General features: G+C 40.2%; 5 protein-coding genes across 11 annotated transcripts in view; 2 read left to right on the top strand and 3 right to left on the bottom strand.

Moving 5' to 3' along the window:
- The window catches only part of LOC148875311 (uncharacterized), a 5,263-nt gene extending 4,472 nt beyond the window's left edge, over positions 1 to 791 (top strand). The window contains exon 2 of the mRNA XM_088964804.1: positions 244 to 791. Within this exon, the coding sequence (XP_088820930.1) occupies positions 244 to 626 (383 nt within the window). The 3' untranslated portion in view covers positions 627 to 791. The remainder of the gene's footprint in view (positions 1 to 243) is intronic.
- Positions 792 to 15,106: 14,315 nt separating this feature from the next.
- LOC148875310 (S-type anion channel SLAH1-like) lies at positions 15,107 to 17,252 on the bottom strand. Its single transcript, XM_088966495.1, has 2 exons — positions 16,220 to 17,252; positions 15,107 to 15,609 (listed from the first exon to the last, which is right to left on the bottom strand). Exons 1-2 carry the CDS (start codon positions 17,078 to 17,080, stop codon positions 15,319 to 15,321), a joined length of 1,152 nt encoding a protein of 383 aa, XP_088822621.1. The 5' UTR covers positions 17,081 to 17,252; the 3' UTR covers positions 15,107 to 15,318.
- Positions 17,253 to 67,186: 49,934 nt separating this feature from the next.
- On the bottom strand, positions 67,187 to 68,642 carry LOC148875309 (mitogen-activated protein kinase kinase kinase 18-like). The gene has a single exon (XM_088950557.1). The coding sequence runs from the start codon at positions 68,545 to 68,547 to the stop codon at positions 67,261 to 67,263; it is 1,287 nt and encodes a 428-aa protein (XP_088806683.1). The 5' UTR covers positions 68,548 to 68,642; the 3' UTR covers positions 67,187 to 67,260.
- Positions 68,643 to 83,216: 14,574 nt separating this feature from the next.
- Positions 83,217 to 135,092, top strand: PSF2. Of its 4 annotated transcripts, none has more exons than XM_088964446.1 (10): positions 83,217 to 83,476; positions 92,150 to 92,210; positions 92,355 to 92,466; positions 92,640 to 92,714; positions 92,813 to 92,927; positions 132,531 to 132,630; positions 132,711 to 132,741; positions 132,839 to 132,931; positions 133,705 to 133,857; positions 134,758 to 135,092. In XM_088964446.1, exons 3-10 carry the CDS (start codon positions 92,419 to 92,421, stop codon positions 134,776 to 134,778), a joined length of 636 nt encoding a protein of 211 aa, XP_088820572.1. In that variant the 5' UTR covers positions 83,217 to 83,476; positions 92,150 to 92,210; positions 92,355 to 92,418; the 3' UTR covers positions 134,779 to 135,092. The 4 variants fall into 4 exon arrangements, with proteins under 4 accessions (XP_088820572.1, XP_088820573.1, XP_088820574.1 ...); XM_088964447.1 differs by having other exon boundaries at positions 83,229 to 83,476; positions 92,150 to 92,219; XM_088964448.1 differs by having other exon boundaries at positions 83,259 to 83,476; positions 92,065 to 92,210.
- A 2,248-nt stretch (positions 135,093 to 137,340) lies between these two features.
- On the bottom strand, positions 137,341 to 143,884 carry LOC148875307 (aspartic proteinase A1-like). Of its 4 annotated transcripts, none has more exons than XM_088964443.1 (14): positions 143,612 to 143,884; positions 142,116 to 142,493; positions 141,947 to 142,007; positions 140,668 to 140,762; positions 140,479 to 140,591; positions 139,939 to 140,107; positions 139,772 to 139,811; positions 139,612 to 139,676; positions 139,065 to 139,178; positions 138,823 to 138,887; positions 138,556 to 138,712; positions 138,354 to 138,473; positions 137,817 to 137,905; positions 137,341 to 137,640 (listed from the first exon to the last, which is right to left on the bottom strand). In XM_088964443.1, exons 2-14 carry the CDS (start codon positions 142,485 to 142,487, stop codon positions 137,556 to 137,558), a joined length of 1,545 nt encoding a protein of 514 aa, XP_088820569.1. In that variant the 5' UTR covers positions 142,488 to 142,493; positions 143,612 to 143,884; the 3' UTR covers positions 137,341 to 137,555. The 4 variants fall into 4 exon arrangements, with proteins under 4 accessions (XP_088820569.1, XP_088820570.1, XP_088820571.1 ...); XM_088964444.1 differs by having other exon boundaries at positions 143,472 to 143,773; XM_088964445.1 differs by having other exon boundaries at positions 143,506 to 143,773.
- Between the last annotated feature and the right edge of the window lie 295 nt (positions 143,885 to 144,179).

The following is a 144,179-nucleotide window of genomic DNA, read 5'->3' as shown; positions in this document are numbered from 1 at the left end:
ACTCTTTGCCTTAGTGATGGAATGAGAACTTAATGAGCAGGATAAAGACTGAGCTGGGCTACCCGGTCCATGAACAGGTCTATTGACAATAAAATGTTTATTTGGTATTGGAATTTGGAGCTTAATATGAGAGGAATTTCTTTAAATTTCATGTCTATTTCAATATTTCAGTCCATTGTCCTGAAGACTGCTGCTTAGTCTGAATCTGAATTTGAATCCAAATTTGGGGTTAACTGCTTGCAGGATTTTCTCTTTTCCTTGCACTGATGATAGACAGACTACATCATTATATCAGGGAGCTGCGTTTGCTAAGGAAGAGCATGGAGGCTGTAAAGAAACAGAACCGAGGGTTTGAAGATGGGAAAAATGGGGGTCCAGAGGACGCCAAAGCTTTAGAGGAAGAAAGGGCTAGCTTGAGGGCAAAGGTTAAAGAGCTAGAATCCAAATTTGAGGCCAAGACAAAAGAGACAAAGGCAGCAGAAGCTAATGCAGCAGCACTGAAGAAGCAGTCAGAAGGGTTCCTTCTCGAGTATGATCGCCTGCTAGAAGACAATCAGAGCCTTCGGAACCAGTTGCAGTCAATTGACCGGAAGGTGTTACATTCTGACAGCAAGAAGTCTACATAGGAGGCCCAAAACCCGGTAGTAAGCAATACTCTATGGTTTCCAGTTGGCACCTATGGCATGGGGTAATGATGTATCCATGATGTCAAACAGTAAGGGGTTGAAGGGAAGCGGATGATTTATGTATTATCAGTTTATTACATGGAGCAGCATGATTTAGTTGTTGAATTTTGTTTTTGTGTATTTCGATGGATAAGTAGGTTATAGAAACAGAAAGGTATTGATTGCTGATATATTAAGAGAAAGATGAACTGCCCCTAGATGAACTTCCTTTTGTGACCAAAGAAGTTCTCCAAAACCATGAACCCAATTTCCAAATGCTCCCCTACAGAGCTTGTATCAGTTTTCAGGGTCATGGAAATGCTAAATATTAGGATTTGGGATGGACATGTTCAATGGTTAATGCACTCCCCATTGATGGACTGGTTCAAGGCTTGAAACCTGAAACAATTTTAATATATGAGCATCACCCCTTTGAATTGTGCAATATGCAATTTTTGTGTATCACACGTGTTTACTTTGAATCATGTCTTCCCCCAACCCCATCCACACGTAGGGGTGAGAAAATGGGTAGGTTCTATCTGGAACCAAATGGAATTAACCTTGAATCGGCCTTGAACTGACCGGTCTAACCCTATACAATTTGTTACAGGGTAGGGTCTGGTTTCAAAGTATAGGTTTTTAAAGAACATGTTTTTTTTTTTTTTTTTTTTTTTTTTTTTTTTTTTTTTTTTTTTTTTTTTGTGTGTGTGTGTGAAGGGAGAGAGTAAAGAAAGTACAGGTTCCATGAATAGACCCTGAAACGGACCTTGAAACCACCAAGGCCAAGACTGATCTTTACAGGGTAGGTTCCAATTCCAAAAACTTGGGATAATTTATGATGTAGATTGTCTCTACACTTTGGAAGGATGGTAGATAATGGCATCATGTCGCTGAAGTTGGCCTGGTAAGGAAAAAGCACGTAGCTAGACAATGCATTCAAACACAGTGGAAACGAAGTAGCTTATTTTATCTGGGATGAATTCAAAGTTCAAGCACAACAAAAGCATAGAACAAATATACCAACCAGCAAAAAGAGAGAGGGAATATTATGAAACATGCAAAAACCAACAAGAATGAGGGATGTGTAAATGAGAGCAGTTCATGACAGATTGACAGTATGCGCAAACAAAAACTTGTAAACACTGAGGTGATGAGGTCTGAAAGATGGGTTGAAAATAATAATATTATTTAATGTCAATACATATGAGAATTGCACTAAAAAACATTAAAAGGTATACATCATTAACTTAAGTTAATACAATCGAGCTTAAGTTTGCTTTGGTGTTCTGCATGGCTAATTCGAAGGCGAGTCTTATCGGATGCACGCAATAAGTAAAAACGTATCTAGTGATGATCTTTTTGGGCCGGGGAAGAAAACACAAGGCAAGAAACAAAACATAAATCGTATTTTATAGAGATTTTCAATATTCAAGGTCGAGGAGATAGAGATGTCAACGGTTGGGAAAAAATAATCTCTTTTGCTTTGATACTATTTAGATTAATAATTTATTAGATGATCATTGATCAAAGGGCATTGCATGTTGATTCAATGGATCAATTGGTTATTATAAACTACAAATATGATCCGAATATTATAAAATTAATTATAGACGGCCACCCTATACTTTGAGCTTGGCCTCAACAAAAACCTATTTTGAACTTAGATTCCAGCATTTTGTATTTAGTGTTAGTATTAACATTTTCATGTCACTGTCATGTTTTAATAATTGAAAAAATAGATCTGGGATCAAAAGGAATGGATCCATCAGATCTATCAGGTTTAATCCGACCTATTGACAGTCCTAGTTCAAGCGTGTTTAAACATTTTTAAAACCTTAAATTGCCCTTATATCAGGTTATGAGTCTATTTTATAAAAAAGAAATTGTTAAAATACAAACTCGTTAATGGGGTGAAGTTAAAATCCCAAATTACCCTTATATCATGCTCATTTATCAGTTATCACAAATGAAAATTTAGAGGCTAAGTGTCACTACCCCAAAAATATGAGTAGCAATCTGTAATTTACACTAAAAGGCTAAAATAACCGATATTCGTAAGGCAAAGTCTATGATGCATCGGTTGCAATGTGCAATAAAAGTCGTGAATCAGTGATAAATGTAATGTCATAGCCAACAAGTTTAGCATTGTCAAAGTCTAGATGGTAAGTAAACCTGTTCACAGGTCGGGTTCAGGTTGGGTTTCTCTCTATATTAATAGAATACATTCATGCCCGAGGCCGAGTCAATCTTGCCCATTGGGCCTAGGTGTTGAGCCCGAGCTTGACCAGAAATTTGGGGAAAAGATTTTTTTATTCATAAAAAAAGTGTTTATTAAGAGACCCTTAAACCCAACAAATAATGAAAGATCTCACTATGACTTGAAAAAAGAGAAGACATACAAAGAAAAAAACATCTTGTATATATATTTTTATTATATGAAATAAAAAAATCTTTTGAGAAAGCTCGACCCCAACTTGATATAAAGTCGGGCCTAGTGCTTTGGGCCCAAGTTCAAACCCGCTGGCCTAAATTCATGTCCAAGCCCAACTTAGAACAGGCATGGCCGGGCTGGCCACTGCTACATCAGGCTACCCTGCCCGATGAATAGGTCTAATGGTAATTACATCTTGTGAAACATGAAAGTACACTTAGATAAAACCGTGTTTGGTTGAAATCTAGATTTAAGAAAGCCTGAGCCCAACCTAATAAAAAGTTGGGCCTAGTGCTTTGGGCCCAAGCTCAAACCCATTGGCCTACATTCATGTTCAAGCCTAATTAAGAATGGGCCTGGCCGGGCTGGCCGTTGGAACATCGGGCTACCCTGCCCATGAATAGGTCTAATGGTAATTGCTTCATGTTTAAAACCATATATTTGGTTGAAATCTAGATTTAAAATGCAATAATAACTAGTGAGTGTATTGTAGTTGGACTCTAAATATAAATTAATTTTTGAATTTCATTATCATTTAAGTCAAATTGGAGCTGATTTTCCCCAATTAACTCCACTAATCCATTTACTTACATCAAAACGAGCCTGTGAACACTTCTCAAATTTTAAGGTTATGATTGGATAAGCTTTTTCAAAATACTTTCATGTTTCAACATCAAGAAAAAAAAATGCTTCAGCATTTGATTTTCCCCAATTATCATTTAAGTCAAGTTGGAGCTGATTTTCCCCAATTAACTCCACTAATCCATTTACTTACATCAAAACGAGCCTGTGAACACTTCTCAAATTTTAAGGTTATGTTTGGATAAGCTTTTTCAAAATACTTTCATGTTTCAACATCAAGAAAAAAATGCTTCAGCATTTGATAAGGTGTTATTTTTTTTTAAGAAAAAAACACTTGTACAACAAAAAGCATGAAATCATTTTTTTTCACTTTGTACTTGGAAAGCCAAATGTGCTTCTCACAAAAAAAAAAAAAAAGATGTAAATGTATATACGTCAAATGGTAAAATTTAGGGCTGTTCACAAAAATCACCAAACCGACCAAACCGATCCCATATATCCTGTTTTTACAGTTTTTGGGTCACTTTTGGTTCATCATCAATATGTATAAACCAATGGTTGGTTTGATTTTCGGTTTGTAAGTTTGTAAACCGAAAATAACCCGACCCAAACCAATTATATCTTATTATGATTAATTTTTAACATCTCTATGTATTCAGTCTTTTATATTACTTTCCTCTCTTACAAGCTAACTTGTGAAACACTTAAGTGTTATATAATAAATGTTATTTAGTAAATGATGCTATTTAACAAAAGTAAACTTCATCATAACTGTGGAGCATTGTAAGTTGAGCTTGGTGTAGATGTTCGATCCACTTCCTGTTAAAAGGGAAGATTTTGCATATCTTCTATATTAAGCCTGATCAATATCTTGTATATATATCTTCCTTTTATATTTTAGAATTGTAGCTAGTCATATCCCTTGATTCTTGTATAACTGTGTATATATAACTGTATAATATCAATACAAGGAAGGAAGCTTATTCTGCTCTCTGTTCTGTCGACACTTCTGCTATTCTTCTGCTTTTCACCCTTCTGTTTTTCACTTCCTTGGTTTGCCTCTATACTGCAAAAACTCGATCAGCTGCAAGGAGTCACTGTGGAGCTTTAGCTTTGAAATTCCCATTTGTTCAGCTGCTGTTAGACCAAGAGTTAGGGCCCTAACTTCATCATAACTGTCGATGGCCCAGCATGGTTCACCTCCAGCAATTGCTGTGCCTCCACCGGGGCATTCGATTAAGAAAGCTCGTCCTGCTAGACCTGATTGTGAGTCAAAAGGATCCATCAATGAAAACTGAGGTAGAAGGACACCTGATTGAATTTGTTGTATGTATGTGACTTTCTATTGATGTCCTTTGATCCTGATGTCGAAGACAACTGCTCACTCGATGTAATATATCACGAGGGGTGATGTTGGCATGTTTGAAAATGATGTCATTCCTAGCTCTCCATAGGATATACAGTATTATGCAACCTTTCCCGATAAGCTAGTTTGCCTCCTGTGAAGGTAGTTGTCTCTTCACTTTTTTCCCACCAGTTTTTAATGGAAATAAAAAAAAATCTTCCTCTTCTCTGATATCTTCTGCGTTCAGTCCAACTTGTGCTTCACACCAAACTGCCGTTGTGAAAGGGCATGTGAAGGAAATGTGTTGATCCGTTTCTGTACATGATGCACAAAAAGGACAATTCATTTCGGTTGGGGGAAGCCATCTTTTACATTTGTTCCGGGTAAGAAGTCTATTCCATAGCATCTTCCAAACTGCTATTATACATCTATATGGGACATTCAATTTCCATAATTTCATCCAGGGGAAATGTGTATGGGAGGTTGATGGGTATTGAGATTTATACGATTTGTATGCTGATTTTACTGTGTAAATCCCCAGGGAGTTACGTTTCCACAGTATATCATCTTGCAATGTATCTGTGTTGGGAGTAATTTGAGGAATGTGTTGACATGTTGGTTCATCGAAGAGCTGAAATAGGGTAGCTTGATTCAAACTCCGATCTGGGTTTAGTAATGATGATACATATTGGGAGCTTCTGGTTTCTATGATATTGTCTTTTGGCTTAGGGATGCCCCCCGTCATGGTTGGAATCCAAGGATCTGAAAAGACTGAGATATTATTCCCCGTGCATACTTGCCACATTACATTTAAAGCATCGGATGCCTATCACTTTTTCAAAAAGATCGATCACTAGAAAATGAATTGTCCTACCTACCTGGAATCCAAGAAAGGTAATTTCGAAACTTGTGTTATAGAAACCAATTTATTGGTAGCTTCTGCGTCCTAGTGTATTGACTCCAGGGCTTCAACTCATAAGTGTAACTCACTGCAGGGGTTCAAGGTAAGTAGAAGGCTGAGTGAAGGAGAAGTCACACTCTACTTGGGAACTACAGCAACTGTTGCAGCCGCGGCCAAAGGAACCGTGGAATTATTTTTTAGAAAATGAATAATTGTACTGAAAGATTGTCTTTATGTACAAAATTTAAGGAGAAATTTGATTTCTGTCTCAAAACTGTGTGCAGATGATTATTCTGTCTTCTTTAGTAATATGATTACTATTAAAAGAAATAACAGATTCATCGCATACGAGGAACTGGAGAATGGTCTCTATGTTCTACATCCTTCTCTAAAACTAACATAACCGAAACTACGTCGGCTGAAATCCCCAAGAAGAGAGCCCGTGATACAGTTAATCCCACGTGTTTGTGGCATTACTGACTTGGCCACATTGGTGTTGACCAAATCACAAGGTTGGTAAAGGATGGTCCTTTGGATTTTCTAATTGTAGAAGATCTTCCCACCTGTGAGCCTTGTCTACAAGGCAAGATGATGAAACGACCATTTAACGGTAAGTCTGAAAGATGTACAGGCACACTTGACCTAATACATACTGATGTATGTGGTCCCCTGAGTGTTAGGACACGAAATCAACACGTGTATTTCATCACCTTCACAGATGATTTTTCACGATATGTTACGTGTACCTAATGAGACATAAGTCTGAATCCTTTGATAAGTTCAAAGAATTTAGACAAGAGGTCAAGAAACAGTTAGGGAGAGAAATTAAAGCCCTTCGATCAGATCGAGCTGGCGAGTATCTCTCTGACGAATTCAATGACTACTTAAAGGACAATGGGATAGTATCACAATTAGCTCCTCCTGCTACACCACAACTTAACGGTGTTTCAGAGATGAGGAATAGGACCTTATTGGATATAGTCCAGTCGCTTCTCATACACTCAGAGTTACCCACATCCTTTTAGGGTTACGCATTAGAGACTACGGTTTACATGCTGAATCAGGTTCCAACCAAATCGGTTCCGAATACTCCATATGAACTTCGGACCGGAAATAAACCAAGTGTCAAACACTTGAAGATTTGGGGTTGTCCAGCACACGTTAAATGAAAGAGTACAGACAAGTTGGAATCCAAGACCAGTCGTTGCTTATCTGTAGGCTACCTAAAAGGCTCTGTAATTACCTATTCTATGACCTAAGTGAACAGAAAGTATTCTGCAGTCGAAATGCACAATTCTTGGAAACCAATTTCATCCTAGACACCCATCGTCAGGAAGTTGTTCTTGATGAGGAGAGCTCAGGAGCAGTGGGAGATGTCCCACAAGTTCCAGATAGTGACCAACTTAAAAGATCCACTCGGGTATCCAGGCCACCAGTCCGTTATGGTTATGACCAGGATAGTTACCTGGTGGAAACATTGACTATTGAGGAGGATCTCGTGACTTAGTAGATCCACCCTCCGGGGTAAAAGCAATCAGTTGCAAATGGATTTACAAGAGGAAAAATGACCCAAATGGTAGGGTTGAGACCTTCAAAGCTCGTCTGGTGGCGAAAGGGTACACTCAGAAAGAGGACATCGATTATGAGGAAACCTTTTCACCTGTGGCCATGCTTAAATCCATTAGGATCCTACTAGCTGTAGCAGCATACTATGATTATGAGATTTGGCAGATGGATGTCAAAACTGCATTCCTGAATGGAGATCTTGCTGAAGATATCTATATGCAACAGCCGCAAGGCTTCATTGCTGCAGGTTAGGAAAACATGGTATGTAAACTTAATAGATCCATTTATGGACTTAAGCAAACTTCTAGAAGTTGGAACATCCGTTTTGACTCTACTGTCAAATCATTTGACTTCGAGCAGAATCCGGATGAACCCTGTGTCTACAGGAAGTACAGTGGAGATAAGGTTACCTTCTTGGTTCTGTATGTAGATGACATTCTACTCATTGGGAATGATGTAGGAATGTTAACTATAGTGAAAGTATGGCTTTCACAACAGTTCTCCATGAAAGATCTTGGAGAAGCCTCCTATATACTAGGTCTTCGACTCTATAGAAATAGATCGAAGTGGATAATAGGATTATCCCAATCTGCCTACATTGACAAAATAGTCAAAAGATACAACATGGAAAACTCCAAGAAAGGAAACGTTCCTTTCAGGCACAGAGTCGCTCTCTCCAAGAATATGTCTCCCAAGAATTCTGAGGAGATTGAAGGCATGAAAAACATTCCCTATGCCTCTGCCGTAGGGAGCATCATGTATGTCATGCTGTGCACTCGTCCTGACATTGTTCAGGCAGTGAGTGTAGTAAGCAGATTTCAGGACAACCCAGGGGAGGAGCACTGGATTGCTGTGAAAAACATACTTAAGTACCTTTGAAGGACAAAAGAGATTTGTCTGGTTCGATGGTAACTCACTACAGATCCAAGGGTATACAGATACCGGTTTCCAGTCGGATCCAGATGATAGAAAGTCTACATCTGGATATATTTTCACAATAGGATCGTGTGCTGTTTGCTGGAAAAGCAGGAAACAGGGGTCCACTGCAGACTCCACGACCGAGGCCGAGTACATTGCCGCAAGTGAGGCTGCCAAAGAAGCCGTGTGGATGAAGAAGTTCATTCACCAGTTGGAAGTAATTCCGTCCAGCACATCACCCATCCCAATATTGTGTGACAACAATGGAGCTATTGCTCAGGCTAAGGAGCCACGAGCCCACTCGAAGTCGAAGCACATCGAGAGGAACTACCACGTACTGCGGGAGATTGTTGGTAGAGGGGATGTCCTGATTCAGAAGGTAGCGTCAGTGGAAAATGTAGCAGACCCAATGACGAAGCCACTATCACAGAAAGTGTTTGAGAAACACGTGGAAAGCATGGGACTCCAGCTTATACCTGATTGGACCTAAGTGCAAGTGGGAGCTGTTAGATAGTTTTGTATGCCATTAGCTTCAATTAGAATGATGTACTTTATGAGTTTATTGTAAATGAATAAAAGTGCATATTTGATTCATGTTCCCTTGGTATGTTTCTGTGTAATACCCTTAAACTGGACACTTAATGAGACTCATGTTAGTTTAGAATGTTCACAGCTAGTGGGTCGGTCTGGGGAGACATATCCTATCAATGCTGACACTGTGGTGCCACCAGGTCGGTTGGGGTGGCTTGTCTCAGCTACCGGGGTGAGACCCTAGGCATATACAGTGTAGGATTAATTGAATCTTTGAACTGGACCAGATTTCCAGTATTGCCCTAGACCTTAGAGATTGATGGGCAAAACTGGAAAGTTACACCCGACCCCTAGATTCGATTATGATACTGCACTAGGTGTCGAATTGGGCTGTCTTTGATGTACCATTCAGTGAGATCCTTAGCGGGGGTCAAAACCTGGGTATGTTGGGACAGTCTAAAAATTCATCTGAGTGGGTGATCATAGTGACAGGATCAGCCCCTTTGTCGGACAAAGGTAATAATCGGGGATGCACTCTCACTGATGGAAACCAAGACTTCCGACAACCGATTTCAATCGTTGAGATTTGTTTTTGCAAAATATATTTTATATGAGATATAAAAGTATATATGTTATGGTTTCGATATGATTTGCAAAAGGTTTTAATTCCCGGGATCCATGTAAGCAGAGAGTGCAACATTGTTCCTTGTAGCCGAGGGAGAGGTCATCTCTTGTCGGGCAGTGTATGATCATTATGGGCTAAGAGGTTAAGTGTAAGACCATTGAGGATAATACCTGATGGGCTAATCTTGCATCTGCCCATAGTCCCTGGGTGTTACAAGGTGGCTTGGCCCAGGGACCACTTAGGGTAAGTGTTGGGCCCGTAGAGACCATGAGATGGTTTTCAGGGGATGCATTGTCCATACCAGTGTATTCGGCCAAGCCTTGTAACAAAGGCTGGGCCGAACCCATGTGGCTGAAGTGTAGATCAATATTTGGGTCCCACGCCATACAAGGAAGCCCAACTGAGCAGCAATTTGGAAGGCTAAGTGAATACATAATCTTAAATGGGCCTTAAGCCCATTTCAAACTGGGCTGATTAGTCACTTAAAGGGGCGAATTCTGAGATAGATCAGCTGATAGGATTGGGCCCAGACCCTATCCACTTAGAGAGTCCAAGATCTAAATAAGATTTAGATCTGGAAGCCTCCTAATTAGATTAGGAGATGGCTGATCTGATCGGCAGATAAGATAAGGGTTATCCCTTATCACTTAAAGGGACTTCTTATCCAAATATAATTTGGATTAGCAACTCCTAATGGGATTAGGAGCTGATCTCTTTAAGATTATAAAGGAGGAGAGGGCGGCAGCCTTTAGACATACAATACACAACTCCTGTCTTCAGAGTTGAAATCACAAGAAGAGAGAATTCTGCACCCTGTGAATACTCTCTTGCCGCCTCCAGCAGTTCGATCTCCTCCTTTCTACAGGAGTAATCAAGATTCGATCTTGATACCAATCTTTTGGAGAAAAGATTGGTTGGAGCTATATTCGCAAGCCATCCAGTTGATTTTTGCGAAGCGCGTCGTCGTGAGGGTAGTGGACCCCTCGCGCATCGTCCTCCGTGAAGAAGATTGGTTCTTCTGTCTTCAGCCGCTTCAAAGGATTTTGTTCTTCCCTGGCAGCTTTCTAAACTAACGTCTAAGCTGCTGTTGAGGTACAACCCGCAACGATCGAGCCTCCCACTATCACGTGGAAGGTGCCCCGAACCGGCCTTTCTTCCAGAGGCTGCCTCTGCAACTGTTCAACCGGCCTGCTGCTGGACTCGAGAGCATCCTTATAGTGCTCCCCTTGTCGACCTACCTTATTATTATTATTGTTATTATTTTGTACAAAATTTCTTAAATATCCGCGACGGATGAGCTCCTCTATCTCGTCGCAGAGGTTCTTACAATTTTCGGTACTGTGACCATGATCTCTGTAAAAACAACAGTACAAGTTCTTATTTCCCTCATTGGGATTCCCCCTCAGGCGGGGTGGCCACTTCACGTACGGGGCGTCCTTGATTTCCATCAGGATTTTGGCCCGCTTCGCGTTCAGTGGGGTGTAATCAATTCGGTCCACTACAGGAGCTCGAAATGGCTGACCCGGCTTTGCCCCCGAGTTACATCCTTCTTCTTTTGGCTGTCTCCTTGGCTGGGAGGTTCTCCTTCTCTTTTTCTTTTCTCGGGCGCGCTCTCACCCTTCTAGTTGATCTCTTCTTCCGTGGCTATGAACCTCTCCGCAAGCTTGTGGAATTCAGTTATGGTCGTCGACTGGTTGACTACCATGTGCCACTTGAATTCTTTGTGCGTCACGCCCTTCTTGGCTGCTGCAAGGCGCACTGTGGGGTCCAGGCGCAGTATCTGCATGCATGCATCGTTGAACCACTTGATATAGTCCCGGATGGACTCTCCCTCTCTCTGGACTATGCTGAGAAGACTTTCCTCAGTTCGCGGGCACCGCTTGCTGGTGACGAAATGGGACGTGAAGGCTTGCGCGAACTATGCCCAACTTCTTATAGATCCGGGTGCAAGGTTTCGGTACCATGTGCGGGTCGCTCCTCAGAAAGTGGTGAAGAAAGCCACGCACATGCAAGACTCACTGGCCCTCGGCAGGTGCATCTACGACTGGAAAGCGTCTACATGATCATTTGGGTCGAATGACCCGTCATACTTGTTGAGAGGGGGGAGCTTGAAGTCCTTAGGCATTGGAACAACCAGAAGCTTGGGAGACAGGGGAAAGAACAGAAAGAAGGGGAGCTTTAATTTCACTCGAGCTTACCTCTTCCCTGCCTCTGAGCTCGGGCAGGTTGTGGGTGGTAGATCGGCGAGCTCGGCGGCAGTGTCTCTGCTTCTTGGTGGGCTCCGCATTGGTGCTGCTCACCTCCGTGGTGTCAGGAATGGTTTGTGTAGGAAGTAGCTCGGGCCGCTGGTGATGGCTGCAAACAGAGGGATCCTGCTAGGAGTCTGTAGCCAGGATCTCAAACCGGTTCTCCAGAAGTGGGGTTTCAGACTTTGATTGCCGAGGTGACGTAGACCTGGCAAGTTGGAGTCCTCCCGACCTGACTGCCCGCGGCGAGACCGGAGTGGCTGGTCTTTCTTTTCCGCCTCGAGAGGAGGCATGGCTCTTAGAAGCCTCTCCTTGGCGAGAAGAGCATTCATCCTGGCAATGATACCTAGCTTGCCGTGAGGCTGGGTGCCGGGGAGAGAGCTGAGGTTGAAGTTGAGGCTGAAGCTAAGGTGGCTGAGGGAATTGCTGCTGATAGTGATACTGAGAGACTTGATGCAACACTTGCTGCTGGTAGAGCTGGAACAGATGAAACTGTTGCATTTGAGCTTGCATGGCCCACATGGACTACACCAGATTGTCAAGTTGGCTATGGCTTGTCGTCGGAGGGACAACAGTCGGTTCGGTAAAGGTTGTCTCAACAGAGGGGGGAAGGGGAACACTCACAAGCATCGCTGCTCGTGGTAGGTTCAGGCTAGGGACTCCATCCACCGCAAGGGGAATGGTGAATTACCCAATACAGACCACAGGGACCTGGGGTTGTTCCCCGGTGATGTCCATCTCCATGCTACGTCCGACATTACTTGAAGAAGCCATGGGTGCTAAGTTCTCAGAAAAGAAGGAACTGTGAACGTTTAGAGGGAGGCTTTTAGAAGCGGTTCCCACAGACGACGCCAAATGATGAGGCACGATCCAGACACTCCTAACTGGCTGCTGATTGGCTCCTTGTTGGCGACGGACGACACCTGAGAAGACGAAAAGGAAGGATTTCTAAGCATTTTTACCCAGTGGGAATACTCCGATGCTTAAGTTAGAACGCAGGAGAAAGAGAAAAGAAGTATGCAGTAGCTAAGAGTGTAGGTCGCGATTTTTCACTATGCTTGAGAGATTAGAAGTCTCTAGAAGAAGTTTCTCTTCTGCCCTGAGGGCTTTTATAGGGGCGTTCTTGTCAGATCGGGCGTAACCGCCACTAGCCCCTGCTACAACCGTTACCTGCCAGTGCTGCGCTGGTGGCCATTGCGACGTACTCCTTGCCCGGGTGAGTGACACGTCTCCAAAGGGCAGGCATGCCTTCGCCTGTTGAGAGACGTGGTGCAAACTATCGAAAGGACAGAGACTACGTCGTCAGTTAAGGGACGTGGCGCAGTCTGATCGGTACGACCTGTCAGATGGAAGCTTCCTGAGGAATGCTTGTGTCGCTCATTCCAAACTACTTTGTAGCGAGCTCGGAATGCTTCAGGGTTGCCCTTAGTAGAATTGGTCCCTGGGATGACTTATCTGCTTGGGGGCTCGAGTGAGCTGGTTTCCCTAGCTCGCGAGCTACAGTTGCCTCGGAATATCCCTTTCGGGGTAGCTCGGGGTAGCTCGAGGAACCCGGAGCTCGTGCTATGGTGAGCTCCTTCTTTTGCGAGCTACGACGTAGAGAGCTGCTTTATGGGCTTGTTACTTAGCCGTATTAGGCCACAATGTTGAGTAGTTTTTTGTGCTAAGTCAGATCCACATGCCACCATTTCGTAGGTTGGGCCAAATCATCCTCCATCAATATCTTTATAATATATTGTAAAAATTAAAAAACCAAAAAACAGATGAACCGAACCGATCAACCAATTAACCGATAGGTTTCAGTTTGGTTCCAGTTATCGATTTTCCAAAAACCGATACTACCGATTTGGTTACAAAAAATGCCCCATGGTTTGGCTAACCGAACCATGAACTCTCCTAGATGGAGTCCATGGCTTGGAATATTTTCTTTTTCTCTTTGTTAAGCATTGGGAATTAACCATTAAAGATTGCCATTACAATGGAAATCAATGTTTTTGAACTATCGTTGACCCGGATGATCAGATTGTTCGGACCGAAAACCGTTCAAGCGATCGGTTCCGTTTTACCCCAAACCTGGTATTTGGTAAAAAACCATTGAATTAGTCAACAAACCATTGATTTGAACAGTTTGACCATTGAATCGTTCAACCTAGAGAACGCGTTGCGGCAAGTTTTTAAAAATTGAGAAATCTCATATCTGAAACTGAAAAATCTCATATCTTAGACTGAGAAATCTCAGATATGTCTCTCTCATGCAAGACGGTGAGAGAGATCTGAGATGTGTGAGATAGTGAGCGAGAGTGAGATCTAAGAATGAGAAACCTCAGATCTACTTTCATTGCCAGTTTGCCACCATCGCCAATGTTTGTTGCGGTTGTACATAGTTTGCCATCATCGTCGCAGTTGCAATCACTGTTGCCGCTATAAGTTGTCATCATTGTCGCCACTACAACCTGCAAGTCCTTCTCTTCTTCTTCTTCTTCTTCTTCTTCTTCTTCTTCTTCTTCTTTCAGATGACAATTTTCTCAAATCTTTCATTCAAACCTTATTTTCTCTTATGCAGTATGCATCTTACCCTAATATTCCAATCTAATGGGTAAGATGTTCAAACCATTTGAACGGTTTGACCTGAACAGTCGAACTGCTGACCCGAAAACCAATGGCCAGAACGATTCCATTTCCGGGTCAGTTTTTAAAACCTTGATGAAAATAATATCACTTCTTGTGGTTTAGAAACCGATTCAATCAATGCAAACCCCATTCGAACAGTCTTTATAGCCTTACATTACATTGGAAATATCTCCGCATAAAATAAATAAGTGAAGTACGGAGATTCTCCCAATGAAAGGCTGTAAACGCTGTTCGAACATTGTTGACCCGGGAACAGGATTTGCAGTTACCGAAGCCCATATCTGTGGTTTAAGGCATGATTTTGAAAATCGGATTAGATTGGATGATAGGACAGGTTTACTCGAAAACCATTCATGTAAGTGGTTCCATTTCGCCCTAAAATCAATTCTGGGCCAAAATCTGTTGATTTGCTCATTGACCCATTGACCCAAGCGGGGTCACTTCCTGATAATGGTTTTTGACATTTTTTAATTTTATTTTATTTTTTAAAATCAGAACGAACCATCCTTCAAATCGGACTCTCAGACCGTTTGACCCGGAAACCAGCGGCCAAACACTTCCATGTCCGGTCTGATTTTTAAAACCCTCGGTTTAAAGAAAATAGAAAAATCAAAATAAAATACAACTTGTGGTTGTGGTTAATTTACGTCATGAAGACTCATTCATGAAGAAAAGTGGAGTTTATACTCATTAATTTACGTCAATGAGAACTACATATTTACATCAATAGTTCCGACGATATCAGTAGTCATAATGCCGGGTCAAAGTAGAAAATATCAGTTGGTGGGGATTACAATCAACAACGAACAGCGATATACAAAATTCTTATTCTAACAGTCAATCAAAACACACTGTGATGAGGTGGGGTTGTAAATGGTTATTTTCCTTTGCTGGCTGCAGACTGTAAGTTGTTGGGAGCGCTCAGGAAGATGGGATCGTTGTCTGGCAAGAGCATACTAGTGTGGAGAGCAGTGAAAGCCGTAAGAGCCAGGGAAACCAGTACCGAGAGAGACGATAACACCAGCATCAGCCCGTGGGCTATCTCACCATTCACCTCCTCCGCGTACTCCGACGAAGCAAGTGCCAGCGATGTCAATGGGAAAGAATAAGCCCACCATGCGACATTGAATCTCTTCATCGATTTCTTGAACAAGTTTGGCCTGAATATCTGTTTTCAAATGGAGAACAGAATGATCGTAGAAAAACATTAGAATCTCTTCATTCACCGTTGTTTGTTGTTTTTTAACTTCAAAATCCAAATTATAAATTATAAGGCCTATTCTTTTTTTTTTTAGTTTTGCTTCTGGGTTCTAAAGCATCTTCTCTAAGTAATGCCGAGAATACCGACAGAACATTGATTCATGGATAGTGTACCTACTACCTCGCTCAGTCGTTCCCTTCATCATTTCTTGTTCAACTTCAACACTGATGACAGAGACAGAGAGAAAAAAAATAATAAAAAAACAGAAAAATCACCGACTGTCAATTGGTAGACCGCACGTGCTGTATCCATCAACATGGTACCACCAAAACCGACTTCGATGTCGACGGCCTGATCACCTTCACAAGAATTCATGCATCGTCTCCTTTCCAAGTCAGAGATTTGCGTAAATGTCAATGGGCTTGAGGGACCAACCCAATTCTTTTTTCATTTTTTTTTTCTTTCAAGGGTTTTGGGTCTCAATCCTTACTTAAATACTCCAAATATGGTCACTTTCAATCTTAATCACCTGTTTGTTAACATAATTTTAATGCGTTGAGTTAAATAAATTAATTACCAGAGATGTGAACAGGAAGAGCGACAAGAAGAAGAGCATCTTGGATGGGGTGTCGAAGTTTCCGGAAATGGAGTCCCAGGCCAAGCTAGCCATGCTCGGCGCTGCGAAGAACAAGAAGAAGACGGGCCTAAGCATCGCCGGAAGGCGATCGCTCCCCGAAAACCTCTGATAAAGCGTCACGAAGAGCACAAGATAATGTGCCATTCCCAATGAGAACATACACATTGCGCTCTCCTTCCATCCCATCTCAGCCGCGGCTCTGGCCCCCACCAAGTTCCCGATGACCGACAACTGACTAGTCGGGTTCGCCACCGTCGATAAGAACCGCTTCCCTTTTGTAAACCATTGGCCATAGATCTTCACGTCGAGCGCCACCACGGGGATTATGAAAACCCACCAAAGCACTATATAGGGAAAGGTTTTTGGAGCTAAGAAAGGAGCAGATTGCAGCAAGAGGAGCCATGAGATCCACGGAGCGAAGAGATAGTTGACGCCTACATGGTGCAAGAACTCAGCCTTCACCATACGAAAGTAAAAGAAACATCGAAGTATGTAGAGAAGAGAGAGTGTGACAAGTATGAAAAGGGCGATAGACCAGAGAAGGGCGAAGGCCTTCGAGGGGAGCATGCTTAGTAGTCTCCTTGGGGCAAACGAGGCGCCGGTGGGCTCGGCTATCGTCTTCCACAGCAAGGCCTGTCCACAGAAAGAGAGGCTGATCCTGAAATAGCCAGCATGAAATCTAGCTAGGACCGGCGATGACGATCTCTTGGTGCCAATTTCTCGATGTCGATGTGCTGGGATGTTAATAAAGGATTCATCGATCACTACGTCGATCTGGGTTTGAGATTGCATGTCATCCATAGCAGTTAACTTGGTCTTGATTGGTATAGCATAAGTGGTAAGAAGGAAGGGTTGTATGGGTTTTTTGTCGGTGATCGATTGGGGCGCCGTTGCTTGCGCAGTCCGCTCCGCAGAGAAGCACCCTGCTGGTGCTGCTTTATATAGACAAAGCTGGGCGAGAGAGGCCGTGCCGCCCGTGCGCGCGCAATTGTACGAAGAATAGATGGGGAGACAGGCGGCTGACTTTGCTAACCTTTTCAGACTTTTGTGCTAACGTTTTGGTTGTGGATGTGGAACTGGAACCAATTCATGGGCCCCACTTTGAAAGGTGCGGGTCCCACCACGGCTCAGCTCAACTGTCAATGGTCTTGGTCGGCTTATTCAATGAGAATATGAGATGAGCCACAGTACTGGATGTTTTGCTTCAGCCTACGCTTCAGCGTAGTGAGAGGTGTAAATCGGGCCGGACCGCGCACGGCCCGGCACCGCAAAACAGCTAATGGGCCGTGTCAGGCCCGGCATAGTGGTCCATGCCGTGCTGGGCTGGGGGTTCGAGGCCCATGGGCGGGTACGGCACAGAGCATGGCCCACCACAGGTTGGCAAAGCAAGCCCCGCCAGGCCCGTAATGGGCCACGCTTAACCCGTCTTGGAATATAACCGTTGGGCCCCCTCCCAAAGGAGTCCAACGACTAGTTTTAGCTTTTGGGTGGGGGGGGGAGGGTGGGGGGTTACAGAAATACCCCCCAGCACCTATAAAAAGTCATATTAAGGGGGTATTTCTGTATTTTACTTATAGAGGCTTGAGAAAATGATATAAACGCCCCCCAACTGCTATATAACAACTAGTTTAGGGGGGCATTTTGGTTAAAGCAATAAGTAACTTTACAATGACCAAAATACCCCTCCGAACAACTAAATAACAAATAGTTTTTTGGGTATTTTGGGCAATTGAATTATGTCCGATTCCTATAAATAACCCTATCCACCACCATTCTTATCACACCAATTCAACAATTCTCTCTCTCTCTCTCTCTCTCTCTCTCTCTCTCTCTCTCTCTCTCTCTCTCTCTCATACTCATATTCTCAATTATGTGCAATCTGAGAAATTCTGATTAGTTGATTGTCTGATTCTACATTCTCCAATTCTCAAGTCTCAACTTTATTGAAGTTTCGACTTTCAACAAGAAGAAGGCTTGCTCAACCAGCTCAAGTATCTCAATTCAGGAGGCTTAGACGTTGAAAGGCTTCAACCGTTGAAATCAAATTGGGATTTTGAACCAGCAATCTGGGTAAGTCGAATTAGATTAATTTTTATCTTTTCAAAATAAAAATAAAAAAAAATGGTCGCCTCTTCTCAAAACCAATTGCCCAACATGTTCACCATGGATGATGATGAAAGGTGGTTTGGCCGGACCTAGTAATAAGGGGACACGTGGACACGACCTGACTAAGAGATAACAGCTCAGCCCGACATGCCAAGTCTGCAACAGATCGAGCTCGGATATTCAACCACCTCAGCACAGGTCACCTCGGTACAAGGTCGCAATAGGATCACCTCCTTCCCAAGGCACTTTGACATTCACTCCAGTTCAGAACTAAAGAGCATCGGCTCGGGGATATTGACCTGGACCACTACATGATGATCCCGGAAATCTCTCCATTAGATTTCGGGCCTCACGGGATCACACCTCGTAATGGCAAGCCTTATCTTCCCCCCACCCAGTTCGGGCGGAATTGATAAGCCTTATTAGTTGGTGACATTATCCTCTAACTAAAGTGGAAACGGATCCCAACATGACGAAGATCCTGGAACCAATCCAGAAAACCCGCGAGGACTCAGCTATATAAAGGCTCCAACTCCGATGGCACAAAGTACGCATGAGTTCTACTCTCTAGCTCTCTACATTCTCAAAGCTATTTCAATTCGCAAATAGCTTACTAACTTAAGCATTAGAGCGACCTCGCTCGGCTAGCCACCTCGGGTTCTTTGGTCTTATTTTGCAGATTCATCTAGCTCACCGTCCGACTAGAAGCCAGATCATTCTCCAGCATGGAACAATCAGATCGCGCTACATCAATTGGTGTCGTCTGTGGGAATCACTACAAAAAGCCTTCTCCACAATCAACAACTCATCTGAAATCAATGGCATCTTCCAGTCATACCGGAAAGAGCACTGAAATGAACGTATCTAGGGGGCAACCTCAGTTTCCATTAGTCTGCATTGGACAGTTCACCATACCGCTTACTGCGGATGGGGTCCCAACACTGACCATGCAGCAAGCTACTATGCAGGTAAACGCACCACTCCCTCCTGTAGTTGACGCGACCTTCACTAAACCGTCTATGGTTCCCCTGGGAGTCGGGCAATCCCAGTTCGACGACCTAGTACACTGCGTGTGGGCCATTCAGGTCCAAATGCAACAAGTCCAACAATTCCAGTAATACCAGCAACAGATGTTCTACCAGTTCTACCAACAACAATTCCCTCCACCACCACAAAGCCAGCAGCCGGTTCTACCCCGGCACCCAGCAACTCAGCAGAACCGACCTCGCGTGAAAGACATCACTCGACCTCCCCACCGAGGCAAGGAGACTTCTCAGGTCCCAATCCCTCTCAAGAGCCAGGTCTCACCTCGTGGGAGGAGAGACAAACACATCACTCCGTCTGCTTCACAAGACAACCTTGGAAATAGGTCCAAAGGCACTTAGCCTGCTAGAGCCATTCTTCCTCAGTGTTCACATCAAGAAGGTGGTTCGCTCGCAAGTAACCGGTTCGGGGTTCTGACCACGAACTCAAGGCAAGGCCCTTCCATCCATGGCAGTCAGTCTTAACATCTAGGGAACCAAGAGCTGCCTCATGGTAGAACAGTACCAGACCACACAGAGGTTAGCAACACCAATGTAGAGCCAACGAAGAAGCAGCAACGAAGACGTCGCAAGGCACACTGAACTTTAACTCAGAACAGCCAACTCGCGAGGCCAAACCAGCAAGAACAGATTAAAGGTAAAGAAGAGGCAAGCTCAATAGCGACAAAGACCGCTCCTCTCCTCTCCGGATCGTCCCCTCTGTCCTCTGCACTGTTGGTGACCCCGATGCCCAAAGACTTCAAAATGCCTCCCCTCGACAAGTATGACGGATCTTTTGATCCTAACGATCATGTAGACTCCTTTCAGTCCCAGATGCACCTACTTGGGGTTGACGAGTCCTACATGTGTGTGGTTTTCTCTACCACATTCAAAGGAGTAGCTCGCGCATGGTACCGGAACCTCGCGCTAGGAACAATCAAGAGTTGGGTGCAGTTCGTGGAGTTGTTCACCTCACACTTCATCACCAGCAAGAAGTGCTCGAGAAAGTCTCCTCAATGTAGTTCAAAGAGAAGGGGAGTCCATCAGAAGTAACATCAAGCGCTTCAATGACACTTGCCTGCAAATTCCCGACCTAGACCCAGTAGTGAGGCTCACGGCAGCAAAGAAGGGCATAACTCACAGGGAGTTCAAATGGCATGTGGTGGCCAACAAGCTGAAAGACATCACAGAATTCCTCAAGCTCACCAATCAGTTCATCGGGACCAAGGAAGAGATGAATCAGAGGACCGATAATCCAGTAGAAAAGAGAAAAAGAGGAGGTGACAACACAAGTAATGACAGGAATAAACGAAGGAAGAGCAAGTCCCTGACCAGGGGGAAACAAGTCTGGGAGCCGATCTCCTTTGCGATCTCGCAAGTCAGGTCGGCGTTCCCGAACTCCCCTTGTTGAAAGAACGAGCTATACACCCCTCAACGCGAAGCGAGGAGAAATCCTTATGGCAATCAAAGACTCCTCTTATGTCAAGTGGCCACCTTGGTTGAGAGGAGATCCCGCCACCAGGAACAGGAACATTTACTATCACTTTCACAAAGACCACGGACATAGTATAGAGAATTGTAGGAACCACGGCGATGAGATCGAAGAGCTCATCCGTCGCGGGTATCTGAAAAATTTTATACAAAGAGAAGAAAGAAACCAAGTAAATCGGAAAACTGACCGGTAGGGGGACCAGAGAAGAAATGCTCCCGAGTCCAACAGTAGACAGAGTGAGCAGCCACCATGGTAGTTGCCCAAAGAACAACCAATTCGCGGAGTAATCAATATGATTACTGGTGGGTCCATCATCGCGGGCTGCACTTTGGCAGCAGGTCAAACTTTAGTTTGCAAATTAGAAAACGATGAGCAAAACCCGTTGAAACAACCCAGACTTGAAGACCCTATCTACTTCATGGAGGATGATGCGCGCGGGATCCAATATCCTCACGATGACGCCTTGGTGAAAAGCTGAGGATAAATGATTTCAAAGTCAATCGCATCCTAGTGGACTCGGGTAGCTCGGCTGACATTCTGTTCAAGGACGTCTTCGACAAGCTCCAGCTCTAGGAAAGCGACCTTAAGCCAACAGATACCCCCCTGGTAGGCTTCAACGGCGAGGAAGTCAGACCTCTAGGGTGAGTCTCCGTACCCGTAGAGGTTGGAACGTGGCCAAATATTGTAAGGTTCGAGCACACGTTCTTAGTGGTCACAACTCCCTCCCCGTACAATGCCATAGTAGGTCAGCCCATTATGCACGCACTACGTGTGGTAGTATCCACCTACTACTTGGCAATGAAGTTCCCTACAGACTATGAAGTAAGGGTTGTGCGAGGCGACTAGCTTGAATCTCACAAATGCTATGTCGTCGCCCTCAAGGGGAAAGCCAAGTTAGCAACTGACATCGAGCTCGAGTGACTTACGGAGTATGCCAAGGAGCGAGCTACACCGATAGAGGAGACGGTTCACATCCCGGTCTCAACAGATGATCCAGCTAAGACCCTCCAAATCGGCGCTTCGATCGAGGAACCACTTCACTCTCAGCTGGTAAGTTTTTTACTTAAAAATTTAGATGTATTTGCTTGGTCCGCGGTAGAAATGCCTAGAATAGACTCTAAAATATTAATTCATAAGTTAAACACCGATCCCTTAGTTAGGTCGGTTAGATAGAAAAAGCACAACCTCACCTCGAAACATTGGAGGATAGTCGATGAAGAGGTCGGGAAGCTCTTAGCGGCAGACTTCATCAGAGAAGTCCATTACCCGAGCTAGGTGGCTAACCCAGTTCTGGTGAAAAAGGCCAACGGTAAACGGCGCATGTGCATCGATTATACCAATCTGAATAGAGCCTGCCCAAAGGATTGCTTCCCGCTGCCCAAGATCGACCGCCTAGTGGACACGACTTCAAGGCATGAGTTGATAAGCTTTCTGGATGTATACTCTAGTTACAACCAAATCAGGATGGACCCCGCCGATGAAGAAAAGATGGCCTTTGTAACCGAGCTTGGATTGTACTGCTATAAGGTTATGCCCTTTAGACTAAAAAATGTTAGGGCAACCTTTCAAAGACCTGTAAATAGGATTTTTGAGCCATTAATCGGCAATAAAGTTGAATGCTATTTAGATGATATGGTAGTTAAGACCCAATTTTCAAAATTTTTATTAAATGATTTGCAAAATGTTTTTGAAATTTTACGAAAGTACAGCATGAAGTTAAATCCTAACAAGTGTGTCTTCGGGGTCACCTTGGGTAAATTCTTGGGCTACATAGTCAACCGACGTTGCATCGAAGCCAACCGGGAGAAGATAAAGGTCATCTTAGACATGAGACCACCCCGCAAACTAAAAGAGGCTCAAAGGCTGAATGGCAAGATAGCCGCTCTGAGCCGTTTTATGTCTAAGTCGGCAGATTGTTGCCTGCCTTTCTTTAAGGCCATAAAGAAGAGTAAAGACTTCGAGTGACAAGGTGGTCAGCTCGGTACTGATAAAAGAAGTAGATTGGGTCCAACAACTCATCTACTATGTTAGGAAGGTTTTGCAAGATGTTGAAACAAGGTATCCGGAGATCGAGAAACTGGCATACGCGCTAGTCATAGTAGCTCGAAAGGTTCGTCCATACTTCCAAGCACACAACATCATTGTCCTCACCAACAAACCTCTGAGACAAATCCTGCTCAAGTCCGAGGTGTCCAACAGATTGACGAAATGGGCTATTGAATTCAGTGAGTACGACATCCGGTATGAACCTCGGACAACAATTAAGGCCAAAGACTTAGCCGATTTCATGGTAGAATGTACATTCGGCACCGCAACCCCCAAGCTAAACAAGCTCGAGCACATGGAGGAAACTTCAACCAACGCGACACCAATCCCAGTTAGAGTAGGTCTGACCTGGGACGAGGAGCCATGGATCCTCCACGTTGACAGCTTGTCCAACCAACAAGGGAGCTGTGCGGGCATAATTCTGTACGGTCCAAGCAGGGTGAAGTTGGAATACGCACTCGGGTTCGGGTTCGCAACATCCAACAACGAAGTAGACTATAAGGCATTAGTAGTCGGGCTCGCTCTCGCAAAGGAAGTGAAGGCTAAGCACCTCATCATATGCAGTGACTCCCAGCTCGTGGTCAATCAAGTCAGTGATGAGTATGAAGCCCGCGACCCCACCATGGCTGCTTATTTGGCTAAGGTTAGAGAGGTTCTGCGCGGCTTCATATCTTATTTCATCAGGCAAATCCCAAGATCCAAGAACGCTGATGCAGACGCTTTGTCCCGGTTAGCCAGCACAAGTAGCAACACCATGTGGACCGTGTACATAGAGGACCTACCTCGGCCTACCATTCTCGGGGCAGCAAGAGAGGTCGCTCCGGTAGCACAAGTAGAGCCAAGCTAGATTGATCAACTCGTGAATTATCTGCTTCACGGGACCCTCCCTACAAATCGCAATGCGGCTCAAAGGGAAGAGCACCAGTCGGCTAAGTACGTCATTATAGACAGACAGCTGTACAGGAGATCTTTCACGCTCCCCTACTTGCACTACTTGCGCCCTCAAAGGTCGAGCTCGTTCTCCGTGACGCCCATGAAGGTTTGTGTGGTGGACACTTGGGGAGCAGGGCTCTCGCCCAAAAGGCACTACGACAAGGTTACTACTAGCCCACAATGAAGGCAGACGCATTCAAGCTAGTCAAGAAGTGCGACAAATGTTAGAGGCACACTAACATCCACCACCGGCCTACTACCAACCTCAAATACCTCACCAACTCATGGCCCTTCGTACAGTGGGGAATCGACATACATGGCCCATTCCTGCCTGGGACAGGGCAGAGGAGGCTTCTGGTGGTAGCAGTGGATTATTTCACGAAGTGGGTGGAAGCGGAACCCCTAACAATGATCACGGCCCGCAACATACAAAATTTCTTCTAGAGGAATATAGTATGTTGCTTCGGGCTACCTCGGGTACTCATCTCCGACAATGGAAAGCAATTTGAGGACATCAAGTTTCAGAATTGGTGTGCCAAGATAGGAATACAACAAAACTTCACCTCGGTGGCACACCCCTAGGCGAACGGGCAAGCGGAAGTTACCAACAGAGCCATACTCCACGGATTGAAAGCTCGTTTAGCTCGATCCAAAGGACTGTGAGTAGACGAACTGCCCAGTGTGCTATGGGTTTACCGAACCACTATCAAGACTACCACAGGTGAGACTCCCTTCAATCTCACTTACTGCACGGAAGCAGTGATCCCAGCAAAAATCGAGGTGCCTACACTACGCTTAGAGGCCTACAACGAGGAGACAAACAATGGCGAGCTCTGTACCAACCTAGACCTGGTGGAAGAAGTACGAAACCTGGCATACATCCAGACTGCAGCTTACCAGTAGAGAGTAGCTTGGTACTATAATGCCCGGGTCAAGAAGCGACACTTCCGTGTCGGTGACCTGGTTCTTTGGAAGGTTATGGTACCTAAGCCCGGTGTTGGTAAGCTCGGACCGAACTGTGAAGGTCAATACCGAATAAGATGGGTATTCAGGGAAGGTACGTACGAGCTCGAGACCTTGGAAGAGAAACAAGTACCTCGAGCGTGGAACATCGGCAACCTGAGAAGATACTACTTCTGATCGCTGAACTGGAGAGAGGACTGTAAGTCACTCCCATAAGCCTAAGGGCCATGATGTCGAGTTGGTATAAGACTTCGACACAACAATAAGTCCCAGTCACCTCTTCGGCATGGGTGGATAAGTCCCAGTCACCTCTTCGGCGTGGGCGGATAAGTCCCAATCGCCTCTTCGGCTTAGGCAAATCAGCCCTCACGCCTAAGGTATAGACAGTTCGGGTATAAACCCTACGTTGTCTAGCCCACCTCGGAATATAACAGTAGGTAGATCCCATTCGAGTTCAAGACCGATGGCACGGCCCTAAGGGACAACCAGAACCTAAGCAAGTATCATGTGTGTAGATAGGTCGGGTATATACCCTACGGTGTCCGCCCACCTTGGTGTACAATAAAGATAAGTTACCCCAACTCGGACTCCAGCTCGTTAACTCGACACTTCAGGGTAACCAACACTTGGAAAAAAAATTTTCGATATCCCTACTCCTATTTGGTTTAGTTCGCAAGTTCAAGAGTTGCTCATACTTAGAAAATTTTGCACAAATATGTCAAAATGTTTATATTTCATTGATGTAGAAATTTTGAGTACAGAGGAAAAACTTTCACTATAAACCGAGCTTGGAGGCCCAGGGTATACATCATAAGGGTCCAAGAGAAGAGGCAAAAATTATGCATTCAGACTGCCAGGCAGGTCGGTCTCCACATGATCCTCCTCCGTGTCCTTTTGACCTAATGGGCCCGTCTCTGGGACTTCATTGTTGCTTTCCTCTTCGGAGGAGCCAGGCTCTTCGTTCGCCGCCTTCGCCACCTCGGGAGTAAGGTCAGACATAGAAATGACTATGAGGTCCAGTTCGGGAAACTTCGTCCGCATCAGATATTTACACAACTTGAAATCGGAACGGTAAGAGCTTGATCCATACTCGACCTGGAGGTCGTGGAACTCTGGAGACTCCTTGAAGCTTTCGGTTGCACACTCTTTCTCTTCAACTTGCGCCTCTTGTATGGCGGTCTCAAAGATCTCGGTGCACTCTCAGACCATCACTTCAAGGTTCTCGTTCTCGTGTTGAAGCTTCCCCTTCTCCTCAGTCAGTGCCATGATCAGCTTCTATTGACTCCAAGCTCCCTTCTTAGCCCGAAGAACCTCACCCTGAGTTATGTCGAGCTCGCAGTAAAGTTTTCGTGCCTTTTCTTCAGCTTCCCGAGCTTGCTTCAAGCGGATCTCAGACTAGTAGACCAATGAGTGAATGGTGGAGTTCACCTAGCAAAGGAAGCAGAGGAAAGTACATTTAAAAAGCAGATAAGGAAATGAAGTGTAAAGTAAGAATACTCACCACCATGCAATATCTGGCAGCCCGACCTCCGAGCTGACTCGTAGGCATGTCAACCCACTCCGCAACCTTGACAGGAAAAATGGTGTCCTTACTCTTGAGCAGCCCGAGCCAAGGGGGTCATTATACTTTCCTTCGGGAGCTGAGGCTCGGGCACGGAAGTGGTCTCCGGTTCATGAGGCAGAACGCCTTCATCCTGGTCTTCATCCAAGTCCATAGTGGAAGGGTGAGGACGGACCTCCTCCTCTGGGAGCTCGGCAGAGATCGGCTTCGGCGTAGCGACCTCGAGTGGAACAGGGGCAGAAGGACCAACCTCCTGGAAAGACTTCTTTGAAGTCATCCTCTTCTTCCCTTTCTAGAAGCTCTTGAGAAGGTTCTCAGCGTCGACCTCCGGCATGACTACTACAAGAGGAAAAGAAGAGGTTAGTCACGAACTAAAGAAAATTTAAAGTAAATAAGTACCAAGGTGAAGACCTACCAAGAGGGCTCAGCCTAGCTCGCACAAGCTTCTCCTCAACCAAGAAATCTCTCATCTCTAGGCCGAGGTCCCTCCAGGAGTTAACAACCACCCTAGTCTCCGCGCCTAAGCTTACTCCAGGATCTTTGATAGCCACCCTTTAGTGAGTCAGGAAGGACCATCCCTCAAGATTTCGAACAAAAAAGTATCTTCTCTTCCAGGCCAGTACTTTGTTCGGGCTACCGAACAAGATTTTAAACCCGAGCCGAGGAGAGATGTAGTAACTTTGTCGGTGTCCTCGTGCAAACAAGTGGAGTTCTTTTTGATCGAGCATATTGAACTAAAGACGTATAAGGACAGAGGTCAGTTGTATTCGTGGATCAAGGAGATGGTACCTACTATTGTCCAAATAGAGTTCAGGTGTAGTTGGTCGATGGTGATGTCAAAAAACTTGATTATTTCTATAATAAATGGATGGAGCGGGAAGCGCAGCTCAACTACGAGCTACTCTTCGAAAATCACGAGCTCATGGTGATCGTGAACCCAAGGGTACTGACCTAAAGGAACGCAAAAATCTAGGCTATCAGGGAGATGGTAACGAGATACCAAGGACAACAACCTGTCCGAGGTCATAGTAGAAGGCCCAAAGTCATCTGGATCCTGACCCCGACAAGAAGACGGGACCTCCCCTCTGGAGGTCGGTCCCTCCTCCCGAGCATCGGGAACCTTAGGCCGAGATGGCCCAACTTCAGGTAAAAAGGTTTCATCTAAAGAGCGAAGGGGAGAACTACCTAGCGAGGAGTAGACCTCGCTAGCAGGAGCCGAGGACTGCACCTCGGCACCCTCGAGCTCACTAGAATCACCAAGGAGCCTATCTATGCTAGCACTAGACATGTTGAAATAGGAACAAGAAAGGAAAACAAACTAAGAAAAGACAATCTCACCAAAAAATAAAATGACCTCAGAACACAGAGGAGGAAGAAGCGAGCTAAAGGACTCCGACGAGACCTCAAGAGAGCTCAATTACACTTTTTTGCGAGGAAGACGAGCCCAATCCCTATTTATAGTTCACCGTGAGGCGCTCAACGGCTGAGACCTGCTCGATCCAACGAATCTAGTGAAAACCAATTGCACGACACCCGATGACGAAATCGGTTGAGCGCATTTTTTACGTCCGCAGAGTCCATAAACCAGAAGTTAAAACAAGTCTGACCAACTAATTTGCCCGGCAAACCGCCTAGACCTCGTGCCAAATCCACCTGGACTCGTCATGAACTCCCCGCACTGGGTCGAAACCCCGAGCTCGGGGAGTGGGGGCAATTGATGAAGGGTGATTTGGCCCGACCTAGTAATAAGGGGACACATGGACACAACCTGACTAAGAAATAACAGCTTAGCCTGACATGTCAAGTCCGCAATAGATCGAGCATGGATATTCAACCACCTCGGCACGGGTCACCTCAGTATAAGGTCGCAACAGGATCACCTCGGACCCAAGGCACTTCAACATTCACTCCACTTCTGAACTAAAAAGCATCTGCTCGGGGATACCGACTCTGACCAGTATGTGACGATCCCGAAAATCTCTCCATCAGATTGTGGGCCTCATGGGATCACGCCTCGTAATGGCAAGCCTTGTCTTCTCCCGGCCCGTTTCAGGTGAAATTGATAAGCCTTATCAGTTGGTGACATTATCCTCCAACTAAAGCGGAAACGGATCTCATCGTGACGAAGATCTCGGAACCGATCCGCAAAATGCACGAGGACTCAACTATATAAAGGCTCCAACTCCGATGGCACAAGGTACGTGTGCTTTCTCTGCTCTCTAGCTCTCTAGCTCTCTATATTCTCAAAGCTATTTCAGCTCGCAAACAGCTTACTAACTCAAGCATTGGAGCAACCTCGCCGGGCTAGCCACCCCACGTTCTCAGGTTTTATTTTGCAGTTTCATCTAGCTTGTCGTCCGACTGGAAGCCAGATCATCCTTCAGCAGGGAGCAATCAGATCATGCTACATTAGATGACATTCAATCGCATCACAATAATAATAGTGTAAGCACTGATGCCGATGCGTTTGATATCGATGGAAGTGGAACTTTCACCCCTGGTAGTATTGATACTAGGGGAAAAATGAGAGCTTCTAAGATGAGTAGCCCGGTTTGGAAAGTTTTCAAAGTAGAGGATATTGATGGAAAGGGGAAAAGGGCCATTTGCTGAAAATGTAGGAAAAACATTAAATATTGTAGAAAAGGTGGTATAGGTCATTTGAGTAGACATCTGCTCACACATGAGCGAGAGGAAAATGAAGGGAGAGAAACAACCCAAACACAGATTGGGAGAGGGACTAGTTTTGGTACTTTTAGATGTTCACAAGAAAAAACGAGACTAGAACTTGCTAAGTATAATGTACATGCAGAACAACCAATTATGTTAGCTGAACATCCAAAGCTAGAAAAATGGTTGTGTAGTTCTATAAACCCAAAAAACAAAAAAGTTTCTAGGAATACTATAAGAACTTATGCTTTAAAATTTTTTTATTCATATAAACAAAATTTAATTTCTTTGTTAGCAAATCTTAATTCTAAACTTACAATTATTTTGGATGTTTGGACATCCAAATTTAATATTAGTTATATTTGTCTTACCGGCCATTTCATTGATCAAAATTGGATTTTGAATAAAAGAATTTTAGGTTTTACTAGGCTTGAACGGTCACCTAGTGGCCCAGCTATGGCTACAAGTATTTTAAACACTTAGCATGCTTATTATTTTCTATTAGTTTTGATAATGCTAGCAACAATGATTTTGTAATAAATATTTTAAAAACTCAATTAAAACATGCTTAAATGGTAAATTGTTTCATATTGGATGTGCATGTCACATCTTAAATTTATGTATTCAAGATGCCTTGAATATTATTTCAAAAATTAGAAATTGTATTAAATATATAAAAAGTCTAGTGGCAAGAATTTATGCCAAAATTATGGTTTAAAATATAAACATTTTATATTAGGCGTAAAGCATAGGTTACCTATGCTTTGTTAGAAAGTTGTATATCTCATAAACAAATTCTTTTTTATTTTTATAATTTAAAAATGCCTACTGATATGATATTTGAGGAAAACTGGGAAATGGTAGTCTGTACAAGAGATTTTTTAAAACATTTTTATGATCTTACAAATGAATTATCTAGAACTTATTATCCATCTAGTTATAATTTACCGTATCAATTAATGGTAATTAGTGATTGTTTTGCCAAATATAGAAATAATCCACAATTTCAATGTATTATTGAAATTATGAAAAATAAATTTAAAAAATATTAGGAGAACATTTCTCCCCTTTGTTGTTTAGCTACAATATTAGACCTTAGGATTAGGAAAGATGGTTTAGATATTTTACTTAAAACATATAATGAAAATATGAATATTGATATAGGAAACAAAAAAGAAGAAATTAATAATTTATTATTTAAAATGTACAGTTTGTATGAATCTGAAGTTGTAGGAAATATTCCTACAACTTGTTCATCATCTTCTTCTTCTCCTTTTAACTTTGATCCCAATAGTATAAGAGAAAAGGTTTTTTTATTTAATAAGTAGAAGGTAGAAAATAATTTTGATATTTTAGCCTGGTGGAGTGAACACTAGAAAAATTATCCGGTTCTCGTCGCCATCGCATGTGATCTACTAACCCCTTCGGGGTTTATAGTTCCATCGGAGTCTTATTTTAGTACAGGTACCAATGTGCTAGATGACGAAAGTAGCTGCATGAACGATGAGAGCATAGATATGTGCATCTGCTTCCAGGATTGGTTAGATGTAGAAGATATATTACAAGAGAATAGAAATATTCCAACATAATTGTTGAAAATATATTCATCACAAAAAACAATAAATAATTGTTGAAATACAATAAATATTAATTTTAATATAGATAAATATATAGTAGATAAAGATTATGTTTTTTAAATTATTATTAATAAAAAATAATTTTTTTGAAAGTTATTTTCTAGAACTATTAAATAGTATAAATGAAATTAGTTATTTACAATATTTATTTATTGGAATAATATCATTATTTAAATTTTAAAATATTAATTACTTGCTGAACTTAATAATCCATAAAATTATAGTACTATTAATACGTAATTTTGTTATTTTAACTATTTAAAATCTATTTATGTTAAATATTTAGTTATTTAACTAAATATTTAAAATCTTAATGTATATATAAAGGAAGTCTAGAATTTTTTTCTTTTTTTGAATTTTAATTTTTTTTAAATCCATGTCATTTTTTAAACAACCAATGAGATGCACTTTCCCAATAACCTAAATAATCTCATCACATAAAATTTCTCTTAAACTAACTCCCCCACTTTCTCCTAAATTATATCTAATTCCTATTTATCTCCAAAATTATTTCTAATTTAGTAGAGAGTTTCTCTCCTAAATTATCTCTAATTCATATTTATCCTCTCCCCCATTTTTTATTTATATCTATCTAAAGACGGTTTGGATTAAAAAAATTAAGAATTATTTAAATATTCTAACAAAATTATATAATAATTTTAAAATATTTACTTTATTTTTTACAAAATATATCACAAAATTATGTACCAACAATTAAAATTCTGTTTTTCCAGAATTATGATATTTATTCTATTTCAGTAAATATAATATATATCACGAAATTATGATATTTATTGTATTTAAGTAATTATCTATTGTTTTTATGATAAATGTATTTTCAATAATTATGTATAAATTTAGTTTTATTTTGTTATTTAACAAAATGTTTTCAATAATTATTGGAGATTAAACTACTATTATTGAAATTTTTAAAATTATTTGTTGTAGTTATTGTATTTTTGTTATAACTTATTGTTTAATATTTATTAGAGATTATACCATTTATTGACTAATTTAATATCTTTTTAATACTTATTGCATTTTTAGTACTTGGACAGGTTGGGGAGTTAGTCACCTAAAATCGGCTGACCATTTGTGAAACCGACCCACTCAGGTTGTATCGGTTTGAGTTGATTTTTGTTTGGTCAGTTGGTTCAAACGATTTAAACTTAAAAAGTCTATGATATAAAATATTTTAGAGTAAGAAATATGGGAAATTGCCCACTTTTCTATATTAAAAATTATATTTAAAATATAAAATATTAATATATATCCATGGTCAGGTGATTCGATTTTGGTCAGTTTACAAATTCCCAAAGCGAAATTAATCCAACTTGGTTGAGTTGGGAAATTTTTAAACAAAAGCCGACCTAAAATACTAGAAAATTGACTAACTCGGGTCGAGTTGAATAGTTTTGTCGGTTTCATCAACTTGATGAATAAACCTAACTGAAATTGATATTATTGTTTTTGTATTATAAAACAATTGTATACTCATATGTGTTTCAATTAGGGTTATTTACTAGAACACACCATATGGTTTGACATATTTGCTTAAACCTACCTTATAGTTTTCATTTTACTAAAATATCCCATATATTTTACAACTTAGTTAATTAAACAACCATTCATTAAGGAGTGTTTGTTTTGCCATTAGGTCCATGATTTTTTATTTCAAAAATACCCTTAACACTTTTTTTTACATAAAACAAAATTGACCAGATATAGCCAATAGAGTGGTTGCTCATGTCATATTTGGGGCAAAAAATGATATTTTTATTTTATTTTCATTAAATTTATTTAAATGAACATTATAGTCAACATCATTGTTTTTCATTGTCATCTAATGGAAGATTGATTAAATCCATTGCAAATTACAAGTGGTGTTTTAGTAAAATACAAACTATAGGGTAGACTTTAATAAATCCATGAAACTATGGGGTGTTTTAGTAAATGAACATTTCTATTATTTAGCTTTCACTTAACAAATCCCATGCATCGCACGGGTCCTTGCTAGTTTATTATAGTTGAAAGTTATTCAGTAACGATTTAATATTATTAATTGATTTAAAATATTAATTTTAATATTTTGTTACTTAAGATATTTAGTTATTGAAATATTTAAATAATATTTTATTTTTAATGTTATATTTTTATTATTTGAATAACATTTTTCTTGAATAATCCATAAAATCATAATTTATATTGCTTGTACATAATTTTGTGGTGGATTTTGTAAAAATATATAATTATTAATAATATGAATATTATTAAATTGATTATAATTATTTTTTGTATGTTTAATAAAAATTTAAAGTTATTATATAATTTTGTTAGAATATTTAAATAATTCTTAAATTTTTTACTTCAAACTTTCTTTAGATAGATGTAGATAAAAAGTGGGGGAGAAGATAAATAAGAATTAGAGATAATTTGGGAGAGAAACTCTCTACTAAATTAGAGATAACTTAAGAGAAAGTTGGGGATAGTGGGGAGGTTGTTTAGGAGAAATTTTAGGATATTAGATTATTTAGGTTATAGGAACGTGTTTGTGTGGGGAGAGAGAGAGAGAGAGAGAATTTAGAAAGATTTTTTTTGGGAAAATAACATGGATTAAAAAATTAAAAAATATCTAAAAAAGGAGAAAATTTTTAGACTTATATATATATATATATATATATATATATATATATTAAAAAATTTATAATTTATTTATTATATAAATATAACAAGAAATAATTGGAAATTAGATGTGGGTTCTAAACCCAACCCACCCTACTTAGAGTTGTTCATCAAACTAATGGAACCGACCAATCCGACGCAAGTCGATCAATTTTCTAATCATTTCGGTTGGTTTCAATTTAGTTTTTATGCTAACTGAAAGGTTTGGTCAGTTTCTATTTGATCATTTGTAAACCAACCAAAACTAAACCAACTCGACCATAGATATATTAATATTTTATATTTTAAAATTATATTTTTAATATGGGAAAGTGAGAAATTTTTCATATTTCCTAGTTTAAAATCTTTTGTATTGTAATTTTTATTTTTTTAAATTTACTTTTTAATAATATCATTACAATTCTTTAAATTTAACACCCCAACTCGACCAAATCAATTTGGTTGACCAAATAACTTAGAACTAGACCTAACTGACCCATGAATGCCACTAGCCCTACCCTTAAATGTAGGGATGGTAGGATTAAGAGGGTTTTGCATTTTCATGTGTGGGAAGGGTTTGGATTCTCAAAATTAACCTCCTATGGGTTTTGGGGTGAGCATAGGTTGGGAGGTTTAGAGAGATGAATAGTATTCAGAATTCATAAACCCTCCCTAAACCCACCCCATTGCACAAGAAATCACTGTCCTGTTGTAAAACCAGCATTTTTTTATTTTTCAACACCAATGCCCACACGTAAGGGTTTCAATGGACTGGTTTTGGATTGGATCCTGTCCATACTAAAACTAGATTCGACGGACCAACAAGACTATTAAATTGAACTAAATCCAGACTTAATAATGGTCCAAAGTATTTATTGAATTGGATTGAACTTAGTCCGTCCTAATGGATTTATATTGAATTGGGTTGGATTAAGCCAATATCTAGTCCATTGATATAAGATAAGAATATGGTGTCAATAGACCAAATTTGAGTTAAAATCAGTAAAAATGAAAACGAATTTGAATACATTAGACAGTGTAGACATTGAATTGGACCTCATCCATTTATAATGATTCACATTAGACTGCAATGGATTCCAGTCCAATTGACACCCCTACACGCCCGCAACCACAAAGCCGAATCAGTTCCATGTCTTTCCAACTCAAATCCCATTCACTCCCTTCACGTCGTTTTTCCTTTATGCAATTTTGGAGGTGGTGGTGGTGGGGCGGTGGAATACTCAGAAACTTGAAACAGCAAAAGTTTTGTGCTATACACGTAATGCAGCGTCACCTGGCATGCAATCCATTTCTTCGCCACATCACCAACATGGGATATTGGAGACTTTGTAGCCCCTACCCTAATTAATACGATTTGAAAGTACTGTTAGAAAGTTATTGTTTGATTTGTCCAAAAAGACATAAATATCTTTGGAAGCAAATTAAAATGTTTCAAACTATATTTTCAATTTGAGATAATTGATAAGTTGTCATAGTGGACTCATTATCAATCCCTTGTAGTCTTGTCGAACTTTTGAGCATCAAATACATAGAACATAGGAAAAGGTACCCCATTCGACTGATTTTGCCATATTTCTGTAATACAGAGAGATGAATATTCCAAGTGGTCCACATTAGATTTTAACTAATACTAGGCAAAGGGGTTTCTTCAGTTCATATTCCCACTTTTTAATGGGGATATAAATATAGCTACGTGAGAGATTCCTCGGCCATTGAGTTTTCTTTACTAAACAAAAGGACTAATAAACACTCTTCTATCAACAATTTGTATTAATATATAACAAGATAGTGTCCACATTAGATTTTTAATAATATTACTCTCCTACTAGGGTGGCCCCTGCGTTGTAGGGGCTAACGAGTGTAGAAAAACAATTCTTAAAATATGTGATTGTTGGACCAAAATACTTTTATAGTTGAAGGTAAGTTACGTAGGTTTTTGGTCGGTGATCGATTTGGGCGCCGTTGCTTGCGCAGTCCGCTCCGCAGAGAATCACCCTGCTGGTGCTGCTTTATATAGGCGAAGCTGGGCGAGAGAGGCCGTGCCGCCCGTGCGAGCGCAATTGTACGTAGATCAGTTGGGGAGACAGCCGGCTGACTTTGCTAACCTTTCCGGACCTTTGTGCTAACGTTTTGGTTGTGGATGTGGAACTGGAACCAATTCATGGGCCCCACTTTGAAAGGTGCGGGTCCCACCACGGCGCAGCTCAACTGTCATTTGTCTTGGTCGGCTTATTCAATGAGAATATGAGATGAGTCACACAGTACTGGATGTTTTGATTCAGCATACTTAGAGGTGTAAATCGGGTCAAGCCGCCCATGGCACAACAGCTAACAGGCCATGCCAGGCCTGGTACAGAGGTCAATGCCATGTTGGACTGGGGGTCCGAGGCCCAAGGGCCGGTATGACACGAAGCACGGCTCATCACGGGCTGGCACAGCATGGCCCGCCAGGCCCATAACGGGCCACACTCGGCCCACCTGGGAATATAGCCATTGGGCCCCACTCCCAAAGGTGCCCAACGGCTAATTTTAGCTTTTGGGGGGGTTACAGAAATACCCCCCCAACAGCTATAAAAAGCCATATTAGGGGGGTATTTCTGTATTTTACATATGTGGGCTTGAAAAAATGACATAAATGTCCCCCCAACAGCTATATAACAACTAGTTTATGGGGCATTTTGGGTAAAGTTATAAGTAACTTTACAATGACCAAAATACCCCTCCCAACAATTAAATAACAGATAGTTTTTCGAGTATTTTGGGCAATTGAATTATGTTCAATTCCTATAAATAGCCCTATCCACCACCATTCTCATCTCACCAATTCAACAATTCTCTTAATTCTCTCTCTCTCTCTCTCTCTCTCTCTCATATTCATACATTCTCAATTATCAACAATCTGAGAAATTATGATTAGTTGATTGTCTAATTCTGCATTCTCCAATTCTCAAGTCTCAACTTTATCGAATTTCGGCTTTCAACAAAAAGAATGCTTGCTCAACCAGCTCAAATATCTCAATTCAGGAGGCTTAGACATTGAAAGGCTTCAACCGTTGAAATCAAGTTGAGATTTTGAACCGCCAATCCGGGTAAGTCAAATTAGATTAATTTTTATCTTTTAAGAATTATAAAAAATGGATGCCCCTTCTAAAAATTGATTGCCCAACATGTTCACCATGGATGGCATTCAATCGCATCACGATAATATTAGTGTTAGCACTGATGATGCGTTTGATATCGATGGAATTGGAACTTTCACACCCGGTAGTAGTGATACTAGGGGAAAAATGAGAGCTTCTAAGATGAGTAGCCCGGTTTGGAAAGTTTTCAAAGTAGAGGATATTGATGGAAAGGGGAAAAGGGTCATTTGCTGAAAATGTAGGAAAAACTTTAATTATTGTAGCAAAGGTGGTATAGGTCATTTGAGCAGACATCTGTTCACACATGAGCGAGGGGAAAATGAAGGGAGAGAAACAACTCAAACACAGATTGGGAGGGGGACTAGTTTTGGTACTTTTAGATGTCACAAGAAAAAATGAGACAAGAACTTGGTAAGTATATTGTACATGCAGAACAACCAATTATGTTAGCTGAACATCCAAAACTAGAAAAATGGTTGTGTAGTTCTATAAACCCACAATATAAAAAAGTTTCTAGGAATACTATAAGAACTTATGCTTTAAAAATTTTTTATTCATATAAAAAAAATTAATTTCTTTGTTAGCAAATCTTAATTCTAAACTTGCAATTATTTTGGATGTTTGGACATCCAAATTTAATATTAGTTATATATGTCTTACTGGCCATTTCATTGATCAAAATTGGCTTTTGAATAAATGAATTTTAGGTTTTACTAGACTTGAATGGTCACCTAGTGGCCCAGTTATGGCTATAAGTATTTTAAACACTTAGCATGCTTATGATTTTCTATTAGTTTTGATAATGCTAGCAACAATGATTCTGTAATAAATATTTTAAAAACTCAATTAGAACATGCTTAAATGGTAAATTATTTCATATTGGATGTGCATGTCACATCTTAAATTTATGTATTCAAGATGCCTTGAATATTATTTCAAAAATTAGAAATTGTATTAAATATATAAAAAGTCTGGGGGCAAGAATCTATGCCAAAATTATGGTTTAAAATATAAACATTTTATATTCGGCGTAAAGCATAGGTGGAATTCTACCTAGGCTTTGTTATAAAGTTGTATATCTCATAAACAAATTCTTTTTTATTTTTATAATTTAAAAATGCCTAATGATATGATATTTGAGGAAGACTGGGAAATGGTAGTCTGTACAAGAGATTTTTTAAAACATTTTTATGATCTTACAAATGAATTATCTGGAATTTATTATCCAACTAGTTGTAATTTACCATTTCAATTAATGGTAATTAGTGATTGTTTTGTCAAATATAGAAATAATCCACAATTTCAATGTGTTGAAATTATGGAAAATAAATTTAAAAAGTATTGGGAGAACATTTCTCCCCTTTATTGTTTAGCTACAATATTAGACCCTAGGATTAGGAAAGATGGTTTAGATATTTTACTTGAAACATATAATGAAAATATGAATATTGATATAGGAAATAAAAAAGAAGAAATTAATAATTTATTATTTAAAATGTATAGTTTGTATGAATCTGAAGTTTTAGGAAATATTCCTACAACTTGTTCATCATCTTCTTCTTCTCCTTCTAACTTTGATCCCAGTAGTAGAAGAAAAAAGGTTTTTTATTTAATTAGAAGGTAGAAATCTGCTAATTCTACAACAAGTTCATTTATTGAACACTAGAAAAATTATCCGGTTCCTGTCGCCATCGCATGTGATCTACTAACCCCTCCGGTGTTTACAGTTCCATTGAAGTCTTATTTTAGTACAGGTACCAATGTGTTGGATGACGAAAGAAGTTGCATGAACGATGAGAGCATAGATATGTGCATCTGCTTCCAGGATTGGTTAGATGCAGAAGATAGATTACAAGACAAGGGAGGGCATGATACAACGATGAGAGCATAGAAATATTCCAACATAATTGTTGAAAATATATTCATCACAAAAAACAATAAATAATTACTAAAATACAATAAATATTAATTTTAATATAGATAAATATATAGTAGATAAAGATTACGTTTTTAAATTTATTATTAATAAACAATAATTTTTTTGAAAGTTATTTTCTAGAATTATTAATTGGTATAAATGAAATTAGTTACTTACAATTTTATTTATTTATTGGAATAATATCATTATTTAAATTTTAAAATATTAATTACTCATCTCTGAGCTGCGCTTGAGCCTCTTCAACGTTGAGGAGGATTGTTGGAGATGGAGAAACTGAACGGGGAAGGGCGGAGTTCGTGTTATATGGCCGTCTCCGCGACTGATTGATTTAAGTCCCCGACTTGAAGTGCTTCTTTGTTGAACCTCGCCAGGTAATCTCTAAGTTCATCTTTCTCTGCTAGACCTACGTAAGGCTGGCCGAGGTTTTTCAATGCTTCTGACTAGCTGTGAACTGTGCCAGGAACTGGTTCTCCAGTTGGGGCCATGACGCTATAGTCCTCGGCGGTAGGGAGGAGTACCATGCCAAGGCTGGGCCTTGCAACGTGGTTATAAGGGCTTTGCACATCAGTCCCTCTGACGCACCGTATAGCATCATCTGGGCTTTGAGTGCCACGACATGGTCGAAAGGGTCAGAGTTTCCATCATACTTGTCGATTTGGGGGGCTCGCCATCTGACAAGGGGTACCTTGTCCACTATGTCCTAGATGAAGGGTGGCTCCTTGGTGATATGCGTAGTGGCCTACACAGGTTGGTTTATGGGGGGAATTGCACTCTTAAGGGTGGAAGTGCGCTCTAACTCTTTCATACGTTGTCGGAGCTCTTTAATTTCGGCATCTCTGTTGTCTGGTGTTGCAGTGTGTATGGCCTCCCTTTTGGGTCGTGTGTGGTGATCCTTGACTAAGTTTCACTCGGCGACTAAAACTACAAAGGGCGGCATCCTTTTGCCGAGCCTTTCTTTGGCGGAGATGCGTGTTGACTGGTCTGTCTGGTTATGGTAGTCCCATCCTCGGGAACAGGTAGTGGCGGTGAGCCTTCGAGTCGTGTCATGCCTCATACTCTCGGACTGCTCTCCCCTTCCATCTGACCGATGCGCTTTGGGGTCCTCGGTCCGAGGATCATCCTTCGTGCGCATCGGGGCATGAGGGGGGTCAGCCCGGTTGGGTGGTGCGGCAGACCCTAGTGTTTGCATGAGTTCGAAGATCTTATCAACCTTTTCCTGCATGGCTCGAAATTGTCTTGGATCTGCTACAGTCGAAAGTTGCGGGACTTCTTGGTTCTCCCGAGACGGGGAATGGCCAGTTGCTTGTTCAAAGTGATTTTTAGGCATCTTAATCGCTTCCTTGATTGCACGGCGAGGAATGAGATTTTTGGGAAAGGCTTTCTGTGTCGCTCCCATAGATAGCGCCAATCTGATGCTGCTCAATCTATAGTAGTGCACAAACCGAGGAGGGCAATCAGATAGTCCTTGCTGGCAGGGCGGAGCCGAGCTACAAGGACGAGGCCGCACATCAAGACCTGTGATCAAGGAAACAGAAGTCAAAGGCCCAATGAGCTATCCCCGGGTAAGAACTTCGACACTCAAATCAGTAAGAGGTGGTAGGATGGTCGGGCTGAGCTATAAGGATGTTGGTCCGAGCTAAGTAGTGATGTAGGTCTCGGAAATTGGATCCCTTACCTCGAGCATGGAATACATTTTCATAGTTGAAGATCTGTGTTTTAGTCAGATTGGGCTTCTGGGATTATCGGGATGGAGTTAGCTGTCGAGATATTCGGGATAGAGTCCCATTCCCCAATGGAGTCATCTTCCTTATTCCTCTTTATCCGTAATCGTGCTCATTTATATGATGTGTAGTTGACGTGACTAAAAGGATAAGATGGGGTGCGATAGTAATAGTGTAGGTTGGTCGAAATAGTCCAATGTGGCGAAGCTATGCCAATGTGACCAATTCAACCACGAAATTTACGTCTTTGTCCGTCAGAAATGGCTTGCGGGGGAGGAAGAAAGCCATTGCGAAAGGCTTCGGCGCTTTATTTGTCGTAAGAAAAGGCTTACGGATGGGGGTTTCTATCCGTACACCCTCCAAAAAATTTGAAAAGATAGGCTTAGAGAGGGTGTTCGGAGTGCCTATTAGGTAGATTACACGGGAGTAAGTAGATAAGTAAATAGTACACTTGTCGGCCATTTGGCGTCACTGCATATTTCTCAAATGCTTAAAGTACATAGTATTGATATTGATGTGTAGATAAGCACATTTATCTCTCTGTATTTTGTATCAACAACTTGTATTAATATATAACTCGATATTTATCCTTCACAGCTACTCTGAATTCTTTAAGAAAAAAATGTTTATAATTATTCTCTTAAAGTAGGAATATCATACAACAAGCGAAAAGAAAAGGGTTTAGAACTTTACACCTAAGCTATGTTTGGTTTGAAGGAAAAAATAGGAAATTAAAAAAAAAAAAAAAGGAAAGTTGGAAAAGTCTTCACAAATCTTGTATAAATTTTTCTATTTTTCCTTTCTTTTTTTCCACTTTGTCCTTCAAACCAAACATAGCCTAGGCTAGGGAAAAAACCAAGAAAAAGGCCATTGCTAATGGTGTCCATCAATGTGCTCCACTAACTGTATATACTTATTTTTCCTCCTTTTTTGTGAAATTTCAAGTCAACCTTTACAGTGCAGTAGTACTCTTACTCCGGGGAGTTTAGAATTCACGTGCTTAAAGCCTTTAAACATGTAGCAAGCCCAAAGGGTACCCAGCTGGTGGGCCTATTTCTTATGTACCTCTAGGTTTTGTATTGGGAGTACTGCAGATCCAAAGAGTATTAGTCTTCCACAACTGGAGTACTATAGATTGTATTCTCTTAGTTATCATTATTCCTTTTGAAATTAGACGAGCACATGAGTGAAAAGCTGTTTCCCTTTATATGGCTTGTATAGTGGGAGCTGCAATCCTTCCTTCAACCACCCACTCTGAAACTGAAACTCCATCTAGGCACCGTTTGATTCGTGGGAATAGGGGTCTGAAATCAGAATTGGAATGAGTTATTCTGATTCCAATTATATGATTATTCTCATTTTTGTTGGAATGGCATTCCTCTATTTAAAAGAACGGTCATTTCCTGTTTCTCATTTAAGAATGAAATTCCATTTTTATTCATTTTTATTTTCATTCTCATTCTCATTCCTGTCTGAACCAAACATACTATGAGAATAAACCCTTAATTTCCAATTCCATTTAAAGCTCGGATTAATCGGCTCAAAGTGAACCAACTACACTATGACTCAGACCCATTAATCCGAGTTTGAATGTAGTTGGTTCACGTTGAGACTGACTCACTGAGCATAACTTTCCAATCAAACAGGCTTGTTTTATTTTAATTAAGTTTGTAGTGGGATGGATAAAACATTAAAGCATTAAAGCATTAATTAGGTATTAGGTATTAGGTCTTTATTTTTATAGCGAGTCCATGGGGTGGTGGGGTGTCACTTGGGCATTATGACTACACATTAATTTTTATAAATGGTGATTAAACATTAAAGCATTAATTAGGTATTAGGTCAAATAAATCATCCCAACTCACAAATTTTGAGCCAGCCAACCACAGGAGAACAGTTAATCCAGTCTCAGGTATAATATTCTGTGTCAGAGGCCTCATCAGCACTCGCTCAAATCCTATATATTTTGTCAAACAATGTCTTCGATCGGCTATTGACTAAGCATATAGAATATGGGTAAGATAAGGTTCCTTCTTGGAATAAAAAATAATATCAAATCCTTTGTATTCTCACAACCCACAAGGGTAAATGAGGTTGGCTCGAAATAACATTTTGCAATACTACCTAGTCCATTCAAATTTTCATCAAGAAAACAACTGGACTGCGCCCCAGTTGCACCCCTATCTACAACTCTATCAGTTTTAGACAACCACTTGAAAAAGTGCACCTAAAGCAGACTAGAATGCACTTAGGCATCTCTCTTTCTCTCTCATTAGAATGATAATAATAATAATAATAATCTGGATTTTAATAAGAGATGCATACTTAGACATCAGGGTTTCGTAGTGTATTAAAACGTAGGGTTCACCATTGTCCAAGGACTGCTTATGGAGAACATCAGTTTACCCTTTAAAATTGGGAATTTATCTAAAACTCATAATAACATTTTAGCATTACTCTTAAACTCATCATGACTTTTCAAAACATCCAAGGAGCCCCATATAGACTATTGTCCAAAAGTCACATTCTATTAGACTATTAGTAATCATCGATAGAAATTGTCCACATCAGCATTAATGCAAATGTAATGACCAAAGCCCTTATATATATGGTCAGTCAGCGTTATTAAACATATTTTATGGCTAAATTGCCCCAAATTGCTCAAGAGCTTTATACATAACATTTTCACCTCATTAAGAGACGTTTTGCTCTATGAGTGCTCTCATGGTACTGCTTGAAAGTGTTTGAAGAAAGCTCAAAGTAGTTGAAGAAAAGCTCATGAGAAAAAAAGAAGGAAAGAAAGAAAAAACTAATCTAGCAAGACACTAACAAAAGGTTATGATTTTACTCATTTCCATTTTATTTCTGATTTGTACACTTTTAGAGACCTCAAAGCTGATGAGGACATCAAATCTTTCAACTGAATAGAACCTAATAAGTTGAATTGAAAGGCAACCTCTGATTAACGGCCAAATTCGGTGAAGACGATGGATATATACTGGCATTTTTCTCGTGCTTCACAAAGTGTTGATGTACATTTCTTTGATTTGGTGATTTTGAAGAATTGATATAGATTTATTCACTCCAAGTTTCATGTTTGATCAACTATGAAGGATGCTTGTCTAAGAATGGCTTTTTTGTAGTGGCTTGATCTTCTTGAGAGAGTTTGAATCCAAGTGTGTTATAGAGAATTAAGAACCCTTTTTTTTCCTTTTTTTTCTCTCTTGATTTTAAAGTAGTTGGAGTTTGCAAGAGTTTATAATTGCCTGCAATTCTCAAGTATTGGTGCATGAGAACTTCTGTCAATGTGAATGTGAAAAAGGGAGAGAGAACTCTTTCTCCCTAGGCAAGGCTATTTATAGCCTAGCATTAGGGCTGCCACCCCAGCCCACTTTGTTAGACAATCCCATGTGAGTGGGGCGGTGGGTTAAGATTAACTCCCATACATGCACCATTATGTAGGAGTTTGTGATTTTGCAAATGGGACCACCCTATTATAATAGGTGATAAGCCTAACTGGACTTTGTACACTTGGATTCTTAGGTGAATGGATTATATATATGTAGACTGGGCCTTGAGCCCATAGAAGTTTATATTAATTTAGGGACTGCCATGTAAATTAAGCCCATTTATTTGGTTTTTAAATTTACACGTCTATACTAACAACATCTGTTACTTGGATTTGGCTCCTATTAAATTGTAGGTACAATCATCTTTTCATTTTGGATTTAAAGCCACTTAATAGAGCATTCAAAAAAATTGACAAAAACAATGGAGGCGTGAATACATCATCTACCGTTAAAAAAGCAATACCAAAAGTTTTTGGAACAATAAATGCGCATTGCGCAACCATGCCCAAAGACTGAAAACCCATTGACGATGTGAAGCGCCAAGGATAGTCACCCACCTTTGTAGGTTCCACTGTTAAATGTATACTTTTTATTTTAATAACTAATATTGATATATTTAATTAGAAAAAATCTGTCATGCCAAAAAACATGATATCGAAAAGTCTTTGAGCCCATGAATTTTGATGAAAACCCACCTGATTGCTTACCACTTTTAAGATACTGATGATTGGTTATAATTTTTAGCAGTATCATGTCTTTCCGGTATCATACTTGTATATAAACAAAGATATTTTATCTGTATTACATCATCTCTTTTTTTTTTTTTGGTGGTTAGAGGGGAATTGGCCAATTGAGAGTTTTTTTTTTCAAATATTTAAAAAAAAAGCCACATATATTTTTGGTCAATATGAAATTTTAAAGAAATAAAATAAAACATGGTGCTATGGCTTACCTAAGTTTGTAGTATCTAAATAATGGATTCAGGAATAATCTCTTGGAAGAAATTATGAAATTAAAATAAATTAATTTTCAGAAAATCAATTCCCCAAATTATAAATTTTAAAATTTTGCAATAAGTTATTTAATTAGTTAATAAATATTTTGGAAATTATTTAGAAAATAGTCCGTCTTTATTGTTTAAAAAATAATTATTATATGATCACTTAATAAATAATTATTTACATAATATTTGAGCTCACTTATTTAATAATTATAATTATTGCATCCATTATTTAAATAATGGATTTGGGAATATTGAAAATTATTTCAGAATATATTTAAATTATTAAATTTTAATTTCTTGGAAGAAATTATCACTTTCCCTTGACAATGGGTCTCTATAGTTCTATATAATTCGAGAACAAGGTTGCCTGCTACGGTTTCATGGATTGCTCTTATATTTTAAGTTAAGAAATCTCCCACTACTACAGATAGAAGATTGCCTGCTAACCTTCCCTCTAGTTATCACACTCGGATGTAAGATTCAAGAGTAGTTCACTTGAGGCTTCGTTTGTTTTCAACTATACTGCTGCAATAAGTATATGTAAGAGTGCAAATTCCGGTTCACTTTTGTTTATAGTTTTGCATTTTTTTTTTTTCATGCAGTTGAAGTTGCATTGTGCTAGTGCAAAAGAAATTGCATTGCAAAGTGTGAGTGGTGTGGTAAGGCTAAGTGTGATGATCTCCTTGAAGGACGAAGGAAGGTTGGGAGCAAGGGTAAGTTAAGAGATTTTTTTGACAGAGTTGTATGCTCATTATGATTCATGCCTCCTTTTATAGGGAGAGATCCTTGTTAAACAGTCTATGCCCTTAGCTCCAATAAGATTGATGTACATATCCATTTGTTTTAAATGAATAAAAGTACATAATTGATTCATGTTATAATTGGTGTGTTTCTGTGTAATTACTCTTAAATTGGACACTTATGAGACTCGTGTTATTTTAGAATGTTCCCAGCCGTTGGATAGAGTTGGGGAAGTTTATCCTGCCAAGGCTAACATTGATGTGCTGCCAAGAAAATTGGGGCAGCTTGTCTCAGCTACTAGGGTTGGACCCAAAGCACATGCAATGCGTTTTTGTTTGAAACATTGAACCCGGACCATTTTCCAGTTATGCCTTGGACCTTCGAGACTGGTGGGAAAAACTGAAAGTTACACCTAATCCCTGGACTCGATTATGGTACTGCACTAGGTGTCATTAAGGGCTGAGAGGTTAAGTGTAAGAGACCATTTAGGGTCGTTTTACTTGATGGGCTATATCTCACTCAAGTCCATTGTCCTTGAGCCTTCATAGGATGGCTGAACTCAATGATCATTTAATGTAAATGTTGGGTCCATTAAGAGCCCATATTGATGGACTCAGGGGTTTACCGTACTTGACAGTGTAATTTGGCCAGGCTTTTTCACAGAAGCTGGGTTGAACCCATATGGGCTTATGTAAGGTCATTGTTGGAGTCCCACGCCATACAAAGAGAACCAAATGGGCCAGCAACTATCTAGGGTCGTGAGCCATTTAATGGGCCTAAATCCCATGATTAATTAGATTAATCAAGTGGTCACATGACAACTTAAGAAGTCATGTAACATGAGCGAATATGAGTATAGATCAGCAATTAGGATAAGAGGAGATAAGTCTTATCCACTTAAAGGGTCCAAATCCAAATAAAGATTTGGATTAGACTCCTCCTAATTAGATTAGGAGTTCTGATCCTTAAAGTTTATAAAAGGAGGAGGGGGCATTGCTCCAGTTAATCATATCTACTCTCAGTTCTCTCCTTCTGCTCTTACCACCCTAAACCCTAGTTTGACCTCCAGTTCTTAAACTAATAAAGATCAATTCATGCTCACCTCCCTTGCTCGATCTAAGTTGTTGGAGTACAGTTCTTAATGAATGACTGTATTGCTAAACCGGCTTCAACCTAAGTTGTGTCATCTTCAGTGTAAACTGGTTTTGGTACCATCTTTGGGCGTGAACTACCACTTTGGGAGCTACACTTGTGGATTCCGTATCAGGTATACTTCTCCCTTCCTTTTGGTTTCAGATCTGGTCTGGTTTGGTGCAAGAATGATCCTTGAAAAATGCAGTTTTTCTAAAACTAGGAATATGATTCCCGAAAGGGAAAAATAAAATTTTTGAAATTTCGCCTAGCCATTTAGCATGGTTTAGTCATCCATATGATGGATTTCCCCTTCCTTCAATCCCGATGTCCTAAGAGGAAGGAGCCAAAATAATTTGATTCCCATTTCAAAAGGGGATCTTTGATTCAGTATCAATTGTCAGGGGGACACTGCTAAGGTTCGCCATGTGTCTTGTGAGATCTCTCCATAACGAAATTTTCATTCGTTTGCGGATTCTCATAATACACGTGTGCTACTTCCTTTTGCGGGTCTCCTATACTGACATGGCATGGACGATGTCAATGCTGATCTGACGTGTCTTTCTTAATCTTATTGGGTGTCTTGTCATGAGTAATATCGGCTAGTCATTGTATTTTTGTTCTTCATCAATTTGCAATGGCTCTGAGCTCATCACAGGCTCGCGATGGCTTTAAGCTCATCGTAGGTTCGTGGTAACCCCGAATTTGTCATAGGTATTGCGGCTTTGAGCTCACCACAGGTCTGTGGTGGCTTTGAGCTCATCGCAAGTTCATGGTAGCTTTGATCTCATCATAGGTTTGTGGTGACTTTGAGCTCATCGCAAATCTGTGGTGGTTCTGAGCTCATCACAAATCCGTGTTGGTTTTGAGCTCATCACAAATCTGTGTTAGATTTGAGCTTATCGTAAATATATCGCAAGTTCATGTCGAGTTGTGAATCATCATGGGTGTTTCTGTAACATCGGTTTAGTACCTTCAACGTCATTGTAGTCGTAGTGAACAACAAGTACCTAAACAATGAACAAATTTTGAAGCAAAATATTGAATATACACATTAGAATTGGAAAAACTTTTACTATAAAATGCAGCCAAAAAGGAACATGAAGCTTTTGTATATGCTCAATTTGATGGAGGAAATTTTGGTGTCACAAACGAGGAATGCTTCAAGCAAACATGAAGCTTTTCATTCAATTATCAGGATCTAGATCTGTATACAAAAGCTTCAAGCAATGTACGTTGCCCATTGAACGAGTTTTGTAACGTTTCTCGTGTTGTGAGAAGTAGTTGTAACGCTAGGCCTAGGTTTTCTTGCCCAGCCATTAGCCCATGATCAAGAGACCTGAGCGATTTTATGACCACATAATCCAGTCTAGGATGGGTTATATCTATCAAGGCCCGAGCAGGACCTTGGATCAGTCTTTGGCGGTTGGGCTTGGGCCTAAGACGCTACTCTTTTGACATAAGATTTCTTGAAACTAGAGCTATTTGTACCTGGACCAAGCTTGCACTCTTCAGCCAGCCTTATATGACATCAAATGCTTCCTAGCACAAATAAAAGAATAGAATAATTCAGTGAAGAAATAATATAGTGAAGAAATCGAGCTGAACATAATCCTAAGACAAGATTTTCATAATTAACAGTTTTGGTGGTTGATGAGGGCAGATTTGACCCTCCAATAACCTCATGACACATGGAATCCCAAAACAGATGAATGACACCTAGACGCCACCTAAGTGATGATTTGGAATTCCATATCGTAGTTCATCTTCATCCCGACCTAGAGACCTGCCTTTACCACCGACCTGACGACCTAGACTGAAACTTAGGTTGGCTTGCAGCACCTCGTCTAGGATCGGCCTGTAGCACCTCGTCACCGGCCGAAGTGACTTTGATGTGAGGAGCGACCTCCCTCGAGGGCTTGCCAACCTGACTAGGGACCAGGCGGTGACCTGCGAGATGTGCTCGCCGACAAATTCAACATGCATATCCCGATGCGCCTAGGTTTCTCGAAAGTTTCCCCACATACCGAATATTCTGGAGGATGGTCAATGTGCATGGCGGTTACCTTCGAGGATCTCGGACCAGTTAGGCACGACCTCCCAGAAATCTCAGATGCGGTGCGTGAGGCCCACACCAAACAATGCTTATATAAAGGCACCAACCCCAATGACACAGGAGGGAGACGAGTAAGCACATTCTAACTCTCATACTTTTTGATATTTTAGCTTGCGATCTACTATGAGAGTGCTAACTTAATCATCGGAGCAACCTCACCAGGTTAGCCACCCCGGGTCCCCTAGCATTGATTCCTTGCAGGTTTCTCTAAAGAGTTACCCAACTCGGCACCCAATCTACCCTCCAGCTCGGCCTAGTCAGCTCGGCATTCAAATCTTCATCTACCAAAAATCCTCCACTTTGGCCTCTGAGTCATTGCCCACCTGGAATTAGTCCGAACAACCGGGTGCTGCCAAAAAACCTTCATCAATTGGCGTCATCTGTGAGAAACGCTACAAGAAGCTAAGTTCTCACCTCTAAAAAGCTAAGTCCTTATCTTCTAGAAAGCTAAGATCTCACCTTTTAGAAATTAAAGTTGTCACTTTCTAATTTCCATTTTTTATGAACTCAAAGACACTTTTGAGTAGCATCAACACCCAAAACGAATACTGATTACTAGGGGCAAAAACATATGTGATGAACCTGGAGAAGTCCCCTATGACAATCAGACAAGTTTAGGCCAAATTTAGCATCCCCTATGCCCCAGATAAAAACCCCGCTATCGCATGTGAATGCCCCTCTCCCCGCGGTAGAGCCATCAGCAGTTCCCATCGTGATCAAAGCACGACAATGCCCCTCTCCCCGCTATTCATGTCGATGCAAAATAGGCAGCAGCAAAACGACCTTAACAACCAGTGGTCTGGCGACAGGCACCTCGTTGTAAGGTTGTCCCTGCAGGTCCATGGTTCCCGCGGGAAGTTGATTGCCAACAAACTAAGCAGCTCTGCCGACCTTATTTCAGCCCGGATAAGCCTCACCAGTCCTCTTCGCGGGGTCTCCCCTACAAATTGAACCCATCACAACTCCCATGGGAATTAATGGCCTACGAACTATGTGAATGCCCTTGCGGGTCAACTCCTCAAGGCTCCAAAGCGAGTCGGCAACTTACAGTTAGTAGAGCTGCCCTCGCAAGTCGAGCTCCTTGTGGCTTCTCGTAGGAGTGGATGACCGGCATCATTACAAGGCTAAGGCAGCATAGTTGAGGCCCCGAACTTCTGACTCACACCGACAACAATATTATGCCCTTGCAAGGGGGGGTGGGGCAGAACATGTACATCGTGATCTCTCAAAAACTCACCTAGGGAGATAATCCCACGGGATGACGTAGAAGTAGCCATATGAGAAGTTACTACCAAATGACCACTCGCATAGGCAGAAAGGTCAGGCCGCACATCGGCTAAATAAAATTATGGGGAGTCGATAATGAGTCACTCCCAGAGCCCAAGGGCCACGGCGCCGAACAAATAGTAACCTTGGCGCTAAACATTAATAAGACCTAGTCGCCTCTTCGGTATGAGAAACTTAAGACCCAATCGCCTCTTCGGCATGAGCAATATAAGACTCAGTCGCCTCTTCGACATGGGTGGAATAAAAAAATAGTTCGTGTTCAACCCCATCGGTGTGCAGACAGGTCGGGTACATACCATTCCGCCTTAGCCTCATCGGTGTGTAGAAGAAGAGAGAAAAAGAAGCGAAAGAAGGAAGACTAATTCAGCACAAGAAAGAGAAACAAAGAAAGACTAGTTCGCTTCCAGCACCATGACGGAGCAAGCTTAGCTGATCTCTTCACAATAGACCTCCACCCCAGTTTCAGGCTCCGCATTGAACTCACTGGCTACTCTTTTGAGAGCCAGCCCGAGGGACACTGCAGCGAAATCTACCTAGGTGAAGCAACTTGATAAAGCAGTCACACAAAACCCCTTCCTGAGGACAGCATGATGAGATTCGCTCTTGAGGTACTTAGTCAGATTGCAGAACCCCTTGACAGTCGCATCCCTAATGAGGTAGATGTCCTTGGGGTACCTGTTCCACCTCTCCTCGAGCGGATGAATTTGCTCTTGGGACCCGATACTCAAGACCATGAAGTCTTGCGTAAGGCAATAAGCACTTGGACTCTTCCAACCTGAGGAGCAAATTGAGTTGAAGCCAATGACTACGAGCTCATCAAACAGTCATTTCGGGCCAAAGGAACAATCTACTCCTTTTGCCAAGCTGCCCTCAACTCGGGAGTGGGAAACAATTGATGAGGGCGGATTTGGCCCTCCAATAACCTCATGACACATGGCATCCCGAAACAGTTGGATGACACCCTAACGCCACCTAAGCGATGATTTGGAGTCTCGGATCGTAGTTCATCTTCGCCCCGACTTAGTAACCTGCCTTTACCGCCAACCTGGTGACCTCAACCACAACTTGGGTCGGCTTGCAGCACCTCATCCAAGGTCAGCCTGTAGCATCTCGTCACCAACCGAAGTGACCTCGATGCGAGGAGTGACCTCCCTCGAGGGCTTGACCAGACAATGACCTGCGAGATGTGCTCACCGACAAATTCGGCATGCATATCTTGACGCTCCCAGGTTTCTCAGAAGTTGGCCCACGTGCCGAATGTTCCAAAGGATGGTCAATGTGCATGGTGGTTACCTCCGAGGATCTCGGACCAGTTAGGCACGACCTCCTAGAAATCTCGGATACCGTGTGTAAGGCCCACACCAAACAATGCCTATATAGAGGCACCAACCCCAATGACGCAGGAGGGAGGCAAGTAAGCACATTCTAGCTCTCATAATTTCTGATTTTTTAGCTCACAATCTACTACGAGAGTACTAACTTAATCATCGGAGCGACTTCGCTGGGTTAGCCACCCTGGTTCCTCTAACATTGATTCCTTGTAGGTTTCTCTAAAGAGCTACCCAGCTCGGCAATCAACCTAGCTCAGCACCCAATCTACCCCCAGCTCAGTTTTCAAGTCTTCATCCATCAAAAATCCTCCACTTCGGCCTCTGAATCACCGGCCACCTAGAAGTAGTCCGAACAACTAGGTGCTGCCAAAAAACCCTTCATCAATGGTAAAGATATTTTCTTTTGTTTTTTGTCCAAAACGAACTTAATTAGTTTTCAAACATTCTATAGCTTTTCATATTTTCAATAAAAATAAGTTTGGTTTATTTCCAATGTAAATTTCACATTTTAAATGAAAAATTAATAGAGCAAATAGAGTCTCTGATTTCCTGTAGAGTTGTAGAAGAGTTGAATGCAACAACGTTCAAAAATAACCTTCATAATTTTCTCATGGTTATTGGTCAAATCAAGTAGGATTTCTTTTCTTATTCTATACTTCGGTGAATAAAAATCTAATCATCTTGTTATTTTTTTCTATTTTCTCCACAAGAAAATATCAAAAATCCATTTTTGTTTCTCAATTCTCTTCATGATGGATTTCTTTTCTTTTTATTGATCTTTTTTTTTTTTCTTGCATAGATCAAACTAACGTGGCCAGGGGGCGGAGCTAGAGTTTTTTCTTGAGGGGGGCCAAAAGCTAGGAAACATAGGTAAAGGGTCAAAATATAAAGGGGATTAAAATGTGTTTTATTGGAATTTTGAATGCATAGGGGGGCCATGGCTCCCCTCCGCCACCCCCTGGATCCGCCCCTGAAGGTGGCATTTGATAACGCTTTTCTGATGTTTGAGCTCTGAAAATTTTGCTTTTCAAATGATCCAAAACACAAATTTAGATCTAAAATGGCAAGACCTGGTTTCATGTCTTACCAAAATCAAACGCATTTCAGTAAGTAAGACCTGGTTTCATGTCTCCCCATCATAACCTCAATTTCAAAATAACTCCCTATCCCTAACCCTGACCCTATTGAGGATTAAAATAAAACTCCATCCTTAATCCTTGATGAAGACAAGTTCCTATCAAGGACCCAAATCCGTCTGCAGTTCACCTTGCAAAGATATGTTTGTAACAGGCCAACCATGGTAGGTCAGTACCAGAGGGTCACTAGTGGTGTACATTGCAGACGAACTGAAAATCAGACAACGTCAACACTGTTGTTGCTATTGTCGCCTTCGCTGAAGCAAAATGGGCCAAAACACGATCGGATGATAATTGGGAGTTAAAGGCATCTTAGAGGTGAAGGGGGCAAGAGAAATAGAGCGTTGCTACCTCAAATCGATACCTCCCTCTTTTTTCCTTGAAGAAATGGATTAACAACCACCACTGGTGTAAATGACCGTCAACGGGTTGTTTGTCTTTCCATCCTTTGGAGTTTCGTATAGGGAGAACTGTCGTTGCAATGGTTGGTTAGCAGATCCCCTATTTAGGAACAATATGCACTAACATTTTTCTCTCCTTTTTTTTTTTATAACAAGAGAGGCGGCTACACAAGACAGGACTAGTACATCCCCACATATCACCAAAGACTATAGAGCTAAGGTCAAGGAAGGACCCCGGTTTGGGCATAGCAAGTCTATCCCCATTAACTTGAGCTTCATTGGCCAGCCAGTCAGTGGTTTGGTTTGCTTCCCGATAGGTATGTCTATAGATGACAACATTCTCACACAACTTCTTCATGTCCAAGCAGTCGTTGTTGTCTTTCAATCTCCAAGGTGACTCAAGAACCTGCAAAAGACAAAGGACTACTAATTTGGAGTCCCCTCGATGGTGATGGGGGACCCCTTGAAATTAAGGACATGTTATGAGCTTCCCAAGCAGCCCAAGTCTCTGCCATGTTAATTGAAGTTGTTCCCACGATGTACATCTTGGTGTCGAGAACCACACCTAGATGGTTTCTCGCAATGACACCAACGGAACACTTACCCATGTTGTTTTGGGAAGCATTGAAATTTATCTTTATCTCACCCTTACGAGGGGGATTTCATTGAATTGGTTTCCACATTTTCTCAATTTTCCTATCCTCTTGACCCTTAGTAAGAGCAGTGAATTCTTTATGAGCCTGGATTGCCCGTTCAATAATGATAGCATGAGGGATGGTAATATTATTAAAGACTTTTTGGCTCCTACCCTTCCATAGAGACCAAAGGATTTGAGCTAGTTCTTCCCTATCACCATCCCCAATTCTATTCTTGTCACTTCCTGTTTTTCCCACCAACTGCACAATGAGGAATCCTCTTCTTAGGGCCCATATATCTTTCTCCATAAATAGACCAAGATTGCTTTGCCAAGCTACAACACTTTTCCTCTTCAACACAATGGGCACAAGATCTATCAATATCAAACCCTTTTTCCTAAGCAAGTCCTTGGTGGGTAATCTTTCACTAAAGAGGAGAAGAAAAGTTCTAATTTTCGGGGGCATTTGAGTTTACAAACATTTGGGTTCCATTTGAATTGAGAGATTGAGTTAACCCCAAAGTTGTGGTTTAAGGTATATGTCGATATAATAGAGAGTTCCCCCTTGCAGCTACATCTCCAAATCAGACAATCATCTTTTTCTTCCTTAGGAATGAAAATTGCTTTAATCTTTGAGCAAATGTGATTGGGGACAAGCCTTGTTATTTTTTCCTCAATCTACACCTTCCTTTCTTTATCTATCAATAACCTCACATACCTTCAAATTTGAGGATTCCAAACCTTCATCCTCAAGAGCGGAGTTAGGGGGGAGTTCCCCACCCACGTATCCCTCCAAAAGTTTATCGAATTCCCATTGCCCACCGTCCAACCACACCCACATTTGAGAAGGTCTGTCGATGCAAGAATACCTCTCCATGCCCAAGAGATACCCCTTTGGCTTTCACCTCCTACTAATTGTTTTCCTTAAGGTATTTACTTTTTATGACTTTCACCCATAAATTGTCTTGGTCTTTTAGGATTGTCCATCCCAATTTAGTAAGATTTGCCTCATTAATCCATTGAAGATTTTTAAGACCCATGCCTCCCCAGTATTTGGGAGAGCAGACCCGGTCCCATTTCAGGAGATGAAGGGCATAAAAAAGCTTTCTACTTTCTATTGATGTCCTCAAGGACATTGTTTGGGATTTTAAAGGATCTCATAACATATTGAGGCATCATGCCTATCGACGCATTTAGCAAAATAACTCTCCCTTCAAGAGATAATTTGTTTGAGATTTTTTTTCATTTAGTTCAAGGAATGTCGATTTTGTAACTTTACCATTAACGATTGGAGTGCCAAGGTAATTTTTTGAATTTCTCTCAATGGGAATTTTTTATAATCTAGATAGAATTCTTTGTAACCTATTTGGGATGTTCTTTGAGAAATTAACCACTGACTTACCAAAATTTGGGTGTTGCCCTGAAGCTCTAGCAAATTGATTTAAAATATCCACAATAATTTTACAAGTTGAGAATGTGGTCTTGGCAAAAATTAGACAGTCTTCTGCAAACTGTAAGATGGGGATTTTAGGGCCTCCCCTTAAAACGCTTGCCCAATATGATTTTTATGAATCTCCGATTCTTTAACTAATTTTCTTGTTAGAGCTTCAACACAAAGCACAAAGATATGTGGGTATAGGAAATTGCCCTGTCTACCCCTAGTCGGTACAATCTCTTTAGTGGGAGTACCATTGATAAGAATATGGAACGATACAGTTTTAAAGCATTCCATCACCCTTCTAATCCACCATTCATGAAACCCAAATCTCTCTAAGATCGCTTCAATGAAGTCTCATTCCAACCTTTCGTAGGTTTTTTTCATATCAATGAAGTCCCTTTTTTTCTTCATTGTGTGGAGAATCTCGTGAGTAATATCTGTCTCTTGGGAACCAAAGCACTCAGGTACGGGGAAATTAAGTCATCTAGTAATGGTTTAATTCTATTTACAAGGATTTTTTATATGACCTTGTAAATCACATTACAGACACTGATTGGTCTAAAGTTATTAACCGTCTCAGGACCTTTTTTGGGACTAAAACAATATAAGTTTTGTTTAGAACCGCACACATTTTCCCAAAATAAAAAAAATAAATAAATAAAAAGAATTTATAATTTTGCATACCGACTCCCCAACTATTGACCAACATTTTTTAAAGAAAAAGGCATTCAGACCATCCGGCCCGGGGGCTTTAAGGTCCATAGAGAAGAGGGTCTCTTTAATTTCTTCATCACTCACTTCTACGATGATTCTATCATTCTGCTCTTCAAAGATGCATTTCTCAATGTCTTCCACAAATTAATTATTCCCAAAGGTATTACCAGATTTGAAACTTTCTTCAGATTTAGAGCAAAAAAAATTATTTATTTCATCTTGGTTTTGAATCCATTCCCCTTCATCATTTCTGATTTTTACAATTTTGTTTCTTCCCCTTATTATTGTGGCTAACACATGAAAGAATTTGGGTATTCTTGTCACCCAAATTAAGCCAATCTATTCTGGATTTTTGTGCCAAATAAGTTTCCTCTTTTTGAAGGGTATTATTCAATTGAATTTGAATAACTTTCTCCAAGTTAATCAAAGATCTATTATTTGGATCTTCCATCAAACTATTTTGGATGGTTTCTAACCTTGTCATTAAATTCTTTTTTTCTGAAATATGTTTCCAAATTTGATTCTACTCCATTCCCTTAGTTTCTTTATGAGATTATTTATTGTACTTTTTAACAAACTGGACGGCTCTCGAACCATCAGTGTAAATACCCCAGGCTTGTTCTACTATATTGTTAATCCCTTGGTCAAGGCACCACATTGCTTCAAACAGAAAAGGTTTGGGCCCCCAATTCATATTCAGCTCTGTCTACAGGCGCATAAACAAAAGAACAAAACTACTGCTTGTTTGCACTCACATCAGTCACATGGGTATGGATCATTCTTTCATTTGAAAAAATAACTTGGACATTGCATACATTATTGTTCCATAGGATCCACAGCCCCCCAGAAAAACCTACAGAGTCAACTATCACAAATTCATCAAAATGAAAAGAACGAGCAATCCCAGAAGCCCTTTCTGTCTTTACTCTGGTCTCCATTACAAAACATAAACCAATTTTATGATTTTTAATATGATCCAAAATCTGTCTCTGAATACGGGGTCTACCTACCCCACAGACGTTCTAGCTAAGCAGATTCATTGCAAACCTCAGCGCAGTAGGGACCCATGTTGTCCACAGAAATCTTCCCCTTTTCCAGGTGCTCCATTTGCATGCTTTCCATATCTGGGTTGATATCATTTTCTTGTAGGTTCAGGTTGTCCTCCTCCATATCCTCTTCACCTTCTCCTCCTTCGTTAGTTCCATCCTCATTGTCTTCATTCTCATCTTCTTCATTATTTGTATATTCATTCCCATCGCATCCATTACTACCTGTTGCAGTAGAGTTACCTTTTTGTGTATTCGCTAAGAGAGGTTCTAATGTAGCATGGCCTCCGTTTAATATTCTAGCTTTTGAGCAATGTCTGGCTCTGTCCAACCTCTGACACTTAGCCTGATTCCAATTGTTTCGTTTGTTGTTTCCTTCACATTCCGGATTCTTGTCAAAATGGGTGGAGCCCAAGTGCTTTTGTCGATTCAACAGATTTTTATTGGGGAAGTGCTTACTACGCCAGTTAACAGTAATCCATCCTTCCTGTTGTGGATTTTTTTTTCTTTTTTGGGCAGTTGAAAGCTTTATGGCCTCGCCAGCCACAATAGAGACAGAGATCGAAAATATTCTTGTACAAAACCTTGACTTTATCTTCCTCTCCTTCTAAAGTTAATGGGATTTCCAGCACAAAGGGACGTTGGAGGCCTTAGCTTTACACCCAACATTCCAATGTCAGTTTTACATCCAACATTCCAGGCCTTAGCTTTCTCAACCACAATTTTTAGGGGTTCAGGTTCACCTAAAATCTTTACATGCAAACTTCTAGACCAGCGATCGTCAAGCCTTTTTTTTTATTTCAACTCGTCCAGGTTGATTGGTCTTGCCACCTTTGACCCCTGTTCTTTTTCTTTTCCTTCCACGTTCATGAAACTCTCCTTCTTGTTGGAAGACTTGGTTGAGGGATCGCCATGCTTTGCTCGATTCGGCTTGGTCATGCTTCGCCATAGCTTTGAGCTCAAAAGATGGGTCCTTGGTTTCAGAGGAGGCGTAAATGATGGGCGTGCATTGTTCACGTCCATCAATTAGGTTAATATAGCCTAACTCACAACGTGCATGCATGGGAAGATAATTACTATTTTCTTCTTTTCTACGTAAGTATTGAGTACAAACCGTTGGTATGCTCTTTACCAAGGCATCTCGGTAACTCTCAGCCAACTTGGTTTCAATGATTTCCTATTTAGGCTCATACATATTCATGCACCTACCCTGTATTTGCGCTTCTCCACATGCATTAACTTTTGGGGTAGAGCAATCTAGGCGGCTACTACCCAGTTCTTTTTGCACTTGCTTTCTTTCAGGTTCCTCTTTAATGTCATAAACCCGGCCTGAGTCTTTTTGACAGGTTACTTTAATCTCGTGGCTCAAGAGCCCATCATCAGAATTCGTAAATGATTTATAAGGAGTTGAAAGGTTTTCATTAGTTTCTTTATAGAGTACCTCTTTAAAAGAGACTGCCTGTTGGAATTCATTATTAGATGAAAAAACGTCTAAAGATTTTTTTAACCATCTAATGAGTTTTTTAGAACCACTTCCACGAACTCCCACTGTTGATGGGTTTTTCTGGGGATTTCTTTATGTTGCCAACAAATAAGTGACAGGTTTTCATTTCGTTATTCTTAATTTGATCATGGCTCAGTTATGGAGTCTCGCACACCATCTCTTTTCTTGCTTTACCTGAATCCGTAACCTTATTGATCTTACCCTCAGTCTGTTGGTCTCCATTCCTAGAGAGCAATGGCATTCTAGTGTATTTCCCTGGTTCTAGCCAAGTCACTAAAGGGACACAGGCCAGCTCAACCCGACTCTCATCATAAAAACTATTAAGCGCCAGGTCATTCAGCAAGCATGGATCAACCCCAACATTCTTTTTTCCCTTCTCTAGGAATATCTTCTTCATGGATCTGAAAAATCATTGAATGAAGGTCTCTTATGTTCACCTTTTGGGTCGTGAACCTGGAGAATTTTCTTTCTTGGAAATTCAGGAATTTGGAATTGTTTCCTACTAGTCTGTTCCTTACCAGTCACTTGAACTTCCCCCATAATAGGGGTTTTCCTTGACTCTCTCAGGTTTACCCTCAGAGTAGGCCTTGTTCCTCCTGTTCCCATAGGCAACTTCATTTTGGCCTCTCATTCCTCTAATTTGGTCGTTCTTTAATTTTCTCTTAGAACTCTCTTCTTCTTAAAGCCTTTGGTACTTATTCAATACACGAAGGAGAAAACAGATCCACTAAAAGGCTTTGTAGCAAGATGAAAACCAAAACAGCAGTGTTAGTAGTAAAGAACTTAACTAAAAAACACAAACTAAATGAAAAGTAAACAGCGGTGGGCAAAGGACCTAAGAGAAAAAGAACAAGATAGAGAAAAGAAAAGATATTGACACTTCCCTAAAAGCTTCGAGTAGATTGATTGGTTGCCTACAAACCTTCATCATGTAGCTCATGCTCTACCATCGTGCATTCAAGAGTTTCCCTTGGCCTCATATCAATGTGTGTTTTTCTCTCCTTTTGAGGTTCTATTTAAAGCCACTCTGGCCTTTTTTGAGTTCATGGAAGATGGGGCTGAGTTAATGTAGGAAGCCAAGCGAAGTCGGATCAAATAATGGGAAGAAGAAGTTCAAATCAACGCCATGTTCTTGTTACCCAGAATTGAATTCGTTCTCTCCACATTAGGACCCATTTCTACTCCATGCGCCATTTTCAAAGCACCAGCCCTTCTTGACTTGTCAAGAGAGGTGTTAGTCTTGTTTGATGACGGGTGATTTGGCCCTCCAGTAGCATAGTGGCACCGTAACACATGGTACCTCGGAACTGTCACATGACACCTCAGCACCATGTAGGCAACGAATTCAGAAAGCACCTCAGGCACACCTCACCTGCCTTTACTGTCCTGGCACCACTGGTAGGGCCGAGTTGAGGACACCTCAATAGGGCCAGGTCAGCGTGAGAGGTGACCTGCCTCCGACGACCTGATAGAAGCCCGGTTGCCGACCTGCATGACGTGGTGACCGACCTCCCTTGCATGGGGGCTATTTTCTCTAAATCCTCTAGGATTATGTCGCCTCATCAACAGAGCCGACTCCCGCCCCACCCGCTTCGGAGGCAACTAGATAAGCTTTATCGCTTTACGCAAAAGCCGTCTTTGAGTGAAGAGGGGGCCGTAAGTTGCATCCTCCCAGAGATCTCAAATGCACTATGTGAAGTCCATGGGAACCCACACCTATATAAAAGCATCACATTGATCAGAAAAGGTACGCGCGACTTAGCACTCATAGCTCTCTTGCTCTCTCACTTTCTAAGCATCCATATACTCTTCGCTAACTTAAGCATTGGAGTACCAACCTCAGGTACTTTGACTACTGTCTTCTTGCAACTCGGCCAATCGACCTCGTTAGACCAACATTTAAGCTGTCCTCCAACAAGGAGCACCAGATCGCACATGGAGGGTAGAACGGGGCCCTACTAGTAGACTGCAACATACCATAGAGGGTAGAGCGGTAGTCATTTTTCTACATGATCATCAGTGGGTAGCTAAACTGTAGGTCATTCACACTCCCCTACCTACGCTACTTGCAACCTACCGAAGCCAACCAAGTGCTATGAGAGATCCATGAAGGTCTCTGCAATTGACACTCTAGGGGCAAAGCGTTGGTCAATAAGGCCCTGCAACAAGGGTATTATTGGCCGACTATGAAGCCGGATGCCATACAAATCGTACAGAAATGTGATAAGTGTCAACGACACTCTAACACACCCTGTAAATGCATAGCCAACCCGAATACCTAACTATTCTGTGGCCGTTCACATAGTAGGGGATTGACATATTTGGTCCCTTCCCGTGAGCCACTAGGCAGAGAAGGTTCTTAGCTGTTGCAATAGACTACTTTACGAAGTGGGAAGAGGATGAGCCGTTGGTATCTATCACAACACAAAACGTGTAGAATTTTTTCCAAAGGAACATAATTTGCCGCTTCAGACTCCCACGCATTCTGATCTCAGACAACAGGAAGTATTTTAAAGAAATCAAGTTCCAAAATTGGTGCGTCGAGACGGGAATCCAGCAGAACTCTGCCATGGTGACCCATCCTTAAGCAAATGGGCAGGCCAAAGAGACTAACCGAGCAATCTTACAAGGGCTCAAGGCTCGGTTGTCCCAAGCTAAAGGCTTATGTGTAGATGATCTTCCCAGCGTACTATGGGCCTATTGCACCACGATCAAGATGACAACCAGCGAGACAGCGTTTAACCTCACATATGGTACCGAGGCCATCATCCCCATCGAGATCGAGGTGCATACATTGTGATTAGAGGCGTATGAAGAAGGGGTGAACAACAACAAGTTGCAGACCAACCTGGACTTAGTGGAGGAAGTTCGTGACCTAGTGTACATCTGAACTATAGCATACTAACAACGAGCAGCTCGGTACTGTAATGCCCGAGTTAAGGGACGCCAATTTCGAGTTGGCGACCTAGTACTCAGGAAAGTTACAATATTTGAGCCAAACATGGGAAAGCGAGGCCTTAACTAGGAAGGGCCCTATATGCTAAGCAAGGTGATCGGTGCAGGGATGTACGAGCCTGAGTTTCGACCTACGTACGCCTAAGTTCAAATAGAAAACTTCTAAGTATGGAATGCCACCTCGGACTAGCGAGCTACCACTTCAAAAACCTGGCCACCAACTTTGGTGACCTGGTCAAGCTGACTTACGCTATTAGCACTTCGATAGAACAAAGGGGAAGCCAAACCGCTTTTAGCACCATGGCACCCTTAAGCCAACCTCAAAACACATTGGTAGTAGGTGACCGACCAATACAAGTTGGCCTCATTCAAGCACCTAGGCAACATTATGACTTAGCCAAATTTGTAATAAGCCAATTCGCTCTTAGAACCTTGGCTTACACATAACCCGACACCTTAGCTTACATTTTTCACTTAGCCAATTTTTCTAAGATGGAAAATTAAGAGGCACAAGGGGGCATGACACATTGAGGAAACTAGGTAGATCTCATTAACTTAAAGGAAGAGATAGAAGTTCTTAAAAAAAAAAAGAAGGAAAAAGGGAAAGCAATTCAAAAATTAATTCTTCGAGCATGCTGGCCCAAGATACATCCATTCAGAAGAAAAATAAAGAACAACTCCCTGGCAGCACTCCTCATTGTTAGCATCCTCTTCGTCATCGGCCACCACCTCTGCATCATCCTTACCGTACTTGTCGTCATCCTCCTCTAGGGTTGGGGGCTCCAGGTCGATCTCCTTTGCCAACTCGTTAAGGACCAACCTAATAGACAAAGAGTCGAAGTCAAAACCAAGATGGGGGGACTAGAGGAAGCAGCGGCATAGCTTGAAGCCCCTTTTTAGAGATGGAATGGCAACATCAACCTTCTTGCGTTCATACTCTGACTACAAGCAGAACCATTCGATAGCAATGACCTTGGTCCGAAGGATGTCTTTAGTGTACTTAGTCCATTTCTTTTCAAGTTGGCGGTCTCATGCTTGCACTTTGCTAGTCAGGTTAGAGATGGTCCCCTTGGCCCCCTCAAGCTCGGGGGTCATATCAACTACAAAATCATCGATGGTCTTCTTCGACGACGAGACAAGCTCCCTCCAATTGAGAATGAAGGGACTCCATATTGACCCTCATCTCTTAGGTCTTACACCTCGAAGTGGCAACTTGGTCCATTAGAATCTAGCCCATGGTGTTGGCCCGCAAACAACAAAACGACACAGTCAAAAAAAAAAGAAAGAGAGGTATGGGCGAGCATTTGAAGTGGGGTTACGTACCTGCAATTTTCCCCAAATAATCTTGGTGCCAACGTCAACAAGGTCGACCTCTTTAAAGAATCAAACATCCTCAAGGAGGAGGATCCCCTTTCCCATCCGAAGGGTGACTAAGGGGTCGTGAATCTTATGGGTGATCAAAACACCCACATTAGGGATGAACAGTGGATCTTGCGAGTTGGAGGCACCAGCTACATGCTCAATGGCAACGACATGGGGCAAGTGAGCTGCTGGACTCGGGATGACATGAGATGGATCGACATATATAGGGTCTCCTCCCTCCTTGAGATTGACCACCTTGTGCTCTTGTCCAATCAACCTATCTACGGCTAACCCTTGTTCCATCACCGATGAACAAGCTAAGGAGTTACCAACCCTTCTCTTCTTTTTGGAATGCCTCTTAGTAGCAGCCAGAACGGATGAAGTGCTCGACATATTTGCAATAGAAAAGCAAAGAGTTAGCCAAGGCAATGAAGCATATCAAAGCACAAAAGTAACCAAGAACAATAAGGCCGGCCTACCTATGAGGCTTTGACCAACCTAGATAAACATCGGCTTGGCCAAGAACTCGTAGATCATTAACCACCGAGCTACAAGGAGTTGAACCTTGTTGCACAATGCCTCATTGAACTCTATCTCAGGAACCTTTTTTGGCTCAACTTTAAGGTGATATCCATAGGCCAGCCATTCTCTTGAGATAAGAAGTACCTCGTCTTCCAGCGCTTCACCTTGGTCGGGAAGCCACCTAGGAGCTTACAACCAAGTTGGTAGCTTAAATAGTAATAGTAGGGCTCGTTGGGAGCTCTCTTTATCTGACAAAGTCCTAAGAAGATTCCTATGTCCAAGGGGAAGTCGAGGAGGTGACAGAGTGAGATGGTCCCTATGGTGGTCCTAATAGAGTTTGGGTGAAGATGACTTAAGGAAATGTTGTAGTGCCTAAGAATCTCATAGATGAAAGGATGAAGCGGAAATTGAAGGCCGACAATCAGAGCCTCCTCAAAGACACAGACTTTGACCCGACCATGACCCTAGAGATACTGGTTCTGGGCTAGATGTAGCCAAATGTATTTGGAATTTGGAAAGTCGAGATCAAACCTATGATCTCCTCTCCACTCAATTCGATAGCTCCTCTCGTCTTTGATTCACGTTGAGAGGTTGAGCCCCTGTTTGGGACCCCCATTGCTCTTGAAAAGAGGTACCCACTTCGGCTCAAGCAAATTGGTAGTATTCCTTCTCTGACTCGCTTGAAAACATAATTTAGGCAAGAGGAAAGGACTCACCAACACCCCAAGGAAAGCGATCGACCTCGCCTAGCCGAACTGAAATCAACCTCATCATAGATCTTGCTTCCTTTAAACTCTCCAAACTCTTGCTCTACTCCTCCATAAAAGGCTCAAAAATAGTGCGAATAGGACCCTTTAAGGGCCCCCTATTTATAGGCAAGGGATGCAAACAACCAACAACCAATATGCATTCGATCCGACGATTCATAGGGACGTGCCCTATTTGAAATTTGAATCTATTGCGACCTGTGCACGCCAAGCCTGACCATTGGATCGACCCGGGCGAGCAGATCGAGCTGACTCAAACCGATCGGTCACTTCGGGCCAAAGACCCACATCGAATTACTCCCTTTGCCCAACTGACCTCGATTCGGGAGTGAGGGGCAATTGATGAGGCATGATTTGGCCCTTCAATGACATTGTGACACGTAGGACCTTGGAACCGTTGCATAACACCTCATCACCACATAGGCAAAGACTTCAAAAAGCACCTCAGGCACACCTTGTCTGCCTTAACCGTCCCGACACCACCTCGGCAGGACTGACCTGAGGATACCTCAACAAGGTCAAGTCGACGTGAGAGGCGACCTTCCTCCACCAACTTGATAGAAGCTCGGATGGCGACCTACATGACATGGCGACCGACCTCCCTTGTGTGTGGGCTATCGTCGTTGAATCCTCCGAGATCACGTCGCCTCATTGGGTGGAGATGACTCCTACCCCATTCGCTTTGGAGGCAACTGGATAAGCTCTATCACTTTACACAGAAGCTGTCTCCAAGTGTGAAACCGCCTCTCAGCGAGGCGAGCTGGTAAGTCACGCCTCCCGGAGATCTCGGACATGCTATGTGAAATCTACAACAACCTGTGCATATATAAAGACATTCCATTTATCAGAGAAGGTACGCGTGATTTAGCACTCTTCGCTAACTTAAGCATCAAAGTTCCCACCCCGGGCACTTTGACCAACGTCCGAGCTATCCTCTAGTAGGGAGCACCAAAGTGCACCATCATTTTCCATGGTTGCAAACTGGGTTGCTGGAGAAATTGGGCCAACGGTTGCAATTTGTGTAAATTATGACAGGTGGGAAATTTTGGGCTAGTGGCTCCAAGCACTGAAATGGATGGGGTGGCTCCGATGGCTTCTTGGTCTTGTAAGAGGATTTATAGACTTTGAGGGGGGTTGGGTGGGGGCCCTGGTGTTCCCTCCGAGGAGAGGACTTGCCGATGGGGGATTTAGAGAACTCCATAACCAGAAAATCAAATAGGGAGAGAGCAGGCGATGGGCGAAGGTGGTGTTGTTTTGACATTTCCAAAATTAAAGAGGAAGACAATGAACATCATCTTCTATTAAAGGGTAGTTTTGACATTTCCAAAATTAACTTATGGACCGTTAATGGCAGGGACCTATTAAACACATTCTGAAAGTTCGGATACTACAAATACACATTTTGAATTAAGTTTGGGGATTGACTTGAGACAACCCCTAAAGCTCAAGGTAATAATCAGGATTTTCCCAAAAAATAAAAAGCTTGCTTTGGAAAAAGATTTACAAAAAAAGCAAAAAAAAAATCATTAATCTAAATTGGTTTAACACTTAATTGATATCTATTTAAATCGAAATGAAAATAAATATATTTAAGAACATATATACAAATAATATTTTAAAATGTTTAAAATATTGTAGCCCATGTTGGGTCGAGATGGGGGCTTCATCCCAATCCCTAATGGGTATTTTAATTCATCCCAATCCCATCTTGGAATGGCAACGGGGTGGGTTCAAGGCAAAGACTATATTCCCCATTCTCGACCTCGACACCTACCAGGGATAATGATTATCCTCCACCCCTGATCCCCAATGAAGACGGGTTCCCTATAGGGATCCGAATCCTTACAACTTTTTAATTAATGGTATTTTTTTGAAAAAATAAATAAATTTACTTAAAATAAACAAATATTATATATATACAAGGATTTCACTCCCCATCCCATCAAGGCAATCTCCATCTCCGACCCCATCGGGTAGGCGAGGCTGGTACACAGGATGGGGAAAATTGCCATCCCTATCCCCTTTCCCTTTCCAACTAGAGCAGTGTCCATCTCCAATCCGATTTGGTCGGGAAAGGCCGAAGGGTGGGGTGGGGAGGTATTTTTGTGGGTTAGCAAGGTAGGAAGTGTCTATTATATAAGCAATAACGATGTAGAGGAGTGCCTCACGTGTAACTATAATTACATCATATTCGGTACGGGAATAATATCATTAATATCTGCTCTGTTTGTTACACCTAACTATGATTAGCAAGCTATATAATAACATCAACAAGATCTCCAAACAACGTACCTAAGAAATTGGTTGAAGCACCTTTGTCAATAATCTCGCATCCTCACCCTTACGCCTTACGGGTGGGGTCCTAATGTCCTATCCATCAACGACGGCATTTAATAGCTTAAAGAAATAAAAAGTGATCTTGTTGTCCTTGTTTCATCCACTCTTTATCTTCCGTCGTCTTTCCTTTGGTTCTTTCTCTAGAGTACATAATAACTAGACAGGGCAATCTTTTTTAGTAGGTAGAACGTAGAAAACATTGGCTTAAATAAGCCACATCTACTGGCAGGCTCTAGCTGTTCAATTTCGCCCAATCGCACCTTCCTTGAACGAACGAAGCTTCGTCGGTCATGGAAACATCTAAAATAAAATCCTTATACGTACACGCCAGGCACAGCGCAAGCTGAATGGGTTGACGAGAATTGACCATACCCACACCACACGCCCCGAATCCAGTCTTCTATGTTCACACTAGACGACTTTGAGTTTTCTTTTGTTTCTCAAAGTCGTCGCGCCCTTCGCGTCAGACGACAGAAATCCGATTTCCCACTATCAGCGGTCAACGTTTCCCTGCCGATCCCATTTTATTTCGGTTCTTCTAATCATACACAGAAAAAGTCCAGATCCATCCAGTGTCTGTAATTTCTGCATTTCTGGCTGCACTTCTCCGACTAGGCTCTCCCCCTCCCTACGGGCTACAGGCTACATCAAATAAAAAAAGGGAAAGAAATTTGAAAAAGTCAATGAACCAGGTGGAATAGATTCAGGGCCCTTGATAGTTGATAGTTGATACCGTGAAGGATTCCGATCCGACCCTGACTGTCCTCCTTATTTCCGCACGTGTAATAGATCGTCGGCGTTGGACCCACCTTGTTTTGTGAATTGTGATGGGTCCCATAAACTCACCTTAGCTGGCCCACGCCCAACTCATAAACTCACTCGGTTGCTTCATTGCTTATCCTTTCAAGTTTCAATCCAAATTCCAAAATTCCTAATTAGAAATTACCTACTCCCATCGCCAGAAACAGAACCTAAAAATCTCTCATCATCTCGACGTAAGGAATCAGAGGTTGACTTGCCACCGACGACGTTCAAAGTCACCGCCGGGGCTCCCTCGCTGTTTGTGGTAGGCTGCTAGCTGCTTCAACAAGAAGCAATATTATTTATTAAACCACGATGATTTCAGGAATCAGGACCTAATGACAAGATGAGATGAGACCGGCTTACTACTTTACTTGCCTAAATATTAAAAAAAAATAATAATAACAAAATAAAAGTGAGACTGTGAAAGAGAGATCGGAGTTTGGTTTTATTTTATTTCATCTCTAAAGAGAATTGGGAATAAAGAGAGAATGAATTATTTTTGTCTTTCATAATTGAGATTGCTTCTAGACAAAACATTCACTTTATTACATTTACAGGCCTGAACAGAGCCTCTCCTACCACTAACTACTCTGCAACAACTATCATTAACTAAGTAATTCAAGGAATCTCCATTCACGACAAGGCTTCCATAAAAATTAAGCCCCTCCTCCTTACTGATTTCAACTGTAAATGGCCCACCACTCGTTGTTGGTTCATCGGCAGGGATCATGTTCTGCTCTTTTCTCAAGGAATTCCCCTCTTCTTCTTCTCCATCGTTGTTGTTATTGGTGCTGCTTCTCACGGTGACCCAATTCTCGTTCCAGGTCCAATCGGGCAGCCTTGGAGACGACGATGAAATGCCCCCACATAACCGCCGGATCCTTTCGGCCGGAGAATTCAAAGAATTGAAATTTGTATGTGTTTCCGATTCCTCGAGTGAGTCCCAGAAGCCTTGATCCAATATACTCGTGGGAGAATCCGAATCAGCGCCATGGATTTGCTTGAAATGAGAATTGGATTCACCCAGAAATGGATGCTTAAGAAGCTGTGCAGCCGTCCACCTCTCTTTTGGATTCCTCATTAGACACTTGCTCAAGAAATCCCTTGCTTGTTCGGACAAGCAATGCGGCAACTCTGGCGTATCTTCGGAAAACGCAATTCGGTAAAGGGCAGAAACGGGGTCGGCAACTTCCGGCCACGGGGGACGGCCGGTGGCCATCTCAATCACTGTACATCCAAGAGACCACACATCGGCAGGGATCCCCTGTTCATCCCCACGAGCGACTTCAGGCGCCATGAAGACCGGGGTTCCTGCAAATGGCGTTACCTCGTCGACCCATCTGGCGCACCCCAAGTCGGCAATTTTAGCTCCATCCTTCCCAATTAGGACATTCCGACCCTTAATGTCACAATGTACTATACCATTGGTGTGAAAGTAATGCAACCCACGAAGAATTTCACGGCAATGAGATCGAATTGCAGACTCATCGAGCTGACCACCTTGCTTCTGAATTGCGTCCGTTAAGGTGCCACCGGGTACATACTCCATGAACAAATTGTAGACAAGCTGACCATTCTCGGAGGTGACATCGCATCCTTTGTAGCCAACCACTTGAGGGCACCCAATACAGGACAGAATCCTCTGCTCCCTCTTCAAACATTCAGATCGTGAGAGCTGAATCGACTTAACAGCAAAAGCCTCGCCGGACTGGACAACTGAAGCTAGCGAAACCGTGGCTGACGACCCACGGCCGAGGGTCCGGCCTCTGATCCAGTCCATGAGGTAGGAAGGAGCAGGGAAGTAAAGCAAGCGAAGGAGATTTTGAGTTGGATTTGGGTTTTGGGTTTGTTTAGTTGGTTGGAGTGGGTATATATACATATGGAGGAGGGTGTGGTTTGAACTTTGAAAGGTAAGAGGTTACTATTCACATAAATTATTTATATATTTACACCGTCCGTTATTATCATAGGTTTGGTTGGTTAGTTGAATATAAAAGGCCTTCCTTTCTCTTGTTTTGTTGTTGTTTCAAGAAATGCCCATCGTTTTCTTCTCTTTACTCTGTTTGTCCATCTCTCCGTCATCACTTTCTGACGAATCCTTTAACGTGAGTGAGCCACGTGGCAAAATGAAATGGTGATACCAAACACATGATGACACGTGAGCAGGTATCAAGATTTCTACGGCTGATATACGAATGCATGTTTCTCAGTTCTCACACCATATAAATATAAAAATGGACGAAATTGGTTTCTAGATTAATTGTTGATTTGGTAATTCACCTCAGACGGTAATGGAATATTGGATGTGGATATTCTTCCTTTTAGTTATAGGTGCAGGTGCTGGCTGCACCCCCTCAGCCGTGGACTTTGAAATTTGAAACAGAGAGGGTGGAGTGGTGCAACAAACAAAGTTGAATTTGAGCGTATTTTGCCGAGTCATTAGATGAGGAAAAGTATAAGCTAGTCGTCCACCTTGATAATAAATAGTGAATGTTCCCGGCGGGTGCTATAAATAATTAAAGTTGAACAAATTTCCAAGTCTCCAGTGGGTCCAATTTCCCAATTAATCAATGTATAAAGCTACTAGCTCTTAGCCATCCGATCAAACGGGAATAAGAAAGAGGTGTGCAGGGGGGGTAGAAATAGAATAAAGTACTGATTTTGGAATAATTTATCAAAAAATAATGACAGTGATCATCTGGTCAGAATCATCATTTGGTTGATGTAAATCAGATGGTTAGAACTTAGTAGGGTGAGACATTTTAATCAGAAATTGAAAAATAATGGCACCAAGAAGTTAGTTACTTAATTAGTTATAGCAGGTAACGGTAAATTATATTAATTGAGAAAAGTTCAATTCAGAGATGGGCTTCGGCATTGGAGAATGGAGAAGGCGCGGGCAGAAGCCAGCAGACAAGTGAGAGACGTTGTAACTACTCTAACATGAGAGAGAGAGAGAGAGAGGGTTAAGAGGGAAGGAGCACAACCCCCAACCCCACCCTACTCTACTTCCCCAAGTTGGCTGATGTAAACCAGCGATGGCTGATGGGTAATGTGGTTGGGGAGTTAAAGTGTAATCGAAATTGATGCGTCGCTTGCAAGCAAGCTAATGCCAATCATTTGGTAGCTTCACTTCCACGCCAACCACAAGACCTCTCCCCCGCCCCACCTTTTATTATTATTAGTTATAAGTTTTTGTATACATGTAGGTGAATATGATGCCCTCTCTCTCTCTCTCACACACACACACTTTGTGTTTTTGGATCACTAAGGTGGAAGGTGGTCCCTCATCCAATACTCCCTTTGCATGCCAAGTGTACAGAGACAGAGGAAACAGGGGAAGGGGAATTTGTGATATGGTTGAGTAAAGGACAGTTAACGGAGATGATGATGATGCACTCTTGCTCTAAAGAAGAGAAGGGGAGGGAGAAAAAGAGAGGAGAGAGGAAGATGACCACGTTTTGTACGTGTTAGAAGGTTGGACGCTGGAGTGTGGAGTGGTGGTTAGATACTGAGATCTAGCAACTTTTCTTTTACTCTTTCTAATCCAAGTTTGGAGGAGTTTGGTGAACTTACAAGATACAACCTTCTCTTTTCATCTCCTGTGTGTGTTTTTTTTGCTTGAAGCGGTGTTGAACTGTTGATGAACAAACAAAGGCGAGGGAATTTTACAGGTGTGCCCTTGGATTGGATGGATCGCGTAATGTTTTCTAATTTTAGTTAATGTGGACCCTACTGATACTGATACTGAATTGTCTATAAACGAGATGATTTGAGGTTGTTATCCTTCACTTCACTTGGTGGCTTCACCACTCCCCCCAACTGAACTGGGACCCAATGACCCAGCCTCTCAGCCTGGATTTGGTTAGAGACTAATCCTTGTCTATATTTCTTTAATTAGAAAAGAAAAAAAAAATGAACAAAACAGATTAATTAGGTACATCCTGCCTTTATTTTCCAACAACTCACCCATCTCTCATTTCAACCATTATATTATTCTTTTAACCCCACTGTGTTAGGTTATAAACTAATAAATTTAGTTGGATCAGTTACTGGGTCAATTCTTCTCACCCCCTACCAATGTCAATTATATGGCACTGGCGTGGCTCTATGGTAACCCACATCCATCCACACCTCTCTCTCTCTCTCCATATGGGACCGCATCAAGTGGCCAAGTACTCTTCTAGGTGAATGTCATGGGCAATTGCTCTTCTAGAAAACTCCTTAGCTTGCAACTCATGATCAAACGCCTTACCATAATAATGTTCCAAGGAAGAACCTTCACATATGTGGCTACAAACCAAGATTAGTAGGTGAGTCTGGGCCACTCAATTATTTTGCACGTGTTTTCCGTTTTAATGGCAGGGCCACGGCTATGAACTTATATCATGGTTTCATGTAAGCCCATTTTGACCCAATCAACCTCTTAGAAATTAGGATGATTCATTCATTCATTGGCGGATCCTTATCCACTGAATATGAGACATGTGGATGATTGGGGCAACCAAACTTCTTCCTTTTAGTCCTCCCTCACCCAAACCCAAGAAACTGCTCATTATATCTTGATGCTTAAGAGTATTAATAGGGCCATGCTGGGTCGGCATGACATAATGCCCTCATGCGGCACGTGCAAAGTGCAGGTTAATTCGAGTTGTGCTTCCCTCCCTTGAGATACTTTGTAGGGTTGGTCTGATACATCACAAAACATAAGTTCGCATGATTCCATGCCATGCCATGGACCAAACTGGTCTGTGAGCCGAGCGTTGAGCTAGGTTGGGCTATAAATCAAGTCAAGCCATGATTATCTTTTATTTTGAAAAAAAAAAATAATGAAAGTTTTAATATAAATTAAAAAAAAATCTTAAAATTTTATTTTATATGAATTTTGATGTAAACAATATTGTTTATATATGCAATAATAATATAATATAATATAATATAATTGAAAATAAAACTATATATTAATATATTATATAACATAATATATATACATATTATATATAAGATATATATGGTCGTGCCACGGGCCAAGCAAGGCTATAGGTTGGGTTGTACTGGCACGTGAGTTGTGGGTGACACAGTCCGTTCAATCATGCCGTGTCATGCCAACCAATGGACCTAAAACCCTAAACCCAGCACGCCACATCAATCATGTTGTACCGCACATGGCCTGCAATCCATCGTACTTGGCGACAAGCGGCACGACTCGGTTTACACCTCTTACGTGGTGACAAGCTCAAAAATGAAGATCACCTTCCCATTCCTACTGGAAATTTCACTGAAATAGTAATAGTTTTACTAGAACAGTGATTCACAACCCTTACATAAAATGAACTTGTTGAGTACTTCCTTCTGATATTTTAGTTGAAAACCTTATACCAAATATTAGGATTGGGTTTTTCATTTGACTTGAGAAACAGAATTAGATAAGTCTTTGGATCCTATTATTTAATTTTAGTTTTTGATTTCACTTGAAAATTGCATGAATTTGGAACCGTTGCTGTTGCTCTAGAAAATGATGCCACATCAGCACTATATAGGAAAAAATAGCGCTCCAGGAAATAGTCTTCTGTTTGGGAAATAGTCTTCTGTTTGGAACCGTTTTTCCATAGAAAACGGTGCTTCAATCCATGTCTTGGAAATCTAGAAGGCATAGCTTGGAGCAATGCCAAATTTGACATTTCCTAGAGCTGCAGCTCGTTGCTGCCAACAGGGTAGTGATGTGGCAATGGATAATGGGTAGAACTGTAGAAAACGTTTCCTAGAGCATTGGTACCAAACAGAAAAAGTTGATGTTGCTCCAGGAAACATCCTATTTGGCAGCAACGATTCCAAACAAAAAAAAGGCACCATTTTTTTGAAAATTTTGTACTCCAATCCACACATCAGCAACACTGTTGCAACTGCAGCATAGATGCCAAACATATACTAAGGGGGTTGTTTGCCGATATGCATGATTTAAAAATTAAGGGACGTAATTAATATCCACTACGTAAGTCTCAAAAGTCTATGGGAGCATAAAGGAATCCAAATGGGAATCCCGAGCAAAAAGGAAAAATATCCGGGAGTCCCAATAATGGCCAACATTAATGAAAGATCAAATTTAAAAAATTATTGAGAGAATTAAAGACAAACTAAAAGGGTAGAAGTCAAACACTAAAAGCGAGAATGCTAACCATTCATCAAAGTTGTAACTAGTGCTATTCCTTTTTAATGAATATCTTGTTTTTCGTTAGGCTGTGTTTGGAAACGATGTAAATGGAGTGTAAATTTCGGTTCGGGGTAAATTTGTATTTTGGTTTACTTTTACTTGTATTTGGCAACATTATATTTATACATTGACAAATGACAGACTAATGCATATTTACATTGATAATGAGATGTAAAAGTACATCAATAAAAAAGAAGTAAATTTGCATAGTAGGCTTTTGATTAAAAAAAAAGCACATGCTTTACTAAAATTAATGTTTGCATCCATTACATCTAAAAGTCTGTTTAGTAAAAAGGTAAATTTTGTCAAAGACTTTGAACTGCATTAGCAGATACAACAACCTACATTCTTATACTCAATTGAATATTAAAACAACTAAATCTGAAAACAAAGTGTCTAGCCTTTCAAATAGGAAGTCTTAGGATCCAAGGCCTATTTCCATTACTCACCATCACCTTACATATACAATAACCCGCATTCCAACATCATGGACAACCTTAGTCCTACAATAGGATGTCTTAGGATCCAACCTCACTTCCTATGGTCCCCAAATATGTCAAAACAAATATTTCTATCATTTCATCAAGTTAGTTTTCTTATTCGTGGTTGATGAGGGACGATTTGGCCCACTAATGATATGAAGACATGTGGCACCACGATACAATCAGGTGATGACTTAGCACCATGCAAAAGTGCCCTCGACATCTTGAATCCGCTTGCCGACCAAGGATCCATCTCGGCAATCGAGCTAAAAACCAGCTTAGTAGGATCACAGATCAACATGTGAGGCGATCCACTTCTGCCGACCCGATCCGAGCTCGGTTATTGATCTTCTTGATGTACCGGGCGACCTCCTTAAGCGAGTTATTATCTCCAACCTCCTTGAGATCACAATGCTATGTTGGAAGAGCCGGTTATCACCCTACCCACTTTGGGCATGATTAGATAAACACTACCCGCTTACACAAAGTCCACCTCCGGACCAGACGAGTCGGAAATCTCATACACATCTCGTGAGCCTTATGGTAGCTTGCCTATATAAAGGTGTCCCCTTCCTTAGAAAAGGTACATGCACAACTTAGCCCTCACAACGCTCTAGTTTCCTCACTTTTAGCTCTCTCAAGCATCTCTAGTTCCCTAACTTAAGCATCAGAGTGCCCACCCCGAATAAAGCAACCCATACACTCTGATAATGTTTTCTTGCAGATTGACCAGGTGATCTCACCAGCCCGACCTCTGAGTTGTTTGCTAATAGGGATCTATCAGATTGCACATCACTAGTGGTGGATGGTGGTTATGTTGATTAACATTACTAATGGCGTGCTCTACAAAGTTAAAGATGTCAATGGACAAGGGGAAGTGTAGATAGAAATTAGACAATTTAATCAGGAAGTTGTGAATATGATTTATGACTCAAATAGAATGTTTAATGATGATAGGAAGGACAATGAGGGTGGAAGTTTGAAAAATAAAAATATAAAGCACCAAAAACAAGAAAAAAGAAATCTTAAGAAGCATGTTCCTCCTATTAAAATCACAAAAAGCAGCTACACTTGTAAGCTTATTGGTACTCATTTAAGGCCATATCTAAATCCACTCTTATCATCTAGTTCACTTCCCTAAATAGAAATACATGAAAAAATGAAAGAGATGCCAATATTTATGCAAAATATGCTATTTTCATCCTGATTTGACAAATTGGAAATGGGTAAAACAAGAAAACGGGAAATGACTTTTGACATAACTAAGTTCCAAATAATGAATGAACATTTCCCTATGGCTGAACATTGATGTTTCTGTTTTCATCCGATTTGCCTTGCTTTTCTCCTGATGCCTTCTTTCATGCCCTGAACCGAAGTACAAGAGTAATGAGTCCATTTAAATGTAAATTAAGTGTAGAAAGACTGAATTGTCATAGATAAGAATATGATAAATTTTATTCGCATCATGCAGCACACCGAAAGAATTCATTTGCTTGTCCGCAATAACCTTGGCATAGATTGCTTTCTTACATTTTTCTTCAATCCTTTTCTGCCTTTCCTTAATTCCTTCTTCATCTGGGATCTCTCTTTGATTATTATCCATGTCCTCCTCCTATCAGGCCTCCAAAGAGGAGAGGACTTTAAGGGTTTTAAAGAGCTGAGTTGGATTGAAGGTTTTTGGTAGACTGATGATTCAGGTTAGCTCTTTTGAACACTTTGTGAAAGCGATGGAAAATTGCTAAGCGCAGAGAAGCTCAACAGGTTAGCTCTATTGAGCACTTTGTTGTGCGCACGTTAATCCATAGGGATTAATCGATCCAACAGTAACACTACTAGAGGACTGGGCCGGCTGGTTGTGTGGGCAACGTGCCATGTTGAGAGAGTCTGTGTGCAGTACAGAAAATTAGGCTAAGAGACTTATTGCCTTGTCCACATTGATTCAACCGGTTTGAGTTTGAGTTGTCAACATGAATCCATGAATCTCCTCACATGACACGTCAATTCACATAAACGTGTCACACAGGACGAGCCCTGTTGACAGCCCAGACTATCGAATGTGACAACAATAAGATCAAAATGTTACTTCCAAAACAATGTTAGGGTCCACTTGGGTTTGGACCTTCAACTTCCCACCAATTATAATTGTTCATCTGGTTCCAGAAAAATCGACCAGCAATAAAAATGAAAATCTAGCTTAGAAATTGTTCTGCCACATTTTTCAATCAAATATTTATATGATGTAGGTAAATAAAAAGCTGTATATATTTGATGTTGAAGAAAATGAAAAAAAATGAATTTTTTTAGGCAAGTAGGAGTGATCCATCATTTTTCAGACCGTCCCCAAATGTGCCCACGTCAGACCTATAAATTTTAGTCTGTACATATATATAATTTATATATTTTATTTTATTTTTTTATATTTATATATAAACATTATAATATAATACTTATAATATATGGTATAATTAATATCTTATATTATATAATGTATAAAACTTATGATATATAATATAAAATATTGCATATCTAATATTTTATACATAAAAAAAAATTAGGCCAAAACCTAGGCATGGCCTATATCCCTTAGTACAAGTGGTAATTCCTACCCGGCTTAACCCATGGTCACTCCTAGTAAAAAAAAGAACAATATTAAGGTTTGATATTGTAAATTGGCACTTCGAAAACATTAAGGCACAATCATTCCATCCATAATAAGGTTTATCCAACAATGAAAAGCAAAATAAATCAAGTTTACATTTTTCCTTATGATTTGGTTAGGCAAATACTAGTAAAAATGTTTTTTTATATGATATGAAAGTACCTGTGAACAAAACATAATGACCATTTTAGTCAAAAAAGTCATTATTAAAAGGAACAATTTGTTTCATCCACCTAGGAGATGGGTATCACATATTAGAGTAAGTGATACCCATGGAAAATAATTTTTTTGTAGGCCCTACATAAATATAAAAAAAGAACATAAGTATCTCGGTCAATAGGAACCAAAATACCATTGATTGATTTTTTCCCCTCTCAAAATCTGAAAAAACGAATGGGCCCTTACTGGGATGTGGTGAGCATGTCCATTCGAGATGGTTATATTTGAAGCGAGCTGGATGTAGATCACTTCACCCTTCCCAACACCCTTTCTCAAGACCCTTGTAATAGTTGGGACCACCACTACTACTCTGTTATGGATATGACCATGCTAATTACAAACCCGTGCAATGCACAAGAAATGAAGAAACCTAGAGATAAAGAATTGAAGGGTGTAAACAGGTTGAATTCGAAGTGGATCACTCAAAATTTGAATTCAAATTTATTCGACGAATATTTAGAACTAACAACTGAATTTGAATTCAATTACAAAATCGAATATTTGATTTTATTCAAATTCAATTGACATGTCTGCATTCTAACCTCAGAATGCCTTGAAACAGAAAAATGAAAAACAATAATTATAGAAGAGGATGGGGAATCGGATTTGTCATACTTCTAAGTTCTAATGCGAGATCTCTTTAAAAAAAGAATAAAAAAATTGCTAAATCTTTACTGTATTCCCACCCTTACAAAAAGCTCCCTCCATCTTTGAAACAAATGTGCAAACATGTACATTACTCACAACAGATTATAGTCAAAACTGAGATCAATAATATTTGGGGAAAATAAAAAAAAATGTAATAATGAAGATAAGAGATTAAAAAGCCAACCAATTGAATAACTTAGATAAAAAGTCCATTTTTAAAGTCAAAAGAAAATACCAAAACAAAGCACGCCAACTTTATTACATATACCTTTCATACATTTTTTCCCGAAACAAATGAGCAAAAAAGAAAATTGACTACAAAATACAAGTCATTGTAATGCATTAATAGACAAGCATATGTTCCCTTTCTATGTTGGGTTTTCCTCCTCATGAGGTAGGTAGGACCCATAAATGAATAAACATAAAATGAATGGAAAAGGACAAAAAGGGAAATCAGGGAAAATGGTCTTTTGTATTTTTTTGCTTGTCTTGAAAACTAATACGTCTCTGGCTACCCAATGAATTGGAAAGTACTCACCCTCTACTCTCTCAACTCTAATTGCTCTCTAGAAAATATCAGAAAAAAATAGGGGTTTTGAGAATAAGGGTTTGGAAAGAATAAGGAGATTTATAAGAGCTGAAATGAAATAGATAAATCCGTTTTCAGCATCTCTTCTTGTTTCCATTGTTGTGCTTCCACATTTAGTGAGAGATTTATTGTTTGTTATCTATTTTATTGATGTTTTCTGTTATTGGAATCCAAAAACCTTCTTGATGTTCATCATCTAGTTGTGACTAGATAGAAAAACATTATATCCCATTACTATTGCTGGTAATAGATGATTTAGATTTTGGTCCCATAGTTTTTACCCTCACATTGAGGTTGTCTATGTAAATCTTAATATCTACTATTGTTACTTGTTTTGTATTTGACTATTTGTTTTATTACTACATATCTATTATTTGTTTTAAAAACTCTTTAATTTGCATAAAGAAAAAAGCATATGGAACATTCCCAATAATCTACGGGCATGATTTAGGAGTATATGAGAGTAATGAGGGTTTAAATATCTGGATCACGATATTAGTAGTAGCTACTTTCAAGGCCTATATCAGACCCCGATCGAGTTGTTCTCATCAATCTTGTAATCTTTGTGGTGACGTTGGATGCCATATCCACCTATCCACCTGCAGTTGCCAACAAATAGTGGAGGGAAGTGGGAGAAAGAGAGGGGGGATAAGACATTATAGAGGGAGAGAGTGATATAATAAAAGACTGTGCAAAGAGGTGTGAAGAATCCATTGTTAACATATTGTGGTTATTTATTTTATTATTAAATATGATAATTAAGTGTCGTTGAATAAAATTATTGAGAAATGTTCTTTTACTTCAAAAACAATCATTTGTTTTTCCATTTTCCTCTTTATTATATAGATTATCTCGGGTGGAGTTCTTATTTTCATCTTTTGACTTACTTAAGTTGTAGTTTTTCTTTGTTGATCTCTTACGGAGCTTCACAACCCTTTATTTTTTTAATTCAGCCAATCAGTCTAAAATCATGAAAACAGCGCTTAGTGATTGATAGCCATTAACGGAATACTACTCTGAATTGGTTTACACAAAAGAAACATGGTGGAAAAAACCCCTAAGGGCTAAGGATAGTTTCATACAACAAATTAAAATAGTATAGGGTCAAGGTTTTAAAAACCGGACCACGCATAAAAACGTTTTGACCATTAATTTTTTGGGTCGAACCATCTGATAGTCTGGTTCAAACAAACAACCCATTTAGACTTAAAAAACAAATAAAATAAAAATGGCCAAAAGTCATTATCCAAATCAACGAGTTGACTGTTTGACTGCCTAGATCAGTGATGGTCATTAACCAAATCAATAGTTTTTTGCCTAGGAACCGTTTTATTGGGATGAAACAAAATCATTTACCTGACCAGTTCCCAGGTCAACCAATCCGACCGTCCTGTCTGATTTTCAAAACCATATAGGGTTACTTAGATCAATACAAGAGTATAGTCTATCGGTGATTAGGGATGCTAGCTAGTTTGAAGATTTTGCATTGTACCGAGCGTTTCATTAAAATTTTAACAAAATCCAACCTAACCTGCGAATGAATTTGATTGCCAAATTACCATCGGGTCGTACCGCCCGTGGCATGGCACGACGGCATGTGGACCGTGCTAGGCCTGGCACGATGGTCCGTACCGTGATGGGGGTAGGTTTGAAGTCCATGGGCCGACATGGCCCATAGGCCCGTAGTGGGCCATGCTCGGCCCATTCGAGAACTAGCAGTTGGGGACCCCCCCCGGACGGCTAGCTTCAGTTTTTTTGGGGGTTTTACAAAAATACCCCCTAACAGATATAACTAGCTATATGGGGGTATTTATGTATTTTGGTTATGGAAAGAGATAAAATGACACAAATGCCCCCAATAGCTATATAACAGATTAATAGCTAGTTTAGGGGGGATTTTGGGTAAAGTGATAAATAACTTTACAATGACCAAAATACCCCTCCCAATTCATGAATTATTTTCAATTCTTATAAATAGCCCTATCATCCACCATTCTCATCACACCAATTCAACAATTCTCTTAATCTATTCTCTCATACTGTTATACATTCTTTGAAGTTTGAACTCTGATTGACTGATTCTCCATTTCTTAATTTTATTGAAGTTCAAACAAGAAGAAGGCTTGCTCAACTAGCTCAAGTATCTCAAGTTAATTAGCAATTTGAGAGGCTTGAACTCTCGGAATTGAAAGACTTCAATTATTGAAATCAAATTGGGATTCCGAACTGGCAATTCAGATAAATCCAATTAAATTAATTCTTTTTTAGAATTTAAAAAACTGACTGGGCCCAATGGGCTTGGGTCGTGGGCTATGCCAGACCGACTCCCCAAATTATCCCTGAGGAGGGTGGCACTACTTGTTTTACACCTCTACCATCAGGGGAGGGTGGAGGATTTCACAAATAGTGAAATAGGTGGATAACATCCTTGGTGTTTTTTTCTTAGATGATGCAAATGAAATGCTGGGAATTACCAAATTTGAGAGTTTGTAATACAACAATTGCTTCAGCTTCACCCCTCTCTCTCTCTCTCTTATCTATCTATCTATATCTATATATACTATATATATATATATATATATAGAGTACATCGTGGCCACCTCAAAATATTTGACTTAATTGCAAACACCAAATACATACCTATTACTTTAGCCCTTGCTCCCCTTGTTGACGTTTTAGCAACGGTCTTTAAAAAACTGTCGCAAAAATCATTGTTTGGTGACGTTTAAATTTATTTATAGTGACGTCGAGGTGGAACGTCAGAAAATAACACTTCTCGCCACCGCTGCACTTATCCGCCAAACCGTAACTTTCAATGACGTTTATTTTTAAACGTCACAAAAAATGTTTTTTTTCCACCATTTCGCCGACGTTTTTAAACGTCACCAAAAAAATTTTGTGGAAAAATTAGCAATTTGTTATTATTACAAATTAACTTAATCCTATAAATTAGGTTTAAAATTGTTCTACTATTTTATATTTCACTACCATTTATCAATTAATTAATTAGGCAGGGATGTCACCAAATTTTTTTTTGTGAAAATTTTAGCAAATTTATTATTGTTGCTAATTAACTTTTACATTTCTACCAATTAGTTTTAAAATTTCCTTATTATTTTATATTTTATGAAATACTTGATTAGGTAAGGATGTCAATGGATTTGCCTAAACGCTAACCCTAATTAACTAGAAGTATCCCTTATTTGATCAATTATAAGGGGTGGAGCGAGAGGAGACCCAAGGGACCCATGACCCCCTATGCCCCAAAAATCTATACCTTACTTGAGCTTGAAAAAAAACGGGTGGAACTCGATTCTATGGTGCCATTATTTCAAGTTTGAAAAAAAAAATTTAAATAGTAAGGGTAAGGCCGAGTGCCCTCTCTTACCTGAGCCTAGGGTTGTAATTGGATCGGACTCAGATTTGGATGTAGAAAATTTTGCGTCCAATTCGATTATTGAGAGATTGCATTCAAATCTGATATCAAATCTAATCGAATTTGAATCCTAATGGATGCAGATTGGGTTTAGATTTAATTCGACTCCATTAAAAATTTTATAAAATATCATAAGAATTAAAATTTTATTTATTTTTTATTTTTATATATAATAGAATAATATAAATATAAAATACTAAATTTATTTTTTATATATAAATTCATATATAATATTTGTACAAATATAATTATATAAAATTTATATATTAAAATTCATAAATATTATAATATAATTGGATTCAGATTTTAATGGACTGGAAGGGTACAATCAAATCTAAATCTGATCCAATTATTAATTAGATGTAGATTGTAACATCCAAATCTGATCCTATTACATAAATACATCATCTAAATCTGAAATGATCATATTGGATGACAGATTTGGCCTTGAATTTCCATGTATCATTAACAGGCCACCTAAGCCCATATTTGAAAACAAATTAACCCTATAGTCCCATTATTCTGAGACCAAAATTAATTAATTTATTGCTTTCTATCAATGTTTTCAACTTGCTGTTAACCTGGCCGTTTGAATCGTTTGAATCGTCACCCAGCTTGGATTCCAGGTAGGGGTGAGCATTATTTGATTAAAACCGAAAAAACGAACTGAAAGTTTTGGTATTTTTTTCTTTTTATGGTTCAGTTAATTCAGTTTTCAGAATAAAGAATTTGGTTAATTGAAAAAAAAAAACGAATTAACTAGAATTCATTATGTAACATGTAATATATAATATGTTATATATTTATATATTGATAGTATATTATAATGAAATTCAGTTTCATAATATATAATATATTTTATACGTTATAATATACAATATTTTGTGTTCGTCAATGAAATTTGGTTTTAATTGAAATAACCAAGAACTCAATCGAAAATTTTGGCTTCAGTTATTTCAGTTTTCTTTTAATTCGATTTTGGTTTTTTATTTTTTATTTTGATTTTAAAATTTTGGTTTATTTGGTTCTATTTTTAATCGAATAAACCAAATGCTCACCCCTAATTTCAGATCCAGTTTTGTCAAAACCTGATGACCTGGTCCTGGGTTGCATACTAAAATGTGCATTAATAAAATACAATTATACATTCTTTTATTGATAATGTGTGTGTAGCTGCTGATGATGCCACTAGTGACCCACAACCTAGAGGCAAAAAGAGTTCGACCTCCAGGTTGGTTTTTAAAACACTGCTTTCTAGTATAGTAAGATTGAGCCTAACCTTACCTGGGCCCACACCCAAAATCTCACTCTACGATTCCATTAGTTTAAATAAATAAATAAATTTAATATGAATAAGTTTGGATGCCTGACTAGGGTTGTAATCGGATTGGACTTTGATCGAATATAGCAAAATCTACATCTCGATCTAATTACTGATAGCATGCGTGCATCTGAATTCAATCCAAAATCTAATCGGATTTAAAGACTTGAATTTGAATCCTAACGGACTCAGATCGGATTCCGATTTAATCCGACTCCACTATAAATTATCTAAAATACCAAAATATTAAAAATTTATCTATCTTTTAACCTTTATATATAATAAGCTAATATACATATAATGCACTCAATTTATTTTATATATTCACATAATATAATATATAGAATATATTTTTATAATTGTATATATAATTATATAAAACATATATAAAATTAATAAATATTATATTATAATCAGATTGGATGGGATAAAATCTGAATCCGATCTTATTATTAATTAAATGTAGATTGTAACACCCAAATATGATCCGATTACATATATACACACCATCTGAGTCGTACATAATCGGATCAGATCATGGTTTTTAAAGCCGACCTGGTGACCAAATCGGTCAGGGGTCCGCTTACCGGTTTGAATAGTCTGACCCGAATGATTGGCCTGTTTTGACAAAAAAATAAAAATTAAAAAAATCAAAAAATTGAAAAAAAGGTCAAAACCGTTTGAACCGTTCAAATGGTTAATCAGCCAGTTCAGCGGTTTATTGACCAAAATCAACGGTTTTGGGGGAAAAATCGGTTTTTAGGGAAAAACAGAACTGGTCAAATGACCGGTTCCCGGTTTTTCCGGTCTAACCGTCCGATCAGATTGGTCCTCGGGTTTTTGGGTATCACTGATAGGCTATGTTCATCCCTGCCCTGACCCACAACTAGGAGCCAGATTCTAAAAACGAAAACCTAATTAAAATTATATTGGCCCGCGCGCGCGAAGAAAGAAGAGAATAGAGATTAAAAAGCAAAACCTGAAGGAAGGAGAACAAAACCTTAAGCAGTGTGAACGAACAAAGAAGAGTAGAGAGAGAGAGAGGAGAAGCCAAAGATAGGGAGACAGAGAGAACGAATAAAAAGAAGAATACAGGGAGAACAGGTGCTGCGACCGTTGCATTCAAGTCCAAATCGAAGTCGAGGTATGTATTTTTTGTTTTTTTCTCGAATTTATTATTTTTCCATGAGATCATAGTCTAGGTCTGATCTGTTTCCTCTTGTTTTCCTTTTTCCCCTAACATCAATCCACCAAAGTTATGGAATTGTCGAAGTCTTCTACACATTTGAGAAATAACCAGAATCGACTAGAATGTTGTTTTGTTTCTTTGAACAATGAGTGGAACTCAGTATCGAGAACTACAAATTGTATTTTAAACTAATCTTCAATCTGCATAAACAGAAATAACCAGAAAAACACTAATTTTCAATCTGCATAAACAACTTTTTTACGCCAATCTGCACAAATAACTGATATTCCCCATCCACGAACCCTGTTCATTTTCTACTTAACCCAGTAATTGTGTCTAAAGCCTAAAACCAGGTCCCATGAGACCAAAAAGAAAAAGAGGGTCGCCATTTGCTAATCAGAAGTTTATAGATTAAACAAAGTACACTAATCTGTTGAATTCTCCAAAGAACTGGCCCTAAACACCTCATGATTTAAACCACAAGTAATTGACTTAAGGAAAGATAGACACACATCCCTTTGTGCCTTACTCTATTCGTTCCATGTAGTAGCATTGACAACACACCTATCTCGGTGCTCTATAACGGTGAATTTGTTTAATGAGATGGTGGCTTACTTGGGATTGTTGATTGCCATTATTGGAAGTGCACTGAAGATTTGGTGGATCAAACATAAAGGTTTAGCCCGAGATTCCGTTCAACTCTTTCAACATCAAGTATAAACCCATACCTTTTTCTTTTAATTATATAACAATTGTGTATATTAATTGTCAAATTCCTGGGCTCTCAAGCACAAACCAAATCTTTTTGCTACTTTCTAGCTTTGTGGACGTCCCATGAAAGAATTGATGAATAAACAAATAACAATATGATGATGATGTTGGTGTATTTGAGTTTTTCTTACATCTCCTGTTTCTTTCATACATGGTTTCTGTTGTGGATGCATTCATGGGGAAGACGTACAGCCGCTGGCAGCAGCAGTAAGGAGGGGCCCACAGGGCGGCAGCTTATCTTATCAGCTCTCAGCTTATCTTATCTTGTCCTTAGTGGTTTCCCTTATCTTACTTTATTTATTAGAAGAATAGTAGGAGTTTGTTTATCTATTAGAAGTAGGAGTTTGATTGATCTTAGCCTTATCTGTAAATAGTCGAATTCTACAGGGAGTCCTCCTACAGAGAGGATTCTCACCTCTTGTAATCTCCTATTTAAGGAGTTGCGAATTGAGAATAAAGGCATTCAGTTTTAGTCAAAGAGAAGAGTAGAGGAGAGTTAGGGTGATCTCTTGAACAAATCACCTTAGGTCGCCACGATAGGGTCTGCACGCAAAGGGAGGGGCATGGGGAAGCTAGAGGTTCTCCCCGTGGACCGACCCGTGGCGAGATCCTATGCCCGAGCCCACAACATTTTGGTATTAGAGCCAAGCGTCATGGGCGATATGGAGCAACTATCATCTAGGGTCCACGACTTGGAACACCGACTCGTGGAGAACCATGCGGAAGTGAGAGAAGTCAAGGAAGATGTCCGAGAGATTTGTCGCCTAGTCGAGTCGTATTTCTCCACCAGGGAGAGGAACCCTGAAGGGGTGACCACCACTAACAGTTGTCGACCAGATTTGGCGGAGGCATCCTACAAACGACAGATCGCCACCCCAATAGCAGCGGTCATACCCAAGTATAGTAGGCTGGAGTTTCCTTCATACAGCGGCAACGGCGACCCACTAGGATGGCTGTACCGCTGCGAGCAATTCTTTCGCAATCAGCACACGGAGGAAAGGGATAAGGTCAGTCTGGCCGCGTTTCATCTGACAGAGGAAGCACAGCTCTGGTTCTACCGAGTAGAGCAGGAGGAACCAGGACTCAGCTGGGACCAATTCAAGTCCTACTGCCTCCTTCGATTCGGGCCCCAATTGACAACCAACCCATTGGGAGAGTTAATTAACCTCAAGTAAACAGGGACCATAGCCGAGTACCAGCGGCGATTTCAGACCCTTCTCGCTAGAGCCACCTCAGTATGCCCAGATTAGCAGGTGGATATGTTCACCGATGGATTAGCCGAGCCCTTGAGAGTCGATGTGGAAATGCAGAGCCCTCCCAACCTGGTCACCGCCATGAACCTAGCTTGCGCTTTCGACCGCAAGCTACAGATTAGTCGAGGATCTTTCAATGGGGCGTTCAATGACTTCATGGACAAACCCGAAATCAACTGGAGGGGGGCCTTCTTTGGTAGCCAGTAGGGAACAAAAGCTTCACACAGGTAACACTTCCAGATCGGCACCCAGCATAGGAAGCAACATGACGACACCTCCAATCAAACGCTTATCTAGAGCTAAGATGGCGGAGCACCGGGCAAGAGGGCAATGCTTCAATTGCGACGACCTGTACTCAGCCGGGCATCGATGCAAGCGACTATTCTGCCTCCTGGTAGATGAACTGGTGGAAGACGAGGAGGAACCCATAGCACTAGAACCCGAGATCTCCCTCCACGCCATCATCGGGATAAAGAACTCTCAAACCATGCAGCTGCGGGCACAGGTGGTAGGGAAACCAATACGTATTCTTGTGGACTTGGGAAGCACGCACAATTTTGTCAGTGAGCAAGCGACACTTCAACTGAAACTACCAGTGGAAAGAAGACCGCAACTATAGGTAGCCGTCACAAATGGGGAGAGAGTTCGCTACCCTGGAATCTGTAGGAACATCCAAATACAGGTTGAATCCGAACCCTTCTCCGCTGATTTATTTGTGCTGCCCCTGGACGAGTTTGATATAGTGCTTGGAGTTAAGTGGCTCATCACTCTAGGCCCCATCCTATGGGACTTCAGTGCCCTAACCATGTCATTCCACCTGAATGGAAAACAAGTCACTTGGCAGGGAACCAGGGTAAAGGCAAAAAGACCGCAAGTGCATACTCTCCATGGTGAAACCATGCACACCACAGAGATGGAGAGACTTCTCACCGACTTCCCGGACGTATTTCAAGAACCCAAGGGACTCCCACCTGCTCGATCGTGTGACCATCGGATTCCTTTAATACCAGGTTCAGAACCCGTCGTCGTCCGGCCATACCGCTACCCGCATTTGCAAAAAGATGAGATAAGAGAAACAGTGTGCAGAAATGTTGAAACAAGGAATCATCCGCCCCAGTCGCTCCCCCTTCTCTTCGCCGGTTTTATTGGTACCAAAGCAAGACAACACTTGGAGGTTTTGTGTGGATTACAAAGAACTCAACAACAGAACTGTCAAGGACAAATTTCCGATTCCCGTGGTAGACGAACTGCTGGATGAACTCCACGGGTCTTAGTACTTCTCGAAGCTAGATCTCAGATCAGGGTACTTTTAGGTCCGGATGGCCCCCGAGGATGTGGAAAAAAACAACCCTCCGGACGCATCATGGCCACTTCGAATTTCTAGTCATGCCATTCGGCCTCACCAATGCTCCATCCACATTTCAGTCGTTGATGAACGAGGTATTTCGGCCCCATCTTCGCAGATTCATCCTAGTATTCTTTGACGACATCTTGGTTTACAGTACGTACATCATGGGTTGAGGATGTTCGTCACCTACGAACTGTTCTGGAACTACTGCGCCGACACAAACTCTTCCTGAAGCGGCCCAAATGTTCCTTCGGGGAGCGCCAGGTCCTTTATTTGGGACATGTAATCAGCGGGCAAGGTGTCTCAGTAGATGGCTCCAAAATCCAAGCAATTCAAGAGTGGCCCAAACCTCAGTCCACCAAAGCTCTCCGCAGGTTCCTAGTACTGACCGGGTATTACCGCAAGTTTGTAAAGAATTATGGACTATTGGCTGCTCCATTAACCAAGATTCTAAAGAAGAACGCGTTCCAGTGGGATGAAGCAGCTGGCGCCGTCTTCGCAAACTTAAGGGATGCACTTTCCTCCACCCCCGTGCTGTAGTTACCAAACTTTGACCTAAAATTTACGGTTGAATGCGATGCTTCCAGTATAGGCATTGGAGCAGTACTACAACAACAAGGACACCCCATAGCCTTCTTTAGCCACAAACTAGATGACTGGCATCTAAAGCTACCGGCCTACGAGCGCGAGTTGATTGGACTAGCCAAGGCCGTACAACACTGGAGGCCATATTTGTGGGGGAGACCCATCATCGTCAAGACAGATCACTACAGTCTCAAGTATCTACTGGAGCAGTGGCTTACCACTCCACCTCAACAACACTGGGCGAGTAAACTGCTCGGGTTTGATTTTTGGGTAGACTACAAGGCAGGGACCTTAAATCGGGCCGCAGATGCCCTGTCCAGGCGTGATGAAGATGCTATACACCTTTGTGCAATCTCTCGGCCCCACGTCACTCTATTGGAAAGCATTAGAAGCATGCTACCCCAATCACCGGAGTGGAGGGACCTTGTTCAGAAAATACAGTCCGGAGCAACCAACCCGAACTGGTCCATTCACGACGGGCTGGTACTAAACAAGGGACGGGTATATCTCCCAGCCGACTGTTCCTTAATCCCCTCCATCATCTCCAGCATTCATGACTCCACACATGAAGGTGTTCAGAAGACATTGCACCGCGTCCACGCCGATTTCCATTGGCATGGTATGCGGGCTTCGATTCGGGACTTCATCTAGAATTGTTCTATGTGCCAACAACAAAAATGGGAAAACTTACACCTGGCGGGCCTTCTCCAGCCTCTTTCACTTCCAACACAGATCTGGGCTGATATCTCCATGGACTTCATTGAGGGCCTACCCAAGGTCGGTGGAAAATCGGTCTTATTCGTGGTGGTGGATCGTTTTTCCAAGTATGCTCATTTCATTCCCTTATCCCACCCATATAGCGCAGTTTCGGTTGCCCACGTCTTCTTCACACATATTTTCTGTTTGCATGGGCTACCCGAATCCATCGTCAGTGACAGGGACCCGATTTTTACTAGCACCTTTTGGAAGGAGCTATTTCGATTGCAAGGAACAACCCTAGCCTTTTCCTCCGCCTACCACCCGCAGACAGACGGGCAAATGGAGGTGGTAAATTGTATCATAGAGATGTACCTTCGTTGTTTTGTGGGTGACCAGCCACGGCGTTGGGTGGATTGCCTTCCGTGGGCCGAATACTGCTACAACACGGCCTATCACTCTTCTCTTGGCATGACTCCATTCTAGGTCGTCTATGGTCGGGAACCCCCCCGCCTATTGTCCTATGAACTCGGTTCGACACGGCTAGAAGAAATCGATCGTGGTCTACAAGATTGCGATGCCCTCCTGGCCGAAGTCGCTCTTTGCTTACAGCAGGCTCAGACACGCATGAAGAATGCCTACGATCATCGCCATAGAGAATTAACTTTCGAGCCCGGACAGTTCGTGTGGTTGAAGCTCCAACCCTATCGACAACACTCTCTCAAAAGCAGATCTTCCCCTAAACTGGCTCCCAAATTTTACGGGCCCTTTAAGGTTTTACGGTGAATCGGGAAAGTTGCATATCAGCTCGAGCTACCAGAGCACAACAAACTCCATGATACCTCCACGTATCCTTGCTCAAGCCATTTATAGGTACTCCTCCTGATAAGGTACCTTCCCTACCACCCTTAAGGGACGGAAGACCCATCCTCCAGCCTCGGGCTCTGGTTCGATCCCGCGTCAATTGGGGTACTCTCGAAGTCCTAGTGGAATGGGACGACCTACCATCAGCTGAAGCCACCTGGATCCCCTGGACTATTCTTCAAGACGCCTACCTAGATCTCGAGCTTGGGGACAAGCTCGTTGCCCAGGAGGGGTGTAATGTTGTGGATGCATTTGTGGGGAAGACGTACAGCCGCCGGCAGCAACAGTAAGGAGGGGCCCATAGGGCGCCATCTTATCTTATCAACTCTCAGCTTATCTTATCCTTAGTAGTTTCCCTTATCTTACTTCATCTATTAGAAGAATAGTAGGAGTTTGTTTATCTATTAGAAGTAGGAGTTTGATTGATCTTAGAGTTTGATTTATCTTAGCCTTATCTGTAAGTAGTCGAATTCTACAGGGAGTCCTCCTACAGAGAGGATTCTCACCTCTTGTAATCTCCTATTTAAGGAGCTGCGAATTGAGAATAAAGGCATTCAGTTTCAGTCAAAGAGAAGAGTAGAGGAAAGTTAGGGTGATCTCTTGAACAAATCACCTTAGGGTCGCCACGATAGGGTCTGCACGCAAAGGGAGGGGCAAGGGGAAGCTAGAGGTTCTCCCCGTGGACCGACCCGTGACGAGATCCTACGCCCGGGCCCATAACAGTTTCAAAGCTTATAAAACATTGCTTTTCTTAATTCTGGAAGCAATAGCTTTATATAATCATGATTCTCTTGATAAAAACAGTAGTCTTCCAAGTTCACCACATTTTTAATAAAAGGTACTTTTATCTTTCATTCATTTGAGTATGGATCTGCTGACCATAACACATTGCTGGCCATATTCACCAAGCCGCACATAAGAAATATCAGTGATATAAAGTACAGCCGATATTCCTTATAGGCAGCTGGATCAACATGGCCAGCAATATGTTGACAGAACCCCATAAGTAAATCTTTTGATTATAATGTTTTATTTATGCATGATGACAAACCTGCAATTTGGATGTTATATTTATGCATGAGAGTAGAAATATGTCTAAGCATTCAAGAGAACTGATTTTAATTTTTGTTTCACCAAGGATGGAAACAACTCAGGTTCAGTACAGTTTGGGTTCACTAAGGACGGCAATGTTCCATTTGTCATTTTATTCTTGTTGATTGAGTGATCTTTGTTCTTTCTTTCTTTGCAAAATTCTAACTCGAGCATTGTTTAGCCATTAATTTCCGGGGGGAAGCATGATCAAACAACATATTTCGAAGAGCAACTTGTATTTTATAGATTAAATGCTGAAGCTCCTTTCTAGCATGTGTGCTGGTTTATTCCTCCTGTATTACCCTATCATCAAGCTTTATTTGGATTTCAATTTTATTGAATAAGCTTTGTATTAAAATAATCTTTGTATTAAAATAATATTTGCCTCACATTTTTTAATACAACCAACAGCAGTTTTATGTGGTTAAGCATGGATGTTTGTCTATATTCTTCTATGAGATAGATAATTGCAGCAGAGATTTTAGGAAAATGCTTGGTTGGCTAAATTAGGCCTGCCAATTGGAATAGAGGACTCAGTTTCTGCAGAGTTCCAAGCAGTCTTGCAAGGAGTACAGATTGTGGGACAGCTAAATTTTGATAGACTGCTCATTGAAGGTGGCTCTAAATTGATAATAGGGTGGCTGAAGGAACCAGAAACAGTGAGTTGGAAGTACACCGAATCTATGAAAAAGTTCAAATGGCTAGTTAGAGACATGACAGTTCTTGTGAAATGGGAAAGGCGGTCTGCAAATGAAATGGCTGATTATTTTGCGAAGATGGGGGTGTTCAAGTCTGAACTGTTCTTGGCTCAGTTGTAATTTGGGTCATTGTAGAATGGGGCTGCACCTTGCATCCCTATTGGGATAGTTTGTCTTCTAAATCTTGATGTAATCCCTCTTTTTTAATAAAATGCTATCATTTATCAAAAAAAAGGCCTGCCAATCATTAATCAACACAGAGCTGATCAAGTTATTACATGTTCTTGTTTATCTTTCCTCCACAGTTATTGTTTGGGACAGATTATAGTTGAACAGGTTGTTGAACCTGTTATTTTGACAGATTATGTATTAATGAGACAAAAAAGTCCAAATAACATAGATCTGGGCCAAAGGGTGAAATTGGCAAGAGATGAAAAAAATAACAATTTACCATTTTACCCAGGAAAGTGGGTGTTGCAAAAGAACATGGGTAAATGCACTTACCTAGGTAAGTGTTTCCTGGGTAAGTGCATGGGTGTTGCAAAGGAACATGGGAAACACTTACCTAGGTAAGTACATTTACCCAGGTAAGTATGTTTCCAGAAAAAGAACAGGGCCCAAGGGTAACACCCTACGCAGGTAGAAAATTACATGGGACATAGTGAACTGTTGAATGGTTGTGAGTCTTGTATTTTATGATTGGTGTGGAGTGTTATTATTGGTTCCATAACCTGCTAAACAGCTGTTGTTATCAGTAGGGGTGCAACTTGGGTGGGCCTAATCCGAACCTTGACCGGTCCAACCACAAGTTTACACAGGCTAAGCTTAAATTTTTGGTCCTTGGGCTGGTTCTGGGCTCAAAAGTTTTGGCTTATTTTTTGGGCAGGGCTAGGGTATAGCCCTTAGAAGTCCGAAGCCAACCCAAATTGGCCCAACCTTACCCCAACCCAAGCCTGACCCGACTATATACATATATATGTGCATATGTAGATACATATTTGTATGCATACGTGCATGTATGCATATTTTTTTTTCAATAAACTATACATGTAAGCATACATACATATGTACATACATATACACACACATATATCAAATTTTTGTATGGACTACTTAACCCACCCATGCCCGGCTGCACTCGAGACTAACCAAGTGTATCAAATTTTAGAGCTCTCTCTCTTTCTCTCTCTCTCTCTTCAAATGCATGACCGGTGTGGGACGTTATTATGGTTGCAGAGCTTCTGACGTGCGGCGTTATTATTAGTTACACAGCTTTTGACACAGCTATCAGGTTTAGATAATTTGTGCTCACTGTTTGCAGCCCTAAACTCTGAAACTGTCTGGACTGTGGACTGAAATCACTTCTCCTCCAACCCTTGCTGGTAAGCCTGGTATCGATTTTGCTTCTACCCCGTCGTCTGTGCAACTACTGTCACCTTCTTCTATTTACTTCCTCATCTGCATTTCCTTGCTTTCTCCTTAATTTTTATGAGGATTTCATACCATTTCATCTGTCATTATTCCAGGTTAGTGCAATCATATAGTTGCAGCATTGTAGACGCAGACTCCTTCAATCACCAAATTTCAGGAATGGCTGGACAATCTGACCCTCACTTATCAGTTTTTTCTGCAGCTGAGGTCTCTGACATTCTCTCCTTTCTTCTTTCCTTTACTCTCTCCTTTCTTAGCACCCTTCATTTTAGATTTGGATTCTAATGTTTCATCTTTTATATGAAAACCTGTTATTCTGTTACGTATTGGAGTGATGCTAGGCTCTGAGGCTGATTATTTGAAAGGAATTGGTATTATAGGTGGAGTTTCTTGCAGAAGATGAAATGGTAGAGATTGTTCCCAACATGAAAATGGACCCTCTAAATTTTATTTGTGTAATTATCTACCTTCTTATCTATTTCTTTTATTCTTTTCATTTTGGAATTTGGACTCTCTATTTTTTTAATTGACGATTGAGTTGATCCATTAATAGGGTGACTTTGGTCCTTTTCGTCCACAAATTGCAACTGAAGTGCCGCTATGGCTTGCAGTAGCTTTGAAGAAGAGGGGAAAATGTACAATTCGACCACCCCAGTGGTTGTCTGTTGGTGAGATTTTTATATTTAATTTATTTTTCTTTTCCATTCCCGTCACGCTTGCGCTTGGATGGTATACTTTAATACTTCATAGTATTCTAAAAATATCACTATAAACATTAAAAAAGAAAGGCTGTAGTTAGACCTTTAGATAAATTGGTTAACGTGGCTAATGTACTACATCATAACCAAACAGTCAGAAGTTCAATTGCACTAGTAGGTGCTGGATGTCCATTCTTTGTGTAACTTTGTACATCCTTGCATGTACCCTTTGCACAACCATAATACGGTTGGCCTATTTACAAATAAAGTTGCTTGACACTGTCATGGATTTGATGTCTTGAAATTAATGGCAGTGGAAGAATTGTTATGATCTATCATACTATTATATTATGAGTGTTTGTTGGTGAAAGAGGGTGGGTTGGAAAAAAATATTAGGGATAAGATCTTTCAGCTAAATGATCAATAAAGGAAATAAGTAAAGACAAACCAAAATGGACTTGGAACAGTGTCAAACCAAAAATAGTGATCAATGATGCTGGATCAATCAACATGGATGAATTACACCTCAAGAAAAACTCAGTAGCAGATGTAGCAAAACTTTATTTTGCTAGTTTCTCAACCAAGAAGAATACATGTTATTTGTGGATCAATCTGGTGAGCGAGTAACAGCTCTTTTCTTTGACTATATACATATAAAAGATTATAAAGTCTTTTGTATTTAAATATCTCCCTTATACCTGTTAAATTTCTTAAGAAAAAAAAGGAGATATATGCTGTGAAGAAACCACAAAATCTTAAATAAAACTCTACTTGTTTAACCAGGTGCATATTACAGCCAAGGATCAAAACAGGTGTTTTGAGACCCCTCTTATATATATATATATATATATATATATAATAATTTTTGAAAAAAAAGCTAAAAAATATAAACACACAAGGTTTTTTGTACTGATACACCTCTGCCAACACACAGAGGTGTATCGATACTTTGAACCTTGAGTACAGCACTAAGGCCAACTTAGCTTTCGGTTTGTCTATTGCTGGATTATAGGTTTAGGAAAGAATGTGACCTTTTCTGCCATATGGTCTGTCTTTTCAGCACTTCAGCATGGTTTTAAGTATCATTTATGTTCTGGTTTGGTTTTTGGTGGCATGGAGTTAGTGGTTCTGTTTTACTGTTTTATGGAAGCTACCATGCCTTGGTTCCATTCTTCTCAAACAATTCAATTGCAAATTGCCATTTTTCTGTTGCTTTCTGGAAGAAAGATATTGTGATTTATCCTTTCCTGGAAAGCTTAAACCTCTTGTGTTACAGAAATTGAGGGTGACACTTCTTCTCTTTTTCTTGTTCTTTACCTGTTTGTATTTTTAAAGATCTAACAACAATGATAGATCCTCTTAGACTGACATGCTTTTCTTCTAAATATCAATATAAAATGATTACCAGATAATATAGTGTGGCATCAGTATAACATTCACTGTTTATGTTCTATCTTCCCTTCTTTCTCTTAGATATTGTATATTACAGACTTACAGTTTTACTTTGTTGCTTTGACATTCTCCATAATGGTTTAATTGAGAACTAGTGAGTAGACTCACTTCTGCTAACTTTCTATGGGCTTGAAACGTCCACAATAAATTATCCAATGGAATTCAGATTTCAAAATTATTATGATATTGGATGGGTAGCCCTATGCGAGCTAAGTGGGCTAGGAACTTAAAGGAATGTCTCAAGGGGATAAATTACATCTTTAGATGAGTTTATTGAAGCTACCTAAGACACCTGATTTTACATTATAAAGGGTTGTTTTCTTGGTAAAATATCAGTAGAAGATTTGAATAGAGAGGAGAGAGGAGATAAAGAGATTTTGGAGTAAAAAATCTCTAGCTGGCGGCACCAGCTTTAGTATTTATATTAGGGCCACCCACTCTAATAATAAATGGGAAGAAAATTACACATGTGCCTATGTGACGCTAAAATAAAGAAAAGACTGACAGTTTCAACATTCCCCCTCAAGTTGGGACATAGATATCAATCATGCTCAACTTGTCACATAGGTCATTGTGTTGCAAGTGATGTAAGCCCTTTGTAAATATGTCTGCAAGTTGCTCCTTGGAACCAATATATGGAGTACACACTTCCCCATTAATAATTTTCTCCTTGATAAAGTGTTTGTGTACCTTAATATGTTTAGTTCTATCATGAACAATTGAGTTGACTGCAATGTTGATGGCAGCCTTGTTATCATAATACAAGGACATGGGGCTCAACTAGAAAACCCAACTCACTCAACAAATTCTTTATCCACATAACTTCAGCTACTCCATGGGACATTGCTCTATACTTAGCTTAGCACTAGACCTAGCCACAACATTTTGTTTCTTGCTTTTCCATGTGACTAGGTTTCCTCCCACAAAGGTACAAACCCACTAGTGGACTTTCTGTCATCAATTGATCTGGCCCAGTCAACATTTGTATATACTTCAACCTTCAAATGCCCATAGTAAACCAGTTATTGGAAACTTCTTTAGATACCTAAGGATTCTCTCAGCTACCTCTAAGTGTGTGGTCTTAGGAGCATGCAATAACTGACTAAGAACACCCACGACATAAGTAATGTCTGGTTGGGTCATGGACAAATACAAGAGCCTTCCCACAAGTCTCTAGAATTGATTTACATCCTTGATAATCTCACCACAACAGTTACCCGGTCTGTGGTTTGGATCAATGGGAGAGTTAGTTGGCTTATCCCCTAGTTTTCCCGAATCTTGTAACAAACCTAGGATGTATTTCCTTTGAGAAATAAAGATCTCCTTTTGTGAGCGGGCCACTTGACTTCCAAGGAAATACCGTAAGGGACCTAGATCCTTCAAATCAAATTGAGTGGCCAAGAGGTCCTTTAGCCTTTGAATTTCAACTTTCCAATCACCTGTGATCACTATGTCATCAACATACACTATCAAGGCTGCAATCTTTCCTTCTCCTCTTTTCACAAATAATGTATGGTATTTGGCACTGTTTGTAGCCAATATGCTGCATAACCATAGTTTTCAAGGCGCCTAGGCGAGGCTAGGTGACCACAGGGCGCCCAGGCGCCTAGGCGTTGGAATTTTAAAATGTTTGTTTTATTGAGTTTTTACTTTATATATGCTTTTCGGACATGTAATTCAGCCATAAAAAAAAACATTTGATTCAATTCAGCCATACAATCACTAAATCAGCCATAAAAAGTTTGAATGAGAAGAAGAATCAGCCATAAACATTTTATTCAAGTTTCAGATTCAAGACATTTAATTCAGCCATAAAAAAATCAGCCACATAATCATATATACTATTGATATAAAAAAAAATTGAACGAGAAGAAGAAGAATTAAAGAAGAGATTAGAGAAGAGATTAAAAACTAAGATGACTCAAGACTTCAAGTGTGAAATTGTGAATGGCTGAAGGGAGGAGAAGAGTAGGGCGGAGCCCCTGTTTTTTTTCAAAAAAAAAAAGGGACTCATGGGGCGGACCGACGACTGAGAGTGAGAGTGACTGACCGAGAACACCACTCATGGGGTGGGTGGAAGTGGGGAAAGGGAGGACTGGGGAGTATAGGGGCGGAACGCCTTATTTTTTTGAAAAAAAAAAGAAAAGGACTGGCGAGCCCCCGTTTTCTCGACTGAACTGATATCTAAGAAGAGAAAGGAGGAGAAGAAGAAGAAGGGAGGATTGGCAGAGCCTCTGTTTTTCGAAAAAATAAAGTAAAAAAGTAAAAAATGCTGAAACTCTGAAATCTGAAGAAGTATCTGCTTGAACTAAGGTGCGAGTGTGAGTGCGATGGAACTGGGTTGCTCGAGTTTGCAGAGTTCGTCTGTTCGGTTCTCCTTCCTCTCCAGTCGAACCAAAACCCTTGTCTTAGTTTAGTTGTATACACTATTCTATAGTTGTCTTAATACTAAACTGATATGGTGTAACAAGGTTTAATTTAAAGGAATACAACAACCAATGAAATATCAAACTAATAAATAGAAAAAATTATTATTTTAAATACATTAGGCGCTCACCTAAGTCTTTGGGCGGGTGCCTAGTGCGCAAAACTTATGGCATTTGGGTGAGGCGACCTTCAAAAACCGCCTAGTCACCTTGACAACTATGTGCATAACCAGATGAAACTTGCTAAACCAAGTTGGTGGTTGTTTTAGTCCATACAAGGACTTCTTTAACTAGCACACTTTATGTTCTTTGCCTTGGGCACTAAAGCTAGGGGGTTGTACCTTGTACACCTCTTCTTTAAGGTCACCATTCAAGAAGGCATTTTTAATGCCTAGTTGATGAAGATTCCAATTAAGGTTAGTAGTAAGGGAGAAAAGAACTCTAATAGAATTCATCTTATCTATTGGAACAAAAGTCTTAGTTAGTCTGTGAGAGTTATGATCATATCCTTTGGGGGCTAATTGGCTTGTGGTTTCCCCCATTCTTGTATAATTATCTTCTCATCATAAATAAATTTTACCTTACCTCTTTTAAAAAAAAAGGAGCAAATGTCTCTGCATAATCTACTCCATACACCTGAGTAAACCCTTTTGCCACCAATTAGGCTTTATACCTTTCTATTGTGCCATTAGCCCCGTGCTTCATTGTTAACACCCACTTACACCCTATCAATCCCTTATCTTCAGGAAGATCCACTAACTCCCATGTACCATTTTTATGTAAGGCATTTATATTTTCTTTCATTGCATTTGCCCATTTAGGTACTGAGAGGGCCTCTGCCACATTTTTAGGGATAGGGACATTGTCAATGGAAGAAAGGAAGGCATAAAATGATTTATCAAAAAAAAAAAAAGGAAGGCATAGAATGAGGATGAGATGTTCTCCTTGGAGACAAAATGGGAGATAGGATGCTTTGTGGTACAAGACCTAACTCCCTTCCTTTGTGTAATAGGATGTTTAGGTTATTAGCAGATGAAGTATCAATTGCAATAGGGTTAGAAACATCAACAAGAATAAGAGTACCTAGTTGGATAGGATTTATCCTCGGTGAAACTAATGAAGTTGGTGGTACAACTTCAAGTTGCCCTACAACTTCAACGGAGGAGGGTCAAGCAGGGGAGGAAGAATTTGGACTTGTTTCTCCTCCACCCTATGGAGAAATAGGGAAAACGTGAGCACTCTCAAAGAAAGATACATCCGTAGAAACATATTATTTTTTGAAATAGGGTTGAAACACCGATAACCTTTTGAGAAGAAGGGTAACCCAAGAATACATAGGGAATAGTATGGGGATCAAGTTTACCATGAGTAGGAAACAAGTATTGAACAAAACAACGACAACCAAACACACAGATAGGAATAGGGAAGAAGGGAACTTTGGGAAACAGGAGCTTATGAGGGGCCTTGTACCTTAACAAGCGAGATGGCATATGGTTGATAAGGTAGGCAACACATAATACAATATCGAACCAAAACATTTTGGAACATTCATGTGTATGAATAACCCATGAGCAACTTCAAGGAGATAACAATTTTTTCTTTCTACAACACCATTCTGTTGGGGGGTTTTAGCACAAGAGCTATGATGGATACCCACATGAAGCCAAAACCCCCGTGAGATCACTATGAAAATACTCTTTGGCATTGTTTGATTAGAAAATTTGGATATCTGTTTGAAATTGAGTAAATATTAAGCATTGGAAATCTTTTATAATTTTGGGTATTTCATCTCTGGACTGCATGGGATACACCCATGTATATCTGGAGTAGTCATCAATAAGTGTAATGAAATATTTATAGCCAGTCTCAGATGGTAATGTAATAGGGCCCCAAATATCAAAATAAACAATATGAAAAGGAAAATCAAATATATTATTCCTTGAAGCAAAATGATTTCTACAATGTTTGCTCAACTGACAAGTTTGACATGTGAGTTAGACACTAACATTGATTTAAACAAATCTTGAAACAAAAGTTTTAACAACTCAAAAGAGAAATGACCTAAACGACTATGCCATAAATAGACTTGACTCTTACTAGACTGACTCTTGGCTTAATAATCACAAGACTGGCTTTATTCTCCAGCATGTAGAGACCACCCACCATATGACCTCTACCAATCATTTTTCTCGAGGCCAAATCCTATATCACACAAGAATAAGAGAAACATGTTATTGAGCAGTTTAACGAATTTGTATACTACTAACAAAGAACAAATTTATAGGTAGTTATGGAACACGTAGCACATTAGAAAAGGTAATTCCAAGAGGAAAGGAGATGGTTCCTTGACCAGCTATGGTGGAGAAAGAGCCATTAGCTAGTCTCACCTTGTCCCTGCCAGATAAAAGATGATAAGATTGAAAATAATTTGACTTACCAGTCATATGGTTCGAGGCTCTAGAATCTATTATCCAAGGGGAATCTGAGGGATGAGAGGACACATGGAAAGCTGTAGTAGAATTACCATTACTTGATGTAGATGCAAAGGAAGTTGAGTTGTCGAGGGAGGAGGAGCAAAATCCATCTGGCGGATTGCCTTCCCATACAACTCCAAATGGTCACGAAAAGAATTAACGATATCTCCCCTGGGATCAGTCACGATGGGGCGGTCCTGGCTCAAGGTAGTGGTTGATGGTTGAGATTCTTGAGAGGCCAAATTTGTTGCATTAAACTTCTTTTGACCTCGCTGTCCTAGTTTCTTTTTCTTGTTTGATTTTTTACTTAGCTCTTGGCCCACTTTCACTCCCAATGAAGTTCCCAACATGTATCCCGAGTGTGTCTAGACTTCTAACAATGAGTGCACCATAGTTTATTCTTGTCATTAGCTTTCTTTTGGAAGTCACTCTTCTTAAAGGAATAACCACCAACTACACTCCCTTTTGCTACTAAGGCAATCTGTTCCCCCTTGGAATTATTCATCACATTTTGTCTGCTCTCTTCTGAATGTACTAGGGCATGCACTTCTTGCACTAATGGGAGATCTTTACTCCCCAATATCTAAACCTTGATAGACTCATATGTAGAGTTTAGCCCCAAGAGGAAGGCAAAAACCCGTTGTTGGGAAACCAAATACTTGTAGGCTTTTTTTTTTTTTATGAATAATAGTAAATTTTATTAGTTCAAAAGCTGATGTAGAGTTGTGAATTTATACAACATCCCAAGCAGAGGTGCGAGCTGCAGCCCCTCCTTGAATCTTACAAGTAAGCTAGGAAAGAAATACAAGAATCAAACTGAATCCAAAACAATTCTTCCCGATTTACCACTTGCTTAGCTAACACATTGGACAAAGTATTTGTTGATCTCCCCACCCACTGTAAAGACACTAGTGTTTTAAAAGTGCAAGGTGCAAAAAAGATGCAGGGGCCAATTTGCGCCCGAGGCGCAAGGCGCAAGATGAGGCGCGCAAAAGGCACACAAAATTTCTAGGAAATGTAAAAAAAATTGAAAAAATACATAAAAATTAAAAAAAAAATCAGAAAAAATACAAAAACAATACAATCTAAATTTCCATGAGTTGAGAGTTATGAGTATGACAATGCAATCTAAAGTTCTAATTTCTATTCTAAAGTCTAAACTCTAAACTCTAAAGTATAAACTATAAAGTTTTAAACAACTAAATAATTAAAATAACATACTAAGTTGGTTACTAATAACTAATAGTTAGTCTAAGTGTCTAACATAGTGTCAATTATCAAATTCAAACAATCAAACTATCAATGATTCAAATAATGAAATAAAAATAATCATATTATTCAAATATAAAAAGATGTTAAAGCAATGCCATTGTCACCAATGTGCTTTTATAATACAAATAATTTAAATATCATGATTCATGAATAAGATAAGATACAAAAATACAAATATAAAAGAAGTTAAAAAGACACTTACCTCTCTAAGTCTCCAAGTCCAAGTCTCCACTCTCCATGGTGTTAAAGTTAAAAATTAAGCCTCAAATCTTAGTAGTCAATAGTCAATACTCAATACCACTTATGACTTAGCTGCTTATCACAAGTGTCGTACACTTGGTTTCTTTCCGGTTCAAAGCTCATAGGGAGTCTTAGGAACCGATTTGGTTGGAACCTGGTTCAACACGTATATCGCAATTTCTAACGCGTATTCCCAAAAAGATGTGGGTAACTCTGAATGGATGAGAAGTGATCGGAACATATCTAATAGGGTCCTATTCCTCCTCTCTGAAACACCGTTAAGTTGTGGTGTAGTAGGAGGAGCTAACTGTGATACTATCCCATTTACCTTTAAGTAGTCCCTGAATTCGTCAGAGAGATATTCGCCGCCTCGATCTGATTGAAGGGACTTAATTTCTCTCCCTAACTGTTTCTCGACCTCTTGTCTGAACTCTTTGAACTTTTCAAAGGATTCAAACTTATGTTTCGTTAGGTACACGTAACCATACCAAGAATAGTCATCGGTGAATGTAATGAAATACACGTGTTGATTACGGGTCCTAACACTTAGGGGACCAAATTAATCAGTATGTATAAGGTCAAGCGTGCATGTACATCTTTCTGGCTTACCGTTAAATGGCCTCTTTGTCATCTTACCCTGAATGCAAGGCTCACAAGTGGGAAGATCTTCTACAGTTAGAAAATCTAAATGACCATCCTTTACCAGCCTTGTGATTCGGTCAATACCGATATGGCCAAGTCGGTAATGCCATAGGCACGTGGGATTAGCTGTTTCATGTGCTCTTTTCTTGGGGATTTCAGCCGATGTAGTTTCGTCTATGTTAGTTTCTAGAGAAGGATGTAGAACATAGAGACCCTTCTCCAGTTCCCCATATGCGATGAATTTATTGTTTTTTTTTAATAATAATCGTATTACTGAAAAAGACAGAATATCCATCCGCACACAGTTTTGAGACAGAAATCAAATTTCTTCTTAGATTTTGCACAAAAAGACAGTCTTTAAGTACAATATTTCCTTCTCTAAATTTTAATTCTACGGTGCCTATTGCCGTAGCTGCAACGCTTGCAGAAGTCCTCAAGTAGAGCATCACTTCTCCATCATTTAGCCTTCGGCTTACCTTGAACCCCTGCAGTGAGTTACACGCATGAGTTGAAGCCCCGGAGTCAATACACCAGGACGCAGAAGCCACCAATAAGTTGGTTTCTATGACACAAGATTTGAAATTACCTTTCTTGGATTCTAGGTACTGAGGACAGTTCCTCTTCCAGTGGCTGGTTTGTTTGCAGAAGTGACATGCATCTGCTGTCCTGTCCTTGTTCTGCTTCTTGGGCTTGGTAGTCTTCTTTTGAGGCTTCTTTGCCTTCCTCTTTTTCTTGCCCGTTTTGTTAGCTTCAACAAGCATCACCACAGGCTCATCCTTCTTAAGTAAGTCCTCGGCCCTTTGCAACATATTGCTGAGCTCTTGGACGCTGACATTCAGCTTGTTCATATTGTAGTTTAATATGAACCCATTGAAGGAAGAGGGCAAGGAGTTCAGAATGGCATCCACTTGGGTGCCAAGATTTAGCCCAGATCCAAGGGCTTCCAGCTCGTTAATGTATCCCATCATCCGAAGACAATGGTCATGAACTTTCTGACCCTTGGACATCTGAGCGGTCATGAACATTTTCAAGACCTTCTGCCGAGTAGAATGGTTCTGCTCTTCGTACATTGTTTTCAAACTGTCCAATATGTCCTTAGCGAGTTCGATCTGATCGAACAGCCTCTGTATTGAGTTGTCCAAAGAAGCAACGACATAGCAGCGGGCTAGGGAGTTTTTATCCTCCCAATCTTGGAATTCTCTCATACGGGCTTCAGAAGCCCTATCATCTGGACGCTCCGGGGCAGGAGACTTGACTACCTTGTCCAATTTTTCAGATGTTAAAACCAACATTAGGTTACGGTACCAGTCGGCATAGTTTGGGCCCTTAAGCTTGTTGTCGTCAAGAAGCTTTGCAAATTGTCCGTTTGCCATTTTCTAATAAAATAGCAAATATCAGTCCACAACCTTGCCTGATTCATGTTCATATCACAGACAAGGATTTTAATCTATGTTCCATTCCCATTTGTTCATCTCTGAATTTTCCCTCCTTCTCAGGGACGAAGACAACGACTTGTCTTTGGAAATATGGGAAACCACATAGGGTGCATGGAGCCAACTGTTTCAACTGCAAAACCCCACCACCTTTCTGTGAAGGATCATATCCACTCATCATATGAGTTTTCCCTTTGGCCTTTGTCAGACAAGGTTCAGAGCCGTTTTCAGGTAAACCTTTCTGTCCAGTGAGTGCTCACCCATCATATTCGTGAACGCCAAGGTACTGTGAGAGAGTTCCCATTTTCTGGTGAAACCCCTCCCACATCGGTCTATGAAACACTTGGACAAGCCCAACAGCAAATGGATAGCCCATTTTCTGGTGCGTTTCCTCATTACTGAAGGACCCATCCTCATGTTAATGATGGAAGGCCTTTAGAGAGTTCATCATATGAATCTCCCTATCACATGCACTCTTATTTACTGGAGGGAACAAGAATTACGCCCTAGTTTATTTTAGGTCAAACCAAAGTGGCTCTCACCGACTTTCATAAAGCCAGATTTCGGTGGGCCTAAATCGGCTAGGGTTGCCCACGTAACCTCTTCAGGAGGTGTGGAGCTCACCATTGAGGGAGGTCATCCAATGACCAGGAGGGACACCATGGCAATGACGTGCATTCAGCCATGGTGTGCGCAAGAGCCACTATCGAATCTGCATGGGCCAAGCACTTATGGCCCATGAACGTAGCACATCACATCCATACATCACATGCAGGGCGGAATTGATCCAATCAATTATCTGTAACAACCCATTTGAAGCCCATTTTAATTCATAATATTAACAACTAATATCATCTAGGGATATGGGCTGAATTAGGGTTATCCAGTTCAACCCATATAGTTTTATCCTTTGAAGTGGGCTTTTAGCAGTTTTAACAATTTAAAACTGAGCCTTACAGGTTGAGCCGAATTAAATATCCAATTGATTATCAATCCTTAGGCCCATTAAACAAAAAATTAGGGCTAATATTTAGCCTTGATCGAACCCTAGATTCGGTCCAAACAATTTGAACCAATCTTGGTTCGAATGGGTCTAGGGTTTGATCTTTAATTAAATCTTTAATTCAAGAAAATAATTTGAAATTAAAGAACTGATGAAACAAAACAAGAATCAGTCAATCCAGGGCTATTCATACAATCCATCATGCAAAACAGAGGTTAGGTCACAGAATGCAGTTTCACAAACTGCAAATCACAGGTAGCGAATGTCCCATCTACGAAATCTCCTTCCTTGCGCTGCCATCTTCGATCTAAAAATAAAATAAAAATAGAAAACCTAATTTCTATTATAATTACATCAGATCGAATACCTAATACATTGAGTCTAAAATAAAAAAATTATTTACAGACCAAATGTAATAAATAAATCAAGAAACTGCAAATCATGCAGGTTCCCTACACAAACCAAGAATTCGATCTCCTCTTGTACGAACAGCCCATAAATCAAGAAGATCATAAAGAACTATTCTAAACAATAATCAGATTTATATAAAATTTAATTTCAGATTATTCGCCCATAATTTTGGGAGCAAATTCCCCAAAACACTTATTTGCGCAAATTGGGTAGAACACCTGCTGCTCATTTGTGCAGGTTCAGATCTGAATTAAATTGATTAAAGATTTGAACCATGGCTTTGATACCACTGAAGGGATGGGATATCCATCACATGGACGCCCAAGTCTTGTAGAAAAACATATTTTTCAAGGATCAATCTTGAACCATGAACCAAACCAGATCTGAACCAAAAGGAGTAGGAGGGAGGATGTACCTAATACAGAGAATTAGTATCTCCCAATGGAGGTGTTCACGCCCAAGGAAGGATCCAAAGATTGCTCCCACTGAAGATGGCGCAGTGTAGGATGGAGCAGAATCAACAATGTTCTTCAAAAGAACATTGCTTGTGAGTATAGCTCCAATCAATCTTTTCCCAAAAGATTGGTATCAAGATCAAATCTTGATTTCTCCCAAGAACTGGAGATCGAACTGAAGGTAATGGCGGCGGCAGGAAGGAGGCGGCAAGAGAGATTTTGCAGAGGTTGCAGAAATCTCTCTTCTGTGATTTCAACTCTGAAGACAAGAGTCTTAGGTTGCATATTCAAAGCTGCCGCCCCCTCCTCCTTTTATAGATTTAAAGGGATCAGCTCCTAATCCTATTAGGAGCTGCTGATCCAAATTATATTTGGATTAGAAGTCCCTTTAAGTGATAAGGGAAAACCCTTATCTTATCTATAGATCAGATCGGCCATCTCCTAATCTAATTAGGAGGCTTCCAGATCTAAATCTTATTTAGATCTTGGACTCTTTAAGTGGATAGGGTTTAAGCCCAATCCTATCAGCTAATCCATCTCAGAATTCGCCCCCTTTAATTGATTGATCAAATCAACCCAGTTCGAAATGGGCTTAAGGCCCATTTAAGATTATATACTCACTTAGCCTTCCAAATTGCTGCCTAGTTGGGCTTCCTTGTATGGCGTGGGACCTAAACATTGATCTACACATCAATCACATGGGTTCAGCCCAGCCTTTGTTACAAGGCCTGGCCGAATACACTGTTATGGACAGTGCACCCCCTGAAACCCATCTTATGGGCTCTATGGGCCCAACACTTACCCTAAGTGGTCCCTGGGCCAAGCCACCTTGTAACAACCAGGGACTGTGGGCAGGTACAAGATTAGCCCATCAGGTATTATCCTCAATGGTCTTACACTTAACCTCTCAGCCCATAATGATCAAACACTGCCCGACAAAGGAGAACCTCTCCCTCGACTGCAAGGAACAGTGTTGCACTCTCTGCTTACATGGATCCCGGGAATTAAAACCTTTTGCAAATCATTTTGAAACCATAACACACACACACACACACACACACACACATATATATATATATATATATATATATATATATATATATATATGTATGTATGTATGTATGTATCTTTACATAAATATATTTTGCAAAATAAAATCTCAACAATTGAAATCGGCTGCTGGCAGTCTTGGTTTCCATCAGAGAGAGTGCATCCCCAATCATTACCTTTGTCTGACAAAGGGGCTGATCCTGCCACTATGATCACCCACTCAGATGAATTCTCGGACTGTCCCAACATACCCAGGTTTTGACCCCCGCTAAGAATCTCATTGATTGGTACATCAAAGACAGCCCGATCCGACATATAGTGTAGCATCATAATTGAGTCTAGGGGTCAGGTGTAACTTTTCAGTTTTGCCCATCTATCACCAAGGTCCATGGCAATACTGGAAATCTGGTCCGGTTCAAAGGTTCTAATAATCCTACACTGCTTGTGCTTCGGGTCTCGCCCTGGAAGCTGAGACAAGCCACCCCAACAGTTGGTGGCACACCAGTGTCAGCCTTGGTAGGATAAATCTTCCCAGACTTACCCAATGGCTGTGATCATTCTAAACTAACACAAGTTTCAATAAGTGTCTGGTTTAAGGGTATTACAAAGAAACATACCAAGGGAACATGAATCAAATATGTACTTTTGTTCATTTACAATAAACTCATAAAGTACATCATTCTGATTGAAGCTAAGGGCATACAAAACTGTCTAACAAGAGGGTGATACACATTTAGCTCATTGCGGATGTTTCTCAAACTTGCATAATACTCCTCTAAGCTTTGACTTCCTTGCTTCAAATTGAAGTACTCTTGGTATAACTGATATACTCTAATTGTGTTGTCTTGTCAAAAGTACAACTTTTTAGCATGATCCCAGATCTCTTTGGTTGTATTTAGGAACATGAAGTTCACGCTAATTTTGGTTCCATGCTGTTCTAAAGCCATGTCATTATCTGTGCATCATCTTGTTCCCAATCACTGAACCCAGGAGAACTGGAGGAAGGTTTCTCCTCCCTCACATGTTTTACTTTCCTCTTGGCCTTCAAGAACACCTCCACAGATTTTGCCCATGGTACATAATTCTCACCATTCAACTTGATGGATGTCATTTGAACACTTATATAATCTGAAGAAAGCATGATGCTGGTTTTGTTGTCATTCCCGTCTACGGAAGAAGCCATCTCCATTATTTCACTTTCAAATATACAACACAACCACACACTCTTTCACACGGCTTATCTCACTTATAGCACCACCAACCCCAACTTTAAATACACATTACACACCACACACTAAGGCTGAAATCACTCAGTCTTCACATCAAACACCTGGGCTGCACACTGCAAAACCATTCACCACCACACACTAAAACTGAAATCACTCAGTCTTCACATCAAACACTTGGGCTGCACACTGCATAACTGATTACACACAAGGTTTAGGACACAACCACCACCACCACCACCAATCACCACGACACAACCACCACCAATCTATTGCTGTCGTGAATTTCAGCAGTCGACAACTCTTCTTTCAACATACATATGAAGAGAAATGCAGAGGAATACGACTGAAATGCATATCAGTCACACTGAGCATCACCACAACCAACTTTTGAAGCAACAAGAAAACATTTACAGTCCCTTACTTGGACAAACAACAGTAGTGTTCATACCTGTCCACATTCAGCCCTCTTCGATACTGAATAGAGGGTTTAGTATACCACTTCAACGACCACCACAGCAACGATTGGAGGCATTCTCACCTTCAGACCCACAAAACGACAGCTCCTTTTCATCTCCTTATCGACCCTCCACTCAGGTCAATTGAAAAAGAAGAAGACGACTGTGAAAGCTGGCGGCGAACTCAGAAAGAGAACAACAACAAGAAAGAAATAAGATACGACCTTACAGCTCTGATACCATGTGAATAAACCCTAGTTGATTCTAGGTCAAAGTAGAGAAGAAGGAAGAAGAAAGAAAAGAGAAAGAAGGAGAAGAATGTTCGGCCAGACTAGAAGAGAGAATATGAAAGAATCACTCTCCTAACCGACCCACTTGGATTTTATTCATAAAACTTGGAGTTACAAGAAAGACAGTTTTGTCCCTCATATAAGATGAGACACATAACTTAAACTTACATACAATAGACCTTTCACTTTCAAGAAGATAAACCAGAATGACCAAAATACCCCTGACTCGAGCACTTTAACACACCCTTCATTTCCATAATCTTCTTCCTCATCATCTTCTTCATTCGGAAGTTCAACTTCATCATCCTCTTCATTAGAATTATAGTCTCCCAACCTCTCTTCCGATTCTTCTTCCTCAAATTCTTCATCTTCCAAACAAAGTTGAGAATTTGAACCCCCTCTAGACCTTCTTGCATTGGCTGATGTTGTTGCTCTTGCATGAGAGGTTGAAGCTACACCTGAACCTCTATTTCTTGTGGTCCTTATTGGCTCTTCAACTCCCAAAGCAAGAGCCACATCTCCCCATGTTAAAGAATCACTGTCAAATACCAAATGGGCAAATCATTTTCAGCTCCACCATCTTCATGTGTCATCTCCCCTAATAACCATTCATTACTTTCATCTATATCTTTCAAAGATATGGGGTCAATGGCACTAAGTGAATCAAAGTTCTCTTTAAGCAATTGGTTGAACGTAATGAAGACTAAGGCATTCAAGCACTTTTGATCCAACCGATTCCTTTTTTTGGTATGAATCTGCATAAATTCATAAAACATAAGATTGATTAATAAAAATAAGTTTAAAAACTAAAAGTATCAACATAAGTGAAGTTTTGTTTACATGCTCAAATATACTCCAATTTCTCTCACATCCAGATGCACTGCATGCCAAACTAAGAACTTTGTTTGCAATCTTTTGTAAATTTGGAGCCGAAACACCATATGAAACCCACCAATCAGCTGTAAAAAATTAAATAATAACAAAATATTAATTAAAATTTTATTTAAATACATAAAAAATACTAAATAATTAAATAAACAAACTATTAAGTCGGTGTTACTTACCCGGTGCTTTCACCTTTCTCTGCCAAATAGCCAAATAGCCATATTAAAAACACCCTTTACATTTTTATATTTGTTTATCTCATCAGTGATTGCATTGATCTTGTTTCTGTCCTTTTCAAACAATTCAATTACTTTATAAAGCCCAGTGATGATTTCTTCATTTGAATCAATCCTTTCAGCATCATCGTAGTAAAACTCTGGATTTAAATAAAAGCCTGCTGCGTGCAATGGTTGGTGGAGTTGACACTCCCACCTCTTATCAATGATTTCAAAAATGTGTTTATATTTTTCCTCATGTCCACCAAATGCACTTGCAATGGCTTCCTTTGCCCTATCCATGGCTTCATAAATGTAACCCATTGAAGGCTTGTTCCCATGGTCCACCAATCTCAAGACCCACACAAGTGGACTACACACCTTAAGTGTGAAGATGACGTTCCAAAAAGTGGGCATCATCACCGTCTCCCCTACCTTTTTCCCCTTTATTTCCTTCACCCACTTGCTTTCATTCCAATCCTTTGAATTAAAAAGATCTCTCAAGTTCTTCTGTTTATAAATGCTCTGCAGAGTGAGAAAGGAAGTGGCAAAGCGGGTCTTTGCTAGCTGGAGTAACTCTCTGGTTTGTGTACTTCTTCATTAAATTTAACAACCCCGGGTGATTATAAATATATCCTGTAAGTGCAATAGCCCTTTCAATTGTTTTCCTTATAACTGGCAACTTTCCAATATCTTCCAAAATCAAATCCAGACAGTGAGCAGCACATGGGGTCCAAGTTAAATGTGAGTGTTTTGCCATTAAATATTTCCCTAAAGGCAATAACACAATAAAATAGTCAAACATGTGTAAATTGAAAAGTTAAGGACTACAAAAAGTAATAACAAATAACAATAAAGAAATTATAAAAGTAAAAAAACTTACCAGCTAAAACATAGTTTGAAGCATTGTCTGTGATCACTTGAAGAACATTTTTTGCCCCTATTTTCTCCACCATCTCGTCAAGTAATAAAAACTTGTCAGCTGTTTTCAACTCATTTGAAGCATCGATATTTTCTATAAACATGGTCCCAGCACGACTATGGACCAAAAAGTTTATGAGGGTCCTATCTTTTCTGTCCGTCCACCCATCAGATATTAAAGAACATCCCCACTTTTCCCACGCCTCCTTGTGGTGTTGCAGTAAATCTCTTTGTGTTCCACTTCTTTCTTCAAAAGAGCAACTCGCATCTCATAATAACTTGGGGGTTTGTATCCCGGCTAATATTGCCCAACTTCCTCCAACATTGCCTCAAAACTTTTTAAACGAATGGTATTTAAGGGAATACCTGCTTGATAGAACCATCTAGCAATGCGTATAGAAACTTGTTCTCTTGCCTCTTTGTTATATGCATCACTAATGGTTGTTTGCTTTAATTTCTTCTGCTCTCTTCTCATTTCCACAACTTGTTTTGGGCTAGGTGTAGAAATAAATCCATCCATGGGGCCTCTTTGTCGTTTTATGGGTGGTGGCCTATTGGGTTTAGAAGTTGATTCCTTAGTCATAGACCCCAAAGGCCTAGTCTTTGAAGTTGCATTTACACCACTACCAGATCTCCCTTGGCCACTAGCTCCAAGTATGTGAACATCATCTCCCAAATCATCTTCATCTTCAATCATATTCTCAAAGTCATCAAAATCTAAGATGCAAGTGTTCTTTTCTTCCCCACTCATAATTTCTTTTACAGATTTTTTTTTGTTCAAGCTTTTGTATTCCTCCTGACTAGCACTCACATCAGCCATTTCTTATGAAATATTCTTGCACGGAACTACAAATGATGTATTCCTTGGCTCTATAAATTCCCCCATTAGTAATTTTTCCACAAAACTTACATGTCACTGCATTGGTATTCTTGGGATCTTGCAAGTGACAATATTTCCAAGATGGATCCCTTCTACTTGAGTTCCTTGGCTTTCCTCCTGACTAGCACTCACATCAGCCATTTCTTATGAAATATTCTTGCACGGAACTACAAAACATTGATGATAAAATTAAAATAAATCAGTAGAAGAAATAAATAAATGTGTAAAATGATAAAATTAATGGAAACAGGAAACCAGTGGAAAGAATAAAAAACTAAGAAAGAAAGAAAGAAAGATGGGAGGAAGAAGAAGAAGAAGGAGGCTGTTTTCAGTGCAAACAGCAACTGTGGAAGAAATAAAAATAAAGTGGAAGTGTGGAATTGTGAAAGAAAAAAAAATAGAATCAAGTTCTTGTGAAGCCCAGAGTGCTGCTTTTGATGAATAATACTGATAAAAAGTTATATGAAAAGGTTGTATGCTGTTTATTCTTTTTTAGAAAAATTCAATGTTACACTGAAGAAGATGAAGGGGTGTAGCCCCTGTTTTTGGTGCAAACACTGTGAAAAAGAAGGGACTCCGCCCCTGTTTTTTGGTACAAACACAGTGAAGAAGAAGAAGAAGGGGCGGAGCTCCTGTTCTCGGTTTAAAACAGCAATGAAAAAAAAATAAAAACAATGATTAAGGAAGAAAGAGGAAGAAGGGCGGAGCCCCTGTTTTTGGCGCAAACCAGAGAGCAAAAAAGAAGGGGCAGAGCCCTTGTTTTTGGTGCAAACACAGTGAAAAAGAAGGGGCTTCGCCCCTGTTTTTTGGTACAAACACAGTGAAGAAGAAGGAACGGAGCCCCTGTTTTCGGTTTAAAACAGCAATGAAAAAAAAAATAAAACAAAGAGTAAGGAAGAAAGAGGAGGAGAGGCGGAGCCCCTGTTTTTGGCTCAAACCAGAGAGCAAAAAAGAAGGGGCGGAGCCCTTGTTTTTGGTGCAAACACAGTGAAAAAGAAGAAGGGGCTCCGCCCCTGTTTTTTGGTACAAACACAGTGAAGAAGAAGAAAGAGCGGAGCCCCTGTTTTCGGTTTAAAACAGCAATGAAAAAAGAAATAAAACAAAGAATAAGGAAGAAAGAGGAGGAGAGGCAGAGCCCCTGTTTTTGGCGCAATCCAGAGAGCAAAAACCCAAAAAAAAAAGTAAATAAGCAACGAAGAAGACGAAAGGGCGGAGCCCCTGTTTTTGGTTTAGAACAGCAATGAAAAAAAAAACAATGAAATGAATCAATGATGATTAAGGAAGAAAGAGGAGGAGGGGCGGAGCCCCTGTTTTTGGCGCAAACCAGAGAGCAAAAAAGAAAAAAAAACGCAAATACACAACGAAGAAAACGAACTGGAAAAACACAAATGAACTGGAAGAAGAAGAAGGCTAGGGCGGAGCCCCTGTTTCACAATCCAAAACAGTTCTGGAAGAAGAAGAAGGAGGAGGAGGAGAATACCTATTTTTGATTGAATGTGGCAATAGTACGCTGCTGTTCCTCCTGGAGTTTGACCATGCAATTGTTTTTCTTCCTGAGAGTTCCTTCCTCTTCCAGCCTTTCGAAGAAAACGGTTCGTATGCCTCCTTTTTTTCTTGTTTTAGGTAGTTTTTTTTATACTTTCCCCCTATTTTTTATTATTTTTACTATATGCTATGCAATAGGATTAAAAAAAATAAAAGAAAAACACTTTTTTATAGATGCTAACGATAATCTATTAAACAAAAATATAAAAACATCTGAAAATTGTGATAAGGCGCTCGCCTGGGTTGCTTGGCGCCTGGGCCAAGGCGCACGCCTAGGTGCTAAGGCGAGCACCTTCGTGAGGTGCATGTGCCTTAGTCTGGGCAAGGCGCAAGGCCTAGAATGCGCCTCGCCTCTGCGCCTAGGTGCGACTTTTAAAACACTGAAAGAAACCAACATATTCCTTGTCAACCAATTGAATTTCTTCATTTCATTCTTGTACCCCAAACTGGTTTGCAAATTGCACTCTTTGTACAGGCAACAACTAATAGCTCTGCCCTGATGGAGTGTCCAACTCCTAAAGGACCCAAGTAGAGCAACAAAATCTCTCCCTTCTCATTTCTCAAGACACCCCCATTCCGGATAATCCTAGGTTACTCATGCTACTTCCATCAAAGTTCAGGTTCAATGAGCCTTCAGATGGAGACAAGCTTGTAATTGGCTTATCCTTCAAGGATGAACACCTTGCTACTGCTGACCAGTTTCTCCAAAGGTCATCAAAGGAGAATTGATGAAAGATTGCCCTATGCAGCACACTATCTTTCAATTGCTGATTGCTCCTTTCCTTTTCTTGAAAGATTCTAGCATTCCTTTCTTCCCAAAGAGTCCAAATCAGGGCAGTGCGAGCACATCTCCACATAATTCTCCCTTTTTTTGTCGGCCAAGAGAAAGTAGAATGGTTAAAGATCATGTGAACTTTTGCTGATTTACTTCAAGTACTCCCAAACAACGAAAGTGGCCAAACCCAAAGGTCTGCAGAAAAAAGGACAAGATATTAGTAGATGGTAATAATCCTCCCCGTGAGCTCTACAAAGGATACACCAATTGGGAGAAATACAGAGGAAGGGTCTTCTCTTTCGTAGGTTATCAAGAGTGTTTACTTTCCCATAGAATACTTCCCAACAGAATGCCATAATCTTTGGGGGAATGGGCCTACACCAAATTTCCTTTGACGGAAAAGGATGTTAAGCAGAATGCTAAGAGATGGACTTGAAGTAAGAAGCACAAGTAAAGGTTCCTTTGGGTCTAGGAGTCCACACCCTTTTATCGGGCTTGGAGGGATCCAAGCAAACCTGATTAAGGCAATATAGCAAGTCAGAGAGAGATTCAATTTCATCATCCCTTAGTCCCCTGCGAAACCCAAAATCCCAATTAGGAGCCAAGGGTGTTCCCAATGATGAGACAAATTTTGAGACCACCTCTTTTTTATACAAGGAAATAGAAAATAGCAAAGGGAAAAGGTCCTTTAGGGGGGTATCTCCTAACTAGATATCCTCCCAAAAGTGAACAACATTGCCAGAACAAACTTCATACTTGATAAAATAAAAAAATTGAGGAAGGGTGTTGTGAATGGCCTTCCAAGGTGCTGCCAGGTTAGCCTGCCTTGATACACCAGCATCCCATCCATTCTCTGATCTCCCATGAATGCTTTACACCACCTCATGCCACAACCTCTCACTTTCCAATGTCCATCGTCACAACCATTTCCCTAGCAGAGCTTGGTTTTTTTCAATCGCCCTCCCAAGTCCCAAACCTCTCTCTTCTTTACTTTTGCAAACAATTTCCCAACTAACCAAATGATCCTTTTTTTCTTGTCTCGTCTCCCACAAGAAGTCTCTCATAAGCTTCTCCAACTTCCTAGCTTCCCTAGCTGGTATCCTAAAGACAGACAAAGAGTAAGTAGGTAAGTTAGCCAACGTGGCTCTTATTAAAGTAATTCTCCCTCCCAAAGAGATAATTCTTCTTCCATGAGGCTAGTCTCTTCTCAAACTTTTCTAGCACTGGAGTCCAAAATCTGCTCTCCCTAGGGTTTGCCCCTAATGGAAGTCCTAAGTATGACATAGGCCAGGTAGAGATGAAACACTCAAGACATTCCACAATAACCTCGACCTCCCCATCCTCCAAGTTTACACCCGCTATGCAACTATTTTCCAGATTTATTTTCAGATTAGAAGTCCTTTCAACCCCTATTGGCATCTTCACTATCAGCCTTAGTAATGATCTTACTAATCACATCGGCTACTAATGTAAAAAGGAAGGGTGAGAGTGGATCCCCTTGCCTGACACCCCTGCAAGCTGGAAAAAAGTCCTCACCACACCATTTACTAGAATGTAGTGACAAGTATTGATACACCCAGATATCCAACTACACCACTTGTCCCCAAATCTACAATTTCTCATCACCTCTAGTAAAAACTCCCAATCTACCAAGTCAGAGGCCTTTTCAAGATCCAATTTACAAATAAAACCTCTTTGCCTAGACCTTTTCATTCCTCCACACACTCATTCGCAATTAGGATCTGATTTGCTATTTGTCACCCTTGAATGAAGGCCCCTTGAGTTTCACTAACGATAGAAGGGAGAACTGTTTTGATCCTCAAAGAAAGCACTTTAGCCAGAATTTTATAGGTGCTTGTCACCAGACTAATAGGCCTATAATCTTTTGGGTGGTTGGCATCAATCTTCTTAGGAATCAAGGCCAAATAAGTGGCATTGATTCCAGGGCTTATTACATGATTATCTGCAAATTCCTTAAACACTTCAACTAAATCCTCTTTCAGCACCTCCCAGCAATCTTGATAAAAGCCCATTGTAAAGCCATCTGGACCTGGAGTCTCGGATCTATCCATTAAAAAGACAACTTTCTTATTCTCTTCTTCCTCAAAATTCCTTTCCAACCACCTTGCCATTCTGTCCTCAATTCTTGGCCATTCCATCCCTCCCACGACTGCTCTCTCACTTAAAGGTCTTCTATAGATCGATTTGAAGTGGTCCACAAATTTTCTGGCTATATCATCCTGGATGGTAATCACCTCCTCTCCTATCTCTAGCTTGGTCACAAAATTCTTTCTTCGTCTCCCATTAGCCAAGTCATGGAAAAATCTAGTTTTCCCATCGCCTTCCTTAATCCACTTGTGTCTAGATTTTTGTCTCTAACTAATTTCTTCCGTAAAAAATGCCTCTTCCCAATCCTTTTTCGATTATCTCCTTAACACTTTATCGTCCTTAGTCAAACCATTTTGGGATTTTGTTGGAATGTTAGTTTTATTTCTTATATTTGGACTATTTAAAGCGGTTTTTTCTTTTGTTTTTTATGTTGTAACTTAAGTAGATGCATAAGGGTCCAAATCTCTCTTTTCTCTTCTCTCCTCTCTTCATCTTCCTGTTCTCTTTTCGTTCCTCTCTTCTCCTCTGTTCAACTGTTAATATGGTATCAGAGTGGTTCTGCTAGGCTTGTGAGTAGATCGAACAAGTTTCAACATGTTGTCTTCTTCAACTGAGATCAAAAGTACAGACTTATGACTGGTACAATTTTTTTTTACATTGGTCGTGTACCAAGAAGAAACTATATGAATCTAGACTGCTGAATGTCTTTTGAGAAGCTATGAGGTTTGAACCTTTTTTTTATGGATCATGTGATCATATTTGAGAATTTAGATCTATAGGTCGTGGATGACCTGATTTTTTACCCCTTGTGGTGTAACCATACTGGTTTATGACCCCTCCTAGCACTTGATGTGTTTGGGTGGTCAGGAAGTTGGAGTGTGACTGCTAGGTTCAGCTCTGAGATCACCCTAAGATCTTGCCTTTTTTAGACAATCTAAGCTGGTTTGTGGTCAGATTGTGTCCAGATTGCAGTGTGTACATGTGGGCTTCATCCTTGGTGTGTTTCTAGGATTGTTTTCTGGTGATAGGAGGGATCATAAGGTGTGTGTAAGGTCTGAAAGGTGTTTGAATCATGTCCTCTGAGATTTCTGCAACTTCAGGAATTTCAAGAGGTCAAAATGGAACGAGTGGGGGGATGGATATGATTTTCCCCATGGTTGTAATCCCCTTTGATGGGATTGAACTATCTTGAATGGTCTAGGGGAATTAAACTTTATATTACTGCTAGAGGAAAAATTGGGTATTTTAATGGTAAAGTCAAGGAACCAAAGACTGGTAGTGCTGAACATGACAGATGGGACCAAGAAAATAGTATGGTGATGTCATGGCTCTTGGTTTCCATGCTGCCACAAGTAAGAAAGACTTTTATGTGGGCTGAAGCAGTTTATGAAATATGGGAACAAGCAAAATCTACCTATTCGGAACAGAGACACTATGCAAAGATATATCAATTACAAACTAAATCCTCCACTTGCAAGCAGGGGGGAGAAGAGTCTCTTGGTGTACTATTCAGATTTGACATCAATTTGGAAGGAACTGGATCATTATCAAAATGTGAATTGGAAGTGTGATGAGGATGCAAAGGCCTACAAGTGACTAGGTTTCAGCAAAGGCTTACAAGTTTATTAACTACAAAACTTATGTCACTCTACTGTGACAAGCATTTTATTAGAGAAAAACTTGTGAGCGGAGAAGTGTGCATTCCGTATGTCAGTTCAGAGGAACAATTTGCCGACATCTTCACCAAGGGCCTTCATCATGTGCGACATAATAATTTGTGTGACAAGTTGGGCATGATTGACATCCATGTCCCAACTTGAGGGGGAGTGTTGGAATGTTAGTTTTATTTCTTATCTTTGTATTCTGCTGAGTTAGGGTCCGTTTAGGCTAGTTAAAGCAATTTTTTTTTGTTTTTTATGTTGTAACTTAAGTAAGGGCATAAGGGTCATTTTCCTATATATTAATATAAACTGGTGCTGCCAATAACAATAGTTTACTCCAAATCTCTCTCCTCTTTTCCTCTCCTCTCTTCTATTCAGTTGTTAATAGATTCCTTTACATCCAAGTTTTCTATTCGAAAGATTAGGTTCATTTTTTGCTCCTCAATTCTGCCAAAATGTTCTCTATTCCATTCTTTTATTTTGTCTCTCAACCTCTTTAACTTCTTATGAAACTTGACCCCCTTCCATCTTACCCCCCTCACCTCCTCATCCCACCATTCCTTCACTTTTTTCACAAATTCTGGATGGGTAAGCCACATATTTTCAAATCTAAAAGGTTTGGGTCTAGTAGGAAAAGTTTCAGTGCCTATCTAGATAGAACAATGATAAGAGGTGACCCTAGGTAATGCTCTAGCAACCAAGTTTTCCAAACAATTCTCCTAGGCAGGGTTAAATAAAAAATCTGTCCAACTTCGAACACGAAGGGGTTTCTTGAAGGTAGGACCAAGTAAAACTAGTTTGTAGCAGAGGTATTTCCTTTAACTCACAATCTTCAATGATACCATTAAATTTCCTCATACTTGTTGTGATTACCTATTGGGGATTATTGGTTTCTTCAAAGAATCTAATGACCTTAAAATCCCCGCCCAGGCACCAAGGGCCATCCCATAACTCCTTGATTGCATATGATTCCTCCCACATCTCATTTCTCTCTCTATAGGAGTTGGGGACATAAACGTTGGTTAGAACCCATACACACCCATCCTCTACATTCTTAAACTTAATGGAAACGGAGAATCTACTTATCAATTCTTCCACTACTTCCACCACATTCTCCCTCCACAGTGTTATGATCCCCCTCAAGGCTCTCCAGGAAGGAGACGAAGTCCAACCTACACCTCTAAACCTCTAGAAACTCCTAACCCATCTCCCGTCTAATTCCATCAGTTTGGATTCTTGTAACAGCACAGTGCCGGGTTTTTCCCTTTGGAGTAGATCTTTGATCACCCTTCTCTTTCTTGCTGATGTGTGGCTCATTGTGACACTAGCAAGTGCACTAGCCGTTCAAGTAATAAAGTAGTGAGTGAAGTATCGTTCCCACGAGGATTTAGGAAACAATTACCAATACTAAATTGAGCACTTCTTATCTGATCAACAAATAAATCAAAACTTTAATGAAAGCTAAAAAAATCCTAAATTAAAATCTATCTAAATCATTGGCCCAATTGCCTTCAAATCAGGTTAGAAGAGTAAGCAGTAAATGTCAATCTCAGAATTCAGCAATCTATCAATTTGGATCATTCGAATAAATCATGATTGAGCCTTGGTTTGGTGAAACCCCAAGGTCATGAACAGCCTCTCTCAAGCGCATGTTCATCCTATGCATGAGTGACGGTTCTTCTATCTCTAGCAAGAATCTAATCCCCATGCATGCATTTCTTCAAACACTTCTAAGGCATCAATTCAAATCTGAATTGATCACCAACTGAATTGTGCAAGTTATCTCTAACCTTGCACTCAATTCAGTTCTTGAATAGTAGATCTGAATTCCTAGAATCTCTCTCAAGCACTCTAGGAATTCCAAGCTGTAGATTAATTCGGCCAATCTGAAAATTGCAGATCTGAATTCTCTTTCAAGCAATTCAGATCTTGCAATCTCAGATCTGAGAATTCAGATCTGAGTTTTGAAGGTTAGTTGGCCGAATTACTCTACAATAACACCCTTATTCAAGAAACTTCAAGTACAATTCATGACCATTTGAATGAATAAAAAAGAATTAGATTGCTGAACTGAAATTTTACAAGATGAAATACATCAAGGAAGAATGGAAACAAGGAGAAAGAAGAAAGAAAATATAACAAAGAAACTGAATTCAAATCAAAAGAGAATGAAACTACAAATGATTTATTACAAAAGATCTTTGAATCACAAACCCTCAATTTGAACTCACCTTCTCTTCTAGCTTGCTTGTCTTGAACTTCCTTCAGCCCTTCTTCTTCTTCTTCCTTGCGCCTAGCCTTCTTCTCTTCTCTTCTCTCAAGGTGGCCGAACCTCTAAGAGTGGGAGAGCCTTCCTCTCAAGCAATTGAGCACCTCTCTCCCCTCCTAGAGGCCTCCTTATATAGTTTTTCAAGGGGGCTCTTGCCCCTTCTTGAAGTCTCTAGAATTGGGTGTATTACACCCCTCATGAACCTTCTAGAGTGCTCCCTCATTCTCTTCAAGAAACATCTAGGAGTTGCCGCCCCTAGCTCCTTTGGGCTGCTATTTGGGCTACAACTTAGCTTGCTTTTGAGCTCATGTGGGCTACACTCTAGGCTGTTATTTGGGCTAAAAATGGGCTGGGCCGAAATTTCCTTCTTGCTAGGCTTCTTCCCTTGGGTTTTCCAAAGAGTTAGCTTGCACTACTTGGGCCGAATGAAACTCCCTTGCTCTCATGGCTGGGCCGGGCTGAACTTGATAAATTTTGGGCTTTCTTTTCTTGCTTTTGCCTTCTTTTTGTTGATTTGTCTCCCCCTGAAATCTTTTTTGCAATCAAGCTAAAATAGGGCAAAATCTAATTAAACCAGCATAAAATTTCATGCAAAAACCTCATAAAATATAGATAAATTGTAGGTTCATCACTTGCACTCCCTAGACCTCTTAAATTCCAGATGATAATTTTCATCGAGACAAAAATAGCAAAACACCCATGAAGAAGCCTTAGTCTCCTTATTTTAGACCCTTCCTCCTCTCCTCTCTGCCACTAAATTCTAAATCTCCCTCAATGTCTAAGATTAGCCTTTTCACTTCAGATATTTTTTTCTTCTTTATTCCTCCCCCCCCTTCCTGATACAATAAGCATCCTCTTCCTTCTCTCCATCCTTCCAGCCACTGTCTGAAGTAGAATTTTACCACGCTCACACTCATTTTGGCTATAACAGCTCTCTATTACTTCTTCCTCCTTTTTTAGTTCCTCCAGCACTGTACAAATCAAATTCCAGATTCTATTTGCCTCCTTCTTACTACTTCCTTCCACCATCCTCTTTCTTCCTTCCACTATTACTGTCTCTCTTACATCAACACCTCTTGGATGGGAAGTTGGAATATCTGTTATAGGCATAGCACACAAGTCAGTACCCAAAAAAGAAATGACACCCATACCTGGTAGGACGAGGGTAGGATTAGGATCACTGGATTTGAGTTGCTGACAGTCTTCATTTGGTTTAAAGGCCTTTCCCCTTTCTGGACAATGTTGTGAAGTAGACGTAGTGAAAGTATCACTTCCTGACAACCTACCCACTTGGAATTCCTTTCTCTGTGTTTTCGACACTAGATTACCCACATCCACCCTCACAGCAGATTTTTGTCCCTCTCCACCAATTTCCTGCATTTCATTAGACTCAGGGTCAGCTCCCTCGGTGGAGGGGAGGAGAGCTTGCGCAGCTTTAGGACCAATGTCTTCACCATTTCTAATCTTCCCGCGACCTACAACTTTGATCTCTTCCTCTATAAACAGTAACTCTGTATGCAAACTTTCTGTTTCAAGTAGCTCATTGTTGCTTTTCAGAGTCACACTTCCCAAACTTACAGTTTCATCACTATCAGAATCGTCACTGCCGTCTTGTTCACTTGACCAGTCTTCGAACTCTGTTCTGTTAGTATCTCTAAGTTTCAGACATCTTGGGTTGCGCCTATCAGGTGAGAGATGGTTCGCCGTGTTGGAGGGGACCCACTATAGAGAGCCTTGAGACTGAGAAGCTTGAGACCTTGTGCCTGAAGCGTTCAACCGAAAGGAGGGATTTGAAGTAGAAGAAGATAGACGCTTATTATCGTTCATCAACTCATCCCTCCTCCCAATCACGTGAGTACTTAAAGTCTCCCTTGGCCCATCTTTCCTGGATTGGGCCTTGGGCTCGAACCTTTTAAATGGAGTACTTGATTTTACTTGGGCTGTTTTCTCCGGCCCACCAGGAATGGGATCCACTCGAATGGGCCCACTTCCTACTTCTTTTCCTCCCACGTGACCTTTTAAAAGGTCACACCCCCCTGTTTTAAAAGTGGAACCAGCAACCTTCCCTTTTGAACCAGTTTGAGGTTGCTGGTTCAACCCTCCCCCCTCACCCAATTGGAAATTTTTGTCTTTTTCCCTTGAAGCCACCTGCACATAAGATTTGCCAGATGTCAGAAGGTTTCCTTGCTTTCTATGGGTTTGACCTTCCATCTGCCCCAAAACTTTTTGGCTTCCTAGAATTTGTTGGCTCTTTTTCGTGAAACATTCCTTCCCATTTGAACTAGCCAATCTAATAAATCCACGTAAAGCTTCTTCTTCCTCCTTTTCACCTCCTTCCATGCGAGTCTCCTTCCACAACCTTGCTTCAATGGAGGATGCTAGCCACAGAGACGAAACTCCCCTCTGTTCGTACCTCTACCTTTCGTGGAATATCTTCTGGCTTCACACCATTTAGCATAATTGCTGCTGAATAAAGATCATCCCAAAATGCTCCTTCTAAGTTTCCTCCACACAATATTGCTATAGATTTTGCTACTTGTTTCCACAGATGAAATAGCAGGCCTATTACACACACCACCACACCATCTTTGACAAAGAAGTCCTTGGAGTTAGATGTTGGACTCCATTTGAAGACTGAATGATCTGAATGTTAGACAGTTTTGTATGCCCTTAGCTTCAATCTGATTTGATGTACTTTTGTTATTTAGTGGAAATAAATAAAGTGCATGTTTGATTCATGTTGTTTGGTTTAATTCTGTGTAAAACCCTAAAACTGGACATTTATAGAGACTCATGTTAGTTTTAAATGTTCACAGCCGTTGGATAAGTCTGGGGAGATTTATCCTGCCAAGGCTGATACTGGTGTGCCACCAAGGGTTGGGATGGCCTGTCTCAGCCATCAGGGTAAGACCCGAGGCACATGCAGTATGGGATTACTTGAATCCTTGAACCGGACCAGATTTCCAGTATTGCCCTGGACCTTGGAGATAGATGGGCAAAACTGGAAAGTTACACCTGACCCCTAGACTCGATTATGACATTTCACTAGGTGTTGGATCAGGCTGCCTTTGATATGCCAATCAGTGAGATCCTTAGCGGGGATCAAAACCTGGGTATGTTGGGGCAGTTTGAGAATTCATCTGAGTGGGTGATCATAGTGACAGAATCAGCCACTTTGTCGGACAAAGGGTAATGATCGGGAATGCACTCTCTCTGATGGAAACCAAACTGCCGGCAGTTGATTTCAATCGTTGGAATTTTGTTTTGCAAAATTAATATATTTATATATATATGTACGGTTTCGAATTGTTTGCAAATGGTTTTAATTCCCGGGATCCATGTGAGAGGAGAGTGCGGCACTGTTCCTTGCAGCCGAGGGAGAGGTCCTCTCTTGTCGGGCAGTGCTTGATCATTAAGGGCTGAGAGGTTAAGTGTAAGACCATTGAGGATAATACCTGATGGGCTAATCTTGCACCTGCCCACAGTCCCTGGGTTTTTATAAGATGGCTTGGCCCAGGGACCACTTAATGTAAGTGTTGGGCCCATAGGGTCCATATGATGGACTCAAGGGGTTCATTGAGTTTTTCAGTGAATTCGGCTGGGCCTTGTTTTAGAGGCTGGGCCGAACCCATGTGGTTGGTGTGTAGATCAATGCTTGGGTCCCACGCCATACAAAGAAGCCCAACAGGGCAGCAGATTGGAAAGTAATTAGACACTGAACACTTAATGGGCCAAAAGCCCATTTCGAGGTGGGCTGATATGATCACTCATCCATGGGGCGAATTTGAGATTAAAGTTAGTAAAAGGATTGGGCCTTTAGCCTTATCCACTCTTAGAGACCAAATTCAAATTAGATTTGAATCTGGTAACCTTCTGATAAGATCAGGAGTAAGCTAACTCTATCTGCAGAAAGGATTAAGATTATCCCCTATCCAAATACTGATTTGGATTGGGATAACTCCTAAAAAGGAGGTTTCTTAATCAAGAAGAAAGGAGGAGATTTCGAACCACCTTGAAGAGGTATAGGATATCTCCTGTGAATTAAGATCAGATCTGATAATTCATACTCTCCAAAAAAAAAAAACAGAAAAGCAGTTCAGCCTTTTTCGTTTTTGGAGATCTCCTCCTGCCGCCGCCATCTGCCATTGCAAGATTAGATCTTTGCAGAAAAGAAAAGTCAAGAAATCTGTTCTTGACATTAGTCTTGCAACAAAGACTAAAAGGATTCAGTGTTTAGTGTTTCCAAAGGATTCTTGTGAAGGATCCAGTGTGTAGGACGCACCCTGCTGGTTCTGTTCCATCCACAGCTGTGTCATCTTCAGCAGGAACGGATTTTGGAGCATTCTTTGGGCGTGAACACCAACTTTGGGAGATACTGCTTCTCCGGATCAGGTATATTCCTCCCATTTATCTTTTGGTACAGATCTGGTTTGATTATGGTTCAAGTAGGATTCTTGAATATTGTATTCTAAATTTAAGAAATATGATTCCCAGCTGAGAGAAGGTAGGAAATTTTTGAAATTCGCCCACCCATTCCGCAACCTTTATGGCGTCCATTAGATGGATCCTACCATTCTTTCACTGAACTCATCCTGAACACTGAGGGCTAAACATTCCACTTCATTCTCTACTGGATCTAAGAGGGCTTTACAGTTATTGAAGGGGGTAATATGAAGACTCTTTTCAGCTTCAACCTAGTTGTCAGTAAATCAACTGCCGTCCTTCAATCACTGACCTGTTCCTTGGCTTGTATCACAAACTTACTGTCCCAATGTTTTCTCTCTAGACCACCCACCATTCTGCATTGGCCTTTTGTTTTTGCCGTGATGACTGGCTCTTCCTCTACCCTGTTGTTGCACTGGCATTCCTTCTCCTCCCTTGTGAAAGCTTCTTTTTCATTTGATGCTCTTTGAGCAACCTGTCAACTTCTCCCCATCCTTGGCTCTGTTTTCCTGCTGGCAGACACACCAGTTGCCTTTGTCCCTTGCCAAAATATTCAGTCAAAGCTATGAAGGATCCTTTTGTATTCCTCTTACATTCAACTACATATCTTCTCCCTTCTAATGTACTAAGTTCTTGTCAGTTTATCTGCTTGCCTTTTGAGCAGGCTCCAGCTATGAAAACACTTGGCCACTAAACCATTTCTATTCCTTCCAGTAGTATTGTACCCTTTTTTACTTCCCTTACCTTCAGACTTACCTTCCCTTTGATTCTCATTTCTTCGATCAAAATGTTTTTTGCTTCTACCTTCAAGGATCTCCTCCACCGACCTGCTTGCACGAACCCCATTTCTCCTTGATCAAGAGTTCTTGACTTCTTACCTCCACGAGACTTGTAGGCTTTAGCATCTGCATCAAGGCAATCTGCTCCCCTTCAGAATTATTCATCACATTCTGTCTGTTCTCTTTTGACTGTACTAGGGCATGCACTTCTTGCATTGATGGGAGATCTTTACTCCCCAATATCTGAACCCTGATAGACTCATATGCAGAGTTCAGCCCCAAGAGAAAGGCAAAGCCCCGTTGTTGGGAAACCAGAGACTTGTAGGCTTTAGCATCTGCATCACATTTCCAGTCTATGTTTTGAAAATGGTTTAGTTCTTTCCAAATTGAGGTCAAATCTAAATAGTAGACAGAGGGACTCATCTCTCCCTGCATACAAGTTGAGGATGCAGCTTCCAACTGATAGATTTTGTCATAATGCCGTTCTGAATATGTAGATTTAGCTTGCTCCCAAATCTCATGAGCTGCTTCTGCCCACATGAAGGTCTTCCTTACTTGTCAGAATAGACAATAACAGCGACGTCATGATGCTGTTTTCCTGGTCCAACCTATCATGTTGTGCACCTCCAGACTTTGGTTCTTTGACTTTACCATTAATACACCCAACTTTCCCCCCATGCAGTTATGTAAAGCTTGATTCCCCTTGACCATAGGTAGGTAATTGAGAACATCAAAGGGGATCACAGCTGTGGGAAAACTCATGTCAAATCCTCCACTCACTCCATCTTGACTAGAGGTCACTCCAAACATACTAGAATCCTCAGAAGACATGGTACTTGTTCTCAGTTCAGTCACAGACTCACAGTTCAGTCAAGGTACTTATTCTCAGTTCAGTCACAGTTTAAGCACAATTCAGTCCTTGTTCTCACACAACAGCACTATATGATCACAGTATCACACAACACTTGTTCTCAGACTACCACACTACTGAACCAGTTCCAGAGACAAAAAACAGATGTATTTTAGGTCTGAACAGTCCCTACAAGTAACAATTCACCAGATTTTTTGCCAGATGACTACTGTAGCTTTAACACATAAGAAGAAAAAACTGCTGTTACAGCAGTTTCAGATCATTCAGACCTGAACATCCCACCCTTCAGGGCACCAAAAAGGATCACTTGATCCACACAAGCTGAGAAAACACACCTTCACAGCAGCCACGGGTCATCAGACCTACATAACCCACTTACCTGGGTACAGAAGGATCACTCAATCCACAAAATTGAGAGAAAACAGACAGAATCCACCTTCACAGCATTTGACTTCCCTTCCCTTGGGTTTTTTTTTTTTGGGACACGACCAAGAGGGAAAGGGAAGAATTACACAGAAGTTCCTTTCAGGTCAACCCAATGCACCCTTTCTTGGATTCAATCCACAAGAGACAGAAAAAAAAAGGTTCTGAGAAAAAAACTGATCGCACTGCTGCTAATCCCAGTTCTTCTGTTCTGATATCATGTTTTCTTGGTAAAATGTCAGTAGAAGATGAGAACAGAGAGAAGAGAGAGGAGAGAAAGAGACTTTGGAGTAAAAAATCTCTACTGGCGGTGCCAGCTTTAGTATTTATATTAGGGCGGTCCACTCTAATAATAAATGGGAAGGAAATTACACATGTGCCTCTGTGGCACTAAAATAAAGAAAAGACTGCAGTTTCAACAAGGGTTTGATGTGAGATTCAGCAATTTATTGGTTTCTTACTGAACCGACAAATTGCGAGAGCTAAGAAAATAAGTCTAGGAATGGAATCATTCTATGGATTTTTTATGTAGAGAACACTGATGTGGGCCCCACAGCTGTGGTCCCACTCTGTCCGTAGGGTAGAATGTGCCCTAGTCATCCTAGGGTAGTTGATGGTCAATCTGTTATTCCAGTTGTAATTTATATTTCAGTTTTATATTGTTTTATGTGTTATGTAAATACCAAGGGAAGATTTGTCCTTTCATGTAACTAGCATAACTTATAAATACTAAATAGAAGTGGCGGCGGCAGAACATTCAGATTCTGTCATTCATTTCAATTATTGTGTTCTACTGCTCTCTCTCTACTCTTTCCCCTCTCTCCTCTATACCTTTTTCTCCTTTTTCAAACCTGAAATCTATTAGGGTTCAAGGCTGATAGCAGTCTTGAACATCTACTTGGTATTAGAGCAAGGTTAGGGTTTCTCATGTTAGTCTAGTCCAGCCGACCACATGAGAATCCCCTAGGGTTGGAAGCTGAGAAAATGGAGTTCGTGGACTGATTCTTGGAGATCGCCAAAGGGTTTAGCAGCTGTTGAAGACTTGTCACGGTTGCAGAGTGTTGGTGATCAGGAAGAATCAGAGAAGACTAGGGTTCGGGTAACCTTGGAAGGCAGCGAACAGTTTTTTCTTGTAAGCTATCTATTTTCTAAGAGTACTATCAGAGAGGATATGTTGGACCTATCTGGAAAGGGCGACCAAACCATTCTAGGGTTTTCTCCCCTCTATTCTCTAGGGTTTTACAGCAAATACTACTGTTGGGCCGAACTGCCTTAGGGTTCTTTTCTCCTACTCTAGGGTTTGAAAGTGATCTTGTGGCAAACCCTAATAAGCTTGCGGCAAGCCCTAATGTTAGACTGAACCTTGCGATTTACCTGGAGCTGTCCTCAAGTTTTGTTAGCATTGATCAGCTTTTAGGGTTTCATATTAACCCTACTGCAAGTCTATCTGTACGGTACTGATTGGAATGTACAACTGAAATGTTTTCTTTAAGGATTGATTAAAACCCTAATTCTGCCAAGCATATCTGACCTGCTTCTAAGCTGATTTTTCAGATCCTTTTGGGGTTTTTGAACTCTCTCAAGGGGTGAGAACTGTACGGATTGCTGCTGTTGTGTTTGCTAGTTGGTTTCAGATCAGATTTGTACCTGTTTTGTGCACATACACTGTGAATACAGATTGGTCCTACACTATTTTGATTGTGATTGGTAGTCCAAGTGCTGTTTTTGAGACTTGACCGAGATGGAGTTTAAAAATCAAGCAGAAGGCAGTTTTGGGAACAACAGTTATGGTAGTGTTTCTGAGACAGGTGGTCAGATTACAACCATAAAGTTTGATGGATCAAACTATTTGGAATGGGCCCAGTTAGCCATGATGGCTATTGGGGGAAGAGGTAAATTAGGGTACTTCTTGGGAGATATGAAAGAACCCCTCAAGGGAGACCCTACGTATACCAAGTGGATCCAAGAAAACTACTTGGTTTTTGACATGGCTGTGTAATTCTGTGCAACCTCATATTAGCCGAAATTACTTGTGGGCAAAGATAGCTAAGGAGATATGGGATGTTATGAAATAAACTTATTCCCAACCCCTTAATGTTGCCAGAGCATATGAATTGAAATGTGAAGTGAAAAACCTTAAACAAGGAGAGAAACCGATTTCAATATACTTCTCTACCTTGCAGTCTCTGTGATGTGAGATTGATCACTTAGAGACTCTTGAGTGGGAGAGTCCCAAAGGTGCACAGATATATAGAAAGCAGGTCGAGACAAACCGGGTGTTTAAGTTTCTGGCGGGCCTAAATTCAGAGTATGATATTGTGCAGCAACAGATTTTGACTAGAGACAGTGTGACTCTCTCTCAGGCAATATCCTTAATACATAGTGAAGAGACCAGAAGGAAAGTTATGATGCAACCTCAGCCTCTCACACCAGCCTTTGTAGCTGTCAAACCCAAATCAGGGGGTGATTCAGAGAAGGACGGGAGGAAGGAAGACAAAAGGAATGTGGTATGTGAACATTGTAAGAAACCCAAACATACAAAAGAAACATGTTGGAAACTGCATCTTCACTTGGTTTTGGCAAAGTTGAGAAGCAAGAAAGGCAATGCTCATGTGGCCGTGAACACTGATTCAGCATCCTCATCTAGCACAAGAGGAACACCTTTAGAGACCTTAGTTGCAGTTCGGGCTGCCCTAATACAATTAGAAAATGAAGTTGGAAGTTCAGCTCAATCACATCCGCCTTCGCACATTCAGGTACTCAAGCTTCAGCCTACCATGCCTCAGATCCAGGTACTACTGAACCTTGTTGGGTAATAGATTCAGGTGCATCTGACCACATGACTAGCTTGCCTTCACTATTTACCACTTACCATTTGTCTTCGGGTAGGGATAAAGTATCTATTGGTGATGGCTCCCTGGTCCCTATTTCTGGGAAGGGTGACATCAAGTTATCAGATACTATCTCCCTGTCATTTGTTTTGCACGTTCCTAAGCTTGACACTAATCTTCTTTAAGTCAGTAGTATTACCAAGCATATGAACTGCTCAGTAACCTTCTTCCCTGATCGATGTGATTTTCAGGATTTAGAGACGAAGAAGGTGATTGGGACTGGCCGTGAGACAAATGGGATCTATCTGCTCAGGGAGAGGTCTCGTCAGGAAGAGTCAGTAGAGAAGATGTCTTTTGTTTCTTAGAGTGTGAGTTCGGTTATGCTTTGTCCTTTCGGTCTCTAAAGAGTCTGTTTCCTGCTTTATTTGAGTCTATTGAGTTGTCTTAGTTGCAGTGTGAAAGTTGTGAGTTTGCTAAACATTGTAGAAAGTCTTATTTATTGAGTAATAAAAGGAATAATAATTCTTTTGATATTGTGCATACTGATGTTTGGAGGCCCTATCACGTCCCTTCCATGGGTGGGTACGGATATTTCTTGTTATTTGTTGATGACCATACCTGTTTTTCTTGGGTTTATCTCATGTGTTCATGAGATGAGGTTCCTGCCCTGACCCAAAACTTTCACCAAATGATCCTAAACCAATTTGATGCCAAGATCAAAGTTCTTCGATTCGATAACGCAAAGGAATACTTTGCTAAACCATTGGCATCTTACCTTCTTAATCATGGGTTTATACACCAGAGCTCTTGCCCTCATACACCTCAACAGAATGGAGTTGCAGAAATGAAGAATAGGCACATCTTGGAGGTGGATAGAAGTCTTATGTTTACCTCCAATATCCCTATTCGCTTCTGGGGTGATGCTATCCTCATGGCGGTATATCTTATTAATCGGGTTCCTTCTCGGGTCCTTGATATGAGATCTCCTTTTTCCCTTCTATACCCAAGTGAGGAGTTGTTTTCTATTCCCCTTAAAGCATTCGGTTGTACCTGCTTTGTTCATCTTCTCGGACCCCATCACTCCAAGTTCAAACCCAAGGCCTCCAAATGCATTTTCCTTGATTATGCACAAACTCAAAAGGGTTTTTGTTGCTATGATCCTGTCTCAGGGAGGAAGTTTGTCTCCATGGATGTCACTTTCTTTGAGGAGACACCCTATTATCCTCGGGTTTCTCCTCAGGGGGAGAGTAGTGAGAGTGGGGCAGTTCCTTTACCTATTCCATTGAGCGATGAGAGCTGCAATGGTGAGGGTGGTCAGAGGGATCAGGAGTTGAGGGTCTATCACAGGCGATGCAAGCAGGTTGATCTTGGTCATCAACAGTCCAGGCCAGCTCCAATCTCATTTGCAGCTCCAAGTCCAGGTATTACAGTCCCAGGGCCCACAGAGACTTCCTCTATTGTTGCCATTTCACCTCCTGCAGATGACCTTGACCTTCCAATTGCCATCTGTAAAGGGAAACGACATTGTACCACATCTACAACCCACCGTATTTCCCAGTTTTTATCCTATGATTGCCTATCTCCTACCTACAGGTCCTACCTTAGTTCCGTTGCCCATGTCCCTATTCCATGAATAGTGCAAGAAGCCCTATCCATCCCGGAATGGAAAGATGCAATGCAGGTTGAGATGGATGCCTTGTTAAAAAATAACACTTGGGAGCTAGTTGATCTGCCCAAAGGAAAGAAACCACTTGGCTGCAGATGGGTATTTACCGTGAAGCACAATGCAGATGGATCCATTGAGAGGTATAAAGCTCGGTTAGTTGCAAAAGGGTTGACCCAGACTTATGGTATAGATTACTTGGAGACCTTTGCCCTGGTAGCCAAGATGACCACCATTCGAGTCCTATTATCCCTTGCAGCAAGTCACACTTGGCCTTTATACCAAATGGATGTGAAAAATGCTTTTCTAAATGGAGACCTGCAGAAAAAGGTTTACATGCGTTTGCCTCCTAGATTCTATGATGCAGAAACAGGTAAGAAGGTCTGCCGGCTCAACAAGGCTTTGTATGGTTTGAAGCAGTCACCTAGGGCTTGGTTCGATAGATTCAGACTAGCCTTTGTGAAGTTTGGTTATGTACAGGCCCAGTCAGATCATACTCTATTCATCAAGAGGGTAGAGTCCTCATTGACAATACTTGCAGTATATGTTGATGATATTGTGGTGACAGGGAATGATAGCCATGAGGTTGAGTCCCTTAAACAACTCCTTCATCAAGAATTTGAGGTGAAAGACCTTGGTGTACTTCGGCATTTTTTGGGTATTGAGTGTGCTAGATCCAAACAGGGGATCTTTATCTCTCAGAGGAAATATATCCTAGATCTGCTGGTAGAAACTGGAAAGTTAGGTGTTAGGCCTATGGATACACCCACTGAACAGAACCACAGGATTAGTGCAGAGAGTGGAGAGCTTCTTGAAGACAAGGTTATGTTCCAGTGATTGGTAGGAAAGCTCCTATATCTCTACCTCACTCGGCTAGATATTACTTATGCTGTTAGTGTTGTCAGCCAGTACATGCATTCTCCTAGAACTACACATCTTGCGGCAGAAAGGATATTAGCATACTTGAAGAGATGCCCAGGTAGGGGTATACTGTTAAAGAACAATAACCACATGAAGGTGGAGGTCTATACAGATGCCGATTGGGCTGGGAGTGTTGATGACAGAATGTCTACCTCAGGATATTGTGCTCTTGTGGAAGGTAATCTTGTCTCTTGGAGAAGTAAGAAACAAAGTGTTGTCTCCCGATCTAGTGCTGAAGCAGAATAGAGGTCAGTGGCTAACGGAGTGACTAAAATCCTATGGCTGAGATCTCTACTTGAGAAGTTGGGTATTGAGTATGAGAAGCCCCTGATGCTGTATTGTGATAATCAAGCAACTATTAATATAGCACATAATCCAGTGCAGCATGACAGAACCAAACACATTAAAGTTGACCGACATTTTGTACGAGAGAGGGTCTCATCTCAAGAAGTATGCCTCCCTTACATCACATCTAGTATGCAACTAGCAGATATCCTCACTAAAGCCGTATCAAGAAAGAAGCTAGAGGCGGATCTATCCAAGTTGGGAATGATAAACATTTATTCCCAACTTGAGGGGGAGCGTAGAGAACACTGATGTGGGCCCAACAGCTGTGGTCCCACTCTGTCCGTAGGGTAGAACGTGCCCTAGTCATCCTAGGGTTAGCTGATGGTCAATCTGTTATTCCAGTTATTTATATTTCAGTTTTATATTGCTTTGTGTTATGTAAATACCAAGGGCAGATTTGTCCTTTCATGTAACTAGCATAACCTATAAATACTAAATAGAAGTGGCAGCGTTAGAACATTCAGATTCTGTCCTTCCTTTCAATTCTTGTGTTCTACTGCTCTCTCTCTACTCTTTCTCCTCTATCCTCTGTACCTTTTTCTCCTTTTTCGAACCTGAAATCTATTAGGGTTCAAGGCTGATAGCAGTCTTGAACATCTACTTTTTATACACAAACTTGGAATAGGGAAATGCATGGGGTGATTTAATTTGAACGGGTTCTGACTACTTAGCAGTTTGGGCACAAAAGGATGAAAATGTTTCTTCAAGGAAAGAAACCCAAGATTTCTGAACATTATGCTTTTTTTCTCTTTTTGTAGGATGAATTATAATAGACAATAATGAGAAAGGACTGAATTTGAGAGGGATATGAATTGATCATGCACAAAAATACAAAGTTTCCCCAAGGGAAAAAGGTTTGAGAAAAGTTGAAACCAAGGAAATTGAAAATTCAAATCCAACCAGTAGGACTGGTGCTTTTAGATGGGTGGCACTTTTTTTTTCTTTGTCCTCAGTCAGATGTCAAGATTCAAATGGTATTTCTTTATTCTATCTGTAATTTGTGTACTGTGCTTGAAGGTTTTCTATATTGTACCAAAATTATCTTTAGCTTGCTTGGGCAAGTTGTGCATATGTTTGGATGTTGCCTGGAGGATTATGTACCTGTTTTTCATTTACTCTGCTTTGTCTAGATATACGAGCAGATACCATTTGAGATCTCTTTATTGTGTTTGACAATTATTATTTTGTATACTCATGGGCAGAAAAGTTGACACAGGTCTTAGAAGCTGAACGAGATTCTCCTAGAGAATTTCAGCCATTACCATTCCATTATGTGGAAATTTCAAGGCTTCTGTTTGACCAGTATGTACACATGTTTCTCTCTTTCCCTTTTTGACACTAATTACTTGGAGGATCTTTCTGATTAATTTTTCTGACAACAGTGCACGTGATGACATCCCAGACGTATACATGGTATGCTTAGAGATTGTTTTGAGGACTTTTTGCTTCTATATTCATCGTTTTTGGATTTTTTTTTCAAAGGTCATATTTGATGTATACCTTTTTACAGGTGAGATCTCTAATTGAGGACATCAGGGATGTACGGTTTAGTAAGGTTGAGTCCGGGCTGGAGACAATTTCTGGTCGTACACATGCTGTCAAAGTATGCTTGTCTTTCCCTTCAAAATACATGCTCATTGATGACTGAACTCTAACTTAATGGCACTTAGCCACATAAATTCATTGAAAAATGAAGGGTTGTATCACACATGATATAAAAGCAAGGTTTCTATAGTCTTGTGAAAAAAGAAAATTAAATTAGATGTTACTGTTATCTTCTTGATACATGGAAAACTGGATTCATTTTCTGAGAAGCAATTCCCAACTTTCTGACTTGTGTTTAAATGTGGGGAACTTGCTGATAGACATGGAGATATCACTCAAGTAGCACAGGGAAGGATCTTTTAGGTCACAGTCAGTAAATTTTGGCATTATTTAACATGTCCAAATGATTTTATTTTCTTTGATGTACAAAATGGTAAAATATGTTAACTAGTATAAATGAGATTATCTTGGATGGTTGACAACTAGAATTAATTGATCTAAGATGTCTCATACCTTGGTATCATCATGATAATAGTGTTCTCTGTGCTGCACATGCGCTTCTTTTATAATGTAGGGGTTTGTATTGTACATGTTTTTACTAATGCATCAAATCTAATATCATGTATTTTTCCTAGAAGTATATAGTATGCATGATTTTCTCCTACCTGGACCTCAACTTTAACACTTCAGAGGTTCTAGTTGAAGCCATGAAAAAGTGTGCACTATACACAAACTGCTTTTTGTTATCCGATTACATATTCCAAAAGACTAATTTATATATTTTTCTTCATATATTTGTTCCTTTACACCCATTATTTCCATAAATTGCAGCTTAAAAATCTATCTGCAATGGAAGTCAATATAGTTCGGCCATTTATTGTGAGAACCCTGCAGGCTTTCTATAAGCATGATAGTCCACAGATGATACAACATCCAGACACAGCAGCAAACAGACCGCCACAAGTAGCTGATCGGGGACCAAGAGTAAGTTTTAAACTTCATCAGTGTATCTCCAACCATCACTTCACATATCCAGTAAATTTTAAATTTAACAAAATATGGAATTGAAATTGTAAGGGACTTTAATGGTTTGCTGGTATTAGATGTATCACTAGTTGGGGGGATTTTAGATAATTTCATCGGAAAAGTTCATCTTGTCTATATGAGTTTCTAGAATAAAAATGAGAATATTTTGGTCTAGAATCTTAGTTGAGTCATTAGGTTTTGCTGAGATGTGGCATGTACATGTAGGAAGTGAGTAGAAGAAAAAAAGAAAATAAGAACATAATATGTTCTGACAAAAAAAATCTGCAGGCTTTATCAGGCCCGAGGAATTACCTGCATTTATTCTAGTATTTATGCCTCCAACCTAGAGTATCGTTTAACTTAAAAGTGCATTTCTTGATTATATATAAGGTATTATATTTTCAGAGTTTTGGGAAGACGTGACAACCTTCATATATACATGTATCAGATTTATTACAAAATTTATGATATATTTATTGTTTCCAACTCTAATTTGTATGCAATGTATTTAATCTTTTATGAGCATCATCTCATCTCAGTTACTATCTCTTAACCAATAACATGAACCAGAACACTTTAGAAGATATCCCATTATATTTAATTAAATTATGCAGAAATTCAGATTTTGGCTTTCTGTGGTTGTTGCTGTGTTTGATACCTAATTTTACGTAAAGTTTATTATTCTTGTTCTGGTTGTTTCTTTTGCCGAATTGCCATAATAACATTTCATTTGTTTCTAGGAACTTCATATCTTAGCTCCTATTTTAGATAATGGAGTTGAAAATGAAAACTCTGCTATACTGATAAAAAAGAACTATACCATAGTTTCCATCTTTTGATCAATTTTCTGTTTTCCAGCGGGATCTGCGGCGACGTTAGGTGAAAATATTATTTTCTGCATTCAAGGAGAATATGGTTGATTTTCTATCTTAACCACCTTCCTATCTACATGGATGATAGTAATTTCGTCATGCAAATGAGGTAAATGAGGTTCTTCTGTTTTGTTTCATACATTTCTAGCTGAAGGTTAGGCCTTGCCGACTGTTTGTACAAAGAATTGATTCTTCCCTTTTTCACTGAAAAAGGTAGGGAAATTATTTGTTCTTCAATGATTTTTGCCAAGGCAAGCAATGTCAACGTACTTTTTCTGATGGTTCTCTTTCAATTGATTTACATCCTATCCCTTTTCATCAGCTGCACTTGCTAGTTGTTGGGATCATGAAAAGCCAGCTATTTTACATTTTACTTGCAGAAGCAAAAAAAGTTGAAGATGTATTTGGTTTCATTGTTATAGTTCCCTTTTCGAGTAAAGTCAAAAGCAAAATTCTTGCTTTTCTTTAGAAGCATTTGTTTTACTTTTATTAGATCATTCTGGTGCTTCTGGTAAAAAAGAACTCCGTGACTGACTATTAATAACCAGAGAAGGATGCTCGTATACTTTTAGAATCAAAAGAAGAAAATATATATTTTGTTTCAAAGAAAATGCTTTTGCAGTACCCATAACAGAGAAAATGCTTTTGGAAGTTGGAACAGCTCTATCTTCTATGATGCTTGCACATTGTTTTGCTAAAAGACCTTTTCATTTTCCCCCTTGGTTGCTAACAGCTTGGTAGTCTAATTTATTGGACTATGATAATGCTGATTTGATGGTTAAATGACATGAAATTTGCAATCAGGTGATTTCTTTACTTAATTAGGGTAATCACCTTTCTCTCCCATCTCTCCCATTGTGCAAAAAAATGTTTTGGCCTTGTTTAATATGGACATCACAATTCTTATGGAGCTTAGAACTTCATTTTGCCCCTTGTAAAATCGTCTTTTGGTCATCTTGCAGTCTATCTCTACAACATTAGGGGAAAATATTTTGTAGGATTTCTTTATGAGATATATAACCTCTTAACCAGCCATTTTTCTGTGGGTGCAATATGATTATTCCACATTGAGCCAATTGCAATATGGAATTGATTTTATGAGAAAAAACATTAATTACAGAAACAATGATTCAGTTTTCTTTTCCTTCAAAAACTGATGTATTTGTTTGATTTCTACAACAAAGGGATCTATTTATGTGCTGGTTAAATGCATCCAAATCCAACTGGTTTTTTCCCCGCCCCAATGGGGGCCAGATGCTGCATACGCATGCCAAAAAAGTTTTTCTTTTTTCCTTTTTGGTGTATCATGTATGGATCATCACACATTATATTGGTTTCATGACCAGTGTGAGTGTGATGGCCAAGACTTCTGTAAAACTAGTGAAGCATTACTTGTATTTCTATGGCAAAAACTGCATTTATGTTTGGAATCAAACTCTGGATGAATTTCATCCCTCAATTTCAAATCAAAACTAATGTAAATGACAATATAGCCGAGGTGGTAAAGGTGCAAGCACGTTAAAACATCACATAATTTATGTTTTATTGATTCATGTTTCACGTTAAAAACACGTAAAGTGTCAATTGTAATATCATTTTAACACTGGTTCATTTGTTTTGATTTACAGTACAGTTTATGTACTATAGATTTTCCCTTAGGCTGCATTTGATTGCAGTCTAATTTTATTTGCACTAATGCATGGGAGTGCAAATGAAAAGAATGTAAATTCTGATTTAATTTTGTTTTCGGTTTTAATGTATTCTGCTTCAGGTCTTAGTTTGTTTCATTTGTACTGTAATGAAACAAAATAAAGTAAAATTTGAAACAAATAAATCAGAATTTACACTAAATTTGCACCATCATAATTTTGCATTAGCACAAATAAATGTGCTATAACCAAACACAGCTTTAGGCTCAGCATGGAAGGATTACAAATACAACCATTTAGAGTGCAAAACCTTCTATTTTATATGTATTTGCATTGTACATATTTGCATTTGTAGTCTTTTCAAGAATGCCAAAGGTAGAAACCGCATCCAATATGTCTTCCCCAAGAACCCAGATAACTGGGACCAAGATTTGGTATTGATCTCTCAATAGTACCCTTTTTTTTTTCTGGTGATGTTTAACATCGATGATGATTTCCCAGAAATCTGTGCCACGGGATCTATATCAAAATTTGAACCGATGATTTTTTTCTTGTTTGGTCAACTGATTTTGAGGATGAGTGACATGACATCCAACATGGCATTGGTCTTTAAAATCAAATACCAAACAAACTCAGCCCATTTCTCAAAGAATAATTTACATAGCATAAACCATAAATGATACCAAACAACACTTTTTGATGATTTTTCAAGTCACTGATTTCGGTGAGATTTCTGGATAATTAATAAAGATGAATCATCATCAATGCCAAACATTACCTTTGTGAAATGAATAATCAATACTCGCGAAACAACTACTTGATGATATAACGCTATCAGTGGTAATGAAATATAATCAGATGCATGTATAGGAGAAACAGAAAGCTGACGACATAATAGAATACACAAAAGAGCAAGCAAGTGTGGCAATGTGGGTCTTTAGATTTTATAAACACAACTATCACGCCTGAAAATATTTACAAACACTAAGATCCCAGTTCAAGGCCACCATGTCTCTGGTGGGCTAGTGTTTGATGAGACAGCCTGTTTTTTCAAGTTCGCATGGTAATGGTAATATATGACAGCAGGGAAGGGAATAGGACGAGTCAAGGAGGGGCATGGAAGAGCCAGATCAACTTATGCCGCTTCTGCAAATCCAACCCTCATATTGCCGTAGTCGAATACGGTGTGGTAACGGCCCATAAAGACATCTCCCAGGATCCTGCATATTATAATCTCCATGGGTTAGATCTTCAAGAATAATTACCAGTTATTACATATCCCTAGTGCTAGTGACGATTTCGAGTATATAATACAACGGCACCATCATCAATATCATGGTCAGCACATATGCAACGCCAAGGAAGAAGATCAAAGACCAGCAGTGAGAAACCCTACCAAAGAGGTCCACGAGGAGGAGGAACATCCAAAGCTGTAAATCCACTGATGCACTGAGTTACAGGTCCCTCACCCACTTTGAGGATGTACTGATCACATCAAAATAAACGAGTAAATAAACACGGATGATAGTAGGCCATAACGCAAGAACAAAGCCATATAATAAACATCCATAAAGGGGAAAAGGGGATGGCCAACATGACACTAAATACTTTCCACTTGAAACCATACATGAATAAGCATGAATAAATTGTACTAACATCACAAGCCCATATGCTCGTATGAAAACAGACAACTTTTCTCGTTTCTTAACCACATGGACAGCAATCATTTCATTCTAGTTTTTGAGCACATAAAGTTGGACTTGGATCCAATCCAAATTGTAAACAAGAAAGATGGTCATTGTTGAAGTTCTAAATTTCTGTAACAAATATGCATCAATGATGAAGTTCTGCATTCACATATTGGCATTAAGAACTCAAATGAGATGATCCCAATTCCACATGATTCTCAAACAAAACCAGTTTGAGAACATACCTCCTCGGGAGTGAGGTCAAACACTTTACCACCAATAGTAATAGAAACAACAGGCATGGAAGATAGTTTATCACAATCAACAGCAGATTCTCCCATTGGACTAGGCAAACGATCACAGAGCTGCAATCTCAGCAAATTGTGTGAGAAACACTTCAAATCAAAACTCATTAAGAAATACAAACCATAAGGTCAAACACTTCACCTCATTGGCATAGCTCAATATACGATCCTGTGTTTGGTTTTGTCTAAGCTGATTTTGCATCCACACAACAGCCATCTCACAAGCAGAGCACATGGCATCATGCAGGAAACCAGAAGATTTGCCATTTTTCTCATCTACCACACTCTCAATGCCAGTACTGAAAAGACAATCATAAAATCCAATTTACCGATTTCTGCTTCAAACAGAATTATGGAATACTGATGAACAAAAACAATAATAAAAATGAAAAGAAATGGTTTCCCTGACCTAACACCTCGAGTCCCATCAAAAGTACATAAACCAATCTGGGAACATACTCTCATTGGTTGTGTCTGTCAAATACAGCCAATGGAACAGAAATCAGACCATTGTTTAAGACAACATCCTTTTATTTATATGTAGAATATGCACTTTTAGTATGGTATAAAATAAAGGGAAACAGCGAGAGGCTTTTTTTTTTTCCTTCTTGGCAAGGGTGGGGGTGTTGGACACAATGGCATATTGCATACCTCAGCTAATAGCAGCTCTAATATCGTTTCCCCATATTGTGCAACAACTGCCTTACATTCCTGGCTAACAACCCCAGTAGCTCCAATGCCGTGGTTGATTTGAGTAATAATTGTCTGCAAATGAAAAATTTAGAAAAGGGTTCATTGGATGTAATGGAATATCACCTATGATACTTAGATTTTATTTATTCAGCAATATATTTATCTTTCCATATTACGAAAATTGATTTTAGAGGGAAGCCACATCAATAAATGGTTATGTGATAATTCTGGATTTGTTAGGCTGAATTCCAATAATATTTATCTTTTAATAATTACTTTGATTCTCAATAACAGTGAGACAGATTATAAGAAATGCTAACGAAAAATTTTTTCTCAATCCAATGGAACGAAGACATGGTTCTTTTTCTCCTTGTTTTATTCTCTGTTCTCCTTTGTCTTTCGTTTTGGGTATGTGTTCTACATGTCTATGTGTAATTGTGTATCCTTCTACCCTATATCACTGGTCTTCAAAACTCAGAATCGTTGAACAGAATAAAAAACATACTGTTGGACCCGCCAACAAAGAGGTTCCAGAATCAGCAATAGCCGAACAACCACCAGCACAGAATCCTGAAACCAACATCGTTATATCAGAAACAGCAGTAAAGGATATTCTCTGTCTATAAAAGGGACAAAAATATGACGTGAAGTTCTCTTTTACATACCAGTTGTTTTACCACCAATCAGGACATCACCCATATCGAACTGAGAATAAGATGATACAGAAGATTAGAAAAATGCCCAGAAAGAAAGGCAATAATTTTATTAGCTCCTCATAACAACAGAATTCATCTTTTATTGAGTAAGAATGCAACAGAGTAATGCTGCCTACCTGCCAATAGCCTTTCTGGGTCACTGGAACATACGTATGTGTGCCCTTGAAATGATTTGGATCAACTCCACCAAACACAAGTTCTCCCCCTTCTTCTTCTTGATCATTTCGGTTGAACCAAAATGAGAAAACAGGTTCTTTAACAAGACCTTGATTAACCATGTTGTACCTAAAGAAATTGCAGTTAAATCAGCAGATGTTATAAATAATTGCAAGTTTAATTTTAGCTCATGAAGAGAAGCTAATTGTCTGATTCAACCAGCTGGCATAGACATTGCAGAGATCAGAACTCCAATTAATTAAATATTTAACCAAGTATTGCCATACTATATACTTTCTCTAAATTTTCTTCAATTTTTCTTTATGATACCAGATACCTGTACAAAGGTGTCATATCATGTTATATACTAAAGTTTTTAGTGTAAATTTCATATCTGACACCTTGTCCAATTGTGTCCTTGCCATATCTGGAAAAACATTGATTTGTTGCCCTTCTAAAGGATCTTTTAACACATTAATAGCTAAAATATGCAAACATACCAAACAGGGACAGCATTCCCAACTGAAATCTCTTGAAATCCAAGTCCAAGTATGCCATCAAACTTGGCTACCAAAAATGTGATACTGGGCTCTCTTGTTGCCTCAATGAATTCCTGTAAAGGATCACAAATATTAGTGCAGGCAAACTCTAAATGAATTACAGGCTTGAACAAGATGAAATATACTTACCTGGTTTTTAACAATGAGGTCACCAACTTTCACAGTGTCTTCACTAAAGAAACCGGCAATAGCTCCAGTCCCATAGTGAATCTCGGCAGATTTCCCTACATGATAAATTGGACTATAAAATATTAAAAACATTTTTCTTCAAGAACAATGTTGTGATAATGAACTATAATATGAGATAACGGCATGCATAAGAACTTCATGGCACAATCAATCTTGTTTCCTGTTATGGAAGGCTTTTACATATGACAATAGTCGTCCAAATATGACATACAGCAGCACAATGGGTACATAGAGAAATAGATAGGTCGAAAGAGTTTTTCCAAGGGAACCATTCATCTGGCCAATCAAGAATTATCCCTATCAAATGCATATTCCTGAATATTCACCATATAAAACTTACATCTACAAGCAATCCTTCCTTAACAGGACACAGAATCTGAACCCCTTGTTTTCCAGGCATGTAAAGTCATGATATCAAGCATTCTAACTTAACAGCAAGACGCCAGTCAGAGTATTACCTGAAGAGTTGTAAAATTCTTCCCTTATGTTGGTTCATATCATCATCTAAATGAATGCTGAACACCAGGGTACTAATAATCATATATATCTAGACTACCTATAAAAGAGCGAATTCTCCTTTTTTCTGGAATTTTCATCGGATGTTTTCTACCCCTCTTGTCTAAGCACATAGCGAACATAAAGAGTGCATATACGTCCTTTATTCTCACTTTAGAAACTGCCCATGAATTATAAATAGTTTTGTCTTAGAGATACTGCCACATTCAAACACACATACACATTTACTAGTGTATATATATACATATATATATATACATATATATATATATATTATTACTCGATTCCGTACTTTTTCTTTTCTCCCCTTTTCTATTGGTGAGTACAAATGAGGTTAACTTCAACTTTATATCATAAAGGGCATCTCTGACCTAAGTTCCAATATTCATGTTAAGATATAACATACATGGTAACAGACCTTTGTGTACACAGACATACAATAGGAACAAATAATGCACACTGAGCCCTTGGGGTATTCAAATTAAGGTCTCTTATCCGATACTAAGATCACTATACCTAGAATGTTTTCAATCTACTGAGTTATGACTTTCTTCTTTTCTTTAATTTTTTAGCTGAGTATAAAAAATATACGTTTCTAACAAAAATTGCCAAAATTCAGACTCAAGGAATTGGAAGTCTATATAAAACACTGAACTGAACAAAAATATCATTGTGGTTAATGCAATAAGGAAGAAAAACAAACCATTTTTCTTGTAGGTGGTTGATTGGCTAGACTTGTACTTGGAATGGAAATAACAAGCGACCTGTGTCAAAATACAAGAATATATTTCTCATGTACCCAATGAGATAAGATGCAAACTACCAAAAGAGAAAATTCCATGTAGTAAGCATGCATGTTTACAGCAACCTACCGAGAAGTAACACTTGGCAGAGGGTACCCACAGATTAGAACTGCCAGTGTCAAATATCACAGTGAACTTCTGAGGAGGGGTACCAACACCAATCTCTCCGAAATACTGAGCATCCATGTAGTTTTTCAGCGACACCATATCAGTGTCACCAGAATCTCCAAGGTTTCCACGGAGACGATACTTCCGAATGGAAGCTTTCAGTGGCTCCCCTCCCTCGGACTCAAGTCGAGCAGCAAGCAGGTTATTCTGATCGAATTTCCGTTTCTTCAGTCCGATTCTAAGCAGCCCATCATTAGAAGCAGAGAAGACCAGAGGAAACAAAAGGAACGAAAGGAAAAGAGCGACCACGGTAGTTTTGTATCTGGTTCCCATATTAACCTGCAAATAAATGAAAATTATTTCTTAAAGGTCAGCAAAACACACTCGGACCGTTACCCATAAACCAAAATATCAGTAAATAAAAATAAAACCCTAATAGGGAAAAGAGGGAAGACGTTAAAATGGAAACTTAGCAGCAGTATGATCAGAGGCCATCAAATAATAGAGTATGCAGGACAAGAAAACCTTAATCCGTGGATACAAGCTCAGAACAAATTATTATACCCCAGGAAGGTCGTTGGACGCATAATACCAAACGGAGAAGCATGAAAGGTTTCCAAAAGAAATTGCGTAATGAAAAACATAAAAGACGGATGTAAAATTGTCGATGAAATATAGGGAAACAAGAAGAAACCATATTGCGATCGAACACTAGCTGATTAAAAGAAAAAATAAAATTTTCAGAAACTAAACAAATATAAACACCATGGAGCTTAATAGGAAGGATCAAGGAATAGCAAAATGCCAAAGTCCTAATTAGAAACTAAGGCCGTAACGTATTACTGTAAAACATGCACGAACAAGCAGAACAAAGGTGGAGAAACCCTAGAAATTAAAAGGAAACCAGTAACTACCACTCTATAAGCATAGATTTCATCTTCGCAAGCAAAAGAAAAAGAAAAGGGGAAATTGAGGATTATTCAAGCAAATTAAAGAAAAAATAGCACCAAAGAAATTATATAAAAAAAAAAAGAAGAGTAAAGTTTTAGATGGAAGAGAGCAAGTTAGCACCAAAGAAATTACAGAAAAAAAAAAGTAAAAAAACCAACGGAACCGAATCGAAAAACTAAAAATACAAAAAAGAGTTCCAGTCAGTTACAGTGGAAGAGGAAGGGAAAGAAGGAAAGAAAGCTTATTACCAATCTGATGTGTTGAAGATGAAGAAGTCTTGCAGGGAAAACGAAGAGAGGGAAGGAGGAGAGGATGGAAGAAAGGAAGAAAGACAAAGGGATAAAAGAGGGAGAAACTGAAAACAACCTTTCCAAAAGCACCTAGCTCAGCTACCACCTACCAGTCCTCTAGTAAAAGAAGAGGAGGACTTGGAGGAGACTTTCCAATCTCAACCGTCAGATTAACTGACAAAGAACAAGATGTTGTTAAGAGCTTCAATATTGTACCTAACGGTATATAACTAATAAAATGCTCCGCCTTGGGTTATAATGCCGTAATCAGAGCATCGATGGACGAAGCAACATAATCTTGTAGCTCCTTAATACGAAACCCAATTTTATTTTGTTTTAATTCGATGCTGGAGCTGGGCTGATCGATGCTTAAGCCTTAAGGCGTTCCCCGCGACTATCGTTATTTATCGTTGGTTGGGTTTGAAACTGACGATGGATTACGTGTCGGTTAAGCATGTATCTGGCTTTTTGGGTAACTTCACACGCCACACCACATTATGCTTTGCCTCTCTTCCTTTCTCTCTTTTTACCCTTTTGGCGAATGACGAATGGCGAATGGCGATTGGTGGTGGGTTCCACCCACCATGATATCAAGCAGTCTCACAAAAATGGTAATCAATCAGGTGGACCGATCAGCTCCTCAGACGTACCGAAAAAACGAGGTGGGATCTGCCACCAATAAGACGCTGTCAATACTGTCCCAACTTACCACTGTGGCCACACATTGGAATATCTCCTTTTGACATTGATGATAAATGTTATCGATGTATCATGAATGGTTACA

Source organism: Nelumbo lutea, chromosome 1, assembly GCF_056320005.1.
Source record: "Nelumbo lutea isolate HS-2025 chromosome 1, American lotus-T2T, whole genome shotgun sequence".
In the NCBI taxonomy this organism is placed as follows: Eukaryota; Viridiplantae; Streptophyta; class Magnoliopsida; order Proteales; family Nelumbonaceae; genus Nelumbo; species Nelumbo lutea.
The sequence above is the reverse complement of the archived record's forward strand: the minus strand, read 5'-3'. Positions and strand labels throughout refer to the sequence as shown.

Bases quoted from the DNA above. Each gene is read 5' to 3' on its own strand.
- LOC148875310 (XM_088966495.1), bottom strand. From the start codon at position 17,080: ATGGATGACATGCAATCTCAAACCCAGATCGACGTAGTGATCGATGAA. The intron at 15,610-16,219 runs GTAATTAATTTA...ATTTGAAAACAG, and splicing joins TCTTCCTGTTCACATCTCTG to ATATTCAGGCCAAACTTGTT.
- LOC148875309 (XM_088950557.1), bottom strand. From the start codon at position 68,547: ATGGACTGGATCAGAGGCCGGACCCTCGGCCGTGGGTCGTCAGCCACG.
- PSF2 (XM_088964446.1), top strand. From the start codon at position 92,419: ATGGCTGGACAATCTGACCCTCACTTATCAGTTTTTTCTGCAGCTGAG. The intron at 92,715-92,812 runs GTAATTATCTAC...ATCCATTAATAG, and splicing joins ACCCTCTAAATTTTATTTGT to GGTGACTTTGGTCCTTTTCG. The intron at 132,742-132,838 runs GTATGCTTAGAG...ACCTTTTTACAG, and splicing joins ACATCCCAGACGTATACATG to GTGAGATCTCTAATTGAGGA.
- LOC148875307 (XM_088964443.1), bottom strand. From the start codon at position 142,487: ATGGGAACCAGATACAAAACTACCGTGGTCGCTCTTTTCCTTTCGTTC. The intron at 140,108-140,478 runs GTATGTTTGCAT...CAATTTCTTTAG, and splicing joins GGGAATGCTGTCCCTGTTTG to GTACAACATGGTTAATCAAG. The intron at 139,179-139,611 runs GTATGTTTTTTA...TTTCATTTGCAG, and splicing joins CTTTGTTGGCGGGTCCAACA to ACAATTATTACTCAAATCAA.